The sequence below is a fragment of the Microcaecilia unicolor genome, chromosome 4, assembly GCF_901765095.1.
Source record: "Microcaecilia unicolor chromosome 4, aMicUni1.1, whole genome shotgun sequence".
NCBI classification, from domain to species: domain Eukaryota; kingdom Metazoa; phylum Chordata; class Amphibia; order Gymnophiona; family Siphonopidae; genus Microcaecilia; species Microcaecilia unicolor.
Window position 1 is genome coordinate 5,262,097 of NC_044034.1, and position 115,336 is coordinate 5,377,432.

The window sequence follows — 115,336 nt, forward strand, 5'->3', positions numbered from 1 at the left end:
AAGGTAAAGTTTGCCTTTTTGATTTCCAACAGAGTGGACACCCCGGAGGATGTGGAAAACATGAAAAAAGATCTGAAGAAGCTGGAAGAATGGTCTAACGTTTGGCAATTAAAATTCAATGCGAAGAAATGCAAAGTGATGCACTTAGGGAGTAGAAATCCAAGGGAGACGTATGTGTTAGGCGGGGAGAGTCTGATAGGCACGGACGGGGAGAGGGATCTTGGGGTGATAGTATCTGAGGACCTGAAGGCGACGAAACAGTGCGACAAGGCGGTGGCAGTAGCAAGAAGATTGCTAGGCTGTATAGAGAGAGGAGTGACCAGCAGAAGAAAGGAGGTTTTAATGCCCCTGTATAAGACGTTGGTGAGGCCCCACCTGGAGCATTGTGTTCAGTTTTGAAGGCCGTATCTTGCGAAGGATGTTAAAAAAATGGAAGCGGTGCAAAGAAAAGCTACGAGGATGGTATGGGATTTACGTTCCAAGACGTATGAAGAGAGGCTTGCTGACCTGAACATGTACACCCTGGAGGAAAGGAGGAACAGGGGTGATATGATACAGACGTTCAAATATTTGAAAGGTATTAATCCGCAAACGAATCTTTTCCGGAGATGGGAAGGCAGTAGAACGAGAGGACATGAAATGAGATTGAAGGGGGGCAGACTCAGGAAAGATGTCAGGAAGTATTTTTTCACGGAGAGGGTGGTAGACGCTTGGAATGCCCTCCCGCGGGAGGTGGTGGAGATGAAAACGGTAACGGAGTTCAAACATGCGTGGGATATGCATAAAGGAATCCTGTGCAGAAGGAATGGATCCTCAGAAGCTTAGCTGAAATTGGGTGGCGGAGCAGGTGAGGGGAAGAGAGGTTGGTGGTTGGGAGTCTAGGATAGGGGAGGGCAGACTTATACGGTCTGTACCAGAGCCGGTGATGGGAGGCGGGACTGGTGGTTGGGAGGCGGGAAATACTGCTGGGCAGACTTATATGGTCTGTGCCCAGAAAAGGACAGGTACAAATTCAAGGTAAGGTATACACATATGAGTTTGTCTTGGGCAGACTGGATGGACCATGCAGGTCTTTTTCTGCCGTCATCTACTATGTTACTATTAAATCCTTCTACTACATGCCTCTTCCTACCCCTCCCTATACACTCTCCCATACTAATCAACATTTTAATCCCAAAACACACCATCCTCCCACTCCCTACCTCTTCTATCCTCCTTCCTTACCCATCTTACCTATCCACATCTTACGAACACAGCTTTGTTTACTATATTACAACTGTATCCATTCTACATTACTTTGTTAACCTGATATACTATGTAAGCCGCATTGAACCTGAGTGGGAAAGCGCGGGGTACAAGTGTTACAAATAATAATAAGACAGTTTGGTGATCATTACGAACTGTAGTGTTGTGATGTCGCAGAGTTCAGGCATTTATGTTGGGTCGAGAGGGTAGGCCTTTTGGAACCTCCTAAATTGGAGGTGGTCGTACGTGGTTTTCAAGGCTTTTGGACGTGCGTTGCATAGTTGTGTGCTGATGTAGATTGTGTGTGCGGCAAGCCCATTGCAAAAAAAAAAAAAAAAAGCCATGATAAATTTAAATTTATATATAAGCGCTTGATGGGTTCTAAATCTCAAAAATCTCAACAATTATTCAATCCATCCACCTTTACTTGTTGATTTTCAAATATATATATATATAAAATGCATTAATGATTATGCTAACATGAACTAAGAAAATCAATGATATCAAAATAAAAACATTTTTATGTGAAGGTGGTGTTTGGGCCTGTTGGAACTCGGCCTCAGAACCAAAAACCCAACACCTCACCCAGACAAATCCCCCAAATGATTTCTTAGAACCACTGGCCTAAGTGCCAAAAAAAATAAGTATAAACAAAAAGAATCTTCTCATGTTAATAAAGTTTATTCTTACCCGAGAACATGAAAAATAAGAAATTAGTAGCAGCAAATAAAAAAACAGGTCGCCGCATCTCAAAAAAGATATAGTAGAATTGGAAAAGGTGCAGCGAAGGGCGACTAAAATGATAGTGGGGATGGGACGACTTCCCTATGAAGAAAGACTAAGGAGGCTAGGGCTATACAGCTTGGAGAAGAGACGGCTGAGGGGAGACATGATAGAGGTATATAAAATAATGAGTGGAGTGGAACAGGTGGATGTGAAGCGTCTGTTCACGCTTTCCAAAAATACTAGGACTAGGGGGCATGCGATGAAACTACAGTGTAGTAAATTTAAAACAAATCGGAGAAATGTTTCTTCACCCAACGTGTAATTAAACTCTGGAATTCATTGCCGGAAAATGTGGTGAAGGCGGTTAACTTAGCAGAGTTTAAAAATGGGTTGGACGGTTTCCTAAAGGACAAGTCCATAAACCGCTACTAAATGGACTTGGGAAAAATCCACAATTCCAGGAACAACATGTATAGAATGTTTGTACGTTTGGGAAGCTTGCCATGTGCCCTTGGCCTGGATTGGCCGCTGTCGTGGACAGGATGCTGGGCTCGATGGACCCTTGGTCTTTTCCCAGTGTGGCATTACTTATGTACTTATGTAGGGTAATAAGGGAACATAAAGAAAAGGAATTTGCCATGGAAATGGATGTTGAGACAAACTGAGGAAGACGGTCAGCATCCTCCATAGAGTTTCTCAGCCCAAAGCACAAAGAACTGTTTTTTTTTCCCCAAGAATACATCTTCTAGGATATATCATTTCTTTGTCACAATTGCCAAAAGGTACTTTAAAAAATATTACATTTTCTTAAAAGGTACCTTTCAGCCCTTTTGTTAATTACACACATCCTCAGTAAAAAAAAATTGAGCGGAGGAGTAGCCTAGCGGTTAGTACAGCAGATTTTGATCCTGAGGAACTGAGTTTGATGATTCCCACTGCAGCTCCTTGTGACCATAGCCGCCTAGGGGGGGGGGGGGACAAACTTCCCCGGGCCTCCAAGGGGGGGGGAGGCCCGGCGCAGTCCCACCCACCCTCTGTCGTCAACCGTCTGCCCCCTACATTGAAATCGCAGTCTCACCTCCGTGAAAGCAGCAGAACGCCTCCCCTCGGCCCTCCTTCCCTCCCTGTGTCCCACCCTCATCTGATGTAACTTCCGCGAGGGCGAAACACAAGGCGGGAAGGAGGGCCAAAGGGAGGCGTTCTGTTGCCTACAGTGCTGCTTTCATGGAGGTGAGACTGCAATTTCAGTGCAGGGGGGCCTGGCTCGGTGGCGGAAGGAGGGAGGGAGCGGCAGCGACCTCTGGGGGGAGTGGAGGGGGAAGCAGTGGCTGCAGCAATCTCAGGGGGGAGCGGTGGCGACCTCGGGGGGGGGGGGGCGGCAGGGGCGGGGCCCTGGAGGCGGCCTTGCCCCGGGCCCAGCCCAGTCTCTCGGCGGCCCTGCTTGTGACTCTGGGCAAGTCACTTCCTCCATTGCCCCTGGTACAAAATAAGTACCTGAATATATGTAAACCGCTTTGAATGTAGTTGCAAAAACCTCAGAAAGGCAGTATATCAAGTCCCATTTCCCTTTTCCCCTTTCCCTTATGACATCACAATATCAGAAGTGAGCCAAGTATTGGGCAATCAAGCCATTGTGACATCACTGATGAGGTTGGCTCTTATTGGTGGAATGAGTGGAGGAGTAGCCTAGTGGTTAGTGCAGTGGACTTTGATCCTGGGGAACTGAGTTCGACTCCCACTGCAGCTCCTTGTGACTCTGGGTAAGTCACTTAACCCTCCATTGCCCCTGGTACAAAATAAGTACCTGAATATATGTAAACCGCTTGAATGTAGTTACAAAAACCTCTATGTTTGTGCAGCGCTGCGTATGCCTTGTAGTGCTATAGAAATGCTAAATAGTAGTAGTAGGTATATCAAGTCCCATTTCCCTTTCCCTTTATCTTACTTCAAAGGGTCCCCACCCTGGCAATATGTCTTTTCCTTCCCTTGTGTTTAGGCTACAAGAATCCTGTCTGAGTCTCTCTTCCTCCGTGTCCATTTTCTTGCTCTCTTCAAACAGTAATTAGTTCTCAACAGATGAAAACCTGCTGCATCCAAGTAGTCTCCAAATGTCCTCTTTGAACACACCCATCCAAAACAGTGAATTGCATGACTCATTGTCTTTCAATTACCTGGCCAGAAGAGGTGAGGAAGGGGGGGGGGGGGGTGCTTACTTGTGCTGGGCACCAAATGGCCTTGTTTGTTTTTTAGTAATCCACAGAAGAAAAAAATGTCTCCACACTTCATCATCTGTAGATTATTTATTTATTTATTTCAGATCATTTATACCCCGCCTTTTGCCACAGATGTGCAGCCCCAAAGCGGCTTACAATGAACTAATAAAATAAATTATGGTTATTCTTTATATTAAACATTACCAGCACTGGAACTGCATGATCTAAGCCTTCAAAATTGCACCCCACCAGCAGTGCTCAGTACAGTCCCATGATCTATAACTGGAATATCGTGCTTAAATATTGCGCCTTGTGATCTTGGGCAAGTCACTTAACCCTCCGTTGCCTCAGGTACAAACTTAGATTGTGAGCCCTCCTGGGACAGAGAAATATCCAGAGTACCTGAATGTAACTCACCTTGAGCTGCTACTGAAAAAGGTGTGAGCAAAATATAAATTAATAAATATATGGAATGTTGCTACTATTTGAGATTCTACATGGAATGCAAGGAGTGGCCTAGTGGTTAGAGCACCGGTCTTGCAATCCAGAGGTGGCCGGTTGAAATCCCACCATTGCTCCTTGTGATCTTGGGCAAGTCACTTAACCCTCAGGTGCAAACTTAGATTATGAGCCCTCCTGGGACAGAGAAATATCCAGAGTACCTGAATGTAACTCACCTTGAGCTACTACTGAAAAAGCTGTGAGCAAAATCTAAATAAATAAGTAAAGATTCTAGAATTCTAAAGAATAACAAGATTCCATTCAGAATTTCTAAGTGTAGCAATATTCCATGTAGGACCCCAAAGAGTAAGAAGATTCTTTGGAGTGGAGGAGTGGCCTAGTGGTTAGAGCACTGGTCTTGCAATCCAGAAGTGGCCAGTTCAAATCCCACTGCTGCTCCTTGTGATCTTGGGCAAGTCACTTAACCCTCCATTGCCTCAGGTACAAGTGTAGATTGTGAGCCCCCCTGGGACAGAGAAATATCCAGAGTACCTGAATGTAACTCACCTTGAGCTACTACTGAAAAAGTGTGAGCAAAATCTAAATAAATAAATATTTGAGATTCTACACAGAATGTTGCTAGTGGAGGAGTGGCCTAGTGGTACTTCTGAACTGTTGTGCCTCACAGAGCTTCCCAGTGTGTTGTTTAAGATTCTGCCCTTCCCTAAGCTATGCTGGAGAAGTGGTCTAGTGGGTAGCACGCCAGTCTTGTAATCCAGCAGTGGCTGGTTCAAATCCCACTGCTGCTCCTTGTGATCTTGGGTGAGTCACTTAATCCTCCATTGCCTCAGGTACAGACTTAGATTGTGAGCCCTCCTGGGACAGAGAATATCCAGAGTACCTGAATGTAACTCACCTTGAGCTACTAGTAAAAAATGTGTGAGCAAAATCTAAATTAATAAATATTTGAGATTCTACATGGAATGTTGGTCTACATGGAATGTTGCTACTATTTGAGATTCTACACAGAATGCTCCTAGTGGAGGAGTGGCCTAGTGGTTAGAGCACTGGTCTTGCAATCCAGAAGTGGCCAGTTCAAATCCCACTGCTGCTCCTTGTGACCTTGGGCAAGTCACTTAACCCTCCATTGCCTCAGGTACAAAATAAGTACCTGAATATATGTAAACCACTTTGAATGTAGTTGCAAAAACCTCAGAAAGGCAGTATATCAAGTTCCATTTCCCTATTTGAGATTCTACATGGAATGCTGCTATAGTGGAGGAGTGGCCTAGTGGTTAGAGCACTGGTTTGGCAATCCAGAGATGACCGGTTCAAATCCCACTGCTGCTCCTTGTGATCTTGGGTGAGTCACTTAACCCTCCATTGCCTCAGGTACAAACTTAGATTGTGAGCCCTCCTGGGACAGAGAAATATCCAGAGTACCTGAATGCAACTCACCTTGAGCTACTACTGAAAAAGGTGTGAGCAAAATCTAAATAAATCATTTGAGATTCTGTTGCTACTATTTGAGATTCTACATGGAACATTGCTATAGTGGAGGAGTGGCCTAGTGGTTAGAGCACCGGTCTTGCTGGTTCAAATCCCACTGCTGCTCCTAGTGATCTTGGCCAAGTCACTTAACCCTCCATTGCCTCAGGTACAAACTTAGATTGTGAGCCCTCCTGGGACAGAGAAATATCCAGAGTACCTGAATGCAACTCACCTTGAGCTACTACTGAAAAAGGTGTGAGCAAAATCTAAATAAATTACACCACAATGCTAAACTCTATTAGTCATCAGAACTCAGCAATTCTATATTGAATTAAATAGGCTGGCATAGAGGCTGGAAAAAATATTTGTGTCGAAAGATGGGCATCCTTCTCTTTTGAAATTAAGCCTGTTAGTGTCCTAACCTTAGCAGCCAATCCTTTTAGTTTCTTTTTAACCATTTTTTTTCATTTTATTATAGCCGTTCTTTTGAAAATGAAATGCAGCTACAGTAGATTTCCTTCACGGCTTCATCCCAGATAGTAACTCATACTTGATCATGTTATGATCACTGTTCCCCAGGGGACCCAACACCACCACCTCTTGCGCTATGTCCTCCACATCACCAAGGACCAGATCCAAAATGGCTCCCCCTTTTGTCGGTTCCTGGACCAGTTGCTCCAAGAAGCAGTCGTTCATTACATCTAGAAATTTTATCTTCCTGACACTCTCTAATGTAGCATTTATCCAGTCAATATTGGGGTAATTGAAATCACCCATTACTATAGCGTTGCTCTGGAAGCAAAAAGGTCAAGTTGATGACCTTTAGAATGTGAGAGATTAGGGTTTAAGTGAGAGAAGATCCGCCAGTGAGCGGAAAACTCGAGCACCCCACGGTAGAAACAGTAATGTGTAAAAAGTGGGAGTACGACCAAGGATACCAGAAACTGGAAGATGTTCTTAAATAAATAAAAACTTTATTGAAGGTTTGAAGACTCGACACAACTGTATTATTAATAGTGCGTGCAGCGCTTCTGACGGACTTTTTTTACTATCTAGCAATTCTCCGTACAAGAGACTGCTGTAAAATCTTCAGAGGATTTCCATCAACATTGCTCTACAGCACTCTGCACAGCAGACTCCTGACGGCCGAAACACGACGTTGTGTCGAGTCTTCAAACCTTCAATAAAGTTTTTATTTATTTAAGAACATCTTCCAGTTAGAGATTAGGGTTTAAGCATTTCAAATTCAATGAAGCTAAAAAATCATAATCCAATTTAACCCTAGTAACCTCAAGTTTTTCTAAATGCAGATTTAAATATCTTTTTTTTTTTTTTTTTTTTATTAAGGTTTTACAAGTATAACACAAAACAACCAAAAAGAAACAGTAACAATAATCCATGGCAAAGTTAATAACAAAAATAAAAAGGCAGAACAACATACCATGACAATACCCATAGCAAATCAGCAATTATACAATTATCAGGTAGTGCTATTAGGAGTCTGACAAAATGAATCCAAACGAGCCCAGGTCTTCAAGACAGATTGAACACAACGGTGCCTATGGGCTAGTATAGTTTCATATTTCCTAATCACACACACGTTACTCCACCATTCATTATAATTGAGATGTACATTATTTTTCCAATTTAAAACAATTAAATGTAAAGCAACCGCTAACAAGATTTAAATATCTTAATATAATTACATTGTTATAATCCAGCCACACCTTAGAAATAAAGTTTATAACCATGGGGGCACACGGTATTAATTGAAATTGCCCTGACATTGAAGCCAGGTTTCAACAATAAATGCCAGCCCTGGTTTTTCCTGTTCAGTCCTCTCCCTGTAGACTCAATCCAATAGGGAACAATAAAAACCTGATTGTCTAATGGGATGAGTCAAATCTATGAGGTAGGCAGTGGACATTAACCAATAGCAGACCTCATGATAGAATAATTGAGTGACTGAAGAACCAGGCAATGAGGGTTAGAAGTGGGTGTCTGGGGATCCAATGAGAGTTAGAAGTGGGTATATAAAGAGCCACTCAGGGTTAGGGGTGGGTGGATAAGGGTCATAAGTGGGTATATGAGGAGCCAATTGAGGTTAGAAGTGGGTGTGTGGGAGCTAATGAGCTCGTGAGGAAGTAACCTGTTCCGGGGCAGAGGGAGCAGGGAACCAGCGGAGCCGATAGGCGCGTGGCTGCTCTCTGCACCCTCCAGCAGCGTGCACCCGGGGCAGACCGCCCCACCACCCCGCCCTTCCTAGGCCACTGCCGCAGGCCCTTTTCCCGTCCCATTAAAAAAAAAATCCCTTTTTTGTAGATGCGGTAAAAACTGGCCTAGCGCGTGCCCGACACATGCGCCTAAACTACCCCAGGCCACTTTTTACTGCCGCTTAGTAAAAGGGGCCCATAATGATTTGTGCCAAAGCAGCTGCTAAAGTCTTTTCTTTTTCTAACAAATCCTTAACAAGTTTTTCCTTTTTCTGGACTTGCTTCCTGTATGCGGACAGCAAGCAACACCCCCTACGAGCTATAGTATCTGGCTCCTTATTTTTCAGTAGGGGAAGACTTTGTAGACATCGCAGCAACTCATAGGGGTCTCCCCCTCCAATCCTTTCTGGCCAGTCTTCCGCTAAACCCCCCTTCTCTGCCCAGTCTCTAGCTAAAGCGGACCGGAGACAGAAAGAAGACAATTTGGTCTCAGTTTAAGCCATGACAGTTTTGATTTGAGTCAGCGCAAGTAGGATCAGAACCAGCTGTGAATTGGATCGCTCAACCAGACTCATTGTTTTTGAGTTCAGCTCAGGAGTTGAGAGATTGGTGGTTCTAATTTGCTTCTCCCTTGATGTCTGACTGCTCTAATTATGGTTTCCTGTAGTGTTAAGGACGGAGGTGTAAAAGTGCTTCAGGTCAGAAGAAATCCATCAGCCCACCCACTTCATTTTACTGTCTTCTGGGGTTTCCAGCGCAGTATAAATGTCTGATTATTGTAAATCTTCAGCCCCATAAGTGCCACACACATTCTGTGGTTCTGAGGAGTGGAATGTGAGAGAAATATCTACAGCTATTAAACTTGTACAATGCAATGACCCTGCATTTTTTTTAGCATTAAATCTTAGTTGTCAATTATTGAACCATTCTTCAAGCTTCACTAGATCCTTCTTCATGCTATCCACACCCTCCGGGGTGTCCACCCTATTACAAAGACAGTTCTTGTACAATATCACTCACAAAGATATTAAAAAGAGCCGGCCGGATTCCTGGAGACCAGGGTACATAGGTGTGCAGCGTTAGATAAAAGCACTGGAGTCCAGAAATGAGGTATGTTTTTGGCTGAGCCAATCATTGCTTCTGTGTCAGTAGCTAAAATGTTTCAGAGTGTGTGTAGATTTGCATTCATGTATTTCTGGTGCTGAACAAGCCTCTTCTGGCACTGAAATATGAGTGTTTAAACTTGACTCCCGTGTCACTGTGCAGCTGCCATCAAGTTGTGTAACCATGTCATGCTCAGACCTACATCATAAACCCATGGATTCAGGGACTTTCTAATCTTATAAGTTATTTGTACCATCTTGTGTTTGTTTATTTAGATTTTGTTCTCACCTTATCAGTATTGGATTGGATTTATTAATCTGGTATACCACAATTTACATGTTTTTGTCTATTAAAGGCTTGATATACTGCCTCTGTTCAATAGAGATTGAAGAGGTTTACAGAAATTGCAGATTAGTATAAAGGAAAAGAACGCCTGTCTTAGGACATAGTAAATGATGGCAGATAAAGACCTGTATGGTCCATCCAGTCTGCCCAACAAGATAAACTCATTTTACATGGTATGTGATACTTTATACCCGAGTTTGATTTGTCCTTGCCATTCTCAGGGCACAGACCATAGAAGTCTCTTGTACTAAAAGTTCTGAAGATTCTGGAATCCTAAAGAGTTACAAGATTCCGGAATCCCAATTAGTAGCAACATTCCATGTAGAACCCCAAAGAGTAATATAGTAAATGACGGCAGATAAAGACCTGAACGGTCCATCCAGTCTGCCCAACAAGATAAACTCATTTTACATGGTATGTGATACTTTATACCCGAGTTTGATTTGTCCTTGCCTTTCTCAGGGCGTAGACCATAGAAGTCTGCCCAGCACTGTTCTTGTACTAAAAGTTCTGAAGATTCTGGAATCCTAAAGAGTTACAAGATTCCGGAATCCCAATTAGTAGCAACATTCCATATAGAACCCCAAAGAGTAACATAGTAACATATAGTAACATAGTAAATGAAGGCAGATAAAGACCTTACGGTCCATCCAGTCTGCCCAACAGATTAAACTCAGTTTACATGGTTTGTGATACTTTATACCTGAGTTTGATTTGTCCTTGCCTTTCTCAGGGCACAGACCGTAGAAGTCTGCCCAGCACTGTTTTTGTACTACGTTCTGAAGATTCTGGAATCCTAAAGAGTTACAAGATTACTGAATCCCAGTTAGTAGCAACATTCCATGTAGAACCCCAAAGAGTAGCATAGTAGATGACGGCAGATATAGACCTTACGGTCCATCCAGTCTGCCCAACAAGATAAATTCATTTTACATGGTATGTGATACTTTATACCCGAGTTTGATTTGTCCTTGCCTTTCTCAGGGCACAGACCGTAGAAGTCTGCCTAGTACTGTTCTTGTACTAAGTTCTGAAGCTAACATCGAAGCCCCTTAAAATTTACACTCCAGCCCATCCCTATCTATTCAGTCACGATCAGGGCGTAGACCGTAGAAGTCTGCCTAGCACCAGTTTCGCTTCCCGATTACCGGCATCTCCACCTAATTTCCACTAAGATTCCATGGAACCATTCCTTCTAAACAGGATTCCTTTGTGTTTATCCCACGCATGTCTGAATTCCATTACTATTTTCATCTCCACCACCTCCCGCAGGAGGGCATTCCACATATGCACCACCCTCTCCGAGAAAATACACTTCCTGACATTACTCCTGAGTCTGCCCCCTTTCAACCTCAATTCACGTCCTCTAGTTCTACCACCTTCCCATCTCCAGAAAAGGTTTGTTTTCAGATTAATCCCTTTCAAATATTTGAATGTCTCTATCATCATGTCACCCCTGTTTCTCCTTTCCTCCAAGGTATACATGTTCAGGTCGGCAAGTCTCTCCTCGAAAAAGGATGGAAGAATGAATCAATAAGGATCTCTGAATCTTGTAAGTCCGTGGTCTAGGGGAAAAGATATCAGTTTTAAAAAATAATAATCTGGGAAGGAACCATCGAATATTCTAAAAATCATACATGCTAGTTTGAAGTAAATGCCGGCCTTCACAGGAAGCCAATGGAAGGATATTAGCACAGAGGTTTGCGCAATCAAATTTTCTCATGTGACATATACGCTTGGCAAGAGTATTTTGAAGAAGCCTGGTTCGTAGCTAACTGTTTAAGGAAATCCATGAAGTTGGGATGACCAAAACGTTATCCTAACTTATCCACTGAACTAATTGGACACCAGCCTAAATATTGGCTGATACTTGCTCAAACCCAGAGATTTAATGCTGGTCCCAGGACATGGCATAGTATTTAGTATCTGGGCTTAATTCAACCCACGGCTGTCAGAGGCTTAAAAACAGCTGATCTCCATGTGCTGAACTTTGGGGGATAATTGTTTCTTTATGGAAAGAGTGATGCAATGAAAACAAACCTTTTGGGATCTTGCCGGGTATCTGTGACCTGGATTGGCCACTGTTGGAAACAGGATGCTGGGTTCGATGGACCTTTGGTCTTTCCCAGTATGGCAATACTTATGTACTTATGTAAACCTAGTAACAGAGTTTAAGAAAAGGTTAAACTTCAACATAAAAATGTACTTCTTTAGAGAAATGTTGCTGGGTTCACTACTACTACTACTATTTAGCATTTATATAGCGCTACAAAGCGTACGCAGTGCTGCACAAACATAGAAGAAAGACAGTCCCTGCTCAAAAAGCTTACAATCTAATAGACAAAAATTAAGCAAGCAAAGCAATTAATTTGTAGAGGAAAGAGGAGAGGAGGGTAGGTGGAGGCAAGTGGTTACAAGTCAAAAGCAATATCAAAGAGGTGGGCTTTTAAACTAAATTTAAAGATGGTCAAGGATGAGGTAAGACGTAGGGGCTCAGGAAGTCTATTCCAGGTGTAGGGCGCAGCAAGACAGAAGGAGCGAAGCCTGGAGTTGGCAGTAGTGGAGAAGGGAACAGATAAGAAGGATTTATCCATGGAACGGAGAGCACGGGAAGGGATGTAGGGAAGGACGAGTGTGGAGAGATACTGGGAAGCAGCAGAGTGAATACATTTATAGGTTAGTAGAAGAAGTTTGAACAGGATGCGAAAACGGATAGGGAGCCAGTGAAGGGTCTTGAGGAGAGGGGTAATCTGAGTAAAGTGACCCTGGTGGAAGACGAGACAGGCAGCAGAGTTTTGAACTGACTGGAGGGGGGAAAGGTGACTCAGTGGGAGGCCAGCAAGAAACAGATTGCAATAGTCTAAACGAGAAGTGACAAGGGTGTGGATGAGGGTTCTGGTAGAGTGCTCGGAAAGAAAGGGCGGATTTTACGGATGTTGTAAAGAAAGAAACGACAGGTCTTAGCGATCTGCTGGATATGAGCAGAGAAGGAGAGAGAGGAGTCAAAGATGACCCCAAGGTTTCGAGCTGAACAGACAGGGAGAATGAGAGAACCATCAACAGAAACAGAAAACGGGGGGAGTGGGGAGGTGGGTTTGGGGGGGAAAATGAGAAGCTCGGTTTTGGTCATGTTTAATTTCAGGTGGCATTGAGACATCCAGACAGCAATGTCAGACAAGCACGCTGAAACTTTAGTTTGGACGCAAGGTGAGATATTAGGGGTAGAAAGGTAGATTTGGGAGTTATCAGCATAGAGATGGTAGCAAAAGCCATGGGATGAGATTAATGAACCAAGGGAAGAAGTGTAGATAGAAAAGAGGAGGGGACCAAGAACAGAACCCTGAGGTACACCGACAGGCAGAGGGATGGAAGTAGAAGAGGATCCACCAGAGTGAACACTGAACGTGCGGAGAGAGAGGTAGGAAGAGAACCAGGAAAGGACAGAGCCCTGGAATCCAAGTGAGGACAGGGTATCGAGGAGTATGCTGTGATCGACAGTATCAAAAGCAGTGGAAAGATCAAGTAGAATGAGGATGGAATAGAGACCTCTGGATTTAGCCAGGAATAGGTCATTGGAGACTTTAGTAAGCGCAGTTTCGGTTGAGTGGAGAGGGCGAAAACCAGATTGCAGTGGGTCAAGAATAGCATGTGAGGAAAGAAAATCAAGGCAGCGGTGGTGAACAACACGCTCAAGTAATTTGGAGAAAAAAGGGAGGAGGGAGATAGGTCGGTAATTAGAGGGAGAAGTAGGGTCTAGTGAAGGCTTCTTAAGGAGAGGTGTGACCACAGCATGTTTAAAAGCTGCAGGGAAAGTCGCAGTGAAAAGTGAGAGGTTGAGAATGTGACAGATAAAAGGAATAAGAGCAGGAGAGATGGCATTAAGAAGGTGGGTGGGAATGGGATCAGAGTAACAGGTGGTAGATTTTGAGGAAGAAGGGAGAAGTGCAGTTTCCTTAATAGTAACTTCAGGAAGAGGAAAAGGAATGAGGGGAAGGAGAGAGAGGGGAATGGACTAGCAGAGGGAGAGGCGGCGAGGTAGAGAATTCAAGGCTTATCTTTTGAACCTTGTCGTGAAAGAATTCAGCAAGGGTCTGAGGAGATAATGAAGGGGGAGTTGGGGAGGAGGGACTTTGAGGAGAGAGTTCAATGTGGTGAAGAGAAGTCGAGGGTTAGAGCCAAGAGAGTTAGTCAGTTGGATATAATAATCCTATTTGGCGTGTAAAAGAGCAGATTGGAAGGAGGTCAACATGAACTTAAAGTGTAAGAAATCAGCAAGGGCCCGAGATTTCCACCAAAGGCATTCGGCGGAACGGGTACAGGAACGTAGGTAGCGGACATTAGAAGTCAGCCAAGGTTGGGGTTTTGTACACCTTCAGAAGGACAATCTCCCACAGGAGGTGATAGAGGCAAAGTAGGTAGAGAATATTCTGGCAGATATTGGGTGCAATTTAACTGGCCAGGAATGGCTCCTGGCCAGTTAAATAGCACTTAACTGGCTACCCACAAATATTCACCAGGGGATAGTCGGCTATCTCCCGCTGAATATTCACGGTCAGCACATAGTGGTTAACTATAGCCAGCAAGCCACGGATATTCAGCTTCTCGCTGGCTAAGTTAAGTGGCCATATCAGACTGTGTAAATAGCAGGGCCTATCTTTGACTGCTATAAACTTAACTGGTCAATGCTGAATATAAACTTAGCTGGTTAAGTATATAGTGGCCAAAAAATCCCGGATATTCAATAGTGATCACCAGAATTGGCCCGACATTCAACATCCAGGGCTTAGCACCAAACACGGGACTTAGCCAACCTACCTCTCGCGGGCTGAATATTGGCCAGATAGTCATGCTTGATTTTTCTGTCTGCCGTCACTTGTCAAACTCGTTGGTTGATGACACTATTCCCAATAATATCTCCAAAATACACGACCAATGTGAGATCAAGCAAATAGAATGGCTTTTTAAAGCCATGAGTTCTGACTCTATGATATCTCTTGCTGTGCAGGGATTGAAAGCATCTTCACCAGATCATGTGGATGTCCAATGATACCGGTTCCCAGCCCATGACCTTCATCCTGATTGGCATTCCTGGACTGGAAACACTGCATCCCTGGATTTCCATCCCCTTCTGCACCATGTACCTGGTGGCACTCTCTGGAAACCTGATTGTGCTCCGTATTATAATAATTGAAGAAAGCCTCCATGCTCCCATGTACGTATTCCTGGCTATGTTGGCGGTCACCGACTTGGTCCTCTGCTCCACTACCTTGCCCAAAATGCTGAGTATATTTTGGTTTAATGCCAGGGAAATTTCTTTCAGTGGTTGTCTGACCCAAATGTTCTTTGTCCATGTCATCTTTTCTTTCGAATCAGCACTTTTACTGGCCATGGCCTTTGACCGCTATGTGGCAATTTGCAATCCACTGAAATATTCAACTATATTGACCAACCCAGTGATAGCGAAGCTAGGACTGGTTGGAATGATGCGAAGTCTTTGCATTGTGAGCCCCTTCATCTATCTTCTGAAGAGGCTCCCATACTGCAGGGCCAACGTTATTCCTCACACGTACTGTGAACACATGGGTGTAGCACGGTTGGCCTGTGCAGATATAACAGTCAATATTGTATATGGCTTGACTGTAGCACTTTTGGCAATGGGTTTAGATTTTGTGTTGATTGTTGTGTCCTATGTCCTGATTCTCCAAGCTGTCCTGCGACTTCCCTCTTCAGATGCCCGCATCAAGGCATTCAGCACATGTGCCTCCCATATCTGCATCATCCTCATATTTTATATTCCTGCCTTCTTCTCATTCTTCACACATCGGTTTGGTCATAATATCCCTCCACACGTCCACATCTTTCTGGCCAACTCCTACCTTCTGGTGCCACCTTTGTTAAATCCAATAATCTATGGGGTTAAGACAAAACAAATTCGAAAGAGAGTGCTCAGGATGTTTCATTAAAAGAGGAAACTCTTCACCCATCAGCCCTGAACCATTGGTTCATTCGGTAAAAGCCAGACAGGGGTTTTAGAAGAACTAGAGCAAATTAGCAGAGTAATAGAAGTCAACGTTGGAGAATTTTTGAGAAACTTTGGTGAGAAGGAACTTTGAAACTGGGATTGAAATCTGGATGAGCCTCAAAATTAAAATGGGGGGTTGTCTCAGGTAAGTCCTTCGTGTGCTTGTACTGTAAGAGAATTACCTCAAAATCTGAAAAAGAAAAAAAGTTAAATGTTACTTCTGCTGTAAAGTGCTAAGCCCCTAAGAGAAAATTTACACTGGCTTCCTCTGAAAGAACGTATAACTTTCAAAATATGCACTCTGGTGCATAAAATAATTCACGGTGATGCCCCGACCTACGTGCTAGACCTTTTTGACCTACCACCCAGGAATGCTAAAAGATCGGCACGCACATTCCTAAATCTTCACTTCCCCAGCTGTAAAGGTCTCAAATATAGATTAATACATGCATCCAGCTTTTCATACTTGAGTTTGCAAATGTGGAATGCTTTACCATTGGACCTGAAAATAATTCACAACCCAATTAACTTCCGTAAGGCACTGAAGACACATCTCTTTAACGTAACATACCATAATGATTCATAATTGGAACCGTAATTCACCATCATTTATTTAATAATCGGATTATTTCCTTCCTATATCGTATTGTCTAATTTTATTATGTAATCCACGTTCAATATGTGATACCAATTGTATATTTTTCCTTTTTTACCTGACTGTTCATTATATTATCCGTGTTCTATATATATGTTACCAATTGTATCTGTATTCTGAAATGGCATAAGTCATGACGGAAAATTGTAAGCCACATTGAGACTGCAAATAGGTGGGAAAATGTGGGATACAAATGCAACAAATGAATAAAACTGGTTCATACCACACTACGTTTACTAGATTTGCACGAGGAGACTACGAATGAAATAGCAAGGGGGCTACACTGGCAAAGCTGTGGGAAGAAGCTTTCTGTCTCATCCCTTCTTTTGCAACAGAGACAAAAAAACAAAAACAAAAACAAAGAAAAATGATAAAGTGTCAATAGGCAGGTTTTTAGACTTGTGACGAAGCGACTCAGCGACAGGAGAAAAATCTGGTTGTGTTTGAAGTCAATAAGCTAATACGCTTCTGAAGTCTTTTCCTCCGAACATCAGCAAGTTTTAAAAGACGTTTGTGGACAATTTAAAGCAGTAAGGGGCCCTTTTACTAAGCCACATAAGTGTCCACGCATGCCCGATGTGTGCCAAAATGGAATTAATACCCAGCAACCGCATGGCTCTCGCAGTAATTTCATTTTTGGTGCACGTCTGATATACGTGTCCGGAAAATAATGTTTATTTTCTGATGCGTGTATTGGATGTCTGCCAAGTGGCATTTGATGCACGCAGGTCATTACCATCCGGTTACCACATGAGACTTTCCTGCTTATTTTCGAAGGAGAAGGCCGGCCATCTTCTGACACAAATCGGGAGATGGCCGGCCATCTCCTAAACCCGGCCAAATCGGTATAATCAAAAGCCGATTTTGGCTGGCTTCAACTGCTTTCCGTCGCAGAGCCAGCCAAAGTCCAAGGGGGCGTTTCGACAGGGTACGGAAGGCGGGATGGGGGCATGGTTACGAGATGGCCGGCTTCGGCCGATAATGGAAAAAAGAAGGCCGGCTCTGACGAGCACTTGGCCGCCTTCACTTGGTCCATTTATTTTTAGGACCAAGCCTCAAAAAAGTGCCCCAACTGACCAGATGACCACCGGAGGGAATCGGGGATCACCTCCCCTTACTCCTCTAGTGGTCACCAACCCCTTCCCACCCCCCAAAACAATTTTTAAACATTTTTGTAGCAGCTTCTATGCCAGCCTCAAATGTCATACCCAGCTCCATCACAGTGTAATGGTATCAGTTTATTACTGAAATATGTAGCATATTTGCTGGATTATATATACACCAATATATTTGTGTATCTTTTAAAAATATATATTTGACACGGCAGCAGAGAGAATAGTTTCATTTCAAGCCCCTCTCTCTCCATTCCTTTTTCTGGGAACTTCTGAGAGCAGGGAATCACAAACACTTAACAAACACAAAACAGCTTCCTCTGCCCTCCCACCTAACAAAAGATGGACTAAGGTGGACACCTGAATAAAACAAAGAACTCAGGAGAAGCATAAACAGGACATTTGCTTGTCAAAGGTATACCTGCCCCTCCCATCAGCTTCCAGACATGTGCAGAAAGGAAGGACTTGTAATGTGTATCTGCCCCAGAGACTGAACAGGACATCAAAAGAAAATCCAGACTGTAAGTCTCGTGATGTCATACCAGGACTCAGGGGTCGTGTGCAGACATGAGACCAAGATACCACAATGCTTTGCAAATGCTCAGGGGTCGTGTGAAAACCAGGAAATCAGGACAAAGATCCACATGGCATATCCTCCTGCAGCTTGCAAGATATAAAAGCAAAAGCTGTTTCCCCAAGACTCAGATTCTCTTCAACTGCAAGCAAGATTCTCATCAACTGCCAGCAACTCAGATTCTCTTCAGCTGCAGAAGCCCTCCTGTCCTGAAACATGTGCTCATCAATCAGCTGGACCACAGCATGCTTGTAACAAGGACTTGTAAGTTAACATACCTGCTACTTTGTTCTATTTTTATGCACAGATTACCTGTAAAGATCCCTTAAAACCTACCTCTCGTGTGCAATTGCATATTAAATCAATCTTTTTGAAGCTAAAAATACGGTCTCTTTGTGTTCTGAGTATACTTAATTTATTTAATTTATTGCAATTATCATCTTTGGTGATTGGTGGAGAAATCAATATAAATACAGCACCTGCTCTTAAATTATAAGCAGTGGCGAGTTGCTCTAGAGCTATTTTCCCCCAAATAAATAATTTCTTGTAACAACAGCACCATGCAGGTCCCTGGAGCAGTTTTAGTGGGTGCTGCAGTGGACTTCCTAAATTATACCAATTCTTTTTAATATACAAGAAGGTATAACAACCTTAGTGGCCCTTTTATAAAGGTGTATTGAAAAATGGCCTGCGGTAGTGTAGACGCGTGTTTTGGGTGCACACAGAATCACTTTTCAGTGCACCTGGAAAAAATGCCTTTTAAATTTTTGCTGAAAATGGACATGTGGCAAAATGAAAATGAGTCTAAGACCTTACCGCCAGCCATTGATCTAGCAGTAAAGTCTTATCCGCTAACCGGGTGGTAATGGACTATGTGCATCAAATGCCACTTGGCCCAAACCCATTATGCACGTCCAAAATAAAAATCATTTTTTGGACATGCGCATTGGACGCACGCCAAAAATAAAATTACCACAAGAGCCATGCGGTAACTCCATTTTGGCGCACATTGGGCGCATGTAAACACTTACACGGCTTATTTAAAAGGCCCCTAAGTTGCCCATGCCTCTGAGGACTGCACCAAAATTTTGCTGTGTAAATTTGGGGAAGGTGCCAGTACTTAAATGCTAGGTCAACCTTCAGGGACCCTCCCCACAATAGCCAGGTCCCCTGCAACCAGTCACAGAACCTATGAAAAGGCAGAATTAGTGTGTAGAGCTTGAGCTCTTTCATTAAAACTTGGGTTCCATGGGTCAATTTTAGCAGACAATGGAAAAGGTGCTGGTACTCAGTACCCCCAAGTACCCCCTCAAAAAAAGCCCTGTATATATATATATATATATATATATATATATATATATATATATATATATATATATATACACACACACACACACATATATATATATATATATATATATACATATATATACACACACACACACACACACACACATATATATATATATATATATATATATATATATATATATATATATATATATATATATATATATATATATATAGTGACAAGGTGGGAGAATTCAAGCCAGGCAGGATCAGGTGCGGGGCCAAACTACACATCCCAGAAGGTAGTGGGAAAGGGAAGCAGGAAGGTGAATTCAAAAACCTGTCAGGGACTTCACATTGGGGCGGTGGAGGAAAAGACTGAAGGAAGCAGCAGCTATGGCGCTCAATGACCAGGAGGGGGAGCAGTAATGGAAAGACTCAATTTCTCTTGGTCAAAAATCAATACATGATGCCTTCCACCTGGGAGGCAGAGGGGGAAGCTAATGGATAAGCTGGGAAGAAGGAGCCAGAGTTAATGGAGTGTTTGGAGGAAGGAGAAGGAGAGAGTACAGGATTGCCAGGTTTGGAAAAGCAGATGGATATAGAGTGTGATTTTACTCTGGTGTAGGGTTGCAGGGGTTTGAAGGCAGTGGGTGGTCACAGGAGTCAAGTTGATGTGTAAAGGGAGGTGTACTGTCATCCTGCAATCACTCAAGAGAAAAGACTTTAAAACTGGAAACCAGGAGGTTTGAACTTTGGGGGAACTGAAATTTACACGGGGAGTTTTCTTTTGCTATGATTCTTTTTGGAACTGCATAGGACATTGCCTAAGTGAACTGAGTTGTGAAGGGGGGGGGGGGGGGGGAGAATAAACAGCCTTGAACTAAAAGCTGTGTTGCCTTGAGTCTATGGCTCCAGAAAAAGGAGGACGGATTGAGCCAGCCGGGTTTTACTTCCATTGCTTTCAATGGAAGTAATTGAGCCAGCCGGGTTTTACTTCCATTGCTTTCAAAGCAATGGAAGTAAAACCCGACTGGCTCAATCCGTCCTCCTTCTTCTGGAGCCATATGGTAACCCTACCTTGAGAGACTTTGTGTATGGACTGCTGGAGGGAGGAGCTGGATTGCCGAAAACCTGGTTATCCACAGACCAGACAGGAGAATCGTTAGGAAGTTGGCCAGCACCCCAGAGGGATTGCTACCAGGATATATATATATATATATATATATATATATATATATATATATATATATATATATATATATATATATATATATATATATATATATGTCCTTCTCTCACCCCCATATATTGGCAGCATCCTAGAGAATGATGTTATTATATTCAAAACAGAATAATGACTTATGCTAATCAGGGCAAGAGCACAAGATCTAGTCTAAGAAGCAGCATAAGGAGAGTTCATTCAAGTATCCTGAGATACCGAGCCATGTTTTTTAACACAGGATTCGATTACTTTTTATTTGGCGCACATCAATAAACAGTTTTAGGTCCCAGACTTGACTGAATTCAATGATTTGGGCAGCACTGAAAAATGACAATAGTTAGAAACAGTTTATTTATTTGTTTATTTCTAAATTTATGTACTGTTTCTCTGTCCGGGCTCCAAAACAGATTACAATACAGTAAGACGCAGAAATTGCGTAAGCTTACATAAACTCACTCAGGGGGTCTTTTACAAAGGCACGCTAGCGTTAGACGTAAGCAGCGAAGCAGTCTGTAATTTTCCATAGAAGCTTTCTGTAACTTTCCTTTGCTCTGGACATGGGCTCAGAGCCGAATAAAAGGGAGGGCTTGTCCCTACTACTACTATTTAGCATTTCTATAGCTTTACAAAGCGTATGCAGTACTGCACAAACATAGAAGAAAGACCACAGAGTTGGGATTCATCTGTGAGTAATGTACAGACTGCGCAGAGGGTTTGTTCCTGGTCCAAAAGCTCCTAGCTCTCGCTGTGAACCGGGCCCCCCCAGCTGTTGATAAGAGCCTGGATGATGGAGACCAGTGATGATTGTATGTATAGTGTAATTAGTGTTTCTTTCCTGGTCTAAGAACTCTTTGCATTGCTTAGATGTAGAGACCAGTGATGTAATGATTGTTTATACAGCTAACCATTGTGTTTCTAGAGCTAATCATTGTATATGTGCTAACCATTGTATATATCTTAATCATTGTAGAATTTAGCTTCCCTAATAAAGGTTTCATTTAGTTATTACGAATCCAAAAGAATCCACGGTACTTATTGGGTAGTCTGTGTCAGTGAGACAGGCTGTAAATCCATAGCAGTACACACCAGTGGCGTAGCTACGTGGGGCCTGGGCCCCCGTAGATTTGGCTCTGGCCCCCCCTGCCGACGACCCGCTCGATCCTCCTCCCGCCGCCAACTCGCCATTGCCTACCTTTGCAGGTGGGGGACCCCAACACCCCCCCCACCAGCCGAGGTCCTCCTCGCAAAAGACTTCCTTCTGTTTCTGACGTCCTGCACATACAACATGCAGGACGTCAGACTCACAGAACAAAGCCTTACAGATCAGCTGATCTGCAAGGCTTTGTTCTGTGAGTCTGACGTCCTGCACGTCAGAAACAGAAGGAAGCCTTATGCGAGGAGGACCTCAGCTAGTGGGGGGGTTGGGGTCCCCCGCCAGCAAAGGTTGGTGGTGGGATGGGGATCGAGCGGGTCAGCGGTGGGGGCAGGGGGGCAAAGTTGGTGGTGGCGGGGTCGACAATGACTGGTGGGCGGGCAATGGCGGGGGGGGCGGCGGCGCTGGTGGGGGCTAAAATGTGCCTCTTCACCTCGGGCTCTGGCCCCCCCCCCTCCCGCTGAAGTCTGGCTACGCCCCTGGTACACACACACACACATTATAGAATACTGTAAGTTGAACACACTGGATTGCGCACTTCTGTGCGTTAAGTAACCATAGACCTGGCATAACTGGGCACACCTAAATATTGGCATGTTGATTCCAGTTTACCTCAGTATTCTACTACTACTACTACTACTTAGCATTTCTATAGCGCTACAAGGCATACGCAGCGCTGCACAAACATAGAAGAAAGACAGTCCCTGCTCAAAGAGCTTACAATCTAATAGACAAAAAATAAAGTAATCAAATCAATTAATGTGAACAGGAAAGAGGAGAGGAGGGTAGGTGGAGGCGAGTGGTTACAAGTGGTTACGAGTCAAAAGCAATGTTAAAGAGGTGGGCTTTCTATAACAGAATCTTGGTGCCAGTCAGTGCGCGACATCACTTGAGATTTATAGTATTCCCCCCTTAGATCCCCCTTAGAGCCCAATTTAACAGAGAACATAGAGATTGAACAGCAATTTAGAAAGGACGTCCAAGTCTGTATGTAGGATATGGACGCCCATTTCTCACATATTTTACAACAGGCTACATGTTCACGGATCCTGTTCTAAAATATAGGTGAGATGGACATCCATGTGTTGGAAGCGTCCAGCATGAACATCCATTTCACTATTGTTTATGTTTGATTTATTCTTATTGTATGCTGCCTTGAGGGGCCCTTTTATAAAGCAGCAGTATTTTATTTTATCATCCTCACTTTAATAGTCCCTTATCGCTTGTTTGTCCTGTTTGTCTGTCCTAGTAAGCTCTGTCCCTTCTCCTTTCGAAAATAAGCAGGATAGTAACATAGTAGATGACGGCAGAGAAAGGCCTGTACGGTCCATTCAGTCTGCCCAGCAAGATAAACTCATTTTACATGGTATAACTTGGTACAATAATTTGGTATAATTTTATAATTTGGTATAACTTTACATGGTATCATTTTACATGAGTAGTGGGTTGAGAACTGAGACCCAGGTTCAAATCCTACTATAGCTGTTTGTGATTCTTTTTCCCTTTTAGATTGTGAGTTCTTCATGGACAGAAAAATAACTACCATACCTGAATGTACAACATTTCAATAGCTTTCAGGCTTACAGGCTTCTTATACAGTAAAAAAAAATCATTAAGAACTGAACTGGAATTTGAGCCTGGGTTCCCTGATTCTCAGCCCATTGCACTAACCATTAGGGTATTCCTCAAGTCTGCATGGAGGTCTATCAAGAAGTTAATTTTAAAAAGATTACCTGAAGCTGTGTTAAAGACTGGTACCCCTTGCTAGTTTCACATTTAGGGGAGGGAAAGGGACAACAACCATTGGGGGAATTAGGGAAGTGACTTCCCTTAATCCCTCCAGCGGAAGGCTGCTCAATCAGAGCACCTTGTTGGGCAGAATAGATGGACCGTACATGTCTTTCTCTGTCGTCATCTACTATGCTACTATCGGGCTCATTTTCGAAAGAGAAAGACGTCCATCTTTCGACATAAAACGGAAGATGGATGTCCTCCCAGGGACGTCCAAATCGGTGTAATCGAAACCTGATTTTAGACGTCTCTAGCGGAAGTTCGTCGCAAGGACTTCCAAAGTTCAAGTGGGCGTGTTGGAGGTGTAGCAAAGGCGGGACTTGGGCGTACCTAAAACTTGGACGTCTTTGACCCATAATCGAAAAAAGCAAGGACGTCCCTGACGAACACTTGGACGTTTTCACCCGGACGTGTTTTTCTTACGAATAAGGTTCAAAAAGGTGCCCGAAATGACCAGATGACCACCGGAGAGAATCAGGGATGACCTCCCGTTACTCCCCCAGTGGTCACTAACCCCCTCCCACCCTCAAAAAACATCTTTAAAAATATGTTGTGCCAGCCTCAGATGTCGTGCTCAGGTTCATGACAGCGCATAAAGGTCCCAGGAGCAGTTTTAGTGGGTACTGCAGTGCACTTCAGACAGACGGACCCAGGCCCATACCCCCCCTACCTGTTATATTTGTGGAGGAAACAGTGAGCTATCCAAAACTCACCACAAACCCACTGTACCCATATATAGGTGCCCCTTCACCCGTAAGGGCTATGGTAGTGGTGTACAGTTGGGGGTAGTGGATTTTGAGGGGGTTTGGGGGGCTCAGCACACAAGGTAAGGGAGCTATGTTCCTGGGAGCATTTTATGAAGTCCACTGCAGTGCCCCTTAGGGTGCCCAGTTGGTGTCCTGGCATGTCAGGGGGACCAGTGCACTACAAATGCTGGCTCCTCCCACGTCCAAATGGCTTGCATTAGGATGTTCTTGACATGGATGTCTTTGGTTTCGAAAATTGCCAAAAGTCAGAAACTTCCATGTCTAGGGACGTCCAAATCTAGGGATGTCCTTGGATTTGGACGTCTCTGACAGTATTTTCAAAACGAAAGAAAATACGGTTTTCCCCTCTTCTGGATTTGGACATTTTGCAAGGACGTCCAAATCGCAACTTTGATGTTTCTTTCAAAGATGCCCCTCCACGTTACTGTTCTCTAATCTGGACATGCCAACTACCAGGTCTAAATAACAACGTCTATTTTTTGGACATAAACATCCCTTCCTCTTCTGAAATCAGAATTGGTCATCCATATTTCATCTCCTCCCTAGTCCCACCCTAAATACACCCAGACCACACCTCCTTGCCATAAGGAGGAAGTGTTCTTTTAGACTTCCATGTCCTGTCTTTATAAAGTTGGGATTTGTATGTGCATGCAGTATGAAGATAAGATGCCATAATGGGTCAGACCAAAGGTCCATCAAGCCCACTATCCTGTTTCCAGCAGTGACCAATCCAGGTTACATGTATCCGGCACGATCACAAAATAGTAAAACAGATTTTTCAAGTCTATCTTAATGGCTTATGGACTTTTCTTGTAGGAAAACATTTTTTTTAAAAACCCTGCTAAGCTAACTGCTTCTACCTATCGAGGAACCTTGGATTTTATTGTGGTTTCTCCTGGTGGACATTTATTCTGGGTTTTATCTAGCATTGAATGTGTGATTTGTTTTCCTAATAAAGACTTGCTGCATTCCACCTCTAGTCCCTCATTTTGTGGAAATGTAATGGTCCATCCCTACTCTGACGAACTTGTATTGCATTTTGGTGTAGGGTTTTGATCACTTGCTCTGTACTTGTCCATTTTGCAAACCTATTCATGTAAGTACTCCCAATTAAATAGTAATTCTGCAATTTTAATTTTGTTTTTATTTTGGAGGCAAAAGTATATAATGGAGGATTAATCCCTCATGTAAAGCCATAGTTGAAACGAGCATGCTGGTAAAACTTGTGTGTGCCTTTGAGCCAGAGTAAAATCTGACATGATCATTTTTTCCCATGCACGCAGTGGTGGCCCTACCATTAGGCCACCTGAGGTGGGGTCTTCAGGCGTCACTCTTGTCAGACGGCATCCTCCCCAACCCTTTCTCTGAAATTTAGCCTTTACTTCCATAGGCTGCCTTGCCACCAGTCCTGGCCCCTTCCCTCTACTGTGGGCTGCCGGCCTCTGAGGAAACAGGAAATGATGTCAGAGAGGCGGGCCACTTATGGCTCCAGATAAAGGAGGACACACTGATCCAGTCCGGATTTTGCTTCCATTGAAAGCAATGGAAATAAAACCCAGACTGGCTCAATCTGGCCTTCTTTTTCTGGAGCCATATGGTAACCCTAGGGCCACTCACAGTAGAGAGAAGGGGCTGAGACCAGAGGCAGGGTAGCCTTTGGGAGTCGCTGGCGCCGCCTTGTTTTGAAAAACAAGAAAAGAATAGAAAAGGTAATTTTGGGGAAGGGTGGCGGAGGCAGAGAAGTCGGGCGACAGCTCATTTTCTGCCTCAGGTGGCAGATTGTCTTGGGCCGCCCCTGCATACATGTGTACTTCCTTTGTAAAATGGGGAACATACATGTACATTTTTGTCCTACCCATGGCCCACTCGAACCACTTCTCCACCACACCCCTTGAAATGTCTTTATACTATAGATCTCCATGTGTAATTAGTGTCTTTCTGAAGTTGTCATTTAACACGTGTATGCAATCTACGTGAGTAAGTGCCACTATTTACATATGAGATGCTTCTAAAAGAAGGGCCATAATCTATATAATAATTTGTAACTCTGCTTCCCTGGATGCCTGGCTGGCTGGGATTGTAACAGCATGCTGATGTCAGCTCGCCCAGTTGCGTAGCCAAGGGTGGGCTTGGGTGTATTAGTTGCTGCCCGTTGCCGGTGAAAATCTGCTATTTAAAAGGTATGCGGGAGAGGGAAGATATTTGAGAGACCATATGACATGCAGGTGAGAGAAGGAGAGACCACGTCATCTGTGGTATGAGGCAGGGTTCTTCTGCCCACCCATCTTGGGCCCAGGCCCACCCAAAATTGGGTGTCTGGCTACGCCCCTGAGCTCGCCTCCAGCATTCCCTTCCCCCTCTGTGTCCCGCCCTCGCATAAAGACAAAATGACATCAGAGGAGGGCGGGACACTGAGAGGGAAGGTTGGAGGCGACGCAAGTCCAGCCTGCTGCCGCTGCGACCTCAGGTAAAATGAACGGCTTAAAGGCAGGGCGGCAGGAAGAACAGAGTCACTGGCCATGGAAGGGAAGGGAGAATCGCTGGACATGGAGGAGAGGCCAGAATCACGGGACACGGATGGGAGGGGACGGGAGGGAAGAATAGCCTTGCTAGCGCCGTTTTCATTTTTTAGCGAAACGGGCTTTTTTGCTTGTATAATATAAAACCATAAAGATTACTTGTGGAGGGGGATTTTTGATATGACATCCAAGTTGGACTTTGGATGTTTTGCACTAAACGTCCTAAATCCAAAAAGAAAACATGACCATTTTCAAAACTGCAAAATGTCTATGTTTTGGGTTTTTTTTAATATTGTTTGCAACAAGCTTTTGTGCTCTGTACATTTATATTTTTAGGTCATTTTTGAAAAAAATTTACAAGTGAAAACCTTAGGGGCACTTTTACAAAGGCGCGTTAGGCTCTACACGTGTGCAGAGCGCCAAAATGAGACTACCGCGCCCCCCTGGTAGCAATTTCAGGTTTGCCGTGCACCCATAACGCCTGGATGATTCATTTCTTTATTTATTTCCTCCCACGTGTGGCATTTCCAATGGTAATCGGCAGTTGGTGTGTGCTAACCGGTCACCACGCGTGTAGCGTGTGAGCCTTTACCGCTAGATCAATGGGTGGTGTCAGTTTTACCGAACGCCCTTTTCCCGTCCCATTAAAAAAAAGCTGTTTTTGCAGATGCAGTAAAAACTGGCCCAGTGTGCACTCAAAACATGCGTCTACACTATCGCAGGCCAGTTATTACCACATCTTATTAAAAGGACCCCTTAAAAAATCAAGGCATTGAGATGTAGGAGGGGCCACCATTCAGTGGCGTACCAAGGGGGGGGCAGTGGGGGCGGTCCGTCCCGAGTGCACGCTGCTGGGGGGTGCCGCGGCGCGCGCCTGGCTCCGAGTTCGCTATCTTCGCTTGTTCGCTGCAGCTCCCTCTGCCCTGGAACAGGTTACTTCCTGTTCCAGGGCAGAGGGAGCTGCAGCGAAGTTAGCAAACTTTTCGGAGCCAACAGGTGCGCGCCGCGGCCCCCCCCCCCCAGCAGCGTGCACCTGGGGGGGTGTCATTTCACTGGGGGGGGGGAGGTATCATTTTGCCGGGGGGGGCACTGCACCCGGGGGGGGGGGGGCGCATCGGCGATCCGCCCCGGGTGCCATCCAGGCTAGGAACGCCACTGCCACCATTTTTAGTGGCCTGGTCCCCCAGACATCTCAGGAGAGCAATGGGGCACCCTATGGGGCACTCCTGTGGACTTTCATAGAAATGCTCCCAGGTACACATCTCACCATTGCTCCTTTATCTTGTCTGTTAAGCCCTCCAAAGCCCACCCAGAATCCACTACCCCCAACTGTACACCACTACAGTAGCCCCTATGGGTGAAGGGGTCACCTATATCTGGGTACAGTAGGTTTCCTGTGAGTTTTGGAGGGCTCACAATTACCACCACAAGTGTAACAAGTAGTGAGAGATATGGGTCTGAGTCCTCTTCTCAACAGTGCACTGCACCCACCACTACACTACTCCAGGGACCTGCTCTAATGGACCTGGCTATACCATCTGAGGCAGTCATAGAGGCTGGTAATATTTTTATTCACATCTTTGTGGAATGGGAGGGGGGTCAGTGTCCACTGGGGGAGTAAAGGGGGGGATCATCCCCGATTCCCTCCAGTGGTCATCTGGTCATTTAGGGCACCTTTTTTGTGTCTTATTCATTATAAATACAGGCCTAGATCAAAACGTTGAAGTTTACGTCCTAGACGTTTTCGTTTTGTTCTGTTATGGATGTAAAATGTCCAAGTGTTGGGACGCCCTAAGCCCACCCTAAGGCCGCATTTGAAATGTCCCCAACAAGCCCCTTTGTGATTTGAACGCATTGCATAGATGGGCGTTTGCAAAACAGGTTTCGAAAACACTGATGTGGACGTTTTGAGAAGATTTCGGTCCAAATGCTGCTTTATGACACTTTTTAAACATTTTTCTCTATCAAAAATGAGCCCCCAAATTAGAACTGAGAGAAATGTATTCAGCCTGCCAAAATTCTTTTGCAAATGCTGTAATTAGTCAGACATCACTGTGCACTGCATGAACAGAATTAACTTAAAAAATGCAAGAAAGTAATTGGATTGAAATGGCACTTGTGTATAAAGACACACAACTTCCTTCCTCAGGCAAAAGTCAAATGGCCTCTTTTCTTTCCAAGACAGCGAAACTTCTCCTCAGACATTAGCCGATAGAGTCCCGATAGCTTTCATCTTATTAGACCATCGGCTCCACCGTGCTACATGGTTTTGTTTCTTTAATTTGACTATAAACTAATTAGGAAATCCCGTGGGATGTTACAATGAGTGTTATAAAAGCTCCCAAACCTTCATGCCAAGCTTGATAATTCCTGAGCTTGGAACTGCAATCCATTTCTGTGCCAGTTGTAAGAAACGTCCTCCCATCCCAAGCTGCATGGTCCTGGTAAGTTAAGTTAGCTCATGTGGATGCCCGGTGGACTAAATGGCTTTTTGATATTGCTTTTAGCTCTTCTGAATCTGTAAACTCAAACAGATTATCCATCGATTCAGCTGTATCGATTTGAACTTGTTAAATGATAGTAAATAATGAGTTCAAATCGATACAGCTGAATCGATGGATAATCTGTTTCAGTTTATCGATGTATTATCGATGGATAATACTTTATTTATTTGTTTGTTACATTTGTATCCCACATTTTCCCACCTATTTGCAGGCTCAATGTGGCTTACATAGTATCGGAGAGGTGTTTGCAGACTCCGGTGTAAACAAATACAGATAGCAACATTCCATGTAGAATCTCAGATTTATTTGTTTGTTACATTTGTATCCCACATTTTCCCACCTATTTGCAGGCTCAATGTGGCTTACATAATACCAGAGAGGCGTTAGCAGACTCCGGTGTTAACTAATACAAGGTGATGTTGTGGTAAGATAAAGTTCATGTGGCACAGCCACATTAGGGAATCGAACAGTGGAAGAGTTGTGTTATGTCCATTACGTACTTTGGTTATGTTATGTTGCCGAGATCAGGTATTTAAGTTGGGTCGGTAGGGAAAGCCTTTTTAAACAAGTTGGTTTTTAGTATTTTCCGGAAGGATAGGTGGTCGTACGTCGTTTTCAAGGATATTGGTAGAGCATTCCACAGTTGTGTGCTTATGTAGGAGAAACTGGATGCGTAGATTGGTTTGTATTTAAGTCCTTTGCAGCTTGGGTAGTGCAGATTTAGGTATGATCGTGTCAATTCAGATGTGTTTCTAGTTGCTAAGTCGATTAAGCCTGTCATGTATCCTGGGGCTTCACCGTAGATAATTTGGTGAACCAGGGTACAGATTTTGAAAGCAATGCGATCTTTGATTGGGAGCCAATGTAGTTTTTCACGGAAGGGTTTTTTGCTTTCGAATCGCGTTTTTCCAAATATAAGTCTGGCTGCTGTGTTTTGAGCGGTCTGGAGTTTTTTTTAGGGTTTGTTCTTTGCATCCCGCATGGATTCCATTGCAGTAGTTGACGTGGCTCATTACCATTGATTGTATCAGGTTGCGAAATGTTTCCCTCGGGAAGAATTGTTTCACTCGTTTGAGTTTCCACATTGAGTTTCAGGACAGATTTACAGGTCCTGGTATTCAAGGTAGTGCAAGGTGCAGCGTGCATGAAGAAATGTTAGCTCCTGCCCCAGACTGTCAATGAAATTCTTAAACATCTTGTCCTCATCATCACAAGTATAGACAAAGCTGGTGAAAAGCTACTGAATAACCCCAACCAGTCATTTTATATCTATCATGGTAGTTAATAGTAATCAGTTGATAGGAACAAAAAATAATAACGGGGATGGGACGACTTCCCTATGAGGAAAGGCTAAAGCGGATAGGGCTCTTCAGCTTGGAGAAAAGACGGCTGAGGGGAAATATGATAATGAATGGAGTAGAATGGGTAGACGTGAATCGCTCGTTTACTCTTTCCAAAAATACAAGGACTAGGGGGCACGCGATGAAGTTACAAAGTAGTAAATTTAAAACTAATCAGAGAAAATATTTCTTCACTCAACATGTAATTAAACTGTGGAATTCATTACCAGAGAACATAGTAAAAGCAGTTAGCTTAATGGGGTTTTAAAAAAAGTTTGGAGAGCTTCCTAAAAGAAAAGTCCATAAGCCATCATCAAAATGGATGGGGAAAATCCACGGTTTATTTCTAGAATAAGCAGCATAAAATGTATTGTACTGTTTGGGATCTTGCCAGGTACTTGTGACCTGGATTGGCCACTGTTGGAAACAGGATGTTGGGCTCGATGGACCATTGGTCTGTCCCAGTATGGCAACACTTATGTACTTGTGATTCTGAATGGAATCTTGCTACTCTCTGGGGTTCTACATGGAATGTTGCTACTCTGGGATTCCAGAATCTTGTTATTCTTTGAGGTTTCTGCCAGGTACTTGTGACCTGGATTGGCCACTGTTGGAAACAGGATGCTGGGCTTGATGGACCTTTGCTCTGTCTCAGTATGGCAACACTTATGTACTTGGGATTCTGAATGGAATCTTGCTATTCTCTGGGGTTTTACATGGAATGTTGCTACTCTGGGATTCCAGAATCTTGTTATTCTTTGAGGTTTCTGACAGGTACTTTTGACCTGGATTGGCCACTGTTGGAAACAGGATGCTGGGCTTGACGGAGGACCTTTTGATCTGTCCCAGTATGGCAATACGTATGTACACTACAACATCTTGCTTTATAAGATGGGCGTGGTATGGGGAGGGGCCACTGTTCACACTCTGAACTGTAGAATTCTGGTGGTCTTAATGGTCATAGAGAAACTAGGGGGCAATATTATAACCGTGGTGTAGAGCAGTGGTTCCCAAACCTGGTCCTGGAGGCACCCCAGCCAGTTAGGTTTTCAGGATATCCACAATAAATATTCATGAGACGGATTTGCATGCACTGCCTCTACTGCATGCAAATCTCTCTCCTGAATATTTACTGTGAATAGCCTGAAAACCTGACTGACTGACTGGGGTGCCTCCAGGACCAGGTTTGGGAACCACTGGTGTAGAAGCATCTGAGCAGAAAACCCCACGGATATGCAGTGATGGTACCCGGATATCAGCCAGCCGGTGCTGAAAATCCGGTATCAGTGCTATCTCATGGTCACTGTGGCTTTGGATGTAGAGAAGGCTGTTCACTGGGTTTATTTATTTATTTGTTGGGATTTATTAACTGCCTTTATGAAGAGATTCATCCAAAGCATTGTACAGCAGGTACAGTTTAATATAGAACTTACAATTTTGTTAACAGCATAAATACAACCAATGAAATAAACTTGGAAATGGCAAATTGAAACCTAGTAATAGCAGTAAACTGAAAAAGCATCAGAATTATACACATTTAACAGCAGTGTAGAACAAGCATAACAAAAATACGATAAATGCCAGTACAATACAAACAGCAGCACAATCGACAGCACTGGAAGAACATTCAAATAACAGTTAGAATACGATGCCAGGATAATATTAATGAAAACCCTAATAAGCACACATTAGAACTTTTGAATGACATAGATATTTATTTATTAGGATTTATTTACAAGTGATAGAAGCTGCTTTTCAAGGTTGCTTGGATTTAGGGGATCAGAGTAAGTGTTTAATCGAGCTGTATTCCAAGGCTCCTTACTTGTGATTTGAGGGGGAGTTCATGTTTCCCAAAAGAGATTTTGATGTCAGCTTTCTCCACACTTGTTTTAGGGACTCATAGAAGCTCAGTTTTACTTGGGTTTAGGCAAAGTTTGTTGTTTTTAGCCCATTCTTGAACTGATGTTAGACAGGTACTCAGTTTATTCAGGTCTCTGGGTAGATCAAGTTCAATGGGTATGAATAGCTGCACATCAGTCATCTACGAACTTACCGACGATCTACGAACTTACCAACTTCCGCAAACTATTGAAGACCCATCTCTTTGAGAAAATATACTGCAAGGACCAAAACACATGAAGCCCACACACACTAATAGAAATGCATCAGTACACTCTCTTCTGAGTTCTCTTCCCCCGCATTTTCATCACACTTAATACTCTACCCTCTTGCTATTGTTTTATCGCCCTATCAATTCCCCATTGTTATATTCCACTGTTCCATTCCCAAATGATATTTTGACTTTGACTTTGTCTTCCCATAACTCTTCGCTATGTAACCCATAATCGTAATGCAACAAATTGTATTTCCATCATTCACAATATATTGTAAGCCACACTGAGCCCACAAATAGGTGGGAAAATGTGGGATAGAAATGCAATAAATAAATGATGCTAATGTTATTCCTACAATACAATGAGACATTTCACTAAGTAGCCAAGAGCCAAATGCAGATATATAGATGTGGACAAGATGTGTGGTACAGAGTCAGTTGGGATAAATAGATGGGTGGCTAAACTCAAGGCAAGTTCTTTGTATAGTTAAGCCCCTCTCTGTCTAGTGGAAAAATAAAAAGACACCCAGTTTATGCAGTGTAAAATTACAGCTATAAACGGTGAAAAGGCAAAGAAAATAATACTTTATCAGAATAGCAATATAAAAATAAAATAACAGAAGCTATTTTAAAATTATGTGATGAGGGCTGTTGATTTGAAAGCATGCAACCCATATCAGTTTCTGTAGGCGAAGGTCTCTCTCAGCAATATTACTGGGCTCGGAAATGGATAATGTACTGTATTAATACATCTCTTGCTCTAGTAGGGATTGACGAAGAGAATTCCCTCCAAGCAGATGCTGGATGCAGAGCAGAGGATCAGCAGCCCAACATGTCAACATTGGGTAACAGCAGCTTCTCTCCTTCCGTTTTCCTGCTGACTGGAATCCCAGAACTGGAGGGGGCACACAGCTGGCTCGCCATCCTTTTCTGTGCTATGTACATTATCGCAATTCTGGGCAATTCCACTATTCTTTTTGTCATTCAAACAGAGCAGAGCCTCCATGAGCCCATGTACCTTTTCCTGTCTATGTTAGCTGTCACAGACCTGGGCTTATCCCTGTCCACGTTACCCACTGTGCTCAGCATCTTTTGGTTCAACTTTCGACAAATCTATTTTGATGCTTGCCTAATCCAGATGTTCTTTATTCACTCATTGTCGATCATAGAGTCTGCGGTGCTCTTGGCCATGGCTTTCGATCGCTTTATTGCGATCTCTTATCCCCTGAGATACGCCTCCATTCTGACTAACCCAAGAATAACAAAAACTGGGATTGCGATTGTTATCCGAGCCACAGCCATCCTCACCCCACTGATCATTCGCCTGAAGCTCTTACCATACTGTGGAACCAATGTTCTCTCTCATTCCTACTGTTTGCATCAAGACGTCATGAAGCACGCCTGTAAGGGCACAACGATGTTTAACATTATGTACGGTTTAGCTGTTGCTCTTTGTACAATGACTGTAGATGGTTTTCTGATCGTGCTGTCGTACATCATGATTATTAAGACTGTGCTGGGCATTGCGTCAGAGAGAGAACGTCTCAAGGCACTTAACACCTGTGTGTCCCATATCTGCGCTGTTCTCATTTTCTACATCCCAATGATTGGCTTGTCCATGATACACAGGTTTGGGAAACATGCTGCCCCATTTGTCCCGATGCTAATGGCCAACGTCTACCTCTTTGTTCCACCAGTCTTGAATCCGATCATTTATAGCATAAAAACAAAACAGATCCGTTTAGGGATTTACAAGTTGCTCTTAAGGAAAGGGGTGGGGTCTGCACATTGAATATTATTGCAGGATCATGGAAGCTTCTGAGAAGGTCATGAACTTTGTCTCCCCTCCCTTCCTCTCTCCCTCAAACCTGTCTTGAGTTATCCACTAGCACTAGATTTTCAGTAAAGACTGATCCAATCTTGGTTTTATGTCTTCTGCAATTCAGGGAATTTTATTTCCACTCCAGATGATATGCAGTCCATGGCGGTCATTGTTTCTTTAAATGCTGGCCACCGTGGGCATTTTATACATGAATAAGCACTGTGCCACCCCCGGATACTGGCATTCAATATTCGAGGTCTTGGAGCCTGCTGGCACTTATCAGTGTACCAGTAATATTCAGACAGATATCCAGATAGAGTTAGGACAGCTTTTTTTATCTGGTTATAATTCCCGGCTTTGCCCAGGTCTACTTCCAGACAACTCAGGCACTAACCTAAGGTACACACAGACTGTGAGCCCCCTGGGGACAGGGGGAAGTAACTCATCTTGAACTACAATTGAAATAAAGTGTGAGCTAACATCCTCATGGCCAGGCTTCCTTGAACCACTTCTCCCCCCCACCCCCCGTGGCAGAGGGAGAACCGCTTACCTACCGCTCTTTTGTCCACCACTATCAAATTTATGCCTGTTGAACTCTGTCTCATATTCGATCTGTAAGTAGACAATGGGGGTCTTTTATTCCTATGGACCCTGCTGCAGATAACTCGAGCTAAGTTTAGTAAACGACCCCCAATGTGAGGTAGCATGCGGATGGCATAATTTTCACAATAATGCGCAAGACAGCAGGAGGTAAAGAACCTCTCTTTGTTCCTGCAGGGGGGTAAGGGTGGATCAGGGGAGATCTTAAGGGGTCAGCTAGATTTTCAGTATTGTTTTTTTGCTTCAGCGAGCAGCAGATGTTCGGGTCTGTGTGGGTTTGTTGTGTCTTGAAGACAGGCAAGCGATTAAAATCTAAGTGTGGAGGAGTGGCCTAGTGGTTAGGGTGGTGGACTTTGGTCCTGAGGAACTGAGTTTGATTCCCACTTCAGGCACAGGCAGCTCCTTGTGACTCTGGGCAAGTCACTTAACCCTCCATTGCCCCATGTAAGCCGCATTGAGCCTGCCATGAGTGAGAAAGCGCAGGGTACAAATGTAACAAAAATAAAATAGATACTATTGGAGATTCTACATGGAATGTTGCTACTACTGGAGATTCTACATGGAATGTTGCTACTATTGGAGATTCTACATGGAATGTTGCTATTCCACTAGCAACATTCCATGTAGAAGGCTGCGCAGGCTTCTGTTTCTGTGAGTCACTTAACCCTCCATTGCCCCATGTAAGCCGCATTGAGCCTGCCATGAGTGGGAAAGCGCAGGGTACAAATGTAACAAAAATAAAATAGATACTATTGGAGATTCTACATGGAACGTTGCTACTATTGGAGATTCTACATGGAATGTTGCTAGTGGAATAGCAACATTCAATGTAGAATCTCAAATAGTAGCAACAGTGGAGGAGTGGCCTAGTGGTTAGGGTGGTGGACTTTGGTCCTGGGGAACTGAGTTGGATTCCCACTTCAGGCACAGGCAGCTCCTTGTGACTCTGGGTAAGTCACTTAACCCTCCATTGCCCCATGTAAGCCACATTGAGCCTGCCATGAGTGGGAAAGCGCAGGGTACAAATGTAACAAAAATAAAATAGATACTATTGGAGATTCTACATGGAACGTTGCTACTATTGGAGATTCTACATGGAACATTGCTACTATTGGAGATTCTACATGGAATGTTGCTATTCCATGTAGAAGGCTGTGCAGGCTTCTGTTTATGTGAGTCTGACGTCCTGCACATATGTGCAGGACGTCAGACTCACAGAAGCAGAAGCCTGCGCGGCCACATTGGTGATCTGCAAGGGCCGACTTCTACATGGAATGTTGCTAGTGGAATAGCAACATTCCATGTAGAATCTCAAATAGTAGCAACAGTGGAGGAGTGGCCTAGTGGTTAGGGTGGTGGACTTTGGTCCTGGGGAACTGAGGAACTGAGTTTGATTCCCACTTCAGGCACAGGCAGCTCCTTGTGACTCTGAGCAAGTCACTTAACCCTCCATTGCCCCATGTAAGCCGCATTGAGCCTGCCATGAGTGGGAAAGCGCAGGGTACAAATGTAACAAAAATAAAATAGATACTATTGGAGATTCTACATGGTATGTTGCTACTATTGGAGATTCTACATGGAATGTTGCTACTATTTGAGATTCTACATGGTATGTTGCTACTATTTGAGATTCTACATGGAATGTTGCTACTATTTGAGATTCTACATGGAATGTTGCTACTATTGGAGATTCTACATGGTATGTTGCTACTATTGGAGATTCTACATGGAATGTTGCTAGTGGAATAGCAACATTCAATGTAGAATCTCAAATAGTAGCAACAGTGGAGGAGTGGCCTAGTGGTTAGGGTGGTGGACTTTGGTCCTGGGGAACTGAGGAACTGAGTTCGATTCCCATTACAGGCACAGACAGCTCCTTGTGACTCTGGGCAAGTCATTTAACCCTCCATTGCCCCATGTAAGCCACATTGAGCCTGCCATGAGTGGGAAAGTGCAGGGTACAAATGTAACCAAAAAAAAAAAAAGTGGCCTTTTTTTGTGTTGACATGCTACAATAGTCTCTACTACTCTCCCGCCCTGATACCATTAATTTTCTCACAATTATAAGAAAGTTAATGCACTGTAGAGCATAGGGGGAATATGAGCTTGGAAGCTCATTGTCACTTTTATTTAAATAATTAATATGTGCTGAATTTGTTGCCCAATCACATGGCAGCAGCACGTTTTCTGGTGTAACCAGCGCCATAAGTAGTCAGCCTATGCCCTTGGACACAGGGAGAAGAAAGTAGGAGATTCTGACAGTCACGGGGGGGGGGGGGGGGGGGATGCAGAGGGAAAGGAGAGAAATTCTGTGAATCTCAGGGCTGGCCACCTGCTTCTGTCTCCAATACCTTCCCCTCCCATTCCTCTATCTCAGTTTCCCCAAGCAAGTAAGACACCAGCTGCCTAAGCCCACTTCTACAGAATGACAAAATTTGTCCCTGTTCCCGCCCCATCTCCGTGGATGTTTCTACGTCCCCACCCGGTCCCCGCAGACCCTGTCTCCATCCCTGTCCTGTCCCTGTAGGTCCCGTCTCCGTCCCCAGCCCATCCCCGTGGGCTCTGTTCTCATCTGCAGAAGCCTGAAGCACTTATGATTTTATATTTAAATCTTTTTATTATTAAAGTATAAAAAGGAACAATATGCTGTGCAACTGTTGTGTATAAATTACAAATAGAGAACAATAATAACAATGAGCAGCTATAATAAACCCTCCCACCACCACCACCACCCTCTACCCTTCCAACTTCAACAATAGCTGATTTCTACTACCCCAAGGAATCCTAATCCACCCTGTTAAATTGTCCAGGGGTACAAAATACAACCCGTTCTGTAAACCCTAATGGGGGAGAAATATGCCCTATGAATCACTGTTATGATTTTTAAATCTGTGAATGAATAAGAAGTCATCGAGAGTCTCAGGATTCAGTCTAGCTCTCCCGTCTTCCACAGTCCTTCCTGCAATAGAAGATGTCTTCTTAGAAGATGTGCTGGTAGCAGGAATGTACAGGATCCTCCCATGCAAAGTTTGCTAATTGTGGCCAGCATATTTGCTTGTTTTTTCCAAAAAATAAAAACATTGTTGTCTGCATCAATCAAACATAAATAACATCCCAGTTTGTTAACAGGCTTCAAAGTAGAAATTTTGTCCCCCGTCCCCGCCCTGTCCCCGTGGGATCTGTCCCCGTTCCCACCCCGTCCCCGTAGGATCTGTCCCTGTCCCCATCCCCATGGTCACTGCGGATCCCTGTCCTCATGTCATTCTCTAACTAGGCTACTCCTCCTTCTTTGTGACAGGAAAGTTACCCGAATAAGCCCTGTAGTTTATTAAGAGGTTCTATGATTGCTGAGAGAGAGAGCAATTACGGAGAAAACACCACCCAAAATAATCTGAAATCCAAAGAAGTCTCTTCAAATTATAGAGGCTCTTATTTGGTATAGAAAATAGTAACATAGTAACATAGTAGATGACGGCAGAAAAAGACCTGCGCGGTCCATCCAGTCGGCCCAACAAGATAAACTCACATGTGCCACTTTTTGTGTATACCTTACCTTAATTTGTACCTGTCTTTTTCAGGGCACAGACTGTATAAGTCTGCCCAGCACTATCCCCGTCTCCCAACCACCAGCCCCACCTCCCACCACTGGTTCTGGCACCAGGGTCCAGGGCCGTGCCAACACGGTAAGCGAGGTAAGCAAGGCAGGAGGGCACCGTCCTCTGGGGGGCGCCCCGCCGCGCCATGCTTACCTCGCCCTCTCCCATGTCCCAACTGCCCGCCCTCCTCTCATGAACAGATTGCTGAATATTTATTTCCTTATATTTCACTTCTACCTAATGCCCCACTTCCTATATAGTATTTTTATGATGTACTCTTTAAATAGAACCAGGGCTTTTTTTAAGGGGGTACTTGGGGGTACTGAGTACCGGCACCTTTTCCATTGTCTAGGTCCCTAAGTTTTAATGAAAGAGCTCAGGCTCTACACACCAATTCTGCCTTGTCATAGATTCTGTGACTGGTTGCAGGGGGCCTGGCTATTGTGGGGTGGGTCCCTCAGTGATCACCCCACCCCTGAAGGGTGTCCAGGCATTTGAGTTCCAGCACCTTTTTTACTAGAAAAAAACGCACTGAATATAACTCAAATGTATTTCTTTTTTTTTATGTTTCTATTGTAAACAACATTGAACCAGAGTTTCACTTGGGTTAATGTGGGATAGAAATGCCTTAAATAAATAAATGGATATAACAAAAGAGAGGGAACGAAGTACAAACTAAGCGCCGAGCCTGCATGCTTTTTACTGCTGCTGCCGGCCGCCGTAACCCCGACGAGGTAAGTCAAGATGACTTTTAAAATTCAGAGGGAGGGGCCTGGAACTTGAAGGGAGGGACGATGATCCTGGAACTCGGAGGGAGGGAGGGAACGAACTTCGGGTGGGTGAACTATTAGTTAGAATTTGTACGGTAAACAAGTTCTGTAATAGATTAGATTAGAACTAACAAATGGAGAACACGTCTACGGATTTCTCTTGTTTTCACACCGTATATGATTGGATTTAACATAGGTGGGAAGACGACGTAGAGGTTGGCCAACAGAATGTGGATGTGGGATGGGATACTTTTGTGGCCGAATCTGTGGGCAAGGACTGTGACAAAAGCAGGGATATAAAACATGAGTATAACACACATGTGAGAAGCGCAGGTGCTAAATGCCTTGAAACGGGCAGCAGAAGAAGGGAGTTGCAGGACGGCCCAGAGAATTAGGACATAAGACAGGATGATAAGTAGAAAATCTAACAGTACTGTTAACACCCCAACAGCCAAGCCATACATGATATTGAGGGTGATATCTGTGCAGGCCAATCGTGCTAAACCCATGTGCTCACAGTATGTGTGAGGGATAATGTTTGCCCCACAGTATGATAATCTCTTCAGAAGATAGATGAAGGGACTCACACAGCAGAAACTTCTAACCATCCCGAATACTCCAATCTTCATGATGACTGAAAGGTTTAATATGATTTCATACTTCAGAGGATTGCAAATGGCAATATAGCGATCCAAAGCCATAGCCAGCAAAATGGCCGACTCCAGAATAAAACTGAAGTGAATTAGAAACATCTGGGTCAGGCAGCCTCCAAAAGAGATTGTCCTAATATGGAACCAGAATAAGATTAATGCCCGTGGCACTGTGGAGGAGCACAGGAGGAGATCGGTGGCTGCCAGCATGGAAAAGAAAATGTACATGGGCTCATGGAGGCTGTGCTCTCTTATTATAATATATATCAGAGTACTGTTTCCGATAAGACCAACAAGATACATAACACAGAGGAGGACAGATATCGAACTGTGGGCAGCTTCCAGCCCAGGGATTCCAATCAGCAGGAATACAGAAGGTTGTAGACTCGTAGAGTTGGCCGTCAACATAGTACGAAAAGATTTCTCACTTCCAGATCTGCAAAACTTCCAGTCCCTAAAAACAGAAACAATATTACGAATTACTAGAAGCATCCATTCATTAAGAAAATAAGAACTGCTCTACTAGGTCAGACCAAAGGTCCGTCTACCCCAGTATCCAACAGTGACTAATCCAGGTTACAAGTCATTAGCAGAGTCCCAAAAAGGGGATGTGCACCAAGGCCCCCCACTTTACTGCAGCTCATAAAAGGTAGGTCTTTCTTTTTATTAAGCACTTGCCGCACAGCCATTTCAGGAGGGAGCCCTGGAAAGGGCTCCAGCAGGGCTGCTGAGAGACTAAGCTGGGCCCCGGGCAAGGCCGCTCCCCCCGCCGCATCCCCCCCCCCCCCCCCCCCCCCCCGCTGGCACCCCCTGCTGACGCTACAGTCCCTGGTCTCACCTGCCTTCCCTCGGCTCCGTCTGGCACCGGGCCCCCTGCATTAAAATCGGCAGAGCCTCAGCTGAGCTCTGTTTGGAAAGGCAGATCGCCTCCCTTTGAGCCTTCCCTCACTGTGTCCCGCCCTCGTCTGATGTAAATTCCAGGTTTCCGCGAGGGCGGGACACAAGGAGGGCCCGAAGGGAGGCAATCTGCCTTTTTCCAAACGGAGCTGAGGCGCTTCCGATTTAAATGCAGGGGGCCCGGTGGCGGACGGAGCCGAGGGCAGGCTAGGTGAGACCGGGGACTGCAGCACCGGCGGCCCAGGGCTCCAGCACTAACCCAGTTCAAGCAGTAAATGGCTAGGCACTAATTTGGAACTTTGCATCTGGTCATTAATGTCATCCGTAGGAAAACGATGCTTTTGCAGATGCGCTAAGAGGTAGCCAGAGTGTGGGGGAAACCTCTCAGTGCGCCTTAGTAATTTGTGTTTTAGTAATATTAGCTACGTCATGTAATTCCCAAGAGATTTTCTTGGTTGTTTATTTATTTATTTTTTATATTTGTACCCCGCGCTTTCCCGCTCATCGCAGGCTCAATGCGGCTTACATAGTAACAAGAGAACACAGTCAATAGTAACAGAATCAACAAAGGGGTATATGATAGGTTTACTTATTGTGAACCGCGTAAAACTATTTAATGTTACAGGTATATAAAGGCAATATAATACAATCCGCCTCATAATCGAAAGTGAAAGACGCCCATATTTCAACCCAAATCGGGAGATGGGCGTCTTTCTCACAAAAATGGCCAAATCGGTATAATCGAAAGCCGATTTTGGATGTCTTCAACTGCAATCTGTCGCGGAAACGGGCAAAGTTGACGGGGGTATGTCGGAGGCGTGGTGAAGGCAGGACCGGGGCGTGATTATCAGCCGAGCAGAGATGGGCATCCTCGGCCGATAATCGAAAAAAGAAAGGCGTTTTTAGCGCGAATTTGGGTAACTTTTTTTGGACCCGTTTTTTTCACGAACAAGTCCCAAAAAAGTGCCCCCACTGACCAGATGACCACCAGAGAGAATCGGGGATCACCTCCCCTGACTCCCCCAGTGGTCACTAACCCCCTCCCACCAAAAAAACCCCACTTTAAAAACTTTTTTTCCCAGCCTCTATGCCAGCCTCAAATGCCGTACCCACCTCCATGACAGCAGAATGTGTTCTGTCCTCTGACAACCTTTCCCTGGTTCTGATGTGGCTCTCGGGTGAGTGTGACACCTTTTCTGTTATGCGCACTGCAGTCTCACATCAGCAATGCATTGTGGTGGGTGTAGGGTAGTGGGCTCTACTCCCATGGTGCTTTTCCCCCTGCTTACTGGGTCAGAGTGTGCCCTGTTGTGTTTCCAGTAGTCCATGAGGTAGTGGCCATGTTTGTAAGCCACTTTTAGATCCCTTTCATGTGTTACCCACGTTACTGAAAGAGGGCATTGTCCACCATTCTGCCAGCTCTGACCTACTGCTAATCTCAGTACCAGGGAGACTTGTTGCCAGTGGGGCACAACCTGTGATCTGCACTTAACTGTGAGTAAACATGCTTATTGAAATAAACGACTTTTTCAGAGAGATTAGTCTTTAGGTGTGAACTGGTGTGCCAAGGTTATACAGCAGCAACAAGTCCTGTCCCCTTTTAGTGGGTACTGCAGTGCACTTCAGGCAGGCAGACCCAGGCCCATCCCACCCTCCCTGTAACACTTGTGGTGGTAAATGGGAGGCCTCTAAAACCCACATGTAGTTGCCCCCTTCACCCCTAAGAGCTATGGTAGTGTTGTACAGTTGTCCCTCCCACGACCAAATGGCTTGGATTAGGACGTTTCCGAGCTGGGCGTTTTTATTTTCCATTATTGCAAAAAAATACAAACAGCCCATCTCAGAAACGACCACATCCATGGGATTCGGTCTTTACAAACCGTATTTTCGAAATGAAAGATGGAGGCCCATCTTTTTCAAAAATACGGTTCGGTCCACCCCTTCTCGTAGACGTTCCCGGAGATGGGCGTTCGCATTCGATTATGCCCCTCAATGTAATATAAAAACAACATGAAACATCAGTTTTCTGATTGTCCGTCCCTAAAGAAAACACCAAGGTCAGCGGAGGAAAATGAATTTTTCCTTTCTTCTTATGCTGAGGCTTTATCAATAATTAATTTTTTTGTGGAAAATCGAACATTACAAGGTCACTGATCGGGCTTTTTTTTGATGGGGTACTCGGGGGTAATGAGTACCAGCACCTTTTCCATTGTCTGCTAAAATTGACCCATGGTCCCCAAGTTCTAATGAAAGAGCTCAGACTCTACACACCAATCTTGCCTTGTCATAGATTCTGTGATTGGTTTCAGGGGTCTTGGCTATTGTGGGGTGGGTCCCTCAGTGACCAACCCACCCCGGAAGGGTGGTCTGGCATTTGAGTACCGGCACCTTTTTTGTTAGAAAAAATGCACTGCTGATTATATTGGCAGCAGGCAGTAGTTAAGTTGGTATGAACAGGACCAGCCACCAACAGGAGTTCAAAGCAGAACAAACAGTGGCAAAAAAAACCAAAGAAAATAACAGCACAGGAGAACAATACATTTTCTACTTTCTTATTAGATATTTTCTTTTTTCTAGCAGAGGCGTAGCCAAACTCGTTATTTTGGATGGGCCCAGAGGTAAATTGGATTGTCCCTTCCACACGCACGTGCCCCCTCCCCCCCCCAACCACACATATCTTCCCATAAGAGGGTTTTTTTTCCCCACCTACCCCACACCTTCTCCCTCTCCTCTGCGGTGTCCCGGCATCTGTGCTCCTGTCTCTGAACTCCGTCCCTCCCCGATGTCGGTACAGACGTCCTCGGCGCCTGCAGCGATTCATTCTCGCTGCTTGCGCCAGCCCTACAGGCTTTCATCTGCCATGTCCCGCCCTTGCTGACATCACTGCCTGTTTCCTGTCTGGCAGGACGCGGCGGATGGAAGTCTGCGGGGCCGGCAAAGCTGCAAGAATGAATCGCTGCAGGTGCCGAGGACACCTAGATCGACACCGGGGAGAGAAGGGGGTTCAGAGACTGGCGTGCAGATGCCGGGACACCGTGAAGGTGGGAGTGTAGTGCTGCAGCTCGGTGGGCGTGAGCTAAGATTGAGTGGGCCTGTGTGGCTGTGCCCACCTTGTTTTCTAGATAAAATACCTCATTGGAAAAAAGAGCAAGACACAGCTGTTGAGTAGCACAAGTGAAAAGACATTCACGCTGAAACAAGAAAGATTTAAGGCACTTTCAGGATCCTCAAATACCGTCTAAAACAAAAGACATTACCCCTTCATTGAACCTTCCAGTCCTAGAAGTGACGAGACTCTATATCCCTATGTTAAACCCCATCTAGTCCTAGAGCTAACAGATTCTGTATCCATTTGTCCATCTCCTGAGCCCTCCAGTCCTAGAGGTGACAGGCTATGTATCTCTTTGTCCATATTTGAACTGTCCAGTCCTAGAGGTGACCCTCTTTCCATCCCCTGAACTCTCCAGTCCTAGAGTCCTAGGGCTCTGTATCCCTGTCCATCCCCTGAACTCTATAGTCCTAAAGGTGACAAGCTCTGTACTCCTGTGTCCATCTTTTAAGCCCTCCAGTCCTAGAAGTGTCAGGCTCAGTGTCCATCACCTGAGCTCTCCCTGTGCCCGTCCTCAATCAGTCCTAGAGTTTACAAGTTACAGCTGCTCTGTACTATGTCTATACCAGTACTAGACACAAGGAGGTCCCTGTACACAAACACAGAAGAGAAAAAGTCCATAATCAATTCAAAACGAAGACACAGTGAGTTTCAATTAGTATGTGAACCATTAGAACAGTATAAGGGTATTAAACAGGCAAATAAGGGGCTAACGTTTAAAAGGATTCTCTAGAAGAAGGATTTTTACTCTGGATTTTTATAGGGACCGGGAGGAAGCATGAGGTACCCACTCTGGAAGTCTATTCCAGGCATACGGTGCAGCAAGATGAAAGGAACAGAGTCTGGAGTCGGCAGTGGAGAAGGGCACAGATAAGAGAGATTTACCCAATGAGGGGAGTTCCCAGGGAGGGGTGTAGGGATAAGAGGAGATACTGAGGAGCTACAGAACGAATGCCTTTGTAGACATATAAGCGGACTTTGAACTGTGTGCAGGACGGTATAGGGAGCCAATGATGTGACTTGAGGAGAGGGGTTATGTGAGTGTAGCCAGTGGCCAAAGATAAGTTGTGCAGCAGAATTCCGAACAGACTGAAGGGATAAGAGACAATTCAATGGGGAGCAGATTGCAGTCGCCTAAGTTCCTTTGCCAATAGCTTCGATAGTGCTAAACCCCTCCGAGAAAAGTTGCACTGACTCCCAATCAAAGAAGGGATCATCTTCAAAATCTGCACCTTTGTCCATAAATCATCTACGACATAGTCCCAGGATACATGACAGATCTCGTAGACCTACCAACCAGAAACAGAATCGGATCTTCACGATCATACCTAAACTTACACTACCCAAATTGCAAAGGACTTAAATACAAAACAACCTACGCATCCAGTTTCTGCTACGTAAGTGCACAACTGTGGAATGAACTCCCAAAAGCTGTAAGAGCAATCCATAACCATCTAAACTTCAGAAAGTCACTAAAAACCAACCTCTTCAAAAAGTCATACCCCACTGATCCAACGTAAATCCCCACATCCAGCAATACAGCACAACCAATGATCGTACTGACTAGTATACAATCCTCATTCCCTTCTACCTTCACGGTTCCTGACACACACCTACCTCATCTGACTACAAAACAACCTTGTCTTTGTTATCAACCAACTGACGAACGCCTTTACAGTATTATGTAAGCCACATTGAGTCTGAAAATAGGTGGGAAAATGTGGGGTACAAATGTAACAAATAAAAATAAATAAATTGACTCATTTGTAAAGTTTGTCTATTTTTCAGTAAGTACTAAATGTGAGAGGGTCTGAACCCCTTTACCATTTCAACCCATAAATGTACCTGCTATGTTCTCAATAGAGTTAAATTCCTGTCAACAGATGCACTGAGATTAAAAAATAATAATAATAACTCAACATGATTCAAAAACAGGAGAGAGTGGAAATGACTCTGTTCAGAGGAGATGATCATAACCCAGGATCCAGGAATGTAGAGTACTCAGCTACTCAAGCATCCTGGGGCCACTTTCTCTTCAAATAATCCAGCAAATTTATACGACTGCCAGTACAGACCTCTCAGCGTTCCTGGAAAACATCTAAAACCTACATTTCACTGCCCTCCATTTAAAAAGCTTTAGGATCTCGACCAAGGATGTCTTCTCATTTCCTACCTCCTGTGCTTATTTCTGGATCGTCACAGTTCAGATTAGGTAACTGATGAGGTGCAGATATTCTTTGCCATGATGGAGGCTCCTTCACATGGTGCTTGCATACAGCTGACTTCCCGTTATTCCCCTTGGCAGGAAGGACAGTGGTGCTTATACCTCACTGTATCAATACTCCAGTGGGAGTCAGATCACTGGAAATGTCTACAGTCACAAAGGGAGTGTAGGAATTAACAGTTAATTACTGGAAAATGCAGCCTGTGATCTACCTTCACAGAAAGCTCCCTGGAATCCAGAACTCAACATAACCCTTCTTTTAACTCTTCACTAACCAGGTCTTTCTGCATCCCCAGATCATCACTTTCAGTGCATGATCTGCTCAAAATTAACAGCAAGAACTATAGGATCCACAGAAAATTAATCCCTAGAAGGCACATTCCCTAATCCTCTATCTTCCTATTGGCTTATTCGGTCTAAGGCTTTGATTTTCACTTTGTATATTAGTCATCCCGTGTTTAATTCACAGGCAAGTCTTTTCCTTCATGTACCTGCAGAGGAACAGGTGGAGGGTAATTTCATAATACGTAGGTTGCCTAGGTCAGGCATGTCTTATTTTTAGGCTATTATATAGGTGTCTATGTGCATTTATGAAACAGCCTGACAAAATTTTCTGTAATTAAGGTTAAAATGTACACGCCAAATTGCGCATGTAAAGGCACATTTATAACTTACATCATGAATCTGATTAATTTCGTTGACTGAGTGACCAGAGAGACGGACAGAGAGTCAGTGTTTATTAACCGGCCATGGTGCGACCACACCTCTAATACTGTGTGCAATTCTGGTCACTGCATCTCAAAAAAGATATAGTGGAATTAGAAAAGGTACAGAGAAGGGCAACGAAAATGATAAAGGGGATGGGACGATTTCCCTTTGAGGAAAGGCTAAAGCGGCTAGGGCTCTTCAGCTTGGAGAAAAGGCGGCTGAGGGGAGATATGATAGAGGTCTATAAAATAATGAGTGGAGTGGAACGGGTAGACGTGAATCGTTTGTTTACTTTTTCCAAAAATACTAGGACTAGGGGTCATGTGATGAAGCTACATAATAATAAATTTAATACGAATCGGAGAAAAGTTTTCTTCACTCAACGTGTAATTAAACTCTGGAATTCATTGCCAGAGAATACAGTAAAAGCAGTTAGCTTAGTGGGGTTTAAAAAAAAGGTTTGGATGGCTTCCTAAAGCAAAAGTCCAGAGACCATTATTAAAATGTTGGGGAAAATCCACTGCTTATTTTACTGTATTTTACTGTTCTGGGATCTTGCCAGGTACTTGTTACCTGGATTGGCCACTGTTAGAAACAAGAAGCTGGGTTTGATGGACCTTCAGTCTGTCCCAGTATGGCAATACTTATATACTTATGTACCTGGGAATCTGAATGGAACCTTGCTACTCTTTGGGGTTCTACATGGAATGTTTCTACTATTTGGGTTTCTGCCAAGTACTTGTGACTTGGATTGGCCACTGTTAGAAACAAGAAGCTGGGCTTGATGGACCTTCAGTCTGTCCCAGTATGGCAATACTTATATACTTATGTACTTGGGATTCTGAATGGAACCTTGCTACTCTTTGGGGTTCTACATGGAATGTTTCTACTATTTGGGTTTCTGCCAAGTACTTGTGACTTGGATTGGCCACTGTTAGAAACAAGAAGCTGGGCTTGATGGACCTTCAGTCTGTCCCAGTATGGCAATACTTATATACTTATGTACTTGGGATTCTGAATGGAACCTTGCTACTCTTTTTGAGGTTCTACATGGAATGTTGCTACACTTTGAAATTCTGCCTGGAATCTTGTTATTCTTTAAAATTCTAGAATCTTGCTACTCTTTGGGGTTCCACATGGAATGTTGCTACTCTTTGGGTTTCTGCCAGGTACTTGTGACCTGGATTGGCCACTGTTAGAAACAAGAAGCTGGGCTTGATGGACCTTCAGTCTGTCCCAGTATGGCAATACTTATATACTTATGTACTTGGGATTCTGAATGGAACCTTGCTACTCTTTTTGAGGTTCTACATGGAATGTTGCTACACTTTGAAATTCTGCCTGGAATCTTGTTATTCTTTAGAATTCTAGAATCTTGCTACTCTTTGGGGTTCCACATGGAATGTTGCTACTCTTTGGGTTTCTGCCAGGTACTTGTGACCTGGATTGGCCACTGTTAGAAACAAGAAGCTGGGCTTGATGGACCTTCGGTCTGTCCCAGTATGGCAACACTTCTGTAGTCATATGTACGTATCCCATTAGGGACAGAAACATTACCTGCATTTAATAAGTGTACATTGCTTTGGCTGTACCACACAAAGGGAGGATATCAAATACATGACCCCTCTTATTTTCAGTTGGTTTGTTCTTTAGGGTGTCATACATATGTACAGTTATAGATGAAATATGTCTCATCAATATTCTTTACACATAGCCTGAAAATCAGACTGATTTGTAGCTATCAGGGACTTGAGTGGATTTGCTGGAAGGAGTAGAAACTATGAGAAGAGATCTCCAACAATTAGAAGAATGGCCAAAGGTCTGGCAGTTAAAATGTAATGTGAAGAGGTGCAGAGTGATATACTGTTAAGCCCCCTCCCCTAATTTCTCAGGAGGGATCTTAAATGGAAAGCCGCAAGGGTTAAACCTTTGGATGCTTCTCCCCTGATAAACTCTCAACAATTTCACAGGAAAACTTTCTCTTATAAGTCCGCAAAATTAACTTCACTCCAGTTTTTTAGAATTTAAAATGCTTTTAATTAAATCATATTACTGACAGATTAAAAAATATAACAAGATGCTTCTCTTTAGCCCAACTAAAGGTCATGATTAGTTTTCCTGTGAGAAGAACTTGAAAGTAGACAGCTGCAAGATGCAAGCCTTCGGCACCTAAACCACCACACCTCTACTCATGACATCTAGACTATACCAACTTGACATTTCGTCCTTTAGACTGTAAGCTCCTATGAGCAGGGACCGTCCTTCTTTGTTTAATTTGTACAGCGCTGCGTAACCCTAGTAGCGCTCTAGAAATGTTAAGTAGTAGTAGTAGTACTGACAAGTTCCTGCCTCCACATAGTTCATGCAAACTTTTATACAGCTTTGCTTAGCATCAGCCCTCCTGCGGTTTTGTTTTACATAGTTAATTCTTTATTTCCTACTCCATCCATTTAGACATGAATCGTTTGTTTACTCTTTCCAAAAATATTAGAACTAGGGGGCATGCGATGAAGCTTCAAAGCAGTAAATTTAATACGAATTGGAGAAACCTTTTCTTCACTCAACGTGTAATTAAACTCAATGTGGTAAAGGCGGTTAGCTTAGCGGGGTTTCTAAAAGATATGGACGGAAACGGAATGCTTGGTTAAATAGGAGAGACTGGGAATGCAATCTGAGCCAACGTACTCCCTGGTGTTGTTAAGGGATGGGGGGATGCGGAGGGGGGAGGATAAGGGAACATTAACCATGAAAGTGGCTAGCAACAAAACGAACATGTTTAGTTACCTGCTTGGGATAGGAGACAGCCAAATGGCGGACTGGGGGGTGGGAGGAGGGTGGGCATAAAACAAAAAAAAATCATTCTTCTGTTAATTTGTATTTGACTGGTGTGAACAAGTCTTTAATTCATATTTGTCACTAATACAAGCTATAAGTTGTTTGCACTGTGTTATTTTAATAAAAACCGTTGAAACATAAAAGGTCTGGACGGCTTCCTAAAGGAAAAGTCCATTGACCATTATTAATTTGACTTGGGGAAAATCCACTGCTTATTTCTGGGATAAGCAGCATAAAATGTATAGTCCTGTTTTGGGGTCTTGCCAGATACTTGTGACCTGGATTGGCCACTGTTGGAAACAGGATGCTGGGCTTGATGGACCTTTGGTCTGTCCCAGTATGGCAACACTTATGTACTTATGTGCTTGGGATTCTGAATGGAATCTTGCTACTCTCTGGGGTTCTACATGGAATGTTGCTACTCTGGGATTCCAGAATCTTGTTCTTCTTTGAGGTTTCTGCCAGGTACTTGTGACCTGGATTGGCCACTGTTGGAAATAGGATGCTGGGCTTGATGGACCTTTGGTCTGTCCCAGTGTGGCAATACTTACGTACTTATGTAATTTCTTATCTCACTTCCTCCCAGCTGCATCTGGTTCCCGTCGTTCATCGCTCTCCTACCTCTGATTTCAGCTAGTCTGAGACTGCTGACCTCAGCAGTCTTCATTTCCTTGTTTCACTCTGTCATGTTGCATAACACCCTAGAACCTTTTCTTATGTTCCCTCTTTACCCTGTACGAGTAAGAAATCACATAACTAAAAGTTACAGTGGCACAAACTGATCCGGAATGGCCAGTTCCAGACAGTAAGGCCACTGTCCTTACTATACTTCATTTATACAACACTTGGGATGCAGAAATCCAAAGGAGATGTGCAAGATAAGAAGTAAGAGATTGATAAGCGCAGCTCAGGAGAGACGCCTTGGGGTGATGGTGTCTGAGGATCTCAAGGTGACGAAACAATGTGACAAGGCAGTAGTCACAGCCAGAGGATGTTAGGCTGTATAGAGAGGGGTATAACCAGCAGAAGAAAGGAGGCGTTGATGTCCCTCTACAAGTCGTTGGTGAGGCCCCACTTGGAGTATTGTGTTCAGTTTTGGAGGCCGTGTCTTACTAAGGATGTAAAAAGACTTGAAGTGGCTCAGAGAAAAGCGACAAAAATTGTATGGGGTTTGCATCACAAGATGTATGAGAAAAGACTTGATAACCCGAAGATGTATACCCTGGAGGAAAAGAGATAGGGGTGATATGATATAGTCATTCAAATATTTGAAAGGTATTAATATACAAACAAACTTTTTCCTTAGACGGGAAGGTGGTAAAACTAGAGGACACGAACTGAGTTTGCAGGAATAACGTTAGGAAATAATTTTTCATGGAGAGAGGGGTAGATACCTGGAATGCCCTCCTGTGGCAGGTGTTGGAGTTGAAAACAGTAATGGAATTCAAAAATGTGTGGGATAAACACAAAGGAATCCTGTATAGAAGGAGTGGAACCAAACAAGCTTAGCAGTGGTTAGATGACAACTTCAGTAATTGGGAAGCAAAGCCAGTGCCAGGCAGACTTCTATGGTCTGTGCCCTGATCATCGCTGGACAGATTTGGATGGGCTGGAGTGGGCCTTTGATGACAGCTTCAGTAGTTGGGGAACAAGGCCAGTGCCGGGCAGACTTCTATGGCCTGTGCCCTGAAAATGCCAAGGACAAATCAAGGTCAAGTATGCATATGTAGTATTGCTTCGTATCTTATCCTATGAGTTTATCTTGTTGGGCAGACTGGATGGACTGTGCAGGTCTTTATCTGCTGTCATCTACTATGCTACTATGATCTGAACTTCCCTGTCCTACACCACCACCTCGCCACATGCCACAGGTTAAATGTGGCCTAAAAACCATAAGAGCTTTCCACCAGTGAAAAGCCAGTGCTTAAGCAAACATGAATAATTAGCAAGTTATTGAGGTTTGAAATTTTATTACAGAACCAACAAGTACAAAATTTATTTGGCAAACAGATGACTGAAACCACATTGGCTGAAAAAGGGACAAATTACAGATGGCAATTACAAGGTACAAATAAGTACCTGAATATACACGTAAACCACTTTGAATGTAGTTGCAAAAACCACAGAAAGGCAGTATATCAAGTCCTATTTCCCCTTCCCCCTTCCTTCTTAAAGCCTAGGCTCTCGCCAGCAGCAAAGATTGCTGATTGAGAACTGTCTAGGCCCTCAACAGCAGCAGGGATCCCCAGTTGAGTATACAACCCTGGTGGGATTCTAGCAAAATATTATAAAACCTAGCATATTGTTATCCTGGCACAGGAATCAACGGAGGTACTGCCTAGGCAATTCTTCCTCCTGTAAGTTAGGGGTTACCCCAGTTCTACATTGTGTGTAACTTATGGTTGGAGTCTAAAAGCAGGCTTTAATATGTGGACACATTTTCAACTCTAGACAATCTTCAACAGGAGCAGAGGGAGGCAATGCTCTATTGTTACCTCAAAAAGGTCAAGCCCTATTATTTTGTTAAATCTTCACAAAAGCAGCAGACCACGGGGGCTCAGTCTCTTATAGTCTCTAGATGGTCATTGGCCGCACAATGCTTTTTGAAAGACTTATCCAGTGTGTTTCTGTGTATGATGGTCAATCCCAATGGAGGGAATTTTGAAAGTCACTAACTGCCACACTTTGTGAGGTTAGCTGAGCTTTTAAAGTGTGCCACTGCTGAGTGGTTAAATTTAGCCACCTAAATCCACAATGTGGATAAATTTAGTCAGTCAAAAAATAAGAAATTCTGAAGGCTTTCCTGGGATGGGCTTCCAGCTTACCCAGATTGTGCTGATTGTCACTTAAGGTTAAGCTCCAGCTACACTACAAGCAGAAATCTCACCAGCCACAATGTATACATCTAGATTTAGGTGAATTTTGAGCTGCAAATGGCACACCTACACCAGATTGATTTTATTATTTGTTTATTTATTTGTTGCATTTGTACCCCACATTTTCCCACCTCTTTGCAGGCTCAATGTGGCTTTCATAGTACCGTGAGGTGTTAGCCACCTCCGGTGATGAAACAAATACAGAGTGATGTTGTTACAGAACATTAGAGAATCAAGAGAAGAGTGATATATTGTTCATTGCAGGTTATGGCTTCGTTGTGTTGCCGAGTTCAGTTACTTAAGTTGGATCAGTAGTGTATGCTTTATTGAACAGATCGGTCTTTAGTGATTTCTGGAAATTGAGGTGATCCTGCATTGTCTTTATGGCTTTATTAGTGGCTGTCACTGCTATTTATTGGGTCCAGTACATGCTTTGGAGGATGGGAGTGTAGGCTTGTTGCTAGATGTGAAAAGGGTCTTTTTGGTCTGCTCCAAACTATAAAAACTGTTATTTTAGACTTTTGGCAATTCTCCCCCATGTTCTCGATATATACCTCTTTCTGCATCTAGGAATCATTATGTTGGTCATTATGTTCTATTGTTAGCCAAGTTGGCCACAAGACTTCACAAGCAAACTTGAAAGACAAATTCTTCTTTGCATCAACCCTAGTTGACGTGACCTTGTCAACTGGTTACCAAATATTATTTATTATCACTTATTTTTCCTTGCAGAATTTTAGCAGACAATCCTTCAGTCGTAAGATGGTGACAAACAGAACTGGTCACTCATTAAGATGAAAATGTGTGCTCGGGGGGGGGGGGGGGGGCGGGTAAACTGATGTTGAGTTGTAGAAGATGTTTCAGTTCCATAGCATTCATATTTGGAAGGGATTCAAGATAGAAGATGCTAATCCAGCAATTTGTTGAAGAATTTTTTGTTGTTGATGTGGGAAACATTCGACTGAAATTCTGCAATGGATTATGCCTTCCTATGAACGCCACACACACATGTACCAGATTATCTAGATAGTTATACTTCATCCAAATGATCAAGATGACCAAGGATTATATACTTCTGTTTAATTGCAGGCGAGAGCAACATTTTGGAAATTAAATGGAATTGCACATAAATATTAAATCAGATTCTAATACCAATGTCTTGTCTCCTACATTCCTGTTGCTGATTTTTAGACTCCGTTTATAGAATCTACTACTATTTAACATTTCTAAAGCGCTACCAGGGTTGTGCAGCACTGTACAATTAACAAAGAAGGACAGTCCCTGCTCAAAGGAGCTTACAATCTAAAGGACAAAAAGTGCAGTCTATCAAGATTGAGGCAGTCTAGATTTCCTGGTTAGAGGAATCTGATCCAGTACGCATGCAAATGTGCATCGTGCATATTTTTTGTGGATCATCTGACAAACATACTGGTTGGGTGAACTATTGTTTTCCTTTTACAGGTTGATTAGTCCTAAGGTCAATTAAATAAATGGAATCCACAAGGCACAAAAATTTCATCTCAGCGCAAAATTAACCTCTCAGTGTATCCAGTTGACCATCCTGGTCCGAAGGTCATTTAAAGTGGTGAATTAAAGCATTAATAAAATAATTATTGAAGCATCAGAAATAAGCATCTACTGCCCTTTCATTTCAGTATAGTAGATACAGATATATGCTCTGACTTCCTCTGTCTTGTTGGCAGCATTTTGAGGAGTTTCCTCTGAATGCTTTTTGTTTTGATGCTCTACACTATTGGGTTCTATGTGGGAGGAACTAGGAAATGGAGTTGGGCCGTGAGAATGTGGATCAGAGGTGACACGTGTTTGCAAAATTTGTGTGTCAGGGGCAACCCAACCACGGGAGTATAGAAGAGCAGAACTGTGCAGGTATGGGACACGCCTTGAGATGCTCCTTCCATGATGCAATACTCAGGATGGTCTTGAGAATCAAGACATAGGACAAGTACAATGAGCAATGAATCTACAACCAATGTGGAAATAACTATAAATAGCCCATAGATATTATTAACTGTTGTATCAGAACACGATAACTTTATTACATATGCATGTAAACAATAAGCATGAGAAAGTTTATTGGATCTGCAGAAGTTCAACCATTTAAGAAGAAAAGACTTTGGATGTGGAGACCTACAGTTCAGAATAAAATCAGTAGTATAATTTTAGCTAAGGTTGAATTGGTTAGAATGGAAGAATATCTCAAAGGAATACTGACGGCCATAAAGCGATCAAAAGCCATAGCCAGTAGAACCCCTGATTCAATCCCAGCGAAACAATTGACAGAGAATATCTGGGTAAGGCAGGCATCAAAATCACTTTCCAAGGCTTGTGTCAACAGAGTCCAAAGCACGGTGGGCAAGATGGAGAAAGACAGACCTAGGTCAGCACTAGGGAATCTAACCCATCCCCACCGCAAGTAATCTCCATCCCAGCTCCCAGCCTACCAAGCCCTTGCCATGCCGCGGTCACCACAGTTTGTACCTAATTGTTCAACCACCCTTAGGATTCACCTTTGGGATTGGAAAGCAAAACCATGTACATATAAGGACTGGATAAATGAATTAAAACAAAGTTTAAAGCAAATGCCCTTAATATGTAATACTTGGTAGCAATAATGAAATAGTGATAGAATATTCACATAGCAAACAGCCTGAGGCAACAGATTTGTTTTCTACTGAACATAATTAACTTTGTATGAACTTGGCGACTAATAGTGTTCTGAACTGGACAATGTTGTCACATTTAGACTGATGCTGGACAAAACTTCTGCATGAAGGAAGCCCTTCTCTAATTATGCAATACCTTTCCGTGAAAAAGTAGTAATAAAAAAGGCAAGTGCATTTTTATAATATACCACTGCAATTCACAAAACAAAAGGAGCAAGTTCCCACATGCCATCTTTTTCTTTTAATGTAGACATAGGGAAAAAAAAAAAGATTTTAAATGCTTCCAGGTTTCAACTTAATTTTATTTATTTATTGCATTTGTATCCCACATTCCCCCACCTATTTGCAGGCTCCATGTGGCTTACATAGATCTGTCAACATTGTCATATCAGGATATCATGTTTAATATGGGATATAAATGACACAAATAAGTAAATTGATAAATAGAAACTCTGATTGTTGAGCACCTGATTCTCATAACATGACGTCTGTTTTAGTGGCCCTTTACCAGGAGAAAAAAAATTACTGCATGAATATAACACTTGCTAGGGTGTCCCTATAGTCAGCCCTTCCAACTAACACACTGATGATGATTTATAACAAATTACTACTCTACCTATGGAAAGTTATTCTGTCATTATACTTCCTCTGTGTATATCCACATGCTGCACAAGCCGGCATGTTTAAAAATGTACGGGTGATTAACTAAAAGTACCAACAAAGAACGACAATGTGGATGCAGCAGCTCATAGGATCACTCACTTTGTTCTGAGTGTACGGCGATGATGGTGGCGGCACGAGGAAGGAGAAACTGTTATGTTCCATCTATGTTACCATGTATGTATGCACCTTATCACAACACCATTTGTAATTCTGTTACCCGGAAATGGCAACCGCCATTACGGCAAATGTAAGCTACATTGAGCCTGCAAATTGGTGGGAAAATGTGGGATACAAATGCTACAAATAAATAAATAAATAACGAGGCAGCCTGGTGGTCTAATGGCTTCCTTGGGGCAGGAAAGGATCCCACTCTTTCCTGCCCGGTACTGCAGCGCTGATCCTCTCCTCTGCGCTTTTTTTAACATGGCTGCTGAGACTTCCAGCGGTGGCTCTGAGAGACTTCCTGCCCTAAAGAAGCCACTAGGCCACTAGACCACCAGGGTATCTTGAGGTATAAGACCGAAGGGCACCCTGCACTTGGGAGAGGGAAGGCATTTCCACGGGGATCCCACAGGATCTAGGTCCATCCCCACGGTGGGGATTCCCTTGGATCTGGATCCAGCCCCGCAGGTACCCATGGGAATCCCGCTGTTCCAGTTCCCATGCAGCTCTCTATCTCAGACCCAAAATGGATACGCGCCAATTTTTATTTTTGGCAACATTTTTTAAAAGGCCTTTTTTTACAGGTACACTGAAAAATGGATATATGCGCATCCATAACACACGCCTACACTACAGCAGCCCCATTTTTCAGGTAATCTTAATAAAAGGGCTCCTTAGGGAAGTTCTGGCAGCTCTGCTCTCTGACTTTTTCCAATGCAGGCACTGCAGGATCTAGTTTAGTCTTTCCTCCCACCCCTAGGACAACTCTTCATTTATAGTCAGTTATTGTAATTAGGATTAACATGCAAAGGAGTGCTCTTACAGAGTTTTAAATACATTTCATTAATATCTAAGAAGGAAATACTAAATAAATCATACAATATACTATATAAATTAAATGCATTTTTATATTAGGCTAATATCCCTAATACTGTAGCAAGTTTTCAATTATTGAAAAACTCAAAAACACTAAGATGGAGTCAGCAGTCCAGCAGCGAGAGGGGTGCTATCCAGTCTTTTGCATTGAGTGTCACATGTACGATTATCTCCCAGTTGGTGAGATGTCATATGTTTGCGCCCGATGCCAAGAGCTCCTAGCTTATAGAGAACGTGTCCGTTCTCTTGAGGCTAGAGTAGCAGACTTGGTGGAGCTGAGGGAGACAGAGAGGTACATAGAGGAGACACACAGGGATGTTGTAGAGAAGTCCCACCTCCAGTCTGGTAGCCCTTGTGCTACCTTGGAGGAGGGAGGTCTCCTAGAAGGAGAGCATCAACCTGGTGAAGTAGGAAGTACTCCTGTAGTCAGGACCTGCCCACCAGGGGATGTACTATCCTCTCGCACTGAGGATATGTCTCCAAGTGCTGCCTGGGAGGGAAAGGTTAGGACAGCTGTTGTAGTTGGTGATTCGATCATTAGGCATATAGATAGCTGGGTGGCTGGTGGACGTGAGGATCGCCTGGTGACTTGCCTGCCTCGTGCGAAGGTGGCGGACCTCATGCGTCACCTAGATGGGATTTTAGATAGTGCTGGGGAGGAGTCAGCTGTCTTGATACATGTGGGTACCAATGACATAGGAAAATGTGAGAGAGAGGTTCTAGAAGCCAAATTTAGACTCTTAGGTAGGAAGCTCAAATCCAGAACCTCTAGGGTAGCATTTTCCGAAATGCTACCCGTTCCACGTGCAGGGCCCAAGAGATATGCAACGCTCTACCCTGTGGAACTATTTTCTAGAAACTATTAAGGAAAATTGAGTAAGAGCAACTCTGCGAGTTTATATTTTTTGCTTGTTATTGAGAGCGACTGTTTTTTTCTGCATTGGTTTTTTTCTCTATTTGTTTTCATTTTTAGAGTCGTTTTCCGCTGGAGGTTTTGCAGTCCTCTCTTAAGCCGATGAGAGAGCGCCCCGTTTGGGTAGGATATTGTAAAAGTCTATGACTCTCCCTGGGGCAGTTGAGGCTTAATTATTTAAGGGGTCCTTTTACAAAGGCGCACTGAAAAATGGCTTGCGGTAGTGTAAGCATGGGTTTTGGGCGTGCGCCAATCCATTTTTCAGCATACCCTGTAAAAAAAGGCTTTTTTTAAAACATTTTTGCCGAAAATGGACGTGCGGCAAAATCAAAATGACCACGCGTCCATTTTGGGTCTGAGACCTTACCGCCAGCCATTGTCCTAGCGGTAAAGTCTCACGTGGTAACTGGTCGGTAATGACCTACGTGTGTCAAATGTCACTTGGCGCGCTGTCAATACGCGCGGCCGAAAATAAAAAAATATTTTTCAGATGCGCGTCAAAAATGAAATCACTACAAGAGCCACATGGTAACTGGGCGGTAACTCCATTTTGGCGCAGCTTAGTAAAAGGACTCCTAAGTATATGTGCTAATAAACGCAGTTGCCGCTGTTAAGCTTTCAGAGCAAAATATGTACATAAGTACATAAGTATTGCCATACTGGGAAAGACCAAAAGTCCATCAAGCCCAGCATCCTGTTTCCAACAGTGGCCAATTCAAGTCACAAATACCTGGCAAGATTCCAAAAAAGTACAAAACATTTTATACTGCTTATCCCAGAAATAGTGGATTTCCCCCAAGTCCATTTAATAAAGGTCTATGGACTTTTCCTTTAGGAAGCCGGCCAAACCTTTTTTAAACTCTGCTAAGCTAACCGCCTTTACCACATTCTCTGGCAATGAATTCCAGAGTTTAATTACACATTGAGTGAAGAAAAATGTTCTCCAATTCATTTTAAATTTACTACGTTGTAGCTTCATCGCATGCCCCCTAGTCCTAGTATTTTTGCAAAGCGTGAACAGACACTTCACATCTACCCGTTCAACTCCACTCACTATTTTATAGACCTTTATCATATCTCCCCTCAGCCACCTTTTCTCCAAGCTGAAGAGCCCCAGCCGCTTTAGCCTTTCCTCATAGGGAAGTCGTCCCATCCCCTTTATCATTTTCGTCACCCTTCTCTGTACCTTTTCTAATTCCACTATATCTTTTTTGAGATACGGCGACCAGAATTGAACACAATATTCGAGGTGCGGTCGCATCATGGAGCAATACAAAGGCATTATAACATCCTCATTTTTGTTTTCCATTCCTTTCCTAATAATACCTAACATTCTATTTGCTTTCTTAGCCGCAGCAGCACACTGATTTTATACTACTGGACATTTATATTTTTGCTCTTCCATTTTCTATTGTTGTGGATGGGCCGTACAGGTCTTTACCTGCCATCATTTACTATGTTCCTATGTTATGTTTGTATACAAGTGTTAATTCTGAGTCTGATTGCTTAATCTCAGACTGGCACTGACCGGATTCTCAGAGGAAGTTCACAATAATTGATGAAGAAAGGTCGGAGTTTCCCTGTGAAGGTGTGGGTGAAGGTGAAGAAATAAGACTTATTATCTGCGTCATAAAATGAGACCTTTCCTGCCTGAAAGTCCAGCAGAATTCCCACTGCCCGGGGTCTCTCACTCAGGGGGAACAGGGTTTCAGGGGAGAAGCCCCAGAATCCAAGTACATCCGACAGCACTACTGTCCAGTATCCGTCCTTAGGTGATACTTTCATCTTCCTCTTCCTCCTCACAGAGTCTTCACATACTCCCAATGTACAGTTAGGCTTATCCCCCACTTCCACCTCCCAGTAATGTCTTCCTGAGGTGAAGCCCTCACTCCCCAGCACACATGGATAAGTATCAAATCTCTGAGGAGTGTCCGGCACATTCTGTCTTGTGTTTCCCCTTCTGACACTTTTCCGATCTTCAGACAGGACGAGATAAGGAGCAGCAGTTTCAGGATCCAGAGTCACATTTACTGCGGAGAGGAGACACATTAATAAACATGCGCAAACACTTCTCATTAGCTTATCACACACCCAACGCTAACCCTCATTGGCTCCTCACACACCCACCGCTAACCCTCATTGGCTCCTCACACACCCACCGCTAACCCTCATTGGCCCCTCACACACCCACCGCTAACCCTCATTGGCTCCTCACACACCCAGCTCTAACCCTCATTGGCTCCTCACACACCCACCGCTAACCCTCATTGGCTCCTCACACACCCAGCTCTAACCCTCATTGGCTCCTCACACACCCACCGCTAACCCTCATTGGCTCCTCACACACCCACTGCTAACCCTCATTGGCTCCTCACACACCCAGCTCTAACCCTCATTGGCTCCTCACACACCCAGCTCTAACCCTCATTGGCTCCTCACACACTCAGCTCTAACTTTCATTGGCTGGCTCCTCACACACCCAGCTCTAACCTTCATTGGCTGGTTCTTCAGTCACTCACTTGTTGGATCATTCTATTCAAACCATGTTTTAATGAGGTAATGAAAGGGAGACTCTGATTAATTCACTGCCATGTGTCCTGTAATGAACACCCCTATTGACCCCTTGTGCCTCCAACAATATTCACTTGTTAGCTAAACCAGCTGTAGCGCACTATTTCTTCTCAGCATATAGTGGAAGGACACGTCTGCACACAGATCATCTTCAACTTATTCATTTGATATATCACCCAAGGTTGACAACATTTTGACAAAGGAAAACCCGATACCTGCTCCACTCCCATGCCCCTCCCCACATGCCTTGCCATACCTACTGTTGCCCCCTTCTGCTGCCCCACCCTCTACAACCAACTGTCTGCACTAGAGTTGCCATCTCCAGAGAAAAAGTGCCACATGTACATCCATCCTATGATGATTTCACAAACAGTTCCAGTAACCAAATCCTGCAAAAAAAAAAAAACAAACAAACATTCCAGACCTTTATCAAAACTCTGTCACAATAAAGCAGCACCAAGACTCAAATACATAAGTACATAAGTAATGCCATACTGGGAAAAGACCAAGGGTCCATCGAGCCCAGCATCCTGTCCACGACAGCGGCCAATCCAGGCCAAGGGCACCTGGCAAGCTTCCCAAACGTACAAACATTCTATACATGTTATTCCTGGAATTGTGGATTTTTCCCAAGTCCATTTAGTAGTGGTTTATGGACTTGTTCTTTAGGAAACCGTCTAACCCCCTTTTAAACTCTGCTAAGCTAACCACCTTCACCACGTTCTCTGGCAACGAATTCCAGAGTTTAATTACGCGTTGGGTGAAGAAAACGTTTCTCCGATTTGTTTTAAATTTACTACACTGTAGTTTCATCGCTAGCCCCCTAGTCCTAGTGTTTTTGGAAAGCGTGAATAGACGCTTCACATCCACCTGTTCCACTCTACCTATATAAAACCCTATCTATATAAAAGCAGTAGCCTAGAATACATAACATGACATAACAATATGGCTTATATTCTGCTAATACCTCCCAGTTCGAAAAAAGAAGCTGGTCACTTCCCGGAATTACAGAATATGAATAGCAAATATACACATATTAATCTTTAAAAAAAATCTAGTTGTTAGTTTGCAGAACAAATTTTCTAAATAAGTAAATTTTAACGTTTTTGAAACTACAGGGAAATCTGAACATCTTTACTATGACGAGCTGCTTGGTATGAAAAAAGGTTAACTAATAACCTACTTCTTTTCATGGCTTTTAAGGAAGGATAGATAAAAAGGGTAGTTGATCTAGTAGCACTTGATTTATGGAAAAAAAAAGAAATGAGTTAACCAATACAATGGGGCAAAGAGCAAACCCTAAAGACGCTCCAGACAGCGCAAAACACAGCGGCAAGACTACTATTTGGCAAATCTCGGTTTGAGGCAGCAAAACCTCTAAGAGAGAAGCTCCACTGGCTACCAATCAAAGATCGCATTGAATTTAAAGTCTGTGCTCTAACCCACAAGATCATCTATGGGGATGCTCCAGTTTATATGTTCAGCTTAATTGACCTCCCTCCAGGAAACTCCAAGAAGCCGTCCCGTACTTACCTACATCTCCACTATCCTAACTGCAAGAATGTACGGTATAAACTGCTCTTCGCCTCCTCTTTCTGCTTTCTGAGTCCACGATACTGGAATGCTCTGCCATCCGCATTAAGGGAAACTTCCGACCATGCCCTGGTTTAAGAAACTCCTCAAGACTCATCTATGTGATAAAGCCTACTCAGTTGTTCCTTAACTTCTTGCCGTCCCTCCTGGCTTCCCCTGTTGTTCCCCTCCCCCCCATGTACCTTTTCCTTTGCTCCGCCCTTGCATTTGTTTGATGTTCATCCTCTATATATTGTTAGCCACATAGGGCCTGCTCTGTTGGGATTATGTGGGATATAAATGTTCTAAATTAAATAAATAAAGTACTTCATAAGGCAGTAAAATGTAAACAAAACTCTGGCATAAACTGGAAGCCGATGACTCGTAATGAAATACTAAGACACACTGTCATACTTTTCAAAGAGTAGATGAGACGGAATGCCGTATTCTGTAATGACTGTAACCGTTTTGTAATTGTTTAGGGGATCCCAAGTATATAATGTTACAGTAGTCTAACATGCTCAGTGTTCTGTCCTCCGACAGCCTCGCACTAGTTTATAACATGATCCTAAAATGTGTGTAATGCCTTTACTGTTATTCTCAGTCCCAAGGACTATCATTGCTGCAAAAATACATGAGCAATGCACTGTGGGTAATGTAGTTCACAGGCAGTGCAACCACACTTGTTTGGCTGTGTAAGAACTGCTATCACTGGTTGTGAGGCTGCTCAGACCTTCCTCTCTCTGCCAAGCTTGGCTCTTTTGTCTTCCTGCTCAGTCTTACTATTCTGTCCACAGAGATCAGCCAGGTATGACCTTTCCCTCCTATCTCTAGGACTACCCCTTGCTATCCGATAGCAGGCTCTGTCCCCATTGGTCTCTATCTGCTCCTCCCTGTGTGAAGCCCCACCACTCCTTTGTCCTTTCAGCCACGTGGGGCTTCTTCCTCCATTATAGCCAGGGACATGGAGCCAACACCATCTCGCTCCAGACAGCTCTGTCCGGCTGAAAATCCCTGTAACGAACCTGGATTTTTTACCCTGTAAATATCTTCTTCCAAATGAGATATCGCACATTGCAGTCACCCAGCTTTGGACTATTTCTACCTGTTCAACTACTTTCCCCTCCCCCTGCAATACAACTACCTCTCTTCAGATCTCCACCTCCCACAGCCTCCAGATTAAGAAGTCTCTGTATCCTGAACATCTATCTGTGAGTAAATTATCTGTGATTTATTCAATAAAAGAGACTTCATAAAATAATAGAGACTTCAGGTGATTGCTGCGCCAGGGTTATGCTTCATGATATTGGGGCTTCTAATTACCAAGCTCCAAGAGTCAAGACACTCAGGATCAATGATTGTACTATCAAACCAAAATGATCTTGATCAAAATATCTACATACCTGCCAGAGAATATGCACAAGAAAGAAAGCTCTTTGAATAAGTGTATTTACATGAGAATCAAAGGATAATTTAGAATCTAGTAATATACCTAAAACTTTTATAGATGGTGAGAAATAATAATGTCTGAATAATTCGGATCACCTCCCCTTACTCCCCCAGTGGTCACTAACCCCCTCCCACCCATATATATATATATATATATATATATATATATGCAAATGAATATGCTAATATGCCCCACCCCATCCTTTGCCACCCCCCCCCCCCCAATGAAACAGTCAACCTACGCCCATGGATTATTCCCTCACCCTGCAGTGCATGATCAGGAAACATACACACTCTCCTCTATCACAGCTGAGAAATGATCCCTAACACTGGTTGTTAAGTATCTGTGTTCTGAGATGACATCACAGGTCCCATTACTGGTTTGATTCTTGGATATAATGAGTTACCTGAATATCTACCACATTTCATCCACCAATCTGCATTAAAAGAAAAATGAACAGTGATCAGATCTCAGAGAAGAGAAAGAGGTACAATGATATGAAAAGAAATATATGTTGCTAACTTTTGAATAAAACTTACCAAGTCCTGCAGGATGTGATAGTTTTTGTAGAAAAAAAAATGTAGAAATAGGGAAACGTTAGAGATTTTGGTTTATAAAAATGTCTTATCAATGAACTTATGACATTTTTTCTCTTACTTAGTAATAACATGACATAATTTATGAGTTCGCTTAGTCCTGTGCACTCCGTGCTGGATCTTCAAATGCCCCCTGTCTGCTTCCTGGCAATTTGATCTTGAACAGGGGACATTTGGAGATCCAGTAATCTAAGGAAATATTTCTTTATGGAAAAGGTGGTGGAAGTGGACACAAGGACAGTGTCTAAATTCAAGAAAGCAAGGGAAAAGTGCAGAGGATTCCTGAGGGAGAGATAAGCAGCTGATATGGATGGGCAGACTGGACAGGCCGTATAGTCTTTATCTGATCAATTATGGGTCATGCATTTGATATACTGCCATTCTGTGGTACAACTATTCTTTTGTATGTTTCTATAAGATCTGTCATACCTGTAAAAAGACAGTTCAGGAGTCAGTTGCTAAAATTATCAGTGGTTTTCACCACAGAGTATATAGGGAGAGAATCAAGGTCCTAGACACATGATAAAAGCTTTCAAATACCAATATCAGTTAAAACCTAGAGTGTTAGCTATTGCTTTTTACCCCTATTAGTTTTTTTACCCCTGACGCAGCCTGAGGGCGAAACGTGGCCACGTCGGGTAACTTGTAATAAACCACTTCTTCTGTTACCCTCCTGTTCTATTTTTTTGTCTTTTTTGATCTGCTTTTTTTCTTTTGATTTGCCATTTCTGTGGCAGATCTTTGCCTTTTTTTTGTTTCTGTTAGCTATTGGAGCTACATTTTTTCTACATTTTCCTTGTAGATGTTTAATTTCCTATCAACAGATTAACTATTTTTATAATGATCCTTCTCAGCTAGAAGATGAGAGGTTATATGTGTGTGCTCGATGCAAAGAGCTCCTAGCTCTCAGAGAACAAGTCCGTTCTCTTCAGGCTACAGTAGCAGACTTGGAGTAGCTGAGGAGACCTACAGGGACATTGTAGAGAAGTCCCAACTCTAGTCTGGCAGCCCCTGTGCTGCCTTGGAGAGAGGTCTCTTAAAAGGACAGCATCACTCTGGAGAAGTAGGAAGTAATCCTGTAGCCAAGATCTGCCCACCAGGGGATGCACTATTCTCTCACACCAAGGATGTGTCTCCAGGAACCTCTGCCCAGGAGGGAAGGGATAGGACAGTCATTGTAGTTGGCAATTCGATTATTAGGCATGTAGATAGCAGGTAGATGGTGGATGAGGATTGCCTGGTCACTTGCCTGCTTGGTGCGAAGGTGGCAGACCTCACACATCACCTAGATAGGATTTTAGATAGTGCTGGGGAGAAGCTGGCTGTCTTGGTATATGTGGGTATCAATGATATAGGAAAATGTGGGAGGAAGGTTCTGGAATTAAAAAGAGAACAAGTCCTCACCTCCAAATTTTGTGATCAATTTCTTCAGCTGCTGAGGGTAGCTCAACTCGAAATCCATTTTCAGATCAGAAGAAAAAGCCTTTGGTTCTGGAAACTTTATTTTCTGACATCTATGGGTTAGAGAGTCACTGGGGTTATTCTTGGAAGTGTTCACACCCAGTGGAAAGAGATGGGACAGGTTGAGGGAATGAGATATACCATGAGTCATTGGTTTTCTATGTTTGTGTGTCTGAAGCAAGGTCTCAAAATCTGGTTATTATCAAAGATTTTGCCAGTCCTCAGAGAATTACTGGAAGCCAGTTTTGTTACCTGACCCCTTATCCCAGTCCAGAGCTGATGTCACAAACCTCTTTGCTTCACATTCATCCCTTTAGAGTGGGGAGGGTGTGGGACCACTCTCCTCTCTCCTGGTATGGGGGGATATTTGTACTGGTCTTCTTTCCCCCACTGTGGAAAGTTGTATGGATTAGTCTTCTTTCCCACATTGTGGAGAGGTATTTGGACCAGGGGTGTAGCTATGTGGGGCCATGGGCCCCCATAGATTTGGCCCTGGCCCCCACGGTGCCAACCCCTTCAACCCACCCCCTCCCGCCACCAACCCTCTCCCAGCCAAAGTCCTCTTCTGCAAGGCTTCTGTTTCTGTGAGTCTGACGTCCTGCATGTATGTGCAGGATGTCAGACTCACAGAAACAGAAGCCTTGCAGATCAGCAACGTGGCCGCACCGGAGAAGAGAAGCGTGCAGGACGTCAGACTCACAGAAACAGAAGCCTTGCAAATCAGCAACGCAGCCGCGCCGGAGAAGAGGACTTCGGCTGGCGGGGGTTGGGGACCCAATCTAGCTGTACCAGAAATGGTTTTTAAGAGTGATGGTGTGGAGGAACTGAAAGAAATCTCAATGTAACTGGGAGATGTATTGAGCCAAATTGACAAATTAAAGAGTAGTAAATCACCTGGACCATATGGTATGTACCTGAGGGTACTGAAAGAATTCAAATACAAAATTGCTGATCTGCTGTTCGTGATCTGTGACATGTCATTGAAATCATTTGTTGTACCTGAAGATTGGAGGGTGGCCAGTATAACGCCATTTTTTTAAAAGGGTTCCAGGGGTGATCTGGGAAATTACAAACTGGTATGCCTGACATTAGTCCTGCCGCCACCACCACCTTTGACCCCCCCCCCGACGCCAACCCTCCCCCACCGCTGCCGTCGCCGTCGGGTACCTTTGCTGGCGGGGGTCCCCAATCCCCGCCAGCCGAAGTCCTCTTCTCCGGCGCAGCTGTGTTGCTCATCTGCAAGGCTTCTGTTTCTGTGAGTCTGACATCCTGCACAGCCGCGTTGCTGATCTGCAAGTCTTCTGTTTCTGTGTGGGGTCCATTTAAGTATTGTTTCATCAACGTATATGATTAAAGACTTTATTTCCCCCTCTTTTTGAAGGCCCTTGGGACTTTTTGTTTTGTTTCTGTTAATATATGGCCTGGCTTTAAGGCTACCAATGGAATACTGGTGGCCAAAACTATGCAGCCTAGAACAACTGAAAAAGTACTGACTAGGCCAAACAATAAGTAAGTGATTTAACATTTGAGAATCTGCAAAAAAAAAGCAGGTCTGAACAATGGGTCCTGACACAAATTGGTACAATTTTTAATTCGAATACAGCACCTGTAATGAAAGAATGATGGATCAGATCAGATGAATAAAATGAAGCTTATTAATTTTGTAAAAAAAGGATACAGAAGTCATACGGAGTTCATAAGATAGTGTGAAAAGTATTGCAACAGAGAGATGTGAAACTGTTATCTCAGCGCTTCCCAAAACATGCTGATAAGACCGCATGGGAAAGTCTCATGGGAAAGTATCATCTCAGAAATTGAGAGCTAGGTATCCCACCATTTACTTGTATGGAGAGGTTAGGGTATAAAAGAGGGGAGATTTTTGCCTTAGTAGAGGACTCCTCTCCAACGCTTCTGTCAGACGGCGGAGCCCTGTGCGGTTGAAACCAGAATCTGATGTCTGTATTTGTACCAATTTGAAGACTTGTCTTTGGGTAAGAAATAAAATGTACCTATCTATCTAAACCTTTCTCTGTCTCTATTTTTATAGATTCTGTCTTCTCTTTACCTAACATTTAGCCTACAAGGTAGATCACATACAAGTGACACTCAGTCTTTAGAGAAACTTAGACAGATTTTTAATAAGCCTGGGATTGGGTGACAATGGAGGTCAGAGAAACTATACAGAACCTGTTATATGGAATAAGTACCCTTAGTCCCCCGTGTGAAGGAGTCAGATAGAGGTCTAGAAGAGGGGAAATTAAAACAGTGGTGACCAGCCGTACGCTGACCGTTCACTCTATCCTCCTTTCTCTTCTTTTGAACGCAAGAGGGGATACTTATTTTGTGCGTTCAAATGTTCTATGTTATCTTTCTATCACTTTTTTCTCTTTTTCTTTCATCTTTCCTTCCCCAATCTCCCTGCAGTTATTCCTTCATTTTTCCCCTATCACGGACACTGCCCACTTCAGGGGTATTGGGCACCAATGTTCTGTCTGTTCTCACCCCTACTTTACATACTCTTCTATTCTTCTGTCTTTTTACTTTCTTCCCTGAATGTCTTCATGCCTTGCGCTGAACTAACACACCTGCTTCTCTGCCCTTTTCTATGCTGATCTCTTTCCCTAATTTTTACCCAGTGGGGATGATTCTTTGAGTTCAAACTTTTATTTCTGTTTTTCAATATTCTGTTCTGTTTTTTCTCACCCTCTTTTCTTTCTCCTATCCTGTCCATCTCTTTGATTTGCGTGATGTTCGCAAGACTGTGCTTGTTGGTGAATGGTGCATAACAACGCATCCAGGCGACTGCGATTTGGGGTTTGCTGTAAGTTTATTTCAATGTTCAAAATCTTTGGATTGGTCTTTATGCTAGCATTCTCGCTTAACAATCCTTAGAGATTGCGCATTTTCTGTTTCCCATCCCACCCTGTGTTCTGTCTTAATCCCTCCTTATCAAATCCTTGTCCTCACTATGCATTCTGTTCTTTCCCCCTTTTCCTGTTCTCCTTCATCCTAACTTCTTCTATCTACCTCTTCCTATTAGTCCCCTGGGTCTCTTCCTGCTCTTCTCTTTTCTGTAAAGTTTCTTTGATGTTCCTGTATCGGGGGAATTTCCCTTACTCTAGGAGAACAGCATGCTTTCAGATTGCTCCCTTCTAAACTCTTTCTGGTTTCTCTGCTCCTAGTACTGACAGCCCCCACCTTTCCACATCTGCTATTGCCTTCACTCTGTGTGTGCGACACATACTTCTGATCTTGTGCTGAAACAGTTATCCACGAGATTTTTTTAATGTCTCGGGACTGTCCCTTTTACTCTATTCCTCCTCATTCTTTCTGTTGGACTTCCTCCAACTTTCTTTCCTATTCAGCTGCAAACAGTAATTACGGCGTTCAGCTTGGTAGCTGCTTACCGTCGTCCAACTGCTGTTTTCCCCTTATCTCTCTAAGGACTTGTTTCTTATCTGCGGGTGTTTTACGCTTCCCTGCCTCTCATGACTTTGATTTGTCACTCTATCCGTTCATCTGATAACTGTCCCTATACTTCTTCACCTATATACTTTTCCTTTACTGTTCGTGGTGTATGCAAGATCTACAGCCTTGTGCACTACCCTTCCCAGAAGACCCTAATCAGTTTCTGCAGTCTTCTGAACTATGCTTTTTCTCTAATTACTCAGCCCACAGCCCCCCCCTTCCTGTCCACATTTTTCTCGGCTATTTTTCCTTACGCTGCATTATCTTATGCTCCTGTGCTATCTTTTCAGCTGTTACACACATTTCCTGATCTTATCTTTCCTTTTTAATTTCTGTGACAGTATATGGCCGTCTTGTTGTCTGGGGGTGTGTCCGCTCCTTCCTTTTTTTTCCCATCTTTGTGTGTGTTTTTGTACTCCGTCTGATTTGGATTTTTGTGTGAACTATACTGTTCCGTCTCTGCTTTTCTTATTTCTTATCTCTGTATGCCGCTGTCTAACTCTGGCTTGGCTTTTTTCACTTTGAAGCGCATTTCCTGTCTTTTATTATCTACTGCGTAGTTCAGCTGATTGCTCTTTTTCACAGCTGCTCAGTTCTGTGCTCTCACCCCCACCCCCTTAGCCATTTTTTTTTTCTCTCCCTTAAGTCCAATCTGAATCCCTTCCTTCACAACATTTTGTTCTTGTCCCCCTTTTTCTGCCACAATAATCCTCCCTGCCCTCCTCTCTGATGCTCTACCGACTGTTCGTGGTCCGTGTAAAATTTATAAGGGTGTGGCCCGCACGATACCAATTGGGGTAACTTAACACCTTACATACACCTTTTCGGCTTCCTGTGCAAACTAGAAATCATTTTTTTTTTGATTCCCTATAAAACTATCCCTTTTCCTTCTCAGTCCCATGTGCTGTAAGGGTTGATTCTCTTTCCGGAATAAAGCTTATTAAATATATACTCCCTCTTGGGCTTCGACTCTGCATCTATTTCACCTTGCCCGAAGAGTTGTAAGTTCTAAACCCCTTCTTCTCACATTTTTTTTAAATATCCTTATCCTTATCCAGGCTCCCGAAACTGCCATTTCTTTCTGTAGCTTTTAAAGGTTTTCCCTAACAAGTGCTGTAGTTCACTATCTCAAGGACATGAGAATCTGGGCAGCTTGCCCACTTTAGCTGCCTTATCAGTCCAGCACTGCTTCGGCAGAGGAGGCTCTACAGTTCACTTTTAAAAGCTCAGAAAGTGATTTTTTTTCTCTCCCTTTTCCGTTCGTTTTTTTGTCCCTGTTCTATGTTGAAGTGGTACAAGTTAAACAGTCATTTACACAGGTATTCTTTTTAACCCTCTGTCAACTGTATTGTTCCTAAAATCCGTCTAACTAACTCTGTCTCATGTCTTTCAACTCCGGTTTCCCCTCATAATTGTAAAATGACTTATCTTTTCATGCCTCATGCTGCCAAGTTCGTTATACGTACACCTCTGAGCATGTAAGAATGTACGGATGTATTCTTTTTCCTTCACTTTTAAGATTATGGCACTGCATCTTAGTCTTACTCTGCATTCTCCTTTTATCAGGGTATACTTTTTCCTCCTCTTTGGTGTCATGTTATTAGGACGTTGTCTCCCACTCCCCACAATTCTCTGCTCATACTGCTTTGACTTTTGGCCGTTGCCCTCTATTTCATTTCATCTCCCTTAAACAAATGCTTTCTCATTCTGTCTCTGAGCCGTGATTTTTGCGCTGCTAGTGACAGCTTGATAGACCTAATTGTGCTACACCATGTGGTTATAAAATTTAACAGGGTATTTCACTTTCAAACACACATTACTTAACTTTCCCCTTTAAAAACCGGCGTTCTTCTTCTTTGTCCTAATGTGGCTTCCTATGATTATGTTACAATGTTTCTTTAATCTATTCTTGGTAATATGCTTATACTTTATTTACGTGGCCCCCCCCCATGATTTATACTTCATGATTTTGGTTTTTGAACTGTATTACTCATTTCCTAGCGGGGTAACATTTCTTTTGCCCTGTACAGATATATGTACAGATATATGTCTTGATAATGTCTTGATAATCTACTATAATGTCACCTTACTATGATTAATACGCATGTATTTCTTGCTGAATGCTTAACCGGTAGTATTTTAGGAAGGCTGTTGCATATTTGGTTTTATTGTTAAAAAGCAAGTGTTTTTGTCCCATTTCAATGCTATCATATTGTGCTTTTGTTCTATAGGAAAAACGAAGTATAGTGTTGTTTCCACAGTATTCTAAATACAGACTCTTTCCTGTATAAATATTTTGGCTCGGATCATCTTAAGTTTTACTTCCGTGATGGCAGTGCTGGTTCACTGCTCGCCTATAATCTTTACACGGTTATAGCACTAATCTTGTCAGCCATGAAAGAACATTTTAGGCTGTTTGTTTGATGACTTACAATGTCAAGTTTTTCTCTGGGTTTTTTGCTTTGCTCGTCTCGGATGATTGATTTTATACTGCCTGCCTTAGCTCCCTTCCTGTCAGCTGTCATGCTTGAGTGCTCTTCAGGGTTCCTGTCACAGTTTGCTGTGTGGCAACCTTATTCTATGTTGTCGGATTACTGTGCCTTACCTGAAGAGCTTACATGTTTTTTCCTCCTTTTAAAACAATTTTTTTGCTTGCTACTTCTGGATTAGGTTTCAGAGGTTCTTTCTAGGGACATGCTATATTTCTTATTTCCTTTTTCCCTTTATTTCAAAAAATTTTTTTTTTTAAATTTCCTCTACTAGTGTCATGCAATTAGCTTTGATACCGATGTCTGGGACTCACATCCATCGAAGGGGATCCTTCAATGGATGACGGTATCTCAATCAGTAGGAGCAGACTTCCATTCCATTATCGGAGTGGCCTGCGGTTTCGACATTATTGCCCATCTATGGGTTACCTGTATAGATGATCGCTGTGGCAATACAGGGACGCCTAAGACACTAGTTGAGATTGTATACAGGTTGACCAGGGCATCTAAATTATTTTTAGGACAGTTAGGTAATGTGGATGCTGCCTAGCCATGAAATTTTTGTATGCTTGGGTGCTGAGTGGATGCCGCTATTGTGTGGGATGCCGCCAAAGCTTTAAAGGTCCATTGGGATGGTTGGTCGCGTGTGATTCCCTAAACCAGCGGAACCCCGTTGGACCGCTGCTCTTCTACTTGCGAGACCTTGTTCGCTGGTCTTTTGAGTTCTTTTTGGGAGTGTTTGCAATGTCCCTTCTTGGGGGCTCTATCATGGGTTTATACTCATGGCTGATAGCCGTTAGCAGACAAGATAGTTTTGGGATTACTCTTGTTTTTAGAAGCACACTCTGGGGAGTAGTTTTTATTAATTTGGGATAGAGTAGTATAAATATATAATAGCTGACACTAATCACCTTCTGCTCTATTTTTCTTACACTCTCTTTGCACTTTTGCGCCCTTCATTTGTCTGTTTACTTAACCTGCGGCAAAAGCATAGGGCTTTCCGCCAATTAGTAATTTATATTTTAGGTTCCACTTCTGGGACGCTCTTGAAGACGCGTGAGTATAAAGGTGTTTTCTATACGCATGATGCATGTTTTCCTTTGAATGATCTTCTTTTGCACCTTTTTATCTATACATATTTATAGAGGTACTTATTATAATTCTTTGAACTAGGATCCAATTTGAGATTTAATTTGCCATTTTACACTGCACACTGCCCCCTATGTGGATTGCTTTTCCCCTATTCCTAATTCCATTATGTCCACTCAGTCCTCCACTAGCCCCCTGGAAAGAGTTCTCAACTTTTTCCCCGCTGATAAAAAAGACCTTTCCCGTTTATGTCAAACCTGGCATACCGTTTGGTCCGCCAAAGACCCGGGACTGGAATGGCCAACAAAGGGCTCATTTGATCAGGGCAAACTCCAAGCCTTGGTCTGCTATAACGAATCCAACAAAACAGGAAAATCTAGGGAGAAGCATTTAGCTGCTATTAATAAATTTATACTTATTGCACAACACCAGCATGACAGAGCCCTAGCGAAGTCTGATTGCGATCAAGCCCCTTACCAAGAGACAATAACACCTACTGCCCCACCACCCTATGATACTGCTACCGCTGCAGGTACTACCAAGCTCCTACCATGTGCAGTGGGATATACCCCGATACCCCAGGATATTGTGATAAACTTCAGCTACAGATTTCGCAGGGATCCCAGACACAGACCTCCTCAAGGATCACAGACAGCGATACCTTCGCTGCCTGCGGTACATCCCGCTCCTATCAGATTTGACCCACCTACTACCGTACACATTGCCGGTGTAGTTGATCTATCTCTTCCCTCATCACAAAAAGACCCAATTCCAATATCTCAGGGGTCAGTACAAACCCAGACGCCCTTAACCCCTTCAACAACCCCAGTGGCCACGACCACCGCCCAATTGCCTACTATTACTACTGTTCCAACGATGCAAACAACAACCCAGACGCTAACCCCACCACAGCCTCATGTATATCGTACTATTGGAGGCTATGAGATCGAAATACCCCCTCCCATTATTGAGCAATATCCTTGTGTCCCGAACCCACCGGTTCCGGTCACCGTCCAACAACCTGCTATCAATAAAATTGATGTGGCTGCCCAGACCACCCAAACGACTACCTACCCACATATGGGACACACAACTCAGACATCGCCTCCACCACCACATTTGGACTCCTACGTCCAAACTGGTCCCTTGCCAGCTGAATCCCTACAGTCTATCCTGTCTCAATTACGACAGATGGGTTTCATTCCATGTAGTCCTGCTACACAGACACGGGCTATTTGTCAGGGACTGTATGATCGGGGTTTCATTAAAGCTCCCCCAGTTCCGAAAGACTCTTCCATACCCACTCTAGAACCTGAATGCTCTACTCCTCCTAGATGGGATCAATTGGGCGCACGCCCCAAAGGTAAAATTCCCCAATTAGCAGAGGATCTGGATCTTCTCCGCCGTCCTCTCATACTTCCAGCCAAACCAGGTACTGGGGGTCTACCAAAAGTAATATCTTCCCCATTAGAAGAAGCATGGGAAGTTTTAAAACAACAACTTCCAATTAAAACAGATTTGATGGATATTCGAAACGAACCTCCCCCAGTGCTAAGTTTCTCCTCCTCGATGGAAGGAGATTCCTCTCATCTTGACCTACCCAAGCCCCTTCCCCTTGACACGTCAGTCCCTTCAGGTACAGGCTGTCTATCGTCACCCGGCCTCACTTTAGCTACTATAGGAGATGATCTCGTATACGTTTCAGAAGGACTTCGTTCCCTACGCAAGTCCATATCAACACTCCCTGACAATATTGCAGCTGCTGCATCTAAATCCGAAATACCCCAGATACCCCAACAACATGATGTTATTTCTCATCACACTAGACAACGCCATCCTCACAGTTATCTTACTGATGAGGGAGCTAGCCGCTGCCTTGCAGTTATTGACAGTCCCCCATACCCTACACGTCTGAGTGTCAGTACAGAACCTATCCTATCTGGTCCACCTAGCACACCTGCCCAATATGTGGCATTACATGAGAATTCATGGCATTATGTTCAACCATGGGTGGATAACCTTGCAGGATGGTCTGAGGCACTCCAGCCCCAGTCCGCCCTTTTCCCGCGTGAAGGATCCTTACGATCAGACAAGCTCTCACTAGTGAGAGATCTTATTTATGATCACCCCGACCCCCATTGGGATCAGAAAACAACCCTCTACCTAATTCAAGGTCTCCAAGTTTGGAAAAAGTATGAGAATCATTTTCCCCCAACCACCACGATTGATAAACCCTCTGAGAAAGTGAAACTTTTTCCCCTGCTGAATAAAATGTCAGGTGGTGTCCCTCATACGGAATACACCCCACTTTCAGCTGTTGAATTGAACAGCCTCATACTACAGCTCCCGGATATTACACTGGGAGGCAACCGATGGTTAAAGAAATTACAGGACATTACCCTGGGGACTACTCTATCAGTAGGTGATATGAAAGCGCTCCTTGGCAGAACCCCACACGCTAGTGTCACTGACATATTCACTCAATCGGGCTATGCAAAATTTGTTACAGATACCCAATATGATGGTAACCCTTTGACTGAAATTCAGACAAAAGTATTTCAGGAAATCCGGACCATGTATCCGACCCTTAAAGACTTTTCGGTTATCACTTCCCAAAGATGGGAAATGGATTCAGAGCCTATTGAGGCTTATTTACTCAGACTCCAAGACCTCTATAAGGAAGAAACAGAGGAAAAATTTGACTCTGATAATGCCCTCCCAGTATTCTACCATTTACTGAAGGGAACCTTACCTTCAGAAATTAAACTTAAGTTGGAGAACACCGTGGGTCTCCAATTGGAAAAATGGCCTAAAATTCGTGAACACATCCTTCATCATTGCAGACGGCTTATTAAAAGCAAGCAAGATGAAGCCCAACATCGTAAGACAGTACACACTAACTTGGAAGTGCTGCAGACTGAAGATCTCAAAGAGAAAAGAGCCTCTAGGAGCTCTGACTCTGATACCAATACTCCTGGCACTTCTCCCCCTGTTATTGTTATGTATGCTGACCAACGCTATGACAATAACGGCCGAACTCAGGGCCCACGGCCCTACCGTCCAGACCGTAAAACTGATTACCCAGAAGGAAGAGGTCGTCGCGCGCAACCTCAGCGAGGTCCCCTACGGGGCCCTCCTGATAATAACAGACGGTTCCGAAACGATTATTCTCGCCCTAGTCCAGATCGCTATTCAGACATTCAGTGTTATCGCTGTCTCCAATATGGTCATTATGCACGTGAATGCTCACAACGTCCACATACTGTTCCGAGAAGTCAAATCCGTCAACGTCAACAAGAACGCCAGTCTTTCCCTTTATGGAACCCAGATCAACGCCGCCCACAATGACTAGGCGTAGTCCGCACTGCTGCAGGACTGGATGATCCCATGATCACCCTGCGTATCTGTGAAGTTCCTGTCCCCTTCTTAATTGACACAGGCGCCTCCCGCTCTGTGCTAGCTCACGTCCCACACAAACTACAGAAACTTCTTAAAGTTTCCTCAGACAATGTTACCACCACAGGATTTGATGGTGTTCCTACGGACACACCACTGCTTGAGCCCCTGCCAATTAAATATGCAGATCAACAACTATCGGCTCCCTTTTTGTATGCTCCATTATGCCCTGTTAATTTACTTGGAAGAGATCTATTGACATTGTTTCATTTTGAAATTCATTTTGATCCTTCCCCTAGTGAAACCACTTCACTTTTGATGGCTGTCACCTCTATGGTTGAAAAACAAATAGAGGTAGCATTGAATAACCTACCGGATTTTCTTTGGGCCACACCTGAGAAACCCTATGGTAAGGTTACCGGCCCTCCCCATCGTATCCAGTTGTTACCTGGTTGTAAAGGTCCTAAAATTGCCCAGTACCCTTTGAAACCTGAAGTCATTGCTGGAGCTCAAGAACAAATTGATTCCCTATTACAGCAAGGTATTATTGAAAAATGTAATTCACCATACAATACTCCATTATTCCCAGTTCCAAAAAAGGAACCTGGCGCCTTCCGTATAGTACAGGACTTACGCGCGCTAAATGACCTCACTTACGCGGTATTCCCGAACGTGGAAAACCCAACCACACTCCTCAATAGTATCTCCTTGCAGACATATCATTCCACCATTGATTTATCCAACGCCTTCTTTTCCATCACCCTTGACCCCGTAAGCCGCCCGCTAACGGCTTTCCAATTCAATAACACAACATATCAGTGGACTCGTCTCCCTCAAGGATTTACTGACAGTCCTACTGTCTTTTCCCAGACCTTAGCAGCACATATACAAGAATTCAAACAGTACAGATATAGCCTCCCACCACAAACTTCCATTGTTCAGTATGTAGACGACATGCTCATCACCTGCCCCGATTTTGACACATGTGTTCAAGTCACCTGTGACTTTCTTGGCTTTCTTGCTACGAAAGGTTACAAAGTTAACAGAAAGAAATTAAAAGTTGCTCAGACACATGTTACCTTCCTTGGCCATCACATTGGCCCCCGTCAGAAGGGCCTAGGTCCCGATACTCTCCAACATGTCTCCTCCTTGCGTTTGCCCACCACCATTTCTGATCTCAGAGGTGTCCTTGGCATGTTAAATTTTTGTCGCCTGTGGATACCAAATTATTCAGCCCGGACTCAGCCTTTTTATATGAAACTACAAGGCAAACAAAAAGCAAAACATGAACCCGTTCTTTTCACACCTCAAGAAACAACTGATCTTATGGCCCTTGTAAAGGATGTTATGCTTTCCTCACCATTAGCAACCATTGATGTCTCTCAGGATGTGCACCTTTGGGTCGTGCATACTGAGAATACTTGGTCTTGCCTGATCACTCAAGAACACGATGACCTTGCTTGTGGTTATCTCTCAGGTACTTTTTCACCTGTTGAAAGAGCTTTTGCTACTTGTGAGAAAGGCCTTGTTGCCGCCAGCACAGCTGTTACAAAATTATACAGCTACATTCCTCACCTTCCGGTGATTCTTCACACATCCCATGATGTTAAATATCTGTTGGATAAACAGATTAGTCACATGACTGTCTGCCGGTTACAAAGGTATCAAGTACTGTTGTTCAGCGTGGTGCACTCTATTCACCCATTCACTCTAGCTGACCTTCAACGCCTAGATCCACTACTCACTGTAACAGAGACAGCACAGAATGCTATTTTTCCCCATGAGTGCACTACCCAATTATCTGTACCCGCATCTCTCCATCTGCATTCAGAAATCTTGCAGAGTGGCGAGGTCTGGTTTACAGATGGTTCTCAGCAAAACGGAGTTGCCGGTTTTGCCGCCCTCCGTTATACACCAGAAGAAGATATTCTGGATCCTATACAATTCAGGTTACCTGATTCATTCACGGCACAAACCGCAGAACTTGCAGCGGTTTTATATGTCTTACTGTTTAAAGCACTACACTCAGATTTGAGCATTGTCACCGACTCGGACTATGTTTTTGCTTCCTTGCATTCCCATGTTCGTAAATGGAACCAGAGGGGTATGATTTCCTCTACGGGACAACCCCTCAGTCACTTACCTTTGTGGACTGCACTTTTTGAAGCACTGGAGAAGCGCCATCAAAAAGGCCTTCGCACCAGTATCTCCTGGATTAAAGCACATCAGGAAACAGTTTTCTCTTTCGCCATTAATGGTAACCATGCTGCAGATGAACTAGCCCGTGAAGTCACTTCTTTTTCCAGTCTTCCTACTGTATCCTCTTCCGATGTGACACTTCCTGTACTCGCGTCCAAAGCGCCTCCCTTTGATACGCCCCCTTCTACTCCCTCGGATTCATCACCCTCTGGATCCTCCTCTCCTGACATCCCACCTATTTTCAAAACCCCTCCTGTCATTACCTCCTTAGTATCTCCTGAATCTGAGCCCCCTGTAACATCCCCATCCCCTCCCTCAGAATCCTTAATCTCAGACCTCTCTACTACCCTCACTTCCTCCCTTTCACAAGCAGAACTCACTTTGTGGAAGCAGGCTGGATGTTTCCTAAATCCGAATGGAATTTGGACCCATCCTAATGGGCAATTATGTGTTTCACAGCATGTTTTATCTCTTCTTTTGCATGCCCTCCATTACCCCTTACATTTAAATGCTACTACACTGTATGATCAATTGTCTTCCAGATTATGGGCTCCCCAAATGATGCCCATGTGTCACACCGTAGTCCATAATTGTTACAAATGTTTTCTGTACACACCTAAACGCGGACCTGTCATTCCTTCAGGTCATTTACCTGTTGTCCAGGGACCTGGCCAACATTGGTATATGGATTTCACAGATATGCAGACGCCTGTTCGTGGTAAACGGTATCTGCTTGTCTGCGTGGACGCTTTCTCGAAGTGGGTGGAAGCTTTCCCTTGCTCTAGAGAAACCGCCCAAACTATGGCACACTCACTGTGCACTGAAATTATTCCTCGATTTGGTATTCCTGGCAAAATTACCACAGATAATGGTACACACTTTGTAAATGAACTTCTGCAGAACCTTCTTCCTGCACTTGGCATTACTCACAGAACTATCTGTGTTTATAAACCCACCAGTAATGGTTTGGTTGAACGATACAATGGATTGCTTAAAACAAAACTGCGTCAGCTTATGGCAAATGGGATAAAGAATTGGCTTGATGCCCTTCCTTTGGCACTATTATCTCTCCGTGCCACTCCATCCTCTTCCCTCAAGCTGACGCCATTCCAATTATGTACAGGTCGCCAGATGCGACTCATACCTGGCAATCCAGACATTCAAGTACCCGATCAATACTCAGTATATTGGGATATCTTGCAGACTATTGTAAGTTCTCTGTCCTCAATTCCACAGGTCATTTCGGACAGAAGAGGGGATTGTGATGCCCCTAGATCCCCCCCTTACAAAGTGGGTGATCTAGTGCACCGGCGTTATTTTACGCACAAGACCTGGCGAGATCCCATCTACGTTGGGCCCTTCAAGATAGAAGCCCTGTCAGCCACAGCAGTTAAGTTGGAGGACCACACATCCTGGGTTCATCTGAAAGATATACGAGCTTATCCAAATACCCCATCAGGTCTCCTGGATGTTTCCATTGATGTTCCCACGAACCCCACCGCCACTGTCTCCAGCACAGCAGTCACTGGAGAGACCAGTCCCACCACGAACCCCATCACCTCCGTCACTGAGCCCGAGGCCACCGACCCCCCACCCAACACTTTTGAATCATCTTGATCAACTTGATCACAGACTGAACCACCTGATCCCCTCTCCTGAATCACAGCTCCTTGATCTGGCTGATATAGTCATCCAATCCTTCGCAGAATCTCCAGAGTCACCATCTGAGCAACCACCTGTATCTGAACCAGTACTCGAGTTGCCTTCTTCACCTTCACCTCCCACAGTTCCTGCTCTTCCACTTCCCTACGTGGATCTTCGCATCCGTCTCATCAGAATCCGTAATCTGGCAGAAGATCTTCTCCAAGTCCGCAACTTAGCAGGACAGTTGAATCCGGTACACCAAGAGTCCATTGTGTTTTCAACAGTAACCATTTTGCACAGCAACGCCTGTGAGCTGCTCGACATTCTACATTTGTACTTCCCGAATCAAGCTTGATAAATGCCACATGACATTACACCACTGTTCACTTACAGACTATTTCTCTACATAAAGTTCCTATACCCATACCTCCTTTTCCTACCACAACTGTGAAAGTTGACAATATCAAGGAACCCGAACCACCGGATACTGGACTTTACCCCGTTGATCAGTGTGACTCTGAACAGGTATCTGACACCATTCCTGACGACAAGGACGGAACCAGCGCTTGTCCAAGTGTTGCCTCTGCAGTAACGGTGTTACATCAGTACACCCTCTTCTTCTGCTTCCCATCCGCCAGACTGTTTGCTGTTGGACTCGTGTGCATGATCCTACTGTGTATAGGTTTGGTTTTGTTTTTCACTACCTTGTTTACCTATACTGCTGCCAATAACCTCTTTGATCTTTGGATCACACTTACTGCCTTTCCCGTTACCTTGCCAGCTGGAAACGCTACGGTACTTGCAACTACTTCTGTACTTGCAGCTACCCCAGCAGTACTTGCAATCACTCCTGCACTTGCCTCCACTCCTGCTCCACCACCTACTACATAAAGCTCTAACAGTACACCCCATACACACGCCTATTTGGATATAGATCCCCCCCAGACGATCTCAACGATCAGCCCCATTGCCAGACTTTTCAACTGGCAATCCTCCAGAGCCCATTAAAACCTCTGCGACTACTCCTTTCCTCACTGATCCTCCTGTTTTGTATTCTACAAGTGTTCCCAATCCTTTCAGTAGCTCGGTCCATATTGTCCCCACTCGTACAACTACTTTTGAGGATAATATTACCTTGCTTGAATTACGACCCACCCCTCCTCCTTATTCTTTGGTTCCTGCTAGTGACGCTCCTCCTCCCACGAATATTACTTTAGCCACGTCTAACATCACCGTCCCTGCCACTTGTCCTCCCAGATAGCTCAACACGTGACCATCCATATATGTCCCAGAATTTACCAGACACTCCGCCTTCTCCACCGGAGACATTAGTCCTGCCGCCACCACCACCTTTGACCCCCCCCCCCCCGACGCCAACCCTCCCCCACCGCTGCCGTCGCCGTCGGGTACCTTTGCTGGCGGGGGTCCCCAATCCCCGCCAGCCGAAGTCCTCTTCTCCGGCGCAGCTGTGTTGCTCATCTGCAAGGCTTCTGTTTCTGTGAGTCTGACATCCTGCACAGCCGCGTTGCTGATCTGCAAGTCTTCTGTTTCTGTGTGGGGTCCATTTAAGTATTGTTTCATCAACGTATATGATTAAAGACTTTATTTCCCCCTCTTTTTGAAGGCCCTTGGGACTTTTTGTTTTGTTTCACAGATAGATCGCTTACATCTTCCTTCAGTAAAGATCAAAACAAAGAATTGATTCAGTCTCTTCGCTTTGGTCTTGTCCTCCTTGAGTGCCCCTTTTACTCCTTGATGATCAAACGATCCCACCAATTCCCTCACAGGCTTTCTACTACTACTACTATTTAGCATTTCTATAGCGCTACAAGGCGTACGCAGTGCTGTACAAACATAGAAGAAAGACAGTCCCCGCTCAAAGAGCTATGTAATAAAAGTGAGCCAAGTATAGGACAATCAAGCCATTGTGACATCACTGATGAGGTTGGCTCTTATTGGTGGCCTGAGGCATTATGACATCACAATATTAGCTCTGGTTACAAGAGACTACTACTACTACTATTTAGCATTTCTATAGCGCTACAAGGCGTACGCAGCGCTGCACAAACATAGAAGAAAGACAGTCCCTGCTCAAAGAGCTATGTAATAAAAGTGAGCCAAGTATAGGACAATCAAGCCATTGTGACATCACTGATGAGGTTGGCTCTTATTGGTGGCCTGAGGCATTATGACATCACAATATCACCTCTGATTACAAGAGACTACTACTACTACTACTATTTAGCATTTCTATAGCGCTACAAGGCGTACGCAGCGCTGCACAAACATAGAAGAAAGACAGTCCCTGCTCAAAGAGCTATGTAATAAAAGTGAGCCAAGTATAGGACAATCAAGCCATTGTGACATCACTGATGAGGTTGGCTCTTATTGGTGGCCTGAGGCATTATGACATCACACTATTAGCTCTGGTTACAAGAGACTACTACTACTACTATTTAGCATTTCTATAGCGCTACAAGGCGTACGCAGCGCTGCACAAACATAGAAGAAAGACAGTCCCTGCTCAAAGAGCTATGTAATAAAAGTGAGCCAAGTATAGGACAATCAAGCCATTGTGACATCACTGATGAGGTTGGCTCTTATTGGTGGCCTGAGGCATTATGACATCACAATATTAGCTCTGGTTACAAGAGACTACTACTACTACTACTATTTATCACTTCTATAGCGCTACAAGGCGTACGCAGCGCTGCACAAACATAGAAGAAAGACAGTCCCTGCTCAAAGAGCTTACAATCTAATAGACAAAAAATAAATAAAGTAAGCAAATCAATTAATGTGAACGGGAAGGAAGAGAGGAGGGTAGGTGGAGGCAAGTGGTTACGAGTCAAAAGCAATGTTAAAGAGGTGGGCTTTCAGTCTAGATTTAAAGGTGGCCAAGGATGGGGCAAGACGTAGGGGCTCAGGAAGTTTATTCCAGGCGTAGGGTGCAGCGAGACAGAAGGCGCGAAGTCTGGAGTTGGCAGTAGTGGAGAAGGGAACAGATAAGAAGGATTTATCCATGGAGCGGAGTGCACGGGAAGGGGTGTAGGGAAGGACGAGTGTGGAGAGATACTGGGGAGCAGCAGAGTGAGTACATTTATAGGTTAAAGTTTGAACAGGATATGAAAACGGATAGGGAGCCAGTGAAGGGTCTTGAGGAGAGGGGTAGTATGAGTAAAGCTTCTGATATACCTGAAAAGGTTATTACCATGAGATTTTGCCTCTGTGACAAGTTTCTCTTTATATTCTTTTTTAGCCTTCTCTCTCAATGTTTTGCATCTAACTTGTCAGTGCTTATATATTGCTTCTTGTTTTCTTCATTCGGATCCTTCTTCAATTGAAAGATGTTCTTTTGGCTCTAACAGCCTCTTCCATGTCACCTTTTAACTAGGTTGGATGTCACTTGCTCTTCTTTCCACCTTTATTAATACATTGAATACATCTGGTCTGGGCTTCCAAGGTGGTATTTTTAAACAATGTCCGTGCCTCATTTAAAGTCCTAAACTTCATGGCTGATCCATTTAGCTTCTTTGTAACAATCTTCCTTATTTTATCATAGTTTCCCTTTCAAAAATTAAATGCTTCTACAATAGAATTCTTTAGTGACTTCATTTCAGATATTAGCTCAAATCGGATCATGTTATAATCACTGTTTCCTAGCAGACCCAACAGCATTACCTCTCGTACAACGTCCTGATTTCCACTAAGGACTAGATCTAAAATACCCCCCCCCCCCCACCCCTCTCGTCAGTTCCTGGACCAGTTGCTCCAAGAAACAGTCAATTATTACTTCTAGTAATAAATGATGGTAGTATAGCCCTACCAGTATACTCTTTCCCTTTGCATGTGGAATTTCTATCCATAAGGATTTGACGCTGCTGTTTCATGCTGAACTTTTAATTTGTTTGATCCAATTCCCTGTTTAACATATATTGCAACCTGCCCCTCCAATTTGATCCACCCTATCACTGAGATATAATTTGTACCCTGTTAACACAGTGTCCCATTGATTGTCCTCCTTCCACCAGGTCTCTGAGATGCCTTTTATATCTACCTCATCATTTATTCCAGTATACTCTAATCTTCCCATCTTATTTTTTAGGCTTCTAGCCAGATAGAAAAAGTCAGAAAAATAACGTACCTGCTCAGGGAGTCCTTCACATCCTAGAGGAGAAAAGAGACAGAGAATATTTCTAGTTAGATTTCACAGTTTCTGAGAACGCGTTATACACTTCAGGATTCTCTGTGCGGTCACATAACAGCCTGTGTAGGGAGAAAAGACACTTTAAGCAGCGGAACAGGATTATCCCTCCTGCTTCCCACAGTCAGGGAGCAGTTTGCTACGGCACTGCCAGGACCCTTGAGATCAGGTTGCCAAAATAGGGAATGGACAGCATTACCCCTAGCAGCATTGGGGGGGGGGGGGGGGGGGAAGGGAGTTTACAGGTGTTGCCTGATTCTTCACAAGGGATGGAGGGTGGTCGGAGATCTGATAGGGGCAGATATTTACAAAATACTCAGCTCAGACTCCTTCCTCATATTCTCTCAGTAATAAATGCTAGTTTGCCAGAGGATTGTTTCCATGATTGCTGGAAGGAGACAGGGGTTCACCCACTTCTTAACAAACCTAATCTAGACCCATTAAATGTGACTCACTATCAGCCTATTTCAAACCTACCACTAATCTCCAAAGTTGTGAAGAAAGTGGTACTTGGACAACTTTCCAAGTATTTGGATCTGCCCTTCATCTCAATCAGTCAGACTTTCGGATGGGGCACAGTAAAGTGGCTCTGGTCCAGGGGCGGACTGAGAGTACTCTGAGCCCCCGCTGCCGCCGCCCCTGCCCCCTCCACACACTACCACTGCCCCCCCTCACACATGCTACCACTGCCCCCGCAGCCCTTACCATGAAGGGGTGGTCTAGTGGCTTGTTCGGGGGCAGAGATGCCAAGGGTGGTCCGTCCCAATGCTGCAGATTTACCACCGCGATGCTGGAGATTGAAGGCCAAAGGAGTGAGATTTTTCTCGCGGGTCCCTGCCAAATCTTAAACCAGCTCTAACATTTGTACATTCTTCAAACTTATATTTTCTAATTAATAAATAGAAAATAATCATTTTTTTATTCAAAAATTTACTACTCAGTACTTAAAAAGAGACTGACAAACAAACATCACAAAATCTACATCAATGAGAAGAAGAGAAAACCAAACATTAATCTAAGGAGCACAACAACGCAATCTTTCTCCAGTAGTAGGCATCTTATGAATTTATACAAAAGTCACTCAGGACCTGCACGACACAAACCTACCATTCCATAACTGCACCAACGAGGACCTTCCTAGGAAAAGGCAGGATCGGAAATATCGCAGTGAGCCCAGAGCATCGATACACTTATTGGGAACATTGAACAAGCTGGATTATTACTACTACTGCAGGACTCAACAATCGACACTAACAGAATATCTGGCCTTGATCACACCCGCAAACACAAATACAGGATAAATGACAACAAACTAAGGGGCCCTTTCACTAAAGCTTAGCGAGTACTAATGGAATTAGCAGCGCTAAATGCTGCACATCCTATTTTATATCGTTGGGCCATAGGGCACTTAGCGCACGCTAATTCCCATTAGCGCATACTAAGCTTTAGTAAAAGGGTCCCTAAGAGTAGAAATATGTAAACCACAATTAGCTTGAAAGCTCAAGACGCCAGACTCTACACATGCAGCACACCAGAGAAATAGAAAATGTTGCATTTCCTTGTTCAGTGCAAAATATAAAGAGAGTACCGACGCATTGCAATCAATAAATGGAAAATAAAATGGTATTTTCTGCCTTTTTGCCTTTATTTTTCTAAGCATAGTGGTCCCAGTCTCTGCTGCTTCTTCTTCTCTGTTAGATCGCTGTCCAGGGCCTCCTGTCCATTTGCCATGTTTTCCTCTCCTCCTGTCTTCTTAATTTCTTCCACTCAGACATTAATTTTTTTTCATTCTCAGCTTCCTCCGACACATTTTTTTTTTTTTGCTTCTCAAATTTTATCCCTCTCATTCTAAGTCTTCCAGCTCCCTCTTTTTACTGCTTCTACCTAGCGCTCCATCTCTTTCCCCCACCCATTTCTAACATCTCCCCTCTCTTCTCTTAACTTTCCATCAAGTGTACAACGCTGCGTACATCTAGTAGTGCTATAGAAATCAGTAGTAGTAGTAGTATGTCAGGCATTTCTCCTGTCTTCCCTTCTTTCTTGTCCAGCATCTCTTCCTGGTTTTCCCTTCCACCTTCCTTCCTATCCAGCATCTCCCTGATCTCTTTCCACCTTCCCTCCTCTCCAGCTCCACCCCCTGATTTTTTCTTCCACCTTCAATTGTCTGTGTCCAGGCAGCATGTCTTCCTAATCTCCCTTTCCACCCTCCTCCATGCACAGCATGACCCCCCCATTTCCCCTCCCACATTCTTCCATGCCCAACATCCCATGATCTCTGCTTCACCATGTCCCGCTGATCTCCCTTTCCACCCCTCCATACCCATGCCAGAATGCTCCCCAATCTCTCCTCCCCCATTCCTCTGTGCCCAGCATGCCCCCTCAAACTCCCCTTCCACCATATCCAGCATGTTCCCCCCCAATCTCCATTCATACTTTCCTTCTTGCCCAGTGTGTCCTTCTAATCTCCCTTCCCACCTTCTTGCATGTTCAGCATGTCCTCCAATCTCCCATTCTACCCTCCTAATGCCCAGCGTGTCCCTCTGACTCCCCTTTCCCACCTTCTTCCATGCTGCTGCTGCCTGTGGCGGCTCCATATTTTAAAATGGTGTCTGCAACCTCTCACGGTAGTCTCGCAAGAGCTTGCGGCCACCATTTTAAACAGCAGAGCTGGCACAAAACGCAGGCAGTGGTGTGTGGCGGGGAGAATCGTCATTTCGCCAGGGGCCCGGCAGCGGCCACTAGACCACCAAGGCGGCTGTAGTGTGCGGCGGCAGGCAAGGGCAAACAGGCAGGGCCTCTGGGCCCTCGGGCACTGCTCAGTTGCCTGAATGGTCAGTCAGTCCGCCCCTGCTCTGGTCAACGATCTGCATGTAGGACATTCCCAAGGGTCTAGCTTGGGTGGAGTGAAGGTGTAGCTGTGGTGTGTGCATGTATTTTATAAAATACTCATGTGCAGAAGAGATGCACAATTTTACACCTTCTTCAGAGCAGGCGTAAATGTGGACACCAGGAAAAGTGATGTGAAGGGAGAAAAGGAATCGGAGGCATCAGAGATAAATCAGTGAACAGGCTATCAGGTCTCTTAAAGCCCTTAGCTATTTCAGCCCCCTGAGCCTCCTGAATGGTTAGGGTGGTGGACTTTGGTCCTGGGGAACTGAGGAACTGAGTTTGATTCCCACTTCAGGCACAGGCAGCTCCTTGTGACTCTGGGCAAGTCACTTAACCCTCCATTGCCCCATGTAAGCCGCATTGAGCCTGCCATGAGTGGGAAAAGCACAGGGTACAAAATGTAACAAAAATAAAATAGATACTATTGGAGATTCTACATGGAATGTTGCTACTATTTGAGATTCTACATGGAATGTTGCTATTCCACTAGCAACATTCCATGTAGAAGCCTGCACAGCCACATTGAGTGGCCTAGTGGTTAGAGTGGTGGACTTTGGTCCTGAGGAACTGAGTTGGATTCCCACTTCAGGCACAGGCAGCTCCTTGTGACTCTGGGCAAGTCACTTAACCCTCCATTGCCCCATGTAAGCCGCATTGAGCCTGCCATGAGTAGGAAAGCGCAGGGTACAAATGTAACAAAAATAAAATAGATACTATTGGAGATTCTACATGGAATATTGCTACTATTTGAGATTCTACATGGAATGTTGCTAGTGGAATAGAATCTCAAATAGTAGCAACAGTGGAGGAGTGGCCTAGTGGTTAGGGTGGTGGACTTTGGTCCTGGGGAACTGAGGAACTGAGTTCGATTCCCACTTCAGGCACAGGCAGCTCCTTGTGACTCTGGGCAAGTCACTTAACCCTCCATTGCCCCATGTAAGCCGCATTGAGCCTGCCATGAGTGGGAAAGCGCAGGGTACAAATGTAACAAAAATAAAATAGATACTATTGGAGATTCTACATGGAATGTTGCTACTATTGGGGATTCTACATGGAATGTTGCTACTCTTTGAGATTCTACATGGAATGTTGTTACTATTGAGATTCTGTTGCTACTATTGGAGATTCTACATGGAATGTTGCTATTCCACTAGCAACATTCCATGTAGAAGGCTGCGCAGGCTTCCGTTTCTGTGAGTCTGACGTCCTGCACGTACGTACAGTGGAATAGCAACATTCCATGTAGAATCTCCAATAGTAGCAACAGTGGAGAAGTGGCCTAGTGGTTAGGGTGGTGGACTTTGGTCCTGGGGAACTGAGTTTGATTCCCACTTCAGGCACAGGCAGCTCCTTGTGACTCTGGGCAAGTCACTTAACCCTCCATTGCCCCATGTAAGCCACATTGAGCCTGCCATGAGTGGGAAAGCGCAGGGTACAAATGTAACAAAAATAAAATAGATACTATTGGACATTCTACATGGAATGTTGCTACTATTGGGGATTCTACATGGAATGTTGCTACTCTTTGAGATTCTACATGGAATGTTGTTACTATTGAGATTCTGTTGCTACTATTGGAGATTCTACATGGAATGTTGCTATTCCACTAGCAACATTCCATGTAGAAGGCTGCGCAGGCTTCCGTTTCTGTGAGTCTGACGTCCTGCACGTACGTACAGTGGAATAGCAACATTCCATGTAGAATCTCCAATAGTAGCAACAGTGGAGAAGTGGCCTAGTGGTTAGGGTGGTGGACTTTGGTCCTGGGGAACTGAGTTTGATTCCCACTTCAGGCACAGGCAGCTCCTTGTGACTCTGGGCAAGTCACTTAACCCTCCATTGCCCCATATAAGCCGCATTGAGCCTGCCATGAGTGGGAAAGCGCAGGGTACAAATGTAACAAAAATAAAATAGATACTATTGGACATTCTACATGGAATGTTGCTACTATTGGGGATTCTACATGGAATGTTGCTACTCTTTGAGATTCTACATGGAATGTTGTTACTATTGAGATTCTGTTGCTACTATTGGAGATTCTACATGGAATGTTGCTATTCCACTAGCAACATTCCATGTAGAAGGCTGCGCAGGCTTCCGTTTCTGTGAGTCTGACGTCCTGCACGTACGTACAGTGGAATAGCAACATTCCATGTAGAATCTCCAATAGTAGCAACAGTGGAGAAGTGGCCTAGTGGTTAGGGTGGTGGACTTTGGTCCTGGGGAACTGAGTTTGATTCCCACTTCAGGCACAGGCAGCTCCTTGTGACTCTGGGCAAGTCACTTAACCCTCCATTGCCCCATATAAGCCGCATTGAGCCTGCCATGAGTGGGAAAGCGCGGGGTACAAATGTAACAAAACTAAAAAATTAATCATTTGCCTATCCAGAACCAAAACCTCTGTACTTGTTACAACCTTTATTAATTTCTTTATTTACTCCGTTAGACCTTAAAATATTTGTAAAAAGAGAAAAGAAAAATGGGTATAAACTTTTACTAAATATAAAGTGGTGTCAAACTTTTCAACCCACCAACCAAAGGAAAGACAAAAAATGGCAACTGCTTATCCCTGGCACCTTTTCAGACTTCTCACATAGGGCCAGATGCACTAAACTTAACAAGCCATTAATGAGCAAATAGTAAACCCTGGCATGCACTAAAGACTTCTTTCCGAGGATGGTAGCAGCTAACGAAAACGGAATGCAGATGAGCAAATTGTGTAGCAACCCTATTGTAATGAGATGCACTAACCTTTTCCGATTGCCTTAACGCTGGAAAATCTAACGAGAGGTCTGTACCTCTCGTTGGGGCTGCGCGGGATTGAAAAACTGCTACAAAAGTAACAAAAACAAAAAATCGGGGGGGGGGGGATGTCAAGAGCTCGTCAGGGACGTCCTTTATGGACGTCCTTCACTCATCAAAAACAAACAAACAAACAAACAAAAAATAGCGCTCCGCTTCAAAAAGACGTCTATTTTGGCCGTCATCCCCTCCCCCCCCCCCCAAGATGCCCTGCCGCTCACCCCCTCTGATGTGGCTCGACAGTGCAGTTGAGGATGCCTATCCAAAAAAAAACCTGTCCATTTTGACCGTCATTCACCCCCCCCCCCCCAAAGACGCTGCATTGCTCACCCCCTCCGATGCGGCTCAATCCAGAGGACAGTGCAGTTGAGGATGGCCATCCAAAAAAACCCGTCCATTTTGGCTGTCATCCCCCCCCCCCCCCCCCCTGCAATAATAAAAACGTCTTTTTTGGCCATGCTTCACTCAGCTGAGAGACCTGGAAGTCTCTGAGCCAATCACAGCGCGTTTAGCTCAGCCAAAATGGACGGGTTTTTTTTGGATGGGCGTCCTCAACTGCACTGATCGAGCCACATCGGATGGGGTGAGCGGCGCGGCGTCTTCGGGTGGCACAGGGAGGCGTATTTGGCATGCGCAGAGCAGCCAGCATAACGTTTGGCTGCTCTGCGCGTGCTCGACCAGCCGAGTGGCCGACTGTTTAGCGATGGAATAGAGAATGCAAGTGAGCTACAACGAGCAGCTCATTTGCATTCCCTTTCCATAATGTGTGCCCGTTCCTTACAGATTCGCTAAGGGAATCGGTAAGGGAAGGGCTCTAACGAGTGTTTAGTGCATCTGGCCCATAGAGTCCAGTTACAAAATCAGGTCCTAAAAGAGCCCCTTCATCCAATAGACTAACCAAAACTCCACACAACACCAGGGGGGTCACTGGCTCATTAGATACAGGGCACAACCACTGCATCATCTCAGTGACAGAATAGTTCACACTTCCTTACCAGGATAGATGATAAGGTCCTGTTGTCAGGAGGATTTGACTTTATAAGTTGCAGGAAAATTATTTTAAGTAGAGGAGTGTGGTAGCCGTGTTAGTCCACTCTTAAGGTTATCAATAGAAATCAAACAAAATAAAACATGGAAAAGAAAATAAGATGATACCTTTTTTATTGGACATAACTTAATACATTTCTTGATTAGCTTTCGAAGGTTGCCCTTCTTCCTCAGATCGGAAATAAGCAAATGTGCTAGCTGACAGTGTATATAAGTGAAAACATTCAAGCATTACTATGACAGTCTGACAGGGTGGGAGGATGGGGGTGGGTCGGAGGTATGCATGGGGACATCAAAGCATATCATTGATATTTTAAATTATTTTATATATTGAATTATTTTAAAAGCCCTGATGTGGTAAGTGCAGCTGCTGGCTGCATAAGGGCTTTGAAAAATCTGCCCCCATTAAGATACCTTTCTTCTGGTCCTTGAATTCCCTGATTCCTCCTGGAAGAAGATCTGTAACCTCCTTAGAAATAGATTTGCTAATCTCACCTTCAGTAACTCGATGGCCGGCTGCTGACTCTTCTCCTCCATCTCGGTGATCAGCTGCGTGAGGGAGGAACTTTGCTCTTCTAGCTGGGTCACATGTTCCCCGATTTTCTGAAGGATCTTCTCCAGTCTCGAGAGAAGGATCTGCTTCTCCTTATTCAGAAACCGGTGCAACTCCTCAAAGTCAGACTCCACTTTCTGTCTTTTGATCTCTGTCTCCCTCTGAATAAAACAAGGAGAGATAATTCTCAGTAACACCAGAGCAGGTGGTCTTGCACAGAACAAGAAATCTCTTCTATCGCCAGCAGGGCCAGTACAAGCATATTGAACACCTCAGGCCAGTCATAAGTACATAAGTATTGCCATACTGGGAAAGACCAAAGGTCCATGGAGCCCAGCATCCTGTTTCCAACAGTGGCCAATCCAGGTCACAAATACCTGGCAAGATCCCCAAAAAAGTACAAAACATTTTATACTGCTTATCCCAGAAATAATGGATTTTCCCCAAGTTCATTTAATAATGATCTATGGACTTTTCCTTTAGGAAGCCGGCCAAACCTTTTTTTAAACTCCGCTAAGCTAACCGCCTTTACCACATTCTCTGGCAATAAATTTGGTCGTGAGAGGAGCCAGCATTTGTAGTGCACTGGCCCCCCTGACATGCCAGGACACCAACCGGGCACCCTAGGGGGCACTTAAAACAAATTAAAAAAAATAGAAATACCTTCCAGGTGCTTAGCACCCTTACCTTGGATGCTGAGCCCCCCAAATCCCCCCCAAAAGCCACTCGCCACAACTCTACACCATTACCATAGCCCTAAGGGGTGAAGGGGGCACCAACATGTGGGTACAGTGGGTTTTGGGGTTTTTTGGAGGGCTCTACATTAACCACCCCAAGTGGAACATGTAGGGGGGGGGATGGGCCTGGGTCCACCTGCCCAAAAACTGCTCCAGGGACCTGCATACTGCTGTCAAGGAGCTGGGTATGACATTTCAGGCTGGTATAGAGGCTGGCAAAAAATGTTTTTTATTTTTGGGGGGCGGGAGGGGGTTGGTGACCACTGGGGGAGTAAGGGGAGGTGATCCCTGCTTCCCTCTGGTGGTCATCTGGTCAGTTGGGGCACTTTTTCCAGACTTGGTCCTAAAATTAAATGGACCAAGTCCGGCTGGCGAAATGCTCGTTCGAGCCGGCCTCTTTTTTTCCATTATAAGGCGAAGCCGGCCATCTCGTACCCACGCCCCCGCCCCGCCCGTCATCACGCCTTCACTACCCTACCAACACGCCCCCTTGAAGGTTGGCCGGCGCCGCGACGAAACAGCAGTTGCGGCCAGCCAAAATCGGCTTTCGATAATACCGATTTGGCCAGGATCAAGAGATCGCCGGCGATCTCCCGATTTGTGTCGGAAGATTGCCGGCGATCCCTTTCGAAAATAAGCCTGACAGACACCCACCCTCAGCTCTTCAGCCTTCTTCTCTTCAGTAGATTTAAACTTCAGAAGATCTTCCAGATCCTTTCTCAGAGGCTCCAGGTGCATTTTAAGTTTTTCCTGTGAACATTAAACATCTTTGGTTAGAACATGATTATTTTTATAACCACAATTTCAACCTAAATGGTAAATGTGAGATATACTTTCCACTTTAGATCATTTATTTGACATGAATGAATTCTGAGGGGCCAATAATCCAAGCGATTAAATCATGATCAACTGGCCATCCACCAATATTCAGAAGCACTAAACTGGGCAGTGAAACTAAATATATTGGCCGAGACCACTATTGTCTGGGCAGTAGAGGGGCAATCCAGGTGATGGAGTTGGGATGGAGCCAGAAGAAATGTGGGCACTGAGAATACTCAACGTGTAATGAAACTCTGGAATTCATTGCCAGACAATGTGTTAAAGGTGGTTAGCTTAGCGCGGTTTAAAAAGGGTTTGGACAGCTTCCTAAAGGAAAAGTCCGTAGACCAGTATTAAAATGGACTTGGGGAAAATCCACTGCTTATTTCTGGGATAAGCAGCATAAAATGTTTTGTACTTTTTGGGGATCTTGCCAGGTACTTGTGACCTGGATTGGCCACTGTTGGAGACAGGATGCTGGGCTTGATGGACCTTTGGTCTGTCCCAGTATGGCAACACTTATGTACTTGAGATTCTGAATGGAATCTTGCTACTCTCTGGGGTTCTACATGGAATGTTGCTACTCTGGGATTCCAGAATCTTGTTCTTCTTTGAGGTTTCTGCCAGGTACTTGTGACCAGGATTGGCCACTGTTGGAAAAAGGATGCTGGGCTCGATGGACCTTTGGGCTTTCCCAGTATGGCAAGACTTATGTACTTGGGATTCTGAATGGAATCTTGCTTCTCTCTGGGGTTCTACATGGAATGTTACTACTCTGGGATTCCAGAATCTTGTTATTCTTTGAGGTTTCTGCCAGGTACTTGTGACCTGGATTGGCCACTATTGGAAACAGGATGCTGGGCTTGATGGTCCTTTGGTCTCTCCCAGTATGGCAACACTTATGTACTTGGGATTCTGAATGGAATCTTGCTACTCTCTGGGGTTCTACATGGAATGTTGCTACTCTGGGATTCCAGAATCTTGTTATTCTTTGAGGTTTCTGCCAGGTACTTGTGACCTGGATTGGCCACTGTTGGAGACAGGATGCTGGGCTTGATGGACCTTTGGTCTGTCCCAGTGTGTATTGTATTGTAACATTTATAACCCACGCTTTCCCACCTGTACCAGGCTCAATGCGGCTTACATAACAAAACAAATTTACAAGATAGCACAAAATGGTTAAAACATTTGAATATAATATATAAAGAGGTGGACTAAGAAAGGATAAAGGAGGAAGGTGGTAGAGGTAGGGAACGGAAGAGGGTATAAGTTGGGTAAAGTGTTGTGAAAAAGAGAGAATGTATAATAATGGTTCAGAGAGGGATGAATTCAAAAGGGGGGAAAACATATTAAGTTGTTTTTTTTTCGGTTACATTTGTACCCTGCGCTTTCCCACTCATGGCAGGCTCAATGCGGCTTACATGGGGCAATGGAGGGTTAAGTGACTTGCCCAGAGTCACAAGCAGCTGCCTGTGCCTGAAGTGGGAATCGAACTCAGTTCCTCAGGACCAAAGTCCACCACCCTAACCACTAGGCCACTCCTCCACTAAGTAGTCAGATTAAGGTGTGGCAATACTTCTGTACTTATGAGTATTGTGCCCCCCCCCCCCCCCCCCCCCCCCCCCCCCCCCCCCGTACCTAACCAGACAAGCAGTCCTAACTTTGCCCAGTTTGATACACGTATACAGCACTGAATGTCAGCTATACCCTCTGTTGAGTATCTGGGTTTAATTCAGCCCACGGCTGTCAAGGACTTAAAAAAAAGCCATTGACCACCATGGGCTGAGTATTGACTCCTGAATGTAAAAGGAAGATGCCCCAATAGACGGCTGGCAGGATTCAAGCCTTGATGATTGACGAGACTGCTTAAAAGTTTTAAAGCTCTGCTAATTTAACCCCTTTTTAAATTAATTTGATTAAGCACACACACACTTCTATTAATGTGTAGCTTCCTCTATGGCAGAGGTGGGCAATCACAGTCCTCAAGGGCCACAACCCAGCTGGCATGAGATCTATTTGCATACTATGTAAGCCAGTGATGGGCAACCTTTTGAGCTTGATGTGTCAAAATTCGCCAAAAAACCGAGCATAACTCGGGTGGTGTGTCACTTCGAGAAAAATCACTGCTACTAGGACCGCCCCCGGGCCCCCCCCTACCCAAGATCGCTGCCCACCCGAGGTCGCTGGGCCCCCCCCCTCCACCCGCTACCGGGCCCAGAACTAACCTTAAAGCCTCCTTTCACGTCGCAGCAAGCAGCAGCAGGGCAGACCTCTCCTCCTTCCTTCTGTGCTCCGCCCTCGCGGACGTTACGTCAGGCGAGGGCGGGACACGGAAGGAAGGAGTGGCCTGCCCTGCTGCTGCTTGCTGCGACGTGAAAGGAGGCTTTAAGGTTAGTTTCCGGGAGCGAGGAGGGAGGGCGGACCCAGTGCATTTTTTGTAGAAAAAAAGGTGCCGGTACTCATTATGGGTGGGGTCACCACATATGGCTCCACCCCTATGATAGCCACACCCACACTAGCTACACCCCTTATATCAGCCATGGCGCATATAAACAGACATCATTGAAAATATACTAGTATAGGAGAAAAACAATAACTTGTGATTTTTTTTCATTATAAATCATTTCTGTAAGATGTTACAGCTCCAGTATACCCGGTGCAAAATAAGACAACAGATGTAAATTCTGAAATTGGACAAATTCCAAACACTAAAATGAAAATAAAATAATTTTTTTCTACCTTTGTTGTCTGGTGACTGTTTTCTATCCATACTGGTCCAAGTGTCTGATTCTGCTGCTCTCTATCTGTTCTCTTAACTCCGTTTCCAGGGCTTTCTTTCCATTTATTTCTTTACTTTCCTCCTTTCTTCTTCCATGTCCAGCATTTCTCCTCTCTCCCCGCCAACCACTCCATCCATCCATGTCCAGCAATTCTCCTCTATCTCCTGCTCTCCTCTCCATCCATTTCCAGCATTTCTCCTTCCTCTCCTGCCATCCCATCCATGTGCATCTCCTTCCTATCTTCCCTCCCCTCCATCCATGTCCAGCATGTCTCCTCTCCCCTCCCCTCCCATGTCCAGTGATTCTCCTCTCTCCCCTGCCCTCCTCTCCTATCCAAGTCCAGCAATTCTCTCTTCCCTGCCTTCCCCTTCCATCCATGTCCAGCAATTCTCCATTCTCCTCTCTCCCCTGCCCTACTATCCCATCCCCTCCATGTCCAGCGATTCTCTTTTGCCCCCTATCCTCCCCCTCCCTTCAATGTCCAGTGACTCGCCCCAGCCTCCACCTGCCCCTGAGATCAAACCCCAGCCCCACTTGCCCAGCCCCCCAGCCCCACTTGCCCATACACACATACCCCCAGCCCTACTTGCCCACACACACACCACCAGCCCCACTTGCCCACACACACACACACCCCAGCCCCACTTGCCCACACACACCCCCAGCTCCACTTGCCCCCACACACACACACACCCCCAGCCCCACTTGCCCACACACCCTCAGCCCTACTTGCCCACACACACCCCCAGCCCCACTTGCCCACACACACAGACCCCCAGCCCTACTTGCCCACACACACCCCCCAGCCCCAATTGGCCACATAACCCCCCCCCAGCCCCACTTGTCCACACACCCCCCAGCCCCACTTGCTCACCCTCCCCTGCTCGCTCCCTGCTGTTTGCACCGATCCCTGCCTCGTAAAACTTATTTTTTCGCGAACCGGCAGACTGAAGAAATAAAACAAACAGCTGACAGGCTTGCCTCCTTCGATCGCGTCGGCCGCTTCCTTTCCCTGCATTCTGAGCGTGTCCCGCCCTCGAGGAAAGGAAATGACATCAGAGGAGGGCGGGACGCGCTCAGAATGCAGGGAAAGGAAGCGGCCGACGCGATCGAAGGAGGCAAGCCTGTCAGCTGTTTGTTTTATTTCTTCAGTCTGCCGGTTCGCGAAAAAATAAGTTTTACGAGGCAGGGATCGGTGCAAACAGCAGGGAGCGAGCAGGGGAGCACTGGGTGGACCACACTGCGGCGGCGCCGCGTGTCATCGAAAATGACTACGCGTGTCAGTGCTGACACGCGTGTCATAGGTTCGCCATCAGGGATGTAAGCAGTACTTACAAAGCAATCTCATGCACATTCATCATGGAAATCTTGAAAACCCAATCGGGTTGTGGCACTCAAGGATCACGGTTGCCTACCCATACTCTACGGGGATCACAGTGTGAGATCTGTGACCCAGGACACATCGTGATAATAAAGATACAGACACACACCTTGTAATTACTCCACAGCCTTCTCTATGAGAAGAGTGATCAAAGTGATAAAGGGGATGGAACTCCTCCCATATGAGGAAAGGGGAAAGAGGTTAGGGCTTGGAAAAGAGACGGCTGAGGGGGGAATATTACTGAGGTCTATAAAATCCTGAGTGGTGTAGAATGAGTATAAGTGAATTGATTTTTTACTTTTTTCAAAAAGTACGAAGACCAGGGGACACTCAATGAAATTACAGGGAAATACTTTTTAAACTAATAGGAGGAAATATTTTTTCACTCAAAGAATGGTTAAGCTCTGGAACTCATTGCCAGAGGATGTGGTTAAAGTGATTAGTATATCTGGGTTTAAAAAAGGTTTGGACAAGTTCCTGGAGGAAAAGTCCATAGTCTGCTATTGAGACAGATATGGGGAAGTCACTGCTTGTCCTGGGATTGGTAGCATGGAATGCTGCTACTCTTTGGGATTCTGCCAGGTCTTGTGACCTGGATTGGCGACTGTTGAAAACAGGATACTGGGCTAAATGGACCATTGGTTTGACCTAGCTTGGCTATTCTTATGTTCTAACAGCTGGGGAAGGCTTACAGGTTAGCTGCAGAAACTGCCTACAAGCTGGGTAAAAGGAATAAACATCGGTACGACCTAAGAGTAAGGCAGAAAAATCTGCATAAAGGGGACAGAGTTTTACTGGAAAATTGGGAAATATCTGGAAAGCATAAAATTGCTAACAGGTAGACATCTACTCCATATATTATTGATGAAAAGTTGCAGAATTTGCCAGTGTACCATATAAGACCAGAGTGGAGAGAGGTTACTACTGATAAGATATAATACAGCCAGAGACCCCCACTGGAATGGTGGAGGGCTGCAAGGGGCTGAACCTTAAAAGCTCAGGCCATATAGACACCCTAGTAAAGTCAATAACGTTATGGCTTGTATACCTAGGAGCTTGCTGGAAAAAGCACGGCCTAGTTTTTAGCCTGGAGTGAGGCCTAAATAATCTAAATTAGGAAAATTGGTCAGAGAAACATGAAGCAAAATGGAGATCAGAAAACAAAATGGAAACTCTAAAGTTACAGTTATAAAGTGGATATACTACTACTACTACTACTTGACATTTCTAAAGGCTACTAGGGTTACGCAGCGCTGTACAATTTAACATGGACGGACAGTCCCTGCTCAAAGGAGCTTACAATCTAAAGGACAAATGTACAGTCAGTCAAATAGGGGCAGTCTAGATTTCCTGAAAGGTATAAAGGTTAGGTGCCGAAAGCAACATTGAAGAGGTGGGCTTTTGAGCAAGGATTTGAAGATGGGTAGGGAGGGGGCTTGGCGTAAGGGCTCAGGAAGTTTATTCCAAGCATAGGGTGAGGCGAGGCAGAATGAGCGGAGCCTGGAGTTCGCTCCCATTTAAGTTAGAAAAAGACTTGTTTTTCTTAAGTATCTGCAGGTGCAAAGGAAATGACTTACTGGTTGGGCAAGATTGTGGTCAGCTAGTTTGGAATAAACAAGTTTAACACTGGAGCCTATGGGCCCCATTACTTAGAATGGGAGTAGGAAAGTATATAAGACAGGAGGATTTAGGGCATGTCAGAAGACCTTTTGGCTTGCTACACGAAGTGCTGACCGACTGTCCACCCATCTGCTTGTATTCCTGATCCCGGTGTATTATTGTGGTAAGCTATAATAAAGGTAATTATCCTTATAACTTCTCCTCTCACTCCTTTCTATGAAATATCTCTATATATAAAAGGCACCACCAATGTTCTAAATGAAGCCTCCAGCCGGAAGTGTGAAGGGGGAGAGATATCCGGTTTCCCCATGAGTGTCTGCCCCGCCCTCGCTCTCTCTGTAACACAAACAGTGAAGGAAAACACAGCAAAGCACGAAATCAAATCGCTCTCTCTGTAACAGTGAAGGACTCAGAGGGGGGAGGGGAGAGAGGGCAGAAGCCCTCACTATCTCTGTAACACAAACACAGCACAGCAGGAAACTTAACACTGAAGGACTCGACTCCCAGGGGGGAGGGGACAGACAGCACAGGGGAAGGGAGAGAGGGCAGAGGGCAGGGACACACACACTCCCACATGCACACAGAAGAAAACCTTGCTAGCCCCCGTTTCATTTGCATCAGAAACGGGGCTTTTTTTTTACTAGTCTAGAGATAAAATGATTAATAAGAATACATATATGTCCATGGACATTAGAAGTGAGTCAGATAAGCGCAGGCGCTTTATAGACGACAGCCTTGAGAGGAACCTCTCTGGTGAATGGCTAGCTCGCCAGCCTAACACAGAGGGTCCTCATGGGTCTGTACAAACCTAAATAAAAACACTACCCATTGGGCAGCTAGTATTTTCACCAGAGAACACTCAGAGAACCACGCCACTATAAACTATACACCATTATCAGAAGACCGTTCAGAGCCAAAGGAGACCCCAGAATGTCAACAGGGGGACACTGACAGTGAGGACTCTGAGGAGAAATATATGAAGAGATCACGTTTAGGGAAGCGTGCGGTGGAGGAAATGAGTTATGACCATTACGTATTTTAATTTTGTTGTGTCGCAGAGATCAGGCATTTAGGTTGGATCGGCAGGGTATGCCTTTTTGAATAGGTTAGTTTTTAGTGGTTTCCGGAAGTTTAGGTGGTCGTGTGTCGTTTTCAAGGCTTTTGGTAATGCGTTCCAGAGTTGTGTGCTTATGAAGGAAAAGCTGGATGCGTAAGTGGATTTGTATTTGAGGCCTTTGCAGCTTGGGTAATGCAGATTCAGATATGTTTGTGTTGGTTTTGAGGTGTTTCTAGTTGGTAAATCGATTAGGTCTATCATATAACCAGGGGCTTCTCCGTAGATTATTTTGTGAACTATGATGCAGATTTTGAAGGTAATGCGTTCTTTAATTGGGAGCCAGAGTAGTTTTTCACCAAGGGGTTTTGCACTTTCATATCGTGTTTTTCCAAATATAAACCTAGCTGCCGTGTTCTGAGCGGTCTGAAGCTTCTTTAAGTCTGTTCCTTGCATCCCCCGTAAATTCCGTTGCAATAATCTAGGTGGCTGAGTACCATTGATTGTACCAGGTTGCGAAATGTATCACATGGGAAGAATTGTTTCAGTCGTTTGAGTTTCCACATTGAGTGGAACATTTTCTTTGTTGTGGATGCCACTTGGCTCTCTAGCATTAAGTTACGATCTATTGTAACTCCAAGGATTTTCAGGCTGTCAGATAGGAAGGGTGTAGTCTGGGATGTTGATAATTGTGGAGTTGTTCGTGTTGTGTTGTGATGAGAGGATGAGACAGTGTGTTTTTTCTTTGTTGAGTTTCAGTTGAAATGTATTTGCGCATGAGTCCATGATGTTTTTGCTGAGTTTGATTTCGTTGATAATTGCAGTCAGTTTGGATTTGTATGGAATGTATATTATGACATCGTCTGCGTATATGAATGGGTTAAGGCCTAGGGTGGGTAATGATTTGGCTAGTGGGGTTATCATTAGGTTGAAGAGGATTAGTGATAGTGGTGATCCTTGTGGAACTCCACAGTTTGCTTTCCACGGTGTTGAAATGCTACAGTTTGATTTTACTTGGTAGGTTCTTGCCGTTAGGAAGCCCTTGATCCAGTTAAGTATGTTTCCACCAATCCCGAAGTTATCTAATAATCTTATTAATATATTGTGAGTTACCATGTCGAATGCACTGGACATGTCGAATTGGAGGAGAAGGATGTTTTTGCCTATTGCTGTTTCCTGCTTGAATTTGGCTAGGAGAGTGAGTAGCAGTGGCGTTCCTAGGGGGGCGGACACCTGGGGTGGCGCCCTGCCCCCCCGGGTGCAGCACCCCCCCCCCCGAAGCAGCACGGACCCCCCCCCGGGTGCAGCACCCCCCCACGATGCAGCACGGACCCCCCCGGGTGCACGCCGCTGGGGGGGGGTGCTGCAGCACGCACCTGCTCAGAGTTCCCTGACTTTGTGCGTTCGCTGCAGCTCTCTCTGACCCGGAACAGGAAGTAACCTGTTCCAGGGCAGAGCAGAGGGAGCTGCAGCGAATGCACGAAATCAGCGATCTCAGAGCAGGCGCGCGCCGCGGCACCCCCCAGCGGCATGCACCCGGGGCGGACCGCCCCCACCGCCTCCCCTTGGTACGCCACTGGTGAATAGTACTGTTTCAGTGCTGTGGAGGGGGTGAAAGCCTGATTATGATTCATGTAGTATAGAGAATTTGTATATATATAATCTGCTAATTGTTTGGTTACCGTGCTTTCCATCAGTTTGATTACTAATGGGATCGATGCTACTGGACGGTAGTTAGTGATTTCATTTATTTTTTTCTTAGTGTCTTTTGGTAGCGGGGTAAGTAGGATATTTCCATTTTCCATGGGGAAGAGACCTTTCTGAAGCATGTAATTTAGGTGGGATGTAAGGTCTTCTATGAAGCGGTCAGGGGCAGATTTCATTAGGTAGCTGGGGCAGGTATCTAGTTTGCAGTGAGTGTTGGAGAACCTGTTAATCGCCTGGGTGACTGTTTGGACGGTAAGGAAGGTGAAGTTTAGCCATATCTGGTCAGCCAGGTATGCTCCATTTACTCATTGAGGAAGTGATTAATGTCAGTGGTGGCTTGAGGTAGCGTATTGCGTAGGTTTATAATTTTTTCATTGAAATACTTAGCAAGTTCATCAGCCGATGGGATGTCTGTATTCGTTGTAGTGACCGGGTTGGTGTCGAGGAGTTTGTTCACAAGTTGGTATAATTTCTTTGTGTCTTTGTAATCTGTTCCTATTTTAGTTTTACAGTAAGATCTTTTGGTCTGCCTTAGCGTATTTGTATTTTCTTTGTATTTGTTTCCATGGGTTGAGTGTGTGTTCGTCTTTGGGTTTTTTCCATGCGCGTTCAAGTTTCCTGGAGTGTGTTTTTAGTTTTTTCAGTTCGTCGTTAAACCATGGTATTGAGTTGTGCCTGCATGAGGTTCTTGTTCGTAAGGGTGCTATTTTATCTAGTATACTTTTGCATCTTTTGTCCCATTCTATGAGGAAGTCAGTGGATTCCGTTTGCGCTGACCAATCATTAGTGTACATCAGTTGCCAGAACGTTTTCGTGTCTACTTGGCCTCTTGTGCTGTATGATGTGTGTTTATGTGTTCGTTGTGAGCCCTTCTTCCTCCAAGGTAGGGACAGGTTGAGTTTGTAGTGGTCGGTCCAGGGTGTTTCTGTCCATTTGACATCTGTTGTTTTGAAGTTCTGGTCTGTGGAAAGCTTGTGTGAGATGAGGTTGAGTGTACGTGCGCACAGTAAGCTGTTATATTGCATCAACCAACTGAGGAGTCCGAACTCGGTGGATTGGGGAGTGCGGCCGTAACCGGGGATCAGGTGGAATTGCAGTCTACCCCTGGCTGATAGCAAGACCTTCGGGGTAGCAGCCCAAAGGCAGAATGCAGTTACAGAAAGCCTGGCTCGGATGGTATTCAAATACATCGGGAGTGTGAAATCCGCTCTGGGTCCTAAATGAGCTGCAGGACAGGCAGGCGGGTTAAGCAGGTGTATTAGCCCTGAAATGTATTATCGCTTACCATCACCTGGAAAGCAATATAAATTATAATGGACTGTATGAAGACCAATGCAGTGGAAACCATCAGTTAAGAAGTTAATAAATGTTCCAGTTCTTTTAATCTTCTGAGTGTCGTGTGGTTCCTCAGTGGATGAGCTGACGGGACCAGAGTGAGTAAGTGATAGCGCCGGTTGGTGTCAGCTAGACAGCAGTGTCTGTGTTGTTGCTCAGGTGTTATGCAGTGCCGTAGAGAGGGCGGCTGACACCCGGGGCGGGTCACCACTGCGCACCCTCCCCCCTCCGGAGTGCACCCTCCCCCCCCCAGAGCACATTCTTACTTTAATTAGGAAGCAAGGGGCAGGCGAGAGGGCCGATCCACCCCCGAGTGCACGTCGCTGGGAGCTGCGTCAGCTCCGCTGGTTCCCTGCCCTCTCTGCCCCGGAACAGGAAGTAACCTGTTCCGGGGCAGAGGGAGCAGGGAACCAGTGGAGCCAACCCCCCCCCCCCCAGCGGCATGCACCCGGGGCGGACCGCCCCACCGCCCCCCCTTCCTACGCCACTGGTGCTATGGCGGGCAATGATTAATACAGGCTGTCTCTGTTGCATCCTGCCTACAAGGGAACAGTAAGTTACATCAGGAGGCAGGACGCAGAAGAGGTCCCTGGACTGACCAGAGCAGATCTCACACCCAAAATGGACGCACAGCAATTTTGATTTTACCGCACGTCCATTCTCGGCCAAAAATTTAAAAAGACCTTTTTTTACAGACGTGCTGAAAAAAGCATCAGCGAGTGCCCAAAACCCACACCTACACTACTGCAAGCCATTTTTCAGTGTGCCTTTTTAAAAGGACCGCTATATTTTCTGTCTGGCACCTGGTCAAAAGAAACCAGTCAAAAAAGCTCCAAACAAAAAAGGTTCCCGACATAAAAGTCCCTGACAAAATAGACTCCCGACAAAAGGGCCTGATGAAATAGATTTATTTTTGAATAGTACGAATTTGAAGGGTACAAAGAAGTGGAGGAGCCATAAATTACTGAGAAAGTCCACGGCGTGTCACTTGAAAGTCCTGGCACCTGCCTACGGCTTGACTTCACTATCCACACTTGGTATCTAGTGAGAATCATAAATCTGCTTGAAAACATAATCCAGCTTGATTAAGAGTCTATTTTGTCATGGGTTGTTTTGTTGTGGGTTTTTTTTTTTTTGTCATGGTCTGTTTTGGTTTTAGTCTGTTTTGTTGGGGGGTTTTTTGTCGTTTTTTTTTTTTGTATGGTCTATTATGTCTGGGTGCCTTTCTATCTTATTGTTTATCAATAGAAATCAAACAAAATAAAACATGGAAAAGAAAATAAGATGATACCTTTTTTATTGGACACTAGTAAAAAAAGGCCCGTTTCCGAAACCAATGAAACGGGCGCTAGCATGTGGCTTTTTGTGTGTGTGTGTGTATGTGTCACATTGTGTGTGTGTGTGTGTGTGTGTGTCACAGAGTTATTGTGTGTATGTGTGTGTGTGTGTGTGTGTGAGGGTGCGGTGTGTGTGCAGGTTGTTGATGTGTGTCTTGTTTTGTTTTGTTTTTTGCTTGGGGGTTGGGGGATGTGCTGTGCTGGCAAAGTGGGTTGGATTGGTGTGTGGCTTTGAGGGTGTGTTTCTGTTGTATTGTGTGTGTGTGGTTTTGTCTGTCATGGAGGTTTGTGGAGGGGGGTCTTTCTGTTGGTGAAATGTAAATGTGGTTGTAGGGGGGTCTGCCTTTGCTGAGTGGTGGGTTTTTTTTCCAGGTTTTTTTTTTGTGTTGTGCTGAGGCAGCAGTGTTGTTTTAGATGGGCGGAAGGTAGAGGAGCACGTTCTTTGTCTGTCGGTATTTTTTGGCCGTTTCAGGGCTGCTGTAGGGGAATGCTGGAAGAGAAATGTGCTGTTGGAAGCAGCGCCATCTTTTTCCATTGGGCTGGGGTTCTTGGCATCCTGGAGGTGGGTGACGGCTTGCCTGAGGACGGGGATGGTTGTTTTAAGTTGGTGGAAGGGAGAAGAGCACGGTCTCGGGCCGTTGGGGGGTGATCCGGTATGTTTGGTCCATTTCAGGCCGGCTGCAGGGGAATGCTGGAACATTTATGCGCTGCAGGAATCAGCGCCGTCTTTTTCCGGGTGCTCGGGGAATCCCCGAGGTGGGAGACAGCTTGCCTGAGGCTGGGGATGGTTGGGCACGTCCTTGGCCGCTTTGGCAAAAGGGGAAGGGGAAGGGGTGGGGAGTTACCTGCAGCCGCCTGAGAAACCATGTATTCTTTGTTTGTTTTGTATTATTAGTTTGCATTTCTGTTGAAGAAAGAGTGGATGCCTTTCGAATGATGGAGGTGGTGCGTCGGTGTGCGGTTGTTTCGTTAGTTTGGCAGCCAGTCTCCAGCGATTCCTAGGCAGGGAAGGAGTACTTCTCCCCCTTCCTTGGTAGCTGTTTGCTGCTGGCTGGGTCGCGGGTAATCCTTCCAGCTGGGCTGCAGCTTGTCCTGTTCGCCCACGTCCCAGATGGTGACGGGCACGTTGTTTTCCGGCTCCTCTGACTCCATGTCAAGCGATCCCAAATATAGTCTGTGCTATAGGCCCTCTGGCACTCATCAGTACTGGCATTAGGCATTTAAAAATTTCTCCCCCTCCCCGGTCTATTTTTGCACATACCCACAGCAGGAATATTCTTCTCTCGTTCCAGCGGTGGTTCTGTGCTCTCCGTGTTGCACAGATAATGAGCCATTCTGCTGGGGAATGCTCCTCCCTTATTGTCACGTAGTTTCCTCTGACTGGTCCATCTTACGTTGCCTAGTGTTGCTTGGGAACGGTATTGTGATGGTCCTTTGTGTTTCAGAATGTTGAGGGTGCTTTTCTGATTGGTCCGTCATGTGAGGGCGGGGCAGAGAGACATGGTCAGTGTTGTGGCTTCACCACCATGAATACATGAACCCTTCAGGGAGTGACTGAGTGACTTCAGAATGTTGTCTTCAGAAGGTTGAGGGTGAGTTTTATTATAGTAGATAACTTAATACATTTCTTGATTAGCTTTCGAAGGTTGCCCTTCTTCCTCAGATCGGAAATAAGCAAATGTGGAAGCAGATAGTATATATAAAAGAAACATCAAAGCTTTACTTTGACAGTCTGACAGAGTGGGAGGGTGGGGGTATGCATGGGGACATCAAAGCATTTCATTGATATTCTAACAGGATGGGTGTTGGTAGGTGAGAGGAGGGTAATAAACAGAGAAATAAACAGAAAAATACAGCTTTATGGTTTATAATGGGTTAGAAAACCCAGATCCTTATTAAGTCCTGTTTGTTGGGTGTCAAAATATTCAATCATTCTTATTTCAAAGGTCTTACGTTCCTGTATTGTTTTAAAATTACCTTTCAGTATTCTTACTGTGAAATCACTGGTGCAGTGTTCTGGTCTTGTGAAGTGTTGGCCCACAGGGGTGGGGGCCTGAGGAAGAAGGGCAACCTTCGAAAGCTAATCAAGAAATGTATTAAGTTATGTCCAATAAAAAAGGTATCATCTTATTTTCTTTTCCATGTTTTATTTTGTTTGATTTCTATTGATAACCTTAAGAGTGGACTAACACGGCTACCACACTCCTCTATCTTATTGTTGTAACCCACTTAGATTCTTTATTGATAGAAGCGGGATATAAATGCCGAGAACAGAATAGAATACTGAAGGTTGACCACCTCTTGGTCTGCCGATAATAATTATCCGGCGGAGGTAGTTTTAAACAGATAAACATAAACTTGGCCATACACAAGGAAGTGAGTGTGATGTACCGAGACAGAAAGTATTTTTTCACAGAGAGGGTGGTGGATGCTTGGAATGCCCTCCCGCGGGAGGTGGTGGAGATGAAAACGGTAACGGAATTCAAACATGCGTGGGATATACAGTACATAAAGGAATCCTGTGCAGTAGGAATGGATCCTCAGAAGCTTAGCCAAAATTGGGTGGCGGAGCAGGTGGGGGAAGAGAGGTTGGTGGTTGGGAGGCGAGGATAGTGGAGGGCAGACCTATACGTTCTGTCCAGAGCCGGTGGTGGGAGGCGGGGATGGTGGTTGGGAGGCGGGGATAGTGCTGGGCAGACTTATACGGTCTGTGCCCTGAAAATGATCCTTCCTCCCCCTCTCTCATCCTTGGTGACTTTAATATTCCTGCTAATGATCCTTCCAACTCTTATATTTCCAAGTTACTCGCTTTAACGTCGTCCTTTAATCTCCAACTATGCTCCACCTCCCCCACTCATCAAAATGGTCACTGTCTTGATCTCATCTTCTCCTCCAACTGTTCACCTTCTAGTTTCCTTGCCTCTGATCATCCCTCCTCTGATCACCATCTTATAACTTTCACACTTAAATCTCCTCCCTCCCAGTCCCATCCTATCCTATCTAATTTATCTAGGAATCTTCACGATATTGACCCTTCATCTCTATCCTCCCATGTTTCAAACCTCCTCTCTACTGTGGCACCATCCACGTCTGTCAACGAGGCTGTTTCTTCTTACAACAATACCCTATCCTCTGCCTTAGACACTCTTGCACCTTTGATGACCCGCCCTATAAGGCGCACAAAACCCCAACCTTGGCTGACTTCTAATATCCGCTACATACGTTCCTGTACCCGCTCCGCCGAACGCCTCTGGTGGAAATCTCGGGCCCTTGCTGATTTCTTACACTTTAAGTTCATGCTGACCTCCTTCCAATCTGCTCTTTTACGTGCCAAACAGGATTATTATATCCAACTGACCAACTCTCTTGGCTCTAATCCTCGACTTCTCTTCACCACATTGAACTCTCTCCTCAAGGTGCCCTCTCCCCCAACTCCCCATTCATTATCTCCTCAGACCCTTGCTGAATTCTTTCACAAGGTTCAAAAGATAAACCTTGCTTTCTCTACCTCACCACCTCTCCCTCCACTAGTCCGTTCCCCTCTCTCTCCTTCCCCTCATTCCCTTTCCTCCTTTCCTGAAGTTACTATTGAGGAAACTGCACTTCTCCTTTCTTCCTCAAAATGTACCACCTGTTCCTCTGATCCCATTCCCACCCACCTTCTTAATGCCATCTCTCCTACTCTTATTCCTTTTATCTGTCACATTCTCAACCTCTCACTTTCCACTGCGACTGTCCCTGCTGCCTTTAAACATGCTGTGGTCACACCTCTCCTTAAGAAGCCTTCACTTGACCCTACTTGTCCCTCTAATTACCGACCCATCTCCCTCCTTCCTTTTCTCTCCAAATTACTTGAGCGTGCTGTTCACCGCCGCTGCCTTGATTTTCTCTCCTCACATGCTATTCTTGACCCATTACAATCTGGTTTTCGCCCTCTCCACTCAACCGAAACTGCGCTTACTAAAGTCTCCAATGACCTATTACTGGCTAAATCCAGAGGTCAATATTCCATCCTCATTCTTCTTGATCTTTCCGCTGCTTTTGACACTGTCGATCACAACATACTTCTCGATACCCTGTCCTCACTTGGATTCCAGGGCTCTGTCCTTTCCTGGTTCTCTTCCTACCTCTCCCTCTGCACCTTTAGTGTTCACTCTGGTGGATCCTCTTCTACTTCTATCCCTCTGCCTGTCGGCGTACCTCAGGGTTCGGTTCTTGGTCCTCTCCTCTTTTCTATCTACACTTCTTCCCTTGGTTCATTAATCTCATCCCATGGCTTTTCCTACCATCTCTATGCTGATGACTCCCAAATCTACCTTTCTACCCCTGATATCTCACCTTGCATCCAAACCAAAGTTTCAGCGTGCTTGTCTGACATTGCTGCCTGGATGTCTCAACGCCACCTGAAATTAAATATGACCAAAACCGAGCTTCTCATTTTCCCCCCCAAACCCACCTCCCCGCTCCCCCCGTTTTCTATTTCTGTTGATGGATCTCTCATTCTCCCTGTCTCCTCAGCTCGAAACCTTGGGGTCATCTTTGACTCTTCTCTCTCCTTCTCTGCTCATATCCAGCAGACCGCCAAGACCTGTCGTTTCTTTCTTTACAACATCCGTAAACTCTGCCCCTTTCTTTCCGAGCACTCTACCAAAACCCTCATCCACACCCTTGTCACATCTCGTTTAGACTACTGCAATCTGCTTCTTGCTGGCCTCCCACTTAGTCACCTCTCCCCTCTCCAGTCGGTTCAAAACTCTGCTGCCCGTCTCAACTTCCGTCAGGGTCGCTTTACTCATACTACCCCTCTCCTCAAGTCCCTTCACTGGCTCCCTATCCGTTTTCGCATCCTGTTCAAACTTCTTCTACTAACCTATAAATGTACTCACTCTGCTGCTCCCCAGTATCTCTCCACACTTGTCCTTCCCTACACCCCTTCCCGTGCACTCCGCTCCATGGATAAATCCTTCTTATCTGTTCCCTTCTCCACTACTGCCAACTCCAGACTTGGCGCCTTCTGTCTCGCTGCACCCTACGCCTGGAATAAACTTCCTGAGCCCCTACGTCTTGCCCCATCCTTGGCCACCTTTAAATCTAGACTGAAAGCCCACCTCTTTAACATTGCTTTTGACTCGTAACCACTTGTAACCACTCGCCTCCACCTACCCTCCTCTCTTCCTTCCCGTTCACATTAATTGATTTGATTTGCTTACTTTAATTTTTGTCTATTAGATTGTAAGCTCTTTGAGCAGGGACTGTCTTTCTTCTATGTTTGTGCAGCGCTGCGTACGCCTTGTAGTGCTATAAAAATGCTAAATAGTAGTAGTAGTAGTCTCTTGTAATCAGAGGTGATATTGTGATGTCATAATGCCTCAGTCCACCAATAAGAGCCAACCTCATCAGTGATGTCACAATGGCTTGATTGTCCTATACTTGGCTCACTTTTATTACATAGCTCTCTGAGCAGGGACTGTCTTTCTTCTATGTTTGTGCAGCGCTGCGTATGCCTTGTAGCGCTATAGAAATGCTAAATAGTAGTAGTAGTAAATGGCCCTTCTCCACTACTGCCAACTCCAGACTTCGCGCCTTCTGTCTCGCTGCACCCTACGCCTGGAATAAACTTCCTGAGCCCCTACGTCTTGCCCCATCCTTGGCCACCTTTAAATCTAGACTGAAAGCCCACCTCTTTAACATTGCTTTTGACTCGTAACCACTTGTAACCACTCGCCTCCACCTACCCTCCTCTCTTCCTTCCCGTTCACATTGATTTGATTTGCTTACTTTATTTATTTTTTGTCTATTAGATTGTAAGCTCTTTGAGCAGGGACTGTCTTTCTTCTATGTTTGTGCAGCGCTGCGTACGCCTTGTAGCGCTATAGAAATGCTAAATAGTAGTAGTAGTAGTCTCTTGTAACCAGAGCTAATAGTGTGATGTCATAATGCCTCAGTCCACCAATAAGAGCCAACCTCATCAGTGATGTCACAATGGCTTGATTGTCCTATACTTGGCTCACTTTTATTACATAGCTCTTTGAGCAGGGACTGTCTTTCTTCTATGTTTGTGCAGCGCTGCGTACGCCTTGTAGCGCTATAGAAATGCTAAATAGTAGTAGTAGTAGTCTCTTGTAACCAGAGCTAATAGTGTGATGTCATAATGCCTCAGTCCACCAATAAGAGCCAACCTCATCAGTGATGTCACAATGGCTTGATTGTCCTATACTTGGCTCACTTTTATTACATAGCTCTTTGAGCAGGGACTGTCTTTCTTCTATGTTTGTGCAGCGCTGCGTATGCCTTGTAGCGCTATAGAAATGCTAAATAGTAGTAGTAGTAGTAGTAAAAGGACAGGTACAAATCAAGGTAAGGTATACACAAAAAGTAGCACATATGAGTTTATCTTGTTGGGCAGACTGGATGGACCGTGCAGGTCTTTTTCTGCCATCATCTACTATGTTACTATGTTATGTCTATACAATTCTTTGGGGTTGTTACACACCTCCCTGTATTTCTTCTACTTCCACATCCCTCTCTGTCATTTTCATAATTTCTTCACAGTACAGGGACACAGCCCTGTTTTTGTTCCTTTCTCTTTCTGTTTCTGTTTTATTGTAAACCACTTTGACAGTACTTTGAAAAGCAATATATTAGTATCGTTATAAACATAAAATGTGTACATCCTACCAGCAATAGTAGGACAATTCTTTTTGTAAATGTGTATGAAAATTATCACTACAAATCTACCACAGCGTATTATAATCAATAAGCTAATTATTGTCACAATTTAAGTCAACTTAACAATTCAAACTCTCCCCTTTCCACAAGTGGGCATTGCTCATGCCTGTTAAGCAGGGACGTAGCCAGACTTCGGCGGGAGGGGGGTCCAGAGCCCGAGGTGAGGGGCACATTTTAGCACCCCCACGCCGCCGACCCCCCCCCCCCCCCCCCCACAATGAACACCTGTGCTGAAACCGTTTCTGTATCGCTAACCTACAGTACAACAGTGTTAAATCCACGGTAAGTGCATGAGAAATTTTCTGCATCGGTCCCTGTGATAATAAAGCTACTGACACACACCTTGTATTCCTGCACAGCCTCCTCTATGGGGATCACACTATGAGATCTGTGATCCCGGGACTCTCTACAAATAAGGCAGATCATTTTCTGATCCTCTTCACAAAACAGCTTCAGTTTCTCTTCATGTTCCTCACACAAATTCTCCTCTTTGGGTCTCACTGAACACTGACTGAGCTTTTTTGCTATTTCTGTCACATTTGCCAGCTGCCTGTTAGGTCTGAGATTTCTCTGCGGAGACATTGCTCTGCACTGGGGACAGGAGAAGTCTGTGTCTCTCCCCTCCCAGCTCTGAGTGATACAGGAGCGGCAGAAGTTGTGTCCACAGTCCGTAGTCACTGGATCTGTGAAATAATCCAGACAGATAGAACAAGAAGCTTCACCTCGCAGACTCTCAGCAGGGTTTGCAGCAGCCATGATTCTTATAGGAAATGAATGCAAGAATTGAGTTTCTGTTTCATGCTATAACTTACAGTGAGTGTGAAAATAGGGAAGTGTCTCTATGGGGCAGGATCTTTGCCAGAGTCTTTGTGCTATTTGAACACACTTGGGCTGTCTGCTCACCCTCCTGCCTCCCAGTTCTTCCCAGGGACAGAGATCCAGGGATCTGGGATCTACAGGGAAAGCAGCAGTGACCCTTCCCCATAGAGTTTCCTGGATCCTAGGGCAGGGACACTGCTCAGCTCCCTGAAGCAAGAAAAGGTGGCAGGAAGGGGGCAGAGCTTTTGTAAAAGTGGGAGTACAGGAAGGACAAGTCAGGACAATTACATGGCACCCAGCAGGTAATTCCGGTCAGTCTCGTTTGGCGTGATTTATATAAACTTCAGACACACCAGTTGGTTTTGGCAAAGCTGAGGAGCAATTGGGCGGTTTTCCGTGACCCGCCGCGGGAAATTTTTGCCCGCGGCGGGTTGCGATTTTTTGGGCGGCTTTTTCGGCCGCGGGGGGTGGGGTTAGTGACATTTTTGGGCGGGGTTAGTGACATTTTGGGCGGGGTTAGTGACGTGGGAGGCGGGGCCGATGATGGGGGAGGCGGGGCCGGTGACGGGGGAGGCGGGGGCGGGGTTGATGACGGCGGGGGCGGGGTGATGACGCGGGGGTGGGGGGTGTCAGGGGCGGGGTTTGAGTTTGGGCGGGTTTTGGGCGGTTTTTGTGCTGGATTGGGTGGGAAAAAAATTTTCCACCTGGCAACACTGCTGAGGAGGTTAATGTAGTATAGATGTAACCCAGTCCTGCTATCTTGGGTTAGAGGGGGCTCGAGAGGCTACTAGTCACTTTACTCACTTTGGTCCCATCAGCTCATCCACTCAGGAACCACATGACACTCAAAGGATTAAAAGTAACTGGAACATTTATTTAGTTGTAGTTACAGTTATCAAAGGCAGAACCAGGGACAAATCTATTTCCTCTGAACTTCCCTTTTATAACCTAGAGCTCCTCCCGGGACCTCCAGCTACTCCCTTTGATGACCTGCCACCCCGGGGGTCACTATCCAGCTTATAATTGAAAAAGAAAAACGCCTATATTGCGACCCAAATCGGGAGACAGACGTTTATCTCACAAAAATGAATAAAGCGGTATAATCGAAAGCCGAATTTGGACGTTTTCAACTGCACTCCGTCGCGGATGCGGACAAAGTTGATGGGGGGGCGTGTCAAAGGCGTGGTGAAGGCGGAACTGGGGCGTGGTTATCGGCCGATCAGAGATAGGCGCCTTTTGCCGATAATGGAAAGAAAATATGCGTTTTTAGCGAGAATTTAGGGCACTTTTCCTGGACCCTGTTTTTCCACGAATAGGGCCCCAAAAAGTGCCCTAAATGACCAGATGACCACTGGAGGGAATCGGGGATGACTTCCCCTGACTCCCCCAGTGGTCACTAACCCCCTCCCACCACAAAAAAATGATGTTTCACAACTTTTTATTTTCACCCTCAAATGTCATACCCACCTCCCTGGCAGCAGTATGCAGGTCACTGGAGCAGTTATTAGGGGGTGCAGTGGACATCAGGCAGGTAGACCCAGGCCCATCCCCCCCACCTGTTACAATTGTGCTGCTTAATGCTTAGTCGTCCAACCCCCCCAAACCCACTGTACCCACATGTAGGTGCCCCCCTTCACCCCTTAGGGCTATAGTAATGGTGTAGACTTGTGGGTGGTGGGTTTTGAGGGGGATTTGGGGGGCTCAACACCCAAGGGAAGGGTGCTATGCACCTGGGAGCTCTTTTACCTTTTGTTTTTCTTTTTGTAAAAGTGCCCCCTAGGGTGCCCGGTTGGTGTCCTGGCATGTGAGGGGGACCAGTGCACTACGACTCCTGGCCCATCCCACGAACAAATGCCTTGGATTTATTCGTTTTTGAGCCTGGCGCTTTCATTTTCCATTATCGCTGAAAAACAAAAACGCCCAACTCACAAATTGTCGAATAAAACATGGACGTCTATTTTTCCCAAAATATGGTTCGGTCCGCCCCTTCACGGACCCGTTCTTGGAGATAAACGCCCATGGAGATAGACGTTTTCGTTCAATTATGCCCCTCTATATCATACCTCAAAACAAACCAAGAGTATCATGGATGGGCATAATCAAACGGCGCTGGCCAAATAGATGGCCAGCGCCGCAAAGAGCAATCCCGAACCATATTATCAAAAAAGATGACCGGCCAACTTTCGTTTCGATAATACGGTTCGGGGCGGCCAAATGTCAGAGATGGCTGGGTTTGAGATGGCCGGCATCGGTTTTTGCCGATAATGGAAACTAATGCCGGCGATCTCAAACCCGGCCAAATCCAAGGCATTTGGTCGTGGGAGGAGCCAGCATTTGTAGTGCACTGGTCCCCCTGACATTCCAGGACACCAACCGGGCACCCTAGGGGGCACTGCAGTGGACTTCAGAAATTGCTCCCAGGTGCATAGCTCCCTTACCTTGGGTGCTGAGCCCCCAAATCCCCCCCAAAACCCACTCCCCACAACTGTACACCACTATCATAGCCCTTAGGGATGAAGGGGGGCACCTACATGTGAGTACAGTGGGTTTGGGGGGGGGGGGGTTGGAGGGATTAACATTTACAACCACAAGTGTAACAGGTAGGGGGGGATGGACCTGGGTCCACCTGCCTGAAGTACGCTGCACCCACTAAATACTGCTCCAGGGACCTGCATACTGCTGTCAGGGAGCTGGGTATGACATTTGAGCTGGCATAGAGGCTGGCAAATATATATATATATATATATATATATATATATATATATATATATATATATATATATTTTTTTTTTTTTAACGGTGGGAGGGGGTTGGTGATAACTGGGGGAGTAAGGGGGGGTCATCCCCGATTCCCTCCGGTGGTCATTTGGTCAGTTGGGGCACCTTTTTGAAGCTTGGTCCTGAAAAAAAGGGACCAAGTGAAGCCGTCGAAATGCTCGTCAGGGCTGGCTTTCTTTTTTCCGTTATTGGGGGAAGCCGGCCATCTCAAACCACGCCCCCATCCCACTCCTGTCCCGCCTTCGCTAGCCTACCGAAACGCCCCCTTGAAGTTTGGCCGACTCCGCAACGGAAAGCAGTTGGCGCCAGCCAAAATCGGCTTTCCATTATACCGATTTGGCCGGGTTCAGGAGATCGCCGGCCATCTCCCGATTTGTGTCGGAAGATGGCCGGCGATCTCCTTCGAAAATAAGCTGGATAGGGATATAGTGCCAGCACTCTGTGGCAAAAGCAGATTTTGTAATGTGATGTAATTATGTGGCACTTGTATTACACCGACTCCAGGATAGGCTCAAAGTGGATACAATTATAATTACATTGGCTTTCAGTAAAGGCCGGAACTGAATTTAAAACATTATGAAT

General features: G+C 44.7%; 4 protein-coding genes and 1 pseudogene across 4 annotated transcripts; 2 read left to right on the forward strand and 3 right to left on the reverse strand.

The window, feature by feature from the left end:
* Positions 1-14,799: 14,799 nt before the first annotated feature.
* Positions 14,800-18,409, forward strand: LOC115467810 (olfactory receptor 52D1-like). Its single transcript, XM_030199296.1, has 2 exons — positions 14,800-15,736; positions 18,384-18,409. The coding sequence occupies exons 1-2, from the start codon at positions 14,809-14,811 to the stop codon at positions 18,407-18,409; spliced, it is 954 nt and encodes a 317-aa protein (XP_030055156.1). The 5' UTR covers positions 14,800-14,808.
* Positions 18,410-33,675: 15,266 nt separating this feature from the next.
* On the forward strand, positions 33,676-34,635 carry LOC115468185 (olfactory receptor 51G2-like). The gene has a single exon (XM_030199723.1). The coding sequence runs from the start codon at positions 33,676-33,678 to the stop codon at positions 34,633-34,635; it is 960 nt and encodes a 319-aa protein (XP_030055583.1).
* Positions 34,636-39,747: 5,112 nt separating this feature from the next.
* Positions 39,748-40,689, reverse strand: LOC115468186 (olfactory receptor 52D1-like). Its single transcript, XM_030199725.1, has one exon. It carries the CDS (start codon positions 40,687-40,689, stop codon positions 39,748-39,750), a length of 942 nt encoding a protein of 313 aa, XP_030055585.1.
* Positions 40,690-54,261: 13,572 nt separating this feature from the next.
* LOC115468187 lies at positions 54,262-56,439 on the reverse strand (annotated as a pseudogene).
* Positions 56,440-59,740: 3,301 nt separating this feature from the next.
* Positions 59,741-111,969, reverse strand: LOC115468188 (E3 ubiquitin-protein ligase TRIM39-like). Its single transcript, XM_030199726.1, has 8 exons — positions 111,500-111,969; positions 93,050-93,145; positions 91,601-91,819; positions 84,308-84,330; positions 65,822-65,931; positions 64,361-64,366; positions 64,228-64,257; positions 59,741-60,258 (listed from the first exon to the last, which is right to left on the reverse strand). The coding sequence occupies exons 1-8, from the start codon at positions 111,911-111,913 to the stop codon at positions 59,741-59,743; spliced, it is 1,416 nt and encodes a 471-aa protein (XP_030055586.1). The 5' UTR covers positions 111,914-111,969.
* Positions 111,970-115,336: the final 3,367 nt, after the last annotated feature.

Bases quoted from the DNA above. Each gene is read 5' to 3' on its own strand.
- LOC115467810 (XM_030199296.1), top strand. From the start codon at position 14,809: ATGTGGATGTCCAATGATACCGGTTCCCAGCCCATGACCTTCATCCTG. The intron at 15,737-18,383 runs ATTAAAAGAGGA...CAGCTGGACCAC, and splicing joins GAGAGTGCTCAGGATGTTTC to AGCATGCTTGTAACAAGGAC.
- LOC115468185 (XM_030199723.1), top strand. From the start codon at position 33,676: ATGTCAACATTGGGTAACAGCAGCTTCTCTCCTTCCGTTTTCCTGCTG.
- LOC115468186 (XM_030199725.1), bottom strand. From the start codon at position 40,689: ATGTTGACGGCCAACTCTACGAGTCTACAACCTTCTGTATTCCTGCTG.
- LOC115468188 (XM_030199726.1), bottom strand. From the start codon at position 111,913: ATGGCTGCTGCAAACCCTGCTGAGAGTCTGCGAGGTGAAGCTTCTTGT. The intron at 93,146-111,499 runs GTGTGTGTCAGT...TAATGTTCACAG, and splicing joins AGGCTGTGCAGGAATACAAG to GAAAAACTTAAAATGCACCT. The intron at 60,259-64,227 runs GTAACTCATTAT...TCCTCTCCGCAG, and splicing joins GAAATGTGGTAGATATTCAG to TAAATGTGACTCTGGATCCT.